This window comes from Lutjanus erythropterus, chromosome 1, assembly GCF_056507025.1.
Source record: "Lutjanus erythropterus isolate fLutEry1 chromosome 1, fLutEry1.hap2, whole genome shotgun sequence".
Classification (NCBI taxonomy): domain Eukaryota; kingdom Metazoa; phylum Chordata; class Actinopteri; order Lutjaniformes; family Lutjanidae; genus Lutjanus; species Lutjanus erythropterus.
Window position 1 is genome coordinate 13,638,060 of NC_139317.1, and position 144,179 is coordinate 13,782,238.

Below are 144,179 nucleotides of genomic sequence, written 5' to 3' on the forward strand. Positions count from 1 at the left end.
ACAACGCACAAATTGGTGCATAAAATGCTCAAAATTCCCTGGTGGAGGACCCCAGAATCCCTGTTTACCACGACGCCCACCTGCACCCAGTGTTGAAATTAACCCTACGCCCTTGTTGATACCTAAAGATAATATTTCAATGGTTTTTTTTAAATATATAATTTCAATCCATGTAGGTTGGGAAAAGACATTTTAATAGAGTGATTGCAGCACAGTTACATATCCATCATAAGCTTACAAATATCGTGTGGATCATGTGAACTTAAAACACTAAAATTAATAGGCATTTTCTAACAGATTTGATCAAGGTTTTAATCAGTTATGACCAAAACGTGTTGGATTCTTCTTTTCAGTGACATAGTTGAGATGTACATGCGTGTAAAGAGGTTACTTCCCCAAACAAAAGACACATGACGCAAGAGAAAATCATGCTTACATGTGTGTTGACTCAGCGGGGTTACCATTAGATGAGAACAGTAGAAGAGAATAAATATTTGAAAGCAATACAGAATGCCTGAGAGCCTTTCCGCATATTCTGTTCAATTTCAGATTATCATCCGGTGCTTGAATTTTGTGTTTTCTTCAACATGAAGACATCTCCACCATACTTTGATGCAAAAATTGCAGAAATTGGTGTGTAAAACTCTCAACATTTCCACAGGATGGACCCCACCTGGTCTTGAAAAGAATCCTAAACTCTTGTTGATAACTAAAGATATTTCAATATATTTCTTTTAACAATTTCAACCCATGTAGGTTGAGAAACAGATTTTAACAGAGTGATTGCAGCACTGTTTCATATCCATCATAAACTTTCAAACATCATGAGTATCGGATTTAAACAGGCAGAAAAGGAGACCACCACCCACCCAAGACAACACAAGAAAACTATAGCTCTAGAAACTACTATAACTCCATAAATTCAGCATGATATATATAAAAAATAATTTGATTTTTTTTCCTCAAAAGGCTCTATAGTTCAACAAATAATATTTCTAAATCTAAAATTGCTCATAGAATCTGATAACTAATGCTGTACACATGGTAAAACCCCCTGAGGCAAATTGTGATTTTGGGCTAATGCCATATAAATAAAACTGACTTTGACTTGATTTGGCTGCCCTCTGCTGCATTATAAGGCTGTTTTATTTCTTCGGTTTTCTCGCATTTGATAAGTTATTTTCAGTCACGGACAAAATTACTACCACATCACTTTCGGTTCCACCTTAGACCCTACATTTATGATGAATGAACTCAAATCATCGACAGAGGGCTGCTGGCTCCACATAGTGGGCCGTGCACATAGAAAAGCAACGCTAGAGCAGCCGTTCACTGTACTGAACGAATCTCAGGCGATCATTAAAATAAGTTTTTAAGTCATTTTAAAGAATAGAAGCGACACTGTACACAGCTGTCTTTTTTATTCGGGAATAAACTCAATGAAGCACTGGGTGGAAGTGAGGAGTTGACACTTCCTGTCTAGACGTCGCAGATCTATGATCATTCAGTCGTGCCTTGACAACGTCGTGAACGCGCATGTCAGGTTCGCTGCAGAGCTCCCGCTGCTGCCTCGCTCTCTCTCACGATTAATCGCAGGGATGGTGTTGACAGCGAGAGGCGACGGGCAGCGGCCACTTTTACATGGTTAAATAGATGACAGGGCCGGGTGAGACTACATTCACGCGGGTCCCACACACAAATTCACCCGTAACCCCCCGCCGTCTGTGGAGGAAGACAACGCTGCCAGGCCGAGGACGACGTTAACCTTACTGATGGAATTCCCAGCCGTTGCTAGATGGAGAAACCGAAAGGGTGGACTCGTTATTAATAATTAAAAAATCCCATCTGCTGCTGAAATATACGGAAAATGCATCTGCACCAGGTGCTGACGGGAGCCGTGAACCCTGGAGACTGCTGCTATTCGGTGGGAAGCGTGAATGACATTCCGTTCACGGTGAGCTTTTATTTTGATATTATGTGCACAAGATGACACCCATTGAAGCTAACGACTTACTAGCTAGCTGGGTAGTTAGCTAGCTAGCATTATGTTGGCTGGAGACGGGGCTGGCTAGCGAGCTAAAGCACTTGCTAGCCGGGTAGTTTGCTAGCCAATCTGCCGCACCGAGGGATTCACAAACAGAGAGTCGAGACTACTCGGGGGGCACCCTGGTATCACAAGCCTCCTCTTTCATTTTCCTTGATTGTCAGCCTATGGTTGACAAGCTAACACACTCAAGTAACGTTAGATGCTCAGCTGTAATGTCTGCATCTATTCCTTAAGGGTAACGTTTTATTATTTATCGGTCCAAGACGCTAGCCACTCAAATGACCTTTAGCTGCATCTCGTTACGTTAGAATTACTGCAAGGGAATCCCTTTGCGCAGCCATAACATTACTGGCAAATATTCGCAACGGGACGCGCTCCCAATGCATTTTGCAGCGCACAGTGCAGGTGACAGCGCACGATGGGGCTTGATAAAATTGCGCACAGCTACAGGATGAGAAAGCTGTGTTTTGTGTGGTTGCAGAACTGGCTAAGCTCGCTACCATTTGGCGTTAAATCCTCCTCACGGATCATTAGCTCGCTGTCATCCCAGCATCAGCTGCGCCAGTCATGACGTAGAGAGCCATATATGGATACATGAGCTAGAGGGCTGAATGACAGTGTGTTGGTGTCCAGAATAACATTTTCAAAAACGTGGTGCCATCTGTCATCACTTTGCGTTTCGTGAAATAGAGCGCGCAGACATTTGCATTACTGATGTCTACTGGCCTGTCATCAGTTGATATGGTGGAGCTTGACATCTGAATTTTTATAAGTCACTGTATTTTATGGAATAACTTTTAATTTTGTTGCACATTACATGTTACTTGGTTTAGCCTACATATAGTGTATTTCTTGGAAGTTATAATTGTCCCTGCTGCTCCCTGAATGATTTTTTGCATACTAATAGTTAGATCTGTTTTTGAACGGTGAAAAACCTGATGTCCACAGTGATAATTTTGTCCTGTAATATGATTGATGATGCTAATTCGAAATGTCTGACAGATTTTAGGTGGAATTGCGTAGATTTTTCATTAGAGATGTTTCAGTGCAGTTTTTCCCTCCTTGATGCCAATTCACTTTGCCTGTCAGCTGGTACCAATTACTAATTTGATATCAGAGCATCACGTCTTTTAAAAGATATATTACTAAACCTGTATGGATGTGATATGATTGCTATCATTGTTGTATGGCCTGGTACAGGCTAACGCCTTTGTACAAGAATAATAAATACATACAGAGAATGAATACCACAGAGCATGACTTTGCCATCCTGGGAAGAAAATGACACACACGAGTGAAGATGATGCTGGGAGTAGCATGGAGCCATCTTGGGGTTAATAAATAAAGTGGTATCGGTTATGGATGCATTTGGTGGTATATCGTAGTATAGTTTGAAGCACAGACAGCAAATGTACATATAAGGGTTTATTAAATTTTCATAAAATTTCAACATAAATGTTTGGTATAGAAACTGAATAGCAGCCGTCACTGTACTCTTAATTGTATTACTGACATATTTTACACAGTATAGAGGTATTTTAAGAATAATTAATGTGTAAAACTATATATGAGGTATCGCCACTCCTTCTACCCACTGTCCTCTGATGTAATTTGTGGATTATTGTTTTCATCTTGTTGTGTCTTTGACATTTTCCTCTGTCATTCAAAGTGAAGGCTCGAGCAATCAGCATGGTACAACATTATAGTAAATTGTGGGTTGTGTTGTTTACCTGCCAACTCTATGTGATTCTCTCTTACGTGAACTCACAGCGATTGATGATTGCATTTACCTTGTTACATAACCTGGCATTCTTATTGTGTGCTAGTGTATATGGTACACACTGATGAAGGTTGGAAAGCCAGAAACATGTTTTGTGACTTTCTGCCAGATATGACCACGTTAAAGTTTGTTGAATGATATATTCCTGAGTGCGATGCTCTCTTCTTTACATGGAGCTTGACATCATTTAGACTTGTATGTATTTGTGCATTAGGCTATACCTTGAACTACTGGTCAACTGATTTGGGTTATTTAGAGAGCAGGGCGATTCTGATATCATACAATTTTGATATAACAAAGACACATTGACAAAACTCACAAGGAGGAGCACTGACATCATTCCGCAGCAGTTACACTGACAAGCACATGTTAGTGTGAGTGGAGGCATCAGATGATGACAATTATCTCAAAATGCCAGATAATCCGTTGGATCAATTGTGATCAATCACTACCTTGAACCATATCCTGCGTCTGTTTATTTATTGACGTCTTTGAGCTATACATAGGGTATTCTTTGTCTGTCTGAGGTCTGGCAACTGCCCAACATTTCTCTTTGTGCCTCAAGTTGACAGGACCGAGAAGCCCAGTCAATATTCAATTTAGTGCAGCCAGACATAGGAAGAACCTATGATATTACAGCCTCTTTTGTGATGGCAAAACAGCAGGGAAAAAGTACACAAAAGTGCACAACCCCAACATATGTTGTGGCTCTTTTCCTTAAAATTGATTGGTTCCAGTTAAAGAAACTGTAGCACCCTGAGTCAGCTCTTGTATTGAGAGCTGAAGATGAATGTTTATGATTTTATTGATAGCTGGATGATCTTCCATTACATCCCATAAGGAAAAACCTTCAAAGGCTATTACTATGTTTTTTTTTTTACTGACTTCTTACTGTAATCCCTTTATGTCAAAAGTATTTTTCATTTTTTTGCAATTTAACATTTACTGAAATGACAGATTCATTCTCATAGTATTTTAACTGAAGCTTAGGGTTTTTTGTCTGCAAGAATTGAAAGATGGGGAAATATGCTGCTACTTTGTCATTACATGCTGAAAATCAGGAGGGCTCATTTAAGATTGTTTCGAGATGGAAACACTTATGTTATTATTGTTGCCTTGTTGATGACTACAGTGGGTGTAGCTGCCACGTCAGTCACCAGAGCCAGATTCATGATGGGTTTTTTTTTCCTTTTTTTCTTTTAACCAAAAGCAACATGATTGCATTTGTTAATTCTGCCATTGCATACTCACAGTAAATTCTTGAGCAGTTATGTGGCACGCCACCATTCCCTCATGCTGAGAACACCGTGAGCCTGTCTAATGGCTGCCAAATCTGGGCTTGGTCTGTTCCTGCTGCCTATTAGTGAGGTGGTGCTTTGTTGTTGTTTTATTTTTATATTTCTTCAGAAACACAGACACCATTTCCTCCCTCCTCTCTGATTCCCCCCATCCTTGACGATGTAGTGCAGTGAATTATTGTCCTGCTTATTTCTGTTAAAACTATAAAAAGGAGTTGTCCCACTTTGCCCCTACACTGACCCCAGATCAAGGATGTTTGAATGTAAACAGGCGGGATTTGTACCTAGGGTCATATCTGCTCAACAACACAGGACAGGGCCGGTCGTGAGGCTAAAGCCTCGCATGTCGCCACAGGGCCCCAGTTTCTATGCCTGGTGTTTTCTTTCTGTGTCTGAGAGGATATTTGAAGAACACTAGACATCATGTCCAATGCAGTTACACTCACGCTGACCCCTAGGGCTCCTGGGCCAGACCCTGACACACATGCACGAAAACACACACACACTTAACCTACATCAGCCACAGCACCAGCTCAAATGAGCAAGCATGAAGCTGGAGCTTCACTCGATATGGAGTCATTTCCTCTCCATGCTTTTTGTTTCTGCGGTCCAGCATTTGTGCTCTGGCATATTAATAGAAACTAGGGCTGCACGATATTGGAAAAAACTGACATTGCGATTTTTTTTAACCTTGCGATATATATTGCAATATGAAAAAATACAGGATTTTTTTTTTTCGGATCGTATCACGGTTTTGTGTCACGGATCGGATCATTTTTCGGATCAGCAAAAAAGAAAAAAGTGGTGGCATTAGGGTTAAATTATTTTAAAAATGTATTTGTCTTTGATCTTTGTCTGTCTGTAATTGTCACTACAGTTATGTGATGAAACAATAATGATAATAGTAATGATGTTGGTAATAATATTAAAAACTTCAAACTTATACATACTATGTATATGCTATACATATATTAGATCATTATACACTGTACAGTATAATGCACAACTATGCTCTGTAGTCTGGCTCAATGTCCCGCCTACAGCACAGCACATCTGATTGGTTAGAAGTCATGATCAATCAGCAGACACACTGTGTCACAGACGGGGCGAGACAGAGCTGCACCGGTGAGCAGAGAGGAGCTGTGTAGAAGTTAAGACAGCTGATATGACCAAAGTTTCAATAAACATCATAGTTTTCTGATCCGTTTCTTTGGTGATAGCATAGTTACATCAGTGAAAAAAGTTATGGTCTGGATTTCACTCAAGGCGATGTGATGTCCTGTCCTGTCTTTTCACTGATGCTCTGCATTGAGATTTCAGGTATTATAACTTATACAAAAGTAACAGTGACAGTAAAACTATGATGCTCACATGTGGTCAGATTCAGATCTGGCTTTGCATTCGTTGTACTGAGCTGTGTGGTGCCAACGTAAATGGTCAAACAAATTAGTTGTATTACCTTTCGTTGTGGCAACAGGTGCAAGGCACTGTCGACACAGAACACGTGTTTGGTCAATATCATCCTTCTTGTAGCCGAAATAATTCCAGATAACTGACGTTACTTTTCTACTTCGTTTTCGGCAATTTTCTCTTGTTCGTTGCTCATTTTTCAATGTTACCAGCGACTCACTCCATATGCAGGGGCGTGGTCCACTTTGGCAAACTGATTAAGAACGATTGTGATTGGTGGGATTGGTGTGTCAGGTACCCTTGAAATTAGATGAGAACATGTTTAGTTCATTTGCCTCTTACATCGCAGGACCTGCAATGTGACTATTCATGTTCAATAGGGGTAAGAGGAAATTTAAAAAACACTTTTCTGGTCCTACCCCCTCTGTTCTTTACAATTTCTTTATCTCTTTTATCCCTTCTTTGTTGGCTGTAATATAGCTAATAAATACTGGTCTCTGAAGAAAGAAGTGTTGTGTTGTGTTTTATAGAGTCAACAGGCAGTGGATTTTAGTTAGAAATAAGTTGTGAGCAAAAATATGCACCACACAGCCAGAAAAAGAACCTCATAGGGAGGGCAAGTGGGAATTTAGATGGGGCAAGTAGATTTGAGAAGTACTTAGGGAAAAAAACCTTAATGTCGGACCCTGAACTGTTTTTATTTTTCAGCTATTTTGTGTCATTTGTGTCTGTAGATTATATTATGAACATGAAACACTGAAAACTAGATGATAATGATCTCTTGACAATTTATAAAAATCGTATTTTGGAAGGATTATTTCCATGTCTCTTTTTTTACCTGTGAATATAAAAGCACAAGCAGCCTAGTGGGTTTGAAATGCAGAGCGGCAGATGTGTGATTCACTAAAAATAGAATACCCGTGCAAACTACAAAGCACAGAAAGAGAAAGAGAGAGAGTACATAACCCACCCACCCACCGCTGCATATTCCTCTAAATTTTGTTATCTTACTAAGAGTATTTATTTTGTATTCTGGTTCTTGATCTACATCAAAAGACAGATATCGTATGATGTATGACAGAGATACTGATTTGCAGAATGCGAATGTGATTTTCAGAGATTACTTCAATCTGGGAATATTGTGCAAGTATGCATTTTGCAACATTTGTTCCTTAATTATGTACCAAAATTGAAAATAACAGTAAATCTGACAGAAATGGGTGTGGCCTGTATCAGTATATGTTTTTATTACTGTTAAAAAATATATAGGGCTGCAACTAGCAATTATTTTCATTGTTGATTTATCTGTCTTATTATCTTGATCAATCAGTTGTGTGGTGTATAAAATGGCAGACAATGTGAAAAATGATGAAATGTTTTCCCAAAGCCGCCCTACATGACATCCTCAAATGTCAAATGATATTCAGTTTACTGTCATAGAGGAATAACGAAACCAGAAAATAATCACATTTAAGGAGCTGGAATCAATCATCATTTGTACTTTTTCCTGCTCTTGATAAAAAATGTTTGTGTCTTACAGTTCAAGAATTACAAGCCTAACATTAACATGCTTTATAAATGACAACACAGTTAAGTTGTTTGCTTTAGATCTGAGCCAAAACCTGTTCCCTAGTCCATGACCCAATTGTCCACAAAACTTCCTAGAAATCTGCTCAGTGTTTTGATACTAAGTATAGAAAGACAAACAAACAGGACATTATTATCATCCTTGTCTGCGTTTTTAGATCCATTAACTTGCTGCATTTGAAGCCAGTCTAGTTGGATACATTGATTAAGTTGGATATGTTATGACCAGCAGATTAAATGGAGAAACTGGACTGAGGGCAGTTTGGCTGTTCTGGCCGCTGCCTCACTGCAGTCATGCTGTAGTGAATAACAAGAATAGCGAGGCCCATATGACATGACAATAGACAGTGGGATCAAAGTACAGGTCTGTGCTGTAGGCTTTGCCAGGGATAATGTCTTAACAGAGAGACCAGGTTAGTACAGTCAAAGGTTGATCAGTTCATGGTTTTCAATATTTGCAGCTGAGGGTTTTGACACTTTGTCAAAGCTGATAAGTTAATTTAAAACTGCTCTGTTTTGGCTCTTTCTGTCTGCAGTCACCATTGTGTGGTTTCACTCAGCCCCCATCAATCCTGACACCAAAATCTTCATTTTTACTGCAGATGTTTATCTGTTCCAAACTGTGATGAAAGTGTTACGGCTTCACGACAAACCATGATAATATTCCAGATCATTAGTATTAACATTTAAAATTTTAATTAACATTAAAACCATGTCTGATTACTATGCTTAAAAAAATAAATACTGTCCAACCGAAGTTGACAACAGATGCAGCAACGTGGGTTTGCTTTGTATCAGTGAAGTTACCATTTCAAATTGTTTAGATGTTTTCTATATAAAACTCAGTGAAATGATTTCAGTGTGTGTATCACTACTTTCTGAACAATTTCAGCACATTTTAATACCATGATAATAATGATAACCGTGATTATTTTGTTCTCTGTAATCATTGTATGCAATTTTCATAGCATTTCATCTCTAGTTCCTCATATCAGTTTCCTGGTCAACGCCTAATTTTGACTACAGCTCAAAGGCAGCTAGCTAGCTCAGACAAGAGGGTACACATGGCAGCAGCTGTGGCTGTGGAACATGCTCGCATGATTGCGTTAAGGTCAGGGAATGAGTGGCATTAGCAGAAATGATCTCTCACTCTCTTCCTCTTATCTACTTCCATTACCACAGCACATGACTGCATTCACTCCTTTCTTTTAAAATACTTTGATCCCAGAAAGCAGCTGAATCCCTGCGTCACTGTGTTTGACGTTATTCAAATAGCTTTTAAGATGCTCTTTATGAACAAGATGTGAATTGATTTCTGTAGCTCCCGTCAGTATAAACATGTTATATGAATCACCATGCTGTCTTTTAATAGACTATAAATTGAGCTTGCTGACGCAGAGGTTTTCTTGAGTTGGGCTAAAGAAGCCAGACTGGTCAGACTGGTGTTCAGTGACAGATGTTTTAGTTTATCATATCCTTGTTCTCACACACTGAATCTTTGTCTCAGTTGAAAATGCAATATTTATATGGGTCCGTAAGAAGTCTTACAAAGTCTAAAATCCAATAATCTGATTTTTTTAAATGCTTGAAAAAATTTTTTTACAGGTCTTAAAAATGTATGAAGTATAACCTAAATGTTACATTTCAGTCTTCAGTCTTTTAAGTGTGTTTTGTTTAAAAATCTGTCTTTTACCACAGTGTAACAACTACAAAGTAAAATCAACACAGACCCAGTAAGAACATTAACTCCTGCAGGTCCTATGTAGTGAAGCTTTATATGAAATAATAGTATGCTCCCAACAAAGTGCAGGTAAAAAAGTAATTCCAGCAAAAGGTCACACATAACTGCACTAGACAGCAGTTGAATAAATACAGGCCTAGTTGATGCTCTACAAAACAATACAATTACATTGCCATTGTTTCTCTGCTCTCCTTAGATGCAGCAGCTTTGTCAGTGTTAATGTGTTACAGAAGTAATATTTGTCCAAAGGCAGCAACATTCTTGATGTAAGCAGCTTTCATGACTGACAGGGAGAAAACGTTGCTGCTCCAGGGTTGCACTCATTAAGTCAGCAGATTTATAAGCTAAAGATACACCAAGTACATTCATAGACAGAATCAGTGGTTTCTTAATGCTGTCTAATGCTGAATCAAATAAATATCTTAAAAGCCAGCTAGACTCTAAATTGATTAGAATGGGTATTAAGTAGACCTTCATGTATTCATTTTATTTGTTTGAAGAGCTGCCTTTGATTGAAATAAATTCTTAGCTGACTAATAGTCACAACATTTCTAATCTTAGTTGAGTTGCTTTAAAAAAAAAATCAGACTGTCTCTTCAGTATTCGTGCCCGTCAGTAGATGAATGCAGTCATGCAGGCAGATCTCTTAAAATCTAGTACTTATTAAAGATTAAAGTGTACCATTTTTGTGAACATTACTGAGATGCCAGAGATGGGAGATGTCATCTTCTAGTAATGACTGTTGAATAGCTCATCCTCTTTTAAAAGACATCAAAAAATCGAATGTAAAACAGTTGATCTATGCATGAGCTGCAACGATTATGAGTCAATTATTAACTTAATTGCCAACTGTGTTGATAACCAATTAATTAGTCTGAGGAATATTATAATATAAATATATATAAAGTAAAAAATTATCTGATTCCAGCTTCGTTAATGGGAATATTTCCTGTTTTCTTTAGGCTACTCCTTTCTGACAGTAAAGTGAAGATCTTTGGGTTTTGAGACTTGGGACTTGAGAAACACTGATTGACATCTTTCACCATTTTTTGACATTTTATGGACCCAACAACTAATTTATTAATCCAGAAAATAAGTGACATTTTAATCGACATCGAAAATAATCTTTAGTTGCAGCCTAAATCTATAAACGGACTCAAATTTTCTTGATATCGATGAAGACACTAACAACATTTTAGTCCTGTTTGCTTATGCTTTTCAGTCTTCTATTAAGTTGTGTCCATGTTTACCATGATGCCATGTATCAGTATTATGCTGCTCCTACTAATGAATCATCCAACTTTGTATAGCCATCCCTCAGCACTTTGTTCTGTGTCTGTGTGCGTGCGCGCATGTGTGGGCCCGTGTGGATTTGCGGATGATGAAAGAAATACAGGACACACACAAGCCCAAAACAAAAGAACAAAGCAGCGATGATGGGTCATCCTGTTAAAGGCAGATACACTCAGCTTACCAGCCTGGCTCAAGGTCCTACTAGGTCCAAATTACCTCGCTGACAAAGAGAGTAAAATACACTCACACATTCTCGTGTGTGTGTGTGTGTGTGTGTGTGTGTGTGTGTGTGTGTGTTTGAAAATGAGGGAGGTGCAGAGCAGTCCTAGACAGTGCGTGACGGTGACCGCTTTTAATTCCAGCTGTAATGTGCAGGAGCAAATGCCGCAGTAGTAAAACACACACTGCACCTTCCTCACTCCTCTTTCTACCTGTCTCTCACGTTATATAAGACAATGTAATGTATAATCTTCTTATTACAATCTTCACTATAACTCCATCCCCATCTGTCACTTTATATTGTCCCTCTGGCTGTAATGTCGTCCTGTTGTGTGACCCAGTGGTTCCCAGCCTCTCCTCCTGTTCTCCTGAATAATGAAAGACACGAGCCGTCATCCTGACTGTACTGGTGCTTCGAGGCCAGCTCGCCTCTTGTCTCGCATGTGCTGCTGCCATTGCTGCCACACATGGTTCCCTACCACCAGCAACTACCATTGTATCAGTTTACCTTGCTGCACGTAATCCAAATATTAACACAAGTCTGCCCATTAGGTGTGGGCATCTAGCATGTGCTGTGTATGTCTACTTATTGCATATGAGTGGGTGTTTTCTTTTCATGCAGTTAATGTGTGAAACGGCATCTTATGTCAGTTATGTTCTGTGGTTTCTCTGCTCGTTTTAGCACAACAACCTGCCAGTGCTATGCTGGCTGTGCTAATCCTGTTGTAACATCTCACCCTGCTAATGCAATATTCATATTAGTGCCACTGAGTGCTATGATGGTCTGCTTTTAGTTATTTATATCACATTATATTGCATGGTTTCCGCCAGCCCAGCAGCCCTCCAGGCCTAAGTTGACTCCCCACCGGGCCTGAGATTCTGGGAATTTTTAGAAAAAAAATATATTTTAAAGATGTTTTTGAAACAAGTGCTGAACTCCTTGAAGGAATGACTCAGTGTGTAGAATGTGTGCATAATGTTAGAAAGAGAGTGTTGTGTGACGTTATAGCTGTGAATGTAGTAGCTGGGGTGTAAGAAAATATTAATACACTTGAATGTTGCAATATTAGGTTACATTTTGTGATACTGTATTGATTGTCAAAAACATTGTCATGCAAAGCTTCGGGGCAGTGGTTCATTACGTGTTGTGTTTAAACCCCTAAACACTTAATATCAGTGTTGTTACTGTTGTGATTGCTTAAAAAGGTCAAATTTTAAACTCAGATTTTATGCATATGGTGTTGTTTAATTTATACTATGATAAATTCCCTAAAATTAGCTTAAAAAAAAACAAACAAATCAATATATCACCTTGCTTATAGTATCTCAATGTATTGCAATGCATGAATCATAACCCCTGTATCATGTTAAGTTTCATATTGTTGACGGTGTACAGCCCTGACTAGTACTGCACTGTGTGAATAGTTTAGGCTGTTTGTTGTTGATTAAATTCTTCATCACTTCCAGACCCAAGCCAAGTTAGCAACAACTTCCGCCATGACTTATTTAAGGTAGACTGATCTTTAAGGTGGATCCGGTGAATGCCAACTATTGTCATTTTATACAAACTGCTTCTCTGAGTTTTGCTCAGCCCACACTATGGAATCCCCATATTGCAAGGTTTGACATTAACCATGGCCACAGAAAGTTATTCTCTGGCCACCAAATATTCCATATAGGAGGTCCCCCAGTTTTATCCCCATGCTGTGAGCCTTCATACACTAACAAACATCCCAATTCATTTGTACCTTTTAGTTAAAAATTCTACAAAAACTGTCAGGTCTACTGAAGTATGGGTTTAATAAGACTACTCTTGGTCCTGGACGGCACGGTGGTGCAGTCAGTGGTTAGCACTGCCGCCTCACAGCAAGAAAGTCCTGAGTTCGATCCCCCAGCTCCCCGGCTGGGTCAGGGCCTTTCTGTGTGGAGATGTTGTGCATGTGTGCATGTTCTCCCCGTGTCTGTGTGGGTTCTCTCTGGGTTCTCCGGCTTCCTCCCACAGTCCAAAGACATGCATGCTAGGTTAATTGGTGACTCTAAATTGCCCGTAGGTGTGAATGTGAGTGTGAGTGGTTGTCTGTCTATGTGTCAGCCCTGCGATGAACTGGCGACTTGTCCAGGGTGTACCCCGCCTCTCGCCCAATGTCAGCTGGGATAGGCTCCAGCAGCCCCGCGACCCTCACGGACTAAGCGGTTACAGAAAATGAATGACTCTTGGTCCTTACAGAAAAAAAAACAGAAACACAAAAGGCAGACTATGATAAAGACGTAACAGAAGCGAAAAAATGTAGTAGTGAATTGGAGTACTGCAGGTTAGTACAGCAGAGAGCTGTAAGTTGTGTTAAATTGCCTTTTCTGTATTGTTTTAACGTAGGTTTACATTCAGGCCACCAAAATGCACTTTAGCCACCAACGTTAGGGGCTTGGTGGCCTGTGGGACCAGTGCTTAAAATATTAGCATCTATCACTGACTGTATTGTATATCCTATTTAAATATAATGATGTGGCAAATGTCCTGTTTCCTGTGCAGCTCTGTGCTTTTGCAGTAGGAAACAGGACAGAGCTGCAAAACAGTACTCTACACAAAATATGATGTTAATAAATGTGTGTTCCAGACATTATATAAAAAATGAACATATTTTACGATTATATTTACCATTTAAAGTTTTAGTGCTTTGGTTTCATTTGTTTAATGTGTCTCAGTCTGATGTGGTTCCTTCTCTTGTGCCTGTTTCTTTTTCCAGGCCTATGGCTCAGGTTGTGATGTAGTGATCTTGGCCAGTGACTTCGACTGCGTGCAGATTATCCCGGGAGCTCAGAATGGAAACATACAGGTGGGCTGTGTGGAGTGTTCCCACCAGCTTGGCAGGGTAAGTGTTGACTGCACACTCAGACACACTCCCACATGCGGTTTTCTTTTTCCCATGTAGCCAGAAGACATTGTCAATTACGCTGAGCATAAAGAAGTCCATTTAGCCCTGCGTTCGCCGCTGCTTTGTGGTGCCCATGCTTTGCTCTCTTTGCCGTCTTGCTCTCCTGCACCCCTCCCCACCTACCCCACTCCTGTGGGGATGGCTGTGCAGAAGCACTGATGGGGTGAGTAATGCTGTGATGATGAACACGGCTCTTTATTTTTAGATCGCTGCATCCTACGGAAACACAGTGTGCATCTTTGAACCTCTTTCTACCAACCCAAACAAACGCCACAAGGTGAGCATGAATGTCAGCATTTCAGACATATACATGTATATATAGTGGTTTAAATCACCATCTGCTGAGTTTAATCCCACTTTTGTGCCAGTAACATTGCATGGTGTGTATTGCTCTTCTGTCACTAACAGCAGCTTAACTATCAGTGGCAAAAGACAGGACAGTTCTTCCTCGATGCCATCACCTACAACCTGGCCTGGGACCCACAAGGTACGCCAGTGCTCTCTGTGTTTTACTGATTCACTGACTAAATTAATCCACACCACGCACAGCACCTATTCTAGCCCCCCGCGGTTTGTCTGGAACAACATGTGCATTATGTAAGAGGCGCAGCGTGCGTGTGGCTCTGTGTACTGTAGTCGTCGACGTGGGACGAGAGGTGTGTAACATAGTGCTTTTACGTCCTCAGGGAACCGTATCCTAGCAGCAACTGAGCGGCTCCAGCTGTGGGCTCCGCCACTGACAGATGCCCTAATAGAGGAGGAGGATGGGCAGATGACCGAGGACAAGCCCCACCCTGTCCTAAATGACTGGAACTGTGTCTGGCAGTGCAAGTACGTTCTTGCTTTTTAGTGCACACTGTAAAAACATCTGACATGATTGACATGGAAAAAAAAACATTGCTGCTTCAAGGTTAAGTACATTAGGTCAGCAGCAGAATCACAAACCAAAGATAATATTATATAGAGTCAAGTACAGCTCTACAGAGAAACAGATGCTTTTAAAGTAAATGGCATCTTAATGTCTGATGGTTTGGAAAATATGTAAATATTCTGATGGCCAGTTAACAAGAATATTGGTTAGTTTGTCAGAGATGTGTCTTCATTTTCTTCATTTCCTCCTCTCTGCTCTTCTTCTGGTGTCTTTTAAGTAAAAGCTTTCTTAAGCCAAGTTTGTCACAGTTAATAGACCTGTTTCATGGCAGCCATTGAAATAAAAAAATAATAGGGTAGTATCTGGTAACATCTCCAGATACTAAAGTTGCATTTCTACTGGATGGTAAAGCTTTACTCGACTCAACTCTACTCACTTTTTTCTTTTTTTTAACTTTCCAATATGGATAATGCCTGATACCTGGTACTTTGCTCATATTTGAAAATATCAAAATTTACTGACAGTTTTGTGATTAAAAATTAAAGTGGATTTATTATTCAGGGCTGTGAATGAACAATGGAATATTACATGTGTGTGTGCACTGTAAAACAGGATCATAAACTTTTTTCTGGGTTTTTTTCTGTCAGCTGATGTATTTAGTGTTCTTTCTTTGTCATGCAGTAAAGGGTTAGTCCCTGCCCCCTGCAGACAAAATATTAACTTTAAATCTTCCTCTTGAAGGTTGTGGAATTACATATTTTTTCCAGTAAAAATCTATAGGTAGTTACTGATTGTCGAAACAACTGCACAGTGCCTTACACAAAAGGTTTGTATGCCCTGTTGTAAGCTGCTCTTTTGAATTTGTGTCCTGTGCTTTTAGCTGTGTAAACAGACCCAGACCTATAATACCACATTAGTAATAATCATATGATGACACATGTGCATAACCAGGAAAGAAACTAGAACAGGGAAGTTCAAGCTCAGAAATTACCAGAAAAAAACACATTGACAGCTGACAGGACAATTGGTGTGTTTTCCGTGTAGAAGTGAATGTAACTGATATTGTTTATGCTTGTGTTTCTCTAAGGACTGCTGCATCTGTTCATGTTGCCAAGTGGTCTCCTGATGGGGAGTACTTTGCAACAGTTGGAAAGGTAGATGATTCATGTAAACACATAGCAAAACAACAAATTGTTGAAAGGTTTTAATGGTTCTTAGGTCTGTGGCGATGTTTATATATAATGTTTGTCCATTTATATGTTTGCACACACAGGATGACTGTTTACTTAAGGTGTGGTACCCCACCACGGGCTGGCGTTCTGCAGTGGTGGTCCAGGACCCCTCTGAGAAAAAGCCTCCTCCTGTTCACTTCTCTTTTGTTTACCTGGCCCATCCTCGCTCGGTCACTGGGATGTCCTGGAGGAAGACGAGCAAGTACATGGCCAAGTAAGAAAACTTACACACAATCATACAATCAGGGTGGTCAGTAACATGTTTATTTTGATACCTTGTATCATGTGTGTCATTGGCTCAAAAATAGATGAATTAAATTAAATTCTGTTTGGAAAGGTGTAGATATTTAGTTATTGAATGCTGTAATGGTGATCTGAAATAGTCTGAAGTTCACCCCAAGTGCAAGAGTTAAATTTGAATGCTTTTGTTATCCTGTTACAGTCGTTTAAATCTTAAATAGTATTAAAAGTATTGCATTTGACTAGCTCATACATGTTGACACCCCGGAATGAATGAAGAGGATTGCTTTTTTTTTATTGTTTCCAATGCTGATATTGACTGTTTAATCCTGTCTGTTTTGATTTCTATGTTTGTTTCTTTCTGTTGTAAAAGCATTTATTTAAGCAAAGTGTAGATTGTGCAGAAATCTGCAGTGCTGTAGCTGACCATCATTACGAGTTGCTATGTGTCCGGCCAGTTTGCACTAGTCACACTTATCTGTGACTGTTCGGCAAATTAAGAATTGAATCAGCGGTGGAAGCAGCCAGTGAGAGGGAATTAATGCATTCTCTCCTTCTACCTCACTTTTGCCTTTCCTTCCTCCTCCAGGCTGAGCAAAGAAAAGGTTACAATTTTTCATCAGATGTATTCTTAATTCATTTACGGAGCATCCAACAAGACCATTAAAACAGTTTTGTTTGTTAATCTGTAGTGTTTTATTGGATCTATGAATAAAAACCACTCTGATTATTTCCTCTCATGCGGTGAGAATCTGGAGAGGAAATTTTATTCCTCCTACATGCACTCCCACTTTATTACAATTTTTCGTTTTACAGTATAATTCATCATGTCCACAGTGAAGCCTGTAAGATGTATTGGGCCTTTCAGAAAATGGTTATATGACTGTGGAGTTGGTGTTGAGTAAATCACACCAGTGTATGCTCATATGCCACATACCACTATCAGTTTTATTGGCCTCTGGACACTGAACTCTGTCTTGGTTGCACAATATATTGTAATCTATTTTGATTTATTTTTGTAGGGTAAAAATATTGGGCAGGTCGATGAAAAATGAAGTAATTTCTGTTTGTATAAGACAGTTGTATCCTCCTGTTGTGTTCTAGGGGTTCTGTGTGCAATGTGCTGCTGACATCCTGCGAGGATGGTGTGTGTAGGTTGTGGTCCGAGACCCTGCTGCCAGAAGACAGCCTGCTCGGAGGACAGATCTCTGAGAACACACACTCCTTCAGCTCCAGCCTGCCAGGCCTGGCAGGCAACAAGGACAAGATCCAGCATGCTTTGGAGGTACACTTACATATTCAGACAGATCTGACCAGAAATAATCCATAAGAGAAAACATCAAATGCATACTACTTCTGATAGTGGCATTTTATAAACCCGTTCTCTGTGTTTTCTTCCTGTGCTTTGCTTGATTAGTCAATCCACCACCTGAAACATCTGCGCCGCGGTCGGCGAAGGTCCTCTGCTCTGGTGGCACACAGTGAGCTGCTGCCGTCTCAGCTCGGCACACAGGATGCACACACTCACCGCCACATCGCTCATCATGCCAATGCCCTGTGTCACTTCCATATCTCAGCTAGTATTAACCCAAACACAGGTAGGGTGTCTTTGTTTTAAGTGCATCAGAAGTGTTTATATTTCCTTTTTTAAGAATTCAAGTTTTTATTTTTCTCATCAGTTTTTCAGTACATGATATAATCATTTATTTAATTCAAGATAAATCACTTTTTTGTTAGTTGCTACATAGCAAGATGAAAGAAAATAAAGTGAAGAAAAAAGGGCCAGAGTAAGAAAACACAGTGGTTAGAAAAAGTTGTCAGTTAAGTGTGATATGTATCCAAAAATGGCCTCAGGGAGGAGCTTTTGGTATATTTCCTCCATTTATCTTATGGGACATGTGCTCATATTAAGCCTTTTTTGTCATTAAATGTGCCCATTCTTTTAAATCTTGGGACTGAGGGGACTGAGGTCCCAGTATTTTAAAGATTGCCCGAGCAGCTGTTGTGGTGCCTCCAGTGACAACAGAAATTTATCATTTGAAATTGGGGGCACTTGTGTTTTGTCACCTAATAGACATAGCTGAGGTGATAATGGTAATGTCATCCCTACCCAGTTATCCAAATATTGTAAGACTTTTATCCACAAAGATTGGACCATTTTGCATTCACAAATTGAATGGCACGGTGGTGCAGTGGTTAGCACTGTTGCCCCTTTCTGTACAGAGTTTGCACGTTCTCCCTTAGTCCGCATGTGTTCTCTCTGGGTACTCCAGCTTCCTTTCATAGTCCAAAGACATGCGGGTTAATTAGATTAATTGGTGACACTGAATTGCCCGTAGGTGTGAATGTGAGTGTGAATGGTTGTCTGTCTCCATGTGTCAGCCCTGTGATTAACTGGCAGCTTGTCCAGGGTGTACCCTGCCTTTTGCCCCAAGCCCAAACCCCTGCAACCCTTCAACAATAATCAGTTACTGATAATGAATGAATGAATGAATGAATGAATGAATGAATGAATGAAGAGGTAATAGAAGTAGTAGAAATGTGCCAGTCTCATTTTGGCATTTCCAGCACAAATTACTATTTGATTATTTACATACCTTAATGATGTCCAGTAGTAGTAGTAGTATCTGTGTAATATCTTATATCATGATCAACTTTAGACAGTCCTTGCTAGAGCATTTGTCAGTTGTCGTGTAGAAAACAGACGCTCAATGTCATTCAGAAGTCTTTTGCATTTGTAATCCAGCAGAAACGGCTCCTGTGACTGGAAATAAATGCACATTTAATGCAGCTGTGAACCTCGTCCAAGCTTGAGTCAGATTTCATTTACTGTTTTTCTCACTTCCTTTGTCCTTACATGTCTTCTTTCGTCTACCACTCTTTTTCTCTGTCAGATATTCCATCAGTGCTGGCTGACTCTGCAGTGTTCAACCCAGACGATGGCAGTGGCGGTGGAGGCTTTGTGGTTCACTGGCTCAACAATAAGGACCTCAGTTTCACTTCCTCCATGGACCTCTTTATGCTGCAGCTGCGTAAGTTCTCTGAACATCAGCTGGAGCAGACCACTGAAGACCCCCTGGACCCTGAAGGATCCCCTATGAAGTTTGACTTTGGTATGACCCACAACCAGACCAACACACTAAAATCAGCGTAAAAGAAATATCATGTTTTAAATGCAGATTGCTTTCTGGCTTTCTAGACCTCGATGAGATGTCTGACAAAGCGTCCTCTGAACATGGTGAAGAGGGGGAGCAGGGGGAGCAGGGAAGCACCAAGGCGTCCTCTCCGGGATCCAGCTCCAGCATGCCGCTGCCCTCCATGCTGCTGGAGAGGAAGATGGAGACTCTGACCACTGAGTGGAACAAGAGCCCAGACATGCTGTTCACCATTCACCCTACTGATGGGTCTTTCCTGGTCTGGCATGTGAAGTATTTGGACGAATTCAACCAGGGCATCTTCAGACAGGTTCAGGTGAGCAGCAACTTTCTCATGTCCTTCTTGTAATCTCCACAACCTACTGAGAGATATTTTTTCGAACTACTTAAAGTTCAGTATTGAATCACTTGCTCACTCACGAACTCACAATCTCATACTCAGACAGTGGCAGCAGTGTAGCCGTAGTTAAACTTCGTCTACAATGTAAGGTGACTCAGCACTCCTCCAGCCTTATGTAAGACTCAGAATATCCCATTTTTTTTCCTCCAGGGGAGACACGCTGCACTCCTCTGTACATGTGGGCTATTAAAACTTTGTCATGTCACGGTTCACATAACTATTTGCCAAAAGTCTTTTTCTGCATAATATTTATTCTATGTGCAAAATAGGGGTGTCATGATTCTTTAAATCCATGTTGCAATTTGACTTTAGATTTTAAAGGAGTAATATGCAGCAGTTGTACATGCAAAAATGAGGACAGCAGTCCAAAGCCAGGTAGCTCGGTTGCTGGAGCATGAGCCCCACGTGCTGAGGCTGTGAGACCACTGCAACGGCCGTGGGTTCGACTCCCGCCTGCAGGCTTTTGGTGCATGTCATCCCCCTGCTCACTCGCCCCTTTTCCTGTCATATCTTCAGCTGTCCTGTTAATAAAGCCAAGAAAAGACCAAAATATATTAAAAAACAAAAACAAATAGTGAGTTGAAGCCATAGACTGTATATTAAATAGAATGAAATTCTATTTAATATATGATCTGTATGATCTATGTGACCCCAGGCTCAGAGAAGCTCATGCAGGCTGCAGGAGCTCAACAGGAGCACAGAATGCATGCAACATTGTAAACTGACTCTGGCAGGCAGTGAGACAGACAGTCACTCAACTGAAAGTCCTGAGTCCATTAACAAATTGCTCAATTTAAATGTTTTAAACGTCTATGTCTTCAACAAGGTGATTTCTTAAGACTCATAAATGGACACTTATTCATTCAGTGAACATTCTGCATTATTTTTTTTTTACTTCTAATTAATTTGAAACAGGCATACAAAAACAGTTATTCCGGCCCAGAATAGAAATTTCAAAGGAGGCCGCAGCTGCAGTGTTGATGTCAGAGAAGTGAATATTTCAACTTCACATGTTTCCTTGATCTCTGATGACATGTCATGGTCATTTTATGACTTATTTCAGGAAAAAAAAAAAGTTACAGATTTCTCCTTCTCATGATTCAATACCATTTTTCGATTTAAAATTTTTTTTGGCACTGAAGGCTATGCCATTGTTAGACATTTGAGTCTTTAATTTCAATGACTGAATTTGGATTTAATGTTGAAATTGTGCCACCCATAGTTTGGAAATGCAATGTGTGCTATTAACATTTAATTTTATGAACCTTCACCCCTTTGAAACTTTTGACATAACGTATGTACAACACTCCAACTCTTGTATACAAATAAGTAGGGATGTCCCAATCAAATTTTTAGGCCCTGATCTGCTACATTAACTTAACCATTTTAAATGATTGATCTGATATAAATGCCAGTTTAAGTGGGAGAATGCAACTCCTGAAACTGACGTGACACGATCAGCTAGAGAGCGTAGAGTTGTTGGACCTACAGAAACACAGAGTCCACTCACAGTTGTAAAGTGGTGCTTGGGTTACAATTGTTGTCTGAGTACATACAATGACTGAAGAGAACACTTCAGCCACACAACAGACACATTTTTTTCTTTCAAATGTAATATTATGCCCATTTTCAAGCTCATACTTTTCTACTGGGTTTTTACTCAGTATAATAAGTTTACATGCTTTCATGTTCAAAAAACACACAGTCACAATCAGTCATACTTGCCATTAACTACAGCTACTACTCCTCTTTAACCTTCGTCTACTTAAGGCTCCAAGACCCATCCCAAATTCTGTCCCAGACTAGCTGCATATACTCAAAATGAGTTACAAGGTGATGTCACCATGCAGCAGAATAAAGGCTGGATTGTAAATGAGGCTTTTCAGGTGGGTCAGGAGAAGTGTTTTCTGTAGAGGTGAAAAACTCCTTTTGGCATGGACTTTGCTTTCTGTGACTTCTTACATGCATAAAAAGCTATAAAACACTAAAGGAAGGAGGAAAACCCAAAGAGCATAATATGGCCACTTTAATTTAATTTTGGCCAGTCATCAAGTTGCTCACAGGAGTGATGTTAATTAGCAACAGATGGTATGATATGCTGCTAGAGTTGTTTGCAATTTTAACTGTAGAAAGTGTCAGTTAGCGCTGGTTAAAATGAGAAACCACTACCTGAATATTCTGTGCATGTTATTCGAGAAGAAGGAGAGATCACAGATTTGTTAACATCTGAGTTTAATGCCCACTGGTGCAAATAATTTTTCACATTAACATGCTCTAATTTTCACTTGTATATGCAGTGAGATGCTTGCACTGTTCAGCCCAGCTGTCCTAAAGGAAAGCGGCGCTGCAACGCAAGCAGACTGAGGAGCACAAAACACAGTAGAGGAAAGAATTTGCTGATTATTTTCACAATGAATCGATTAACCGCTGTTAAAAAATGTCAAAAAATTGTGAAAAATGCTAATTTTGATTTCCCTGAGCCCAGAGTGATGCCTTCAGATTGCTTTTGTTGTTCAACCAACAGTCCAAGACCCAAAGACTCTTTATTTAATATCATAAATGACAAAGAAACGCAGCAAATCCTCACATTTTAGATTCTGAAAGCAGCAAATGTTTGACATTTTTACATGAAAAAATACTTAAACAGTTAATGGATTATCAAATTAGTTGGCAATTTTCTTTTGATTGACTAATTGTTGCAGCTATAGATCAGAATTTGCTTTAATTTAGCTGATATCGATTCTTTAAAATATATCTTAATCAGCCTTTAAGATCAGCTGTGGACATTTTAACAAGTAGGTTCACAAAACATTTCACAAGTCTGTACTTACTGCGATCTCTTTACGTGGACTACAATGATTCAGTACTGTATGAAGACATGTAGGTATAAGTCTTTATCATCAGATCATCATAGGAGAAGACAGATTTTGACATTGTAGATTAAGAGCTTTATAATGTTATGTACACATATGAAGTTCATATATATACTGTAGAAAGTTTGCATATTTATGGTTCAGTTGTGAGAATAAACTAGCAAGTCAAACAGCATATTGTTGATGTTGTTGCTACTGATGAGCTAGAGAGTTGGTGTCAAATCATTATAAGTCCCTTTGAGGTCTCTATAAGGTTGAAATACTGTGGAGAATATTCTGTGTGTGTTTCTAATGGTTCTTATTTCCTTCCAACTCTTCCACCAGGTGTCCTTCTCCTCCCGTATTCCAGTGGCATTTCCTACAGGCGACGCCAACTCGTTGAGTAAAAATATCCTGATGTACGCCTGCACTTTGACTGAGGGCGAGACTGCTGGGACTGGGGATCAGGGCAGGATGGTCCAACGTGTCTCCCACTCTGCTTCAGCCTCGGCTGGCCTGGGTTCTCCAGCCCTGGTCCCCTCTCCCAACCCTCGCCCTGGCATCAGTCCTGCTGTCATGATGGTCTCCAAGCATGTTGATGGATCTCTCAACCAGGTAAAAGAACAAACCTCAGAGCGTGGAATTGGATGTGTGTGTGTTTGTGTGTATTAAGCCTTCCCAGCCCTGGTTTCATCTTTTTGTTTTTTTTTCTGTCTGCAGTGGGCAGTCACATTTGCTGAGCGTTCTGCCTTCTCCAATGTACTGACCGTATCCCACAAGTTCCGGTACTGCGGCCACCGTTTCCATCTGAACGACCAGGCCTGCCACACAGTGCTGCCACTGCTGCTGACCTCCTCTCACCATAACGCTCTGCTCACCCCTCCTTCGGCGCCTGGCAGCCTGGAAGGAGAGCAGCCTCCCACCTTCCCCCTACCAAAAGGACTTCCCAGGTATAGAACAGAGAGAAGGCAGAGAAAGAAAATGCAGTAAACAGAAAGAGCTCATTGTACAAACTGTGACATGCCTTCACAATGATGGTTTTGTTGTACTCTGTCTGAAACGTGACTTCTAACAATGTGTTTGTTTTCCATTAGCAGGAAGCAGCTTCGTAATGCAGCTACAAGGACCTTTCATGACCCCAACGCCATCTACAGTGAGCTGATATTATGGAGGGTGGACCACATCGGACCCCTGTCCTGCACTGGAGGGGTCTCTGAACTGGCCCGTATCAACTCTCTGCACACCTCTGCCTTCAGCAATGTTGCTTGGCTGCCTACACTAGTACCCAGCTCTGTACTCGGTAAACACACATGCATTTTTAACGTGGTGGAAATTTTAACTTCAGTAATGAATGACAGTGCAGAAACGTTGTTGCTATGAGACAATAATTCTGAAGAACATAAATGTAAAAGTGGAAGTTAAATTGTTGCTGACACATCTCAGCTTCTGCTTTTTGTCGTAGAGCATTCAGGTCACTAAAGTGCATACAGTTGTATGCAGTTTTACATGTCAGATTTGCACTAAAAAGTTGTGTATTTTCTTACATGTTTCATTATCTCCAAAGATATAAACATATTTTCATGACTGTGCCTTTGGAAGTAACAATATATAATTAAAATTAAAAACTCAAGCCTGGATGTAGTTTTTCTAGATGAATATTCTTCAACTTAGTTTAAAAACTGCCAAATATAAAAGGGATAGTTGGGATTATTTTTAATGTTGGGTTGTATGAGGTAAGTATCAATAGTCAGTGTGTTACCTACAGTAGTTGCTGCTCAGTACGCCCCAAGTATGGAGAAGCAGAGAGGGCCACCAGCACAGGAGCTAAGTCATGTTCTGCTGTGGACAGAGTCAGCAACAGAAGGTATTTTAGACATTAAGAAAGGTCAACCTAAAAAAAAAAATCTGTCAGTTTAAAGGCACGCTATATTTTGTTTTCTACCTTGCCATCAAGTAGCTTTTTCCAACGGGAAGCCGCTGTTATATAAGCAAAATGCCATGGGTGAAATCAGTAATTTTACCTCATAGAACATGGAAGTTGCTATTCTACTGCTCCCCTGATCTGTTAGTTTGTTTGTGTTATTGTGTGACTGAAGTATCTGAACTATCCCTTTAAAACACCAAAGTCACAAAATAATGCAAACAAACATAGACTTAAGCAGCAGCAGAGCAGCAGCTCTGTTCTGTGAGTAAAAATGACTGATTTTGCCTATGAGCCTAAGGCTGTCTGACAGAAAGGTAAAGCAATAAAAATGTTCTAAGCCTACACTTCTTTTTTGAGATGGACCTTTTTTAAGTAGCTAAAATATGTTTTGTGCTGACCCTGTTCACAGCAGTATATTGCTTAGCTTCTCTGCTGGTGTCCCTCTCTGTTTCTCCAAATTGGGGGCATCTACTGTAGGTAATACACTGACAATTGACAGGTACCTCATACAACTCTGGCACTGCTGGACTTTCTTAGAAACTTTGTGTTGTGTCTCTTAGGAACTTACTGCAACAGTGCCAGCGCCTGCTTTGTGGCATCGGATGGTAAAAACCTGCGTCTCTATCAAGCTGTGGTGGATGCCAGAAAACTGCTGGACGAGCTGTCAGATCCTGAAACATCTGTGAGTGGACTCACACGCTCTGCACTACACAGGGAAAGAAAGATGTTATTACTCACTGGGATGTGGTAATCTCTGTTTAGAGTCTCTGTTCAGTGAATTTTATGTATGTGGGTCTTTTAAATCTTGTCCAGGAATTGAGTCCAAAACAGGCTTGTGAACAGCCCTGTTGGGGGGTGATGAGTGTACGTGAACCATGAAACATCACAGATCTGATATAACCACACTGTTCACAGATATTAAATTCTTGTTATAAACCAGCTTTTCAACATCTGTGAGCTTTTTAATAATTTCCTTTTGATGCTGCCTTTATTTGTAAATGTTACCAAAACACAAAACAACAATATGCTGTATAAATCAGACACACAGATCTATGTCCTCTTGCTGCATAACAACAACTAGTCTACTTTTAATCATAATATTCAGTATTTCTTCATGTGCAGTCCACTGAATGGATAGTTGACCGTTTTTCATGTGTGTCTCTGTTTAGAAACTGGTGGGCGAAGTGTTCAACATCGTCAGCCAGCAGTCCACTGCCAGACCCGGATGTATCATAGAGTTGGACGTCATTACAAACCAGGTGAGCAGCTGCTCCGTGTTTTTCACACCCGCCCTGGGTCAGAGGTGGATGGAAAATCCAACCCTGAAAACCTGAAACCTTTGTTATCAATAGACTTATTAACCTGTTTGATGCTGTTTCCATGTGCATCCAGTGTGGCGCCAACACCCAGCTGCTGCATGTCTTCCAAGAGGACTTCATCCTTGGTTACAAGCCCCATAAAGAACAAGAAGCTTTCACACCGGCCTTTCCATCTGGTGAAGGTACAACACGCTGTTAAATTAAAACTCCAGTCAGGTCTGCTTCCTAATACTTTTCAAACCTGGACTCATTACAGCAAGTTTCCTTTCTGCTTATCCTATCCTAATTTAAGGTTCAAAGAAAAATCCTCTCTTCCTATTAGAGAAGCAATTCCTAAACTCATGGCTGTGTCCTATCACATCTCAGACCTTCTATCTTACCTTAGGAAATCCTAACTGTAACTGTAAACGTGATTCTTCAATCGGCATTCGTTTTGTCATGCCTGTCATCTGTGTTTAGAATATACACGACTCTTCCTGTTTCCTTGACAGTGGCTGTCTCATTTCACTTGTGTCTGGCTTACTTGCCATCTTACTTGCATGTTCTTTTATAATGCTTTTATGATATGGTATGTTGTTAAATTCTTTTTTTTATTCTGCGGTTGCCCTTTGTTACCATGGTTGGAAATGTGCTATAAAAATAACATGTACTATTATTATTATTCCTGTTAGTAGTAGTAGTAGTAGTAGTAGTATTATCATGGACAGGAAAAGACTGGCATTCAATCTTCGCTTTGAGTCAGAGAAGAGGAAAACCCTTTTTTAGGAGGTTTTCTTCCCAATTATTGGCCCAGGATATAAATTTGAACAGACGTAGCTTGTCAATCAAAATGAAAATAAATATTCTTAGCAGTCAGTAGCCATTATTGCTGTTATTATAATGCTATACACATCCATGTTGTTCCCCATCTCCATTATCATTGCCATACAGACCTAACAACAGGCCCTATGTCATCCTAACTTCAGATCTCAGGAAACTCAGGAAATTCTTCTGTTAGTGCGGTTCTTTAGTAACTAAATTCCTACTTAAGATTTTTTTTTCTAAATACAGTTTGCAGATGTGTTTCTGTAATACCAAAAATCCTTAATGTCTTCTGAAACTGAGGTAAATAAGGATTTCAGACAGAGTTTCTGTAATAAGGACCTTGGCCATTAGAGGATGATAATAATGTAATTGTACTCTATCCAGATTACCAACCTGCCCCATTCTCTGAGAAGTTCTTCCTCGTGGTGATAGAAAAGGATCTCAACAGGAACTCTGTCCTGCAGATGTGGCACCTGCACCTCAAGTCTGTGCAGGCCTGCGTTGGTAAGCTGAGCAGTTATTGGCATAATTGAAAAATGAAAGCATGAATTTTAAATATGAAGCCTGCCATCAAACTGCCTCTAAAATATTCCTGTGTCTCTGTGTCCAGATGAGCCGAGCCCAGATTACAGCTTCCAAAGCCAGCTAATGGTTCCCAATCAAGTTGTGAATGCAGACTCATCTCCGGAGACCTCTCCTGTCAGACCCCTGCCGCGCTCAGCCTCCACAGCCAACTTACAATCAGCGAGCAAACTCATCCTCAGCTCCAAGCTGGTGTACAGCAAGCGGCTCGACCTGCCCCACGGGGTGGAGGTTACCAGGGCCACCCCCTCTGCAGGTTGGTATTGTTGTCACACACATGACTCACACCATCTTGTTGTTGCTAAATTAAAAATATTGTGTAAAATTTGTTTTCCCCAACGTTGAGTAGGTGGCATAGTACCAAAAAAGTCTACTTTTGTTATAGTGCACTGACAGTTGGTTAAGAAATGAAATAAGAAATATGATGTGTGCTTCTATTTCTTTAGTTTCCATTTTGAAAGGGACATTTTGAATAGACTATTTGAAGTGGGCTTGTATGAGGAACTTGTCAATAGTCTGTGTATTACCTACAGTAGATGGAAGTTTGCAAAGGTCTACCCAAATAATACATCAATATTAGTTTTAAGTGTTTGCTATATTTACAGTACTTTCACTGCTTTTCTTTGCTGTCAGACAGCCTTTTTCCAACAGGAAACTGGCACTATTAAAGTCAAATAATTCTCTCTCCAGACCAACCAAACTCCTTAGGTGCAATCAGTAATTTTACCTTGCAAAACATGGGAGTTGCTGGTCTACCGCTGCCTCAATCTGATTGTTTTTTTTTGTGTTATTTTCTGATTGTTTGTGTTATTTTGTGAAACACCAAATTAATACAAACAATCTGACAGATTGAGGCAGCAAAATTAATGATCTTATCTATGGAGGTTTGTCTGTTTGGAGAGAGTGATATTTGACTTGCGTAACTGTGGTCTCTTGTCAGAAAAGGCTGTAGGACGCTTAAGTAATGAAAAGATTCTTAATATTGGATACATTTAAACTGATATTAACGTTTTTCAGGTGGACCTTAAAACACTTTTTGTTGCTGACTCTGTCCACAGCAGTACATTGCTTAACTTACCTGCTGGTGCTCCTCTATACTTTTCCAAACTCGGGCTGTGTTGACCACCCTCTGCTGTTGGTATTAAACTGACTATGAATAAGTACCTCATACAACCCCACCTAACATAATCTGAACTATCTCTTTAAGTCAGGACAGGCAGATTCCAGGAAGTACCTGGAACATCTATTTGCTACATGTTGTGTTGAAACCAAGGAACCAAGAAATCAGGTTAACGTAGGAAGTTGCAGAACACATTTATATGCTTTGCAGTTACCTGCTTGAAATGTTCTCATTTTTCATACTGCGTCCTCTACTCTGCTAGGTCATCTCAGTTCTTCCTCTATCTACCCTGTTTGCTTGGCCCCGTACCTGATCGTCACTACCTGCTCTGACTCTCGCGTGCGGTTCTGGCACTGTGCGGTGGAGTGTGATGACGGGTTTAGCGAAGATGACCAGGACAACCGGGTGTACCGCTGGGAGCCCTGGGCCCTGATGAACGAGGAGGAAGACAACAACAGCGCTGTGGCAGTGTCAGGGCGGCCTGTGGCTGTGTCCTGCTCCTACATCGGCAGGCTGGCCGTGGCCTTTAAAAAGCCACGACAAGGACAGGTAGGAAATTGGAATATGGCTTTGTAATGGGGTTTTTAGTGTCTTGTACCAAAAACCTATAGCAGTGTTGGATTTCATCTAACTGCAGTCACCTTGAGGTAGAAACTAGCAATAAAAATGCAAATGCAATGAATAAATATTTGACTGTATACACTCCAAAAACAGATAACAGTTTCATATATCAGCATATGAATACATATTTATGTAAAACAGAGAATAGTGAAGGAGGAACTAGATTAGGTAAACATATATATTATGTACATTATACATTGCTGTGTGTTTAAAATCTGACTGTCTGAGCATCCTGTAGCTGCATTATATTTGAATTATTGGAGCTAAATGTCACTGAGCTGAAACTAAGTGGAATTTAGTTTTTCCCACAGAATGACACCTACAGTGCACACACACTGCCCCGCCCTGCCTCTTTCTGTTCTTCTCCCCTACTCTATGTCTGACCTGTTGACTTTCTTAGTCAGCAGTATCTATTAGAAAGGCGCCTAAAAACACAACTCACATTTGGATTTCTTTTTCACCCGTGATTCTCTTTTCACATCAGCAGGTGAGCAGCATGACTACTGTGCCAGTCTGATAAGTGCAATGACAACTGCGCTGTGCGCTGCTTTGTGCTGGGCAGAAGATAGAGCCCTCTGTGTGGGAAACACTGCAGAGTATTTTTCACAGACAAGTCTGCTCTCAGGTGTTTGTGTGTGTCAGAGAGAGAGCAACTCCAACTCAAAAATATAAAATCAATATGCGTCGGCTGATGTTGATAATGTGGCGGGCTGCCACAAATATATGAATGTATAGGAAACACTCAGGTCTGTGAGCAGCAGTCTCGCTTATGAGTCTGAATTTTCAGTGTACTTCACGATGTGATGCAGCATAGAGCACCACGTCACTTTGCCTCATATGTTCAGTATGCCTGATTGCCACATTGTGCCATCTACTGTATCCACAGATGTGACGTATTCTAAGAGACCAGATATTTTAAGAATGTTCTCCTCCTGTCCTCAGCTGCATCAAGGTTCTGGAGAGGACTTCTCCATGCATGTGTCCATCTATGAGTGTGAGTCCACTGGTGGCTCAGAGTGGGTTCTAGAGCAAACTCTCCATCTGGACGATTTCACCAGACCCACATCAACCCTGGATCCAAGAGTCAGTGTGGACTCCAACCTGTTTGTCTACAGCAGGTCAGGACAGCGCTGCCTGTGTGTTTGTGTCATATTCTGTCAGCCAGCATATCTATACCAGAATGGGTGTCTTATAAGTTTTTCTCCATGTTAGGTCTGATCTGTACATGACCAGGGACCACAGCTCCCCCAACATTAAGCACTATGTCCACCTGGACTGGCTTTCAAAGGAGGACGGATCTCATATCCTCACCGTCGGAGTTGGATCCAACATTCTCATGTACGGCCGTATCTCCGGCATGGTCAATGAGCAGACCAGCAGCAAGGAGGGGGTGGCTGTCATCACCCTTCCTTTAGGGGGCAGTATCAAACAGGGGATCCGCTCCCGCTGGATCCTGCTTCGGTCCGTGGACCTCCTGTCCTCCGTGGACGGCACGCCTTCTCTGCCTGTCTCCTTGTCCTGGGTGAGGGACGGTATTCTGGTGGTGGGCATGGACTGTGAAATGCATGTGTACGCCCAGTGGCATCAGGACAAGAAGCCTGGTGAGGGAGATGAGGGCAATCTATCGTCCGCAGACATCTCCGGAGGTCAAACCGGAGGTCCCTCCTCCATCTTTGAAGGGAGAGCCCGGTCTAAGAGTGTGTTTGAAGGGAGCGCTGCAGTGGACGAGGCCCTTCGTGCCCCGGCAGGTCTTCAGGAAGGAGGACTGTTTGAGGCAGCTCACTCACTGTCCCCAACTCTACCCCAGTACCACCCCACCCAGCTGCTGGAACTCATGGACCTGGGCAAGGTTCGCCGTGCCAAGGTGAGTCTGTCCCTGCCTTATTTAGTGACTCCCAAATATGTACAAATGTTATGTAAAGGGATAGTCCAGATAATTTTGTGGGGTTGTAGGAGTCAATTATCAATATTTTTTCTTTTCAGGTGGGCCTTTTTAAGTAACTAAGAAATACCTTTTGTTTCTGACCCTTTTCACAGCAGTACATTTCTTAGCTATGTGCTCACTTCTCTCTGCTTCTCCAAACTGCAATGTGTCAGCTGCCATGTACTGTAGTTAATACACTGACCATCGATAAGTAGCTCATACAACCCCACTTCAAATAATCTGAACTGTCCCTTTAGAGCCCTTAGTTTTTAGTTAAAAATAATAAATCATTAAAAGCTCTTCTATATTTCAGGCCATCCTCGCTCACCTGGTGAAGTGTATTGCCGGGGAGGTTGCCGTGGTGAGGGACGTGGAAGCAGGTGAAGGCGGAGCCAGGAGACATCTGTCCCGGACCATCAGTGTGACGGGCAGCACAGCAAAAGACACCATTGTGGCTGGCCGCGATGGAGGCAGGGACTACACAGAGATCAACTCCATCCCTCCCCTGCCTCTTTATTCCCTCATGTTGGCTGACCTCGACACCTCGTATAAGGGAGCGGAGGAAGCTGCTAAAGGAGCTAAGGTCACAGATGGCGAGGGAGCCCAGAAGTCCACGGAGGACCAGTATTCTGACCTCTTCCAGGTAAGAGGAGTTAAGAGACTTCTGATTTTGTTTCTGAAGAAAGTGTAGTCCACTGAAATGCTTCTCCTTTCCTCCTGTGTTAACAGGTGCCAACAGTTACCACAGATGACTTTGTGAACTTTGCCACCGACAAACCAGAGAAGAAGTCTCGAGTTATCAACCTCTCTCAGTATGGACCCACCTACTTTGGACCAGAGCATGCTCAGGTATTTTAGGAGATCCTATTTTAAAAACCGTTATCTGCACTGTTAGTTTAGGCTATTTTTGATCAAATCCAAAAATGAATATGAACATTAGAACAATTAATTGAAATTGCGATATGGCCAAGTCCAATGTCCAAATCAGAGCTTTTTTATAAACACCATAAAAATATAATTATAAATGCAGCATTGTAGTGCTGCAGAGATGCTGCGACTTACAAATAAGTTTTACAGATGTAAAGGAACATGTTTGTACAGGCCCACATCATCATTTTTATTTTTTTTCAGTGAAAATGACATTTTAAAATTACCATTTCATTGTGACTCATATTGTAATCACAATATATTAAAAAAAATCAAGGTAAAATGAAGAGGTAATATCTGCAGGTGTAACAATACATTAGTCTTGACTGATATATTGATTCTTTGGAATTTATATAATATTGTATCATGATGAAATGTGATTTACTGCCTAGTAACAGTTTGATAATAACAGGTTAATGATTGTGGTTGTCTTGTGGTTTAATAACTGTAATTGTAGTAATTAGGAGGAGACATGAACATAACAAGATTGTTATCACAGCCTAATCTACATATAATAATCCAGTTATATCATATTAATAATCTCTCAGTGAGGATGTGTTTATTGTTGTGTAATTTTTTGCAATATTTATATCCAGATTAAATTTAATAAAACAAGTCAACGCTCTCATTGTTAATTCCATCAGTGTAACATCATCGTTACGTTCCTTTAAGTTTGTTGTTAAGAGTTTTTCGTTGCTCTCCTTCGTCACTCTCTTCCTCTGTGTGTCCAGGTATTATCCAGTCACCTCATGCACTCCAGCCTGCCGGGACTCACCAGACTGGAGCAGATGTTCCTGGTGGCCTTGGCCGATACTGTTGCAACCACCAGTGCTGAAGTCGCCAGCTCCACTGATCAGCAGTACACAGGTCAGTATATACTGTGTTTATGTGTGTAGGTTACATATTTGTGATACTCACAGTATATTATTTAACATATGGTAAATATAATATATTGCACCGACCACTGGGGTTAGAGACTGTCTTCCTTGAACCTGACTCATCATCACATTAAAATGCCTTAAAATACCTTTTCTCCTTTTCCAAGGGTCTGCATAACTTACTTTTTAAAGCATTTTTTAGCCATACTGCCATTTTTAAGTGTTGTTTTTTATATTCACATACATGTGACAGTCAGCTGCAGCAATCCAAGCTCTTCTGCGTTGAGTTGTTACCTTGATTGAAGTGCTTCTACCTATTGAAGTGTCCTTGAGCGAGAGACTGACCAGGTCCAAGGTCTTAGAAGTACTTTTCCTTTGTGGATGCGTGAAGTGTTGCCTTACTTTATGTTATCTACTTTGTATGCAAGATACATGATGCACACATACCTGCAGAATAGGCTTGTATCGTCTCCCAGTCCATTAACTGTTGGCCTTGGTAGGAGATAATATTCTATTAAAGTTGACCAAAGGTTGTAGACATAAGAGCTAAGCATAATTCTTCTTGATAATGTGTTCTGGGTATAGTTAATCTCCAGCCATCAAATCTTTATGAACATAAACATCAGTGCTTACAGTGTTTCTCTTTCACTGTATGTGAACAGACGCTGCGCTTTTTCCATTATCTGTGTCTTCTTTCTCCAATTTTCCATCCTATTTATTTAGTCTTTTGAGAGGAAGACATTAGCAGGTTGTTCCCTGGTTAAGTAAGCACAGAGAGGGTAAGATGGTTCAGGGACAATAGACAGTCTCTGACAGACAACCAGTGATACTCGAGTTTTAAGGACTTTTCCCCCTGGCTGCCCTTTTAATAGAGTGGTTGTCAGAATAACAGTGATGATGCTGACAGCTCCCTGGTGTTTGTGTTTGTGTAGGTGCTGAGGCTCTTGATGAGTGTGGACTGAGGTACCTGCTGGCCATGCGTCTTCATACCTGCCTCCTCACCTCTCTGCCCCCCCTGTACCGCATGCAGCTGCTCCACCAGGGTAAAACACACTGCTCTTTACACTGTTGTTTTGTATGACAATAAAGCCACTATACTATCATTTAATGGTTATGAAATGTAGATTTCATTTAATCCTGGGAATGAAATTTGGACATCTTGCTTTCGCCCTCCCTCTCTCTCTGTGGCAGGCCTATCAACATGCCACTTCGCATGGGCCTTCCACTCGGAGGCGGAAGAAGAGCTGCTGAACATGATCCCAGCCATGCAGCGAGGCGACCCTCAGTGGTCTGAGCTCAGAGCTGTTGGAGTGGGTTGGTGGATACGTAACATCAACACTCTGAGGAAAATGGTGGAGAAGGTACCACAACAAAGTTAAAGTCTTACAAGATTTTTGTAATTAGCACCTGCTGGTGCAAGTACGAAATAATACCATTTCCTTTACTTTGTTGACTGATGGCAGTTTCCACAATAGAAAAGTTATGTAAAAAGAGAGAATTCACTAGAAAGGAAAGATGGACTCTTCCTCCGGACAACATAGCTAACTAATATTTTAGACCTGTCTCCGCTTGTTCTGCCTTGTTTACTTTTTGTTGTTCTGCTGGATTCCAAAAATATGGACACGTTACAGCAGGTCTGTTCAGTTATTATTTTATAGGGACCAGATTTAAAAAATAAATAAAGTGCCAAGGGGCCAGACATTGATATTACCTTTGTCTGACCTGTAAATTTAGGAAATTAAATATGTAAAACAGTTCACCTTTTTACTTTTTTTCCACTTCTCCACTAGCTTTCATGATAGGACAAGAAACAATATGCAAAAGAACAGAAAAAACCACATTTTTAAATCCTAGATTTTAATAAATACAGTGCTGGATTTAACATCTTGTTCATCTTTAACACAGTTTTTTTTTTAGTTAAAACCTTTTAAAATAATGTGTCTGTAGTTAAGAACAGACATAACCAATGAAAGAGATAATTAGCATCCTACTAAAATTATGATCTTCTAATAAACAATGTTAGAAGATAGCACAGATGTATAACAGATGTTTTTTATCTATGGTTAGCAGATTATTTAAATAAAATCACGATGATATACTATCATATACTTCATATTTATACACGATCAGAGGGATGGATTCAGCCTATGGGCCACTTGTTGGATAGAAAATTGCTGTTAGGTGCCTCCTGTTACCTCCTGTAGTTCAGCCATCAAACTTGACTGCTCTGACTGCAGTGTGACGTTTACTGTATCCAGAAATGTTTGTTCTTCTCTGTACTAAGCAGCTGAAATGAATGTCCTACATTTATAATGATACACAGAGAAGATTATCATAAATATCATTGCAGATCAAAGCAAATAGTTAATGTACAAGAGTCTTTTATGGTAGTTGAATAAGGGGTTATTTGTCCTGGCATGTGTGATGACGGATGTGTTTTGATGGATCCCTGTGTAGTTAAGTAACTGTGCTGTTTGTGTGTGATCAGTTAGGTAAAGCTGCATTTCAGAGGCACAATGACCCTTTAGATGCTGCTCTGTTCTACTTGGCCATGAAGAAGAAAGCTGTCCTGTGGGGGCTCTTCAGGTACGACATTGTTTCTGAACACATTGTTATTTTGAATTGAGTCACTGTCTAATTATAATGTCATAACCTTTATGTGAAACTGAGCTGTGTGCTTTTGTTCTCTCAGGTCTCAGCATGATGAGAAGATGACTCAGTTCTTCAAGAACAACTTCAGTGAAGACCGCTGGCGGAAGGCTGCTCTGAAAAATGCTTTCTCCCTGCTGGGAAAGCAGCGCTTTGAACAATCCGCCGCCTTCTTCCTACTGGCTGGATCACTCAAAGACGCCATAGAGGTGTGAACAACACACACACACACTTTTTCACTCAACAACACACACGATACAAAGACATAGCTTGTAAGTTTCGAGTCTGCTCCATCTCTCCATTTCCCTCACAGTGGAAACTTGGCATATCCTTATTTTATGGGAACAATATAGAGTGAAGATGTGTTTGCATGAGAGTTATGTCAGTACATCACTATTAGTGCAGATATCTGTTGCTGAGGGAGCTGGGTATTGTGCAGCCTTTACATCACACGAGAGAAGTCTAAATTATAGATAAGATGCATAAAAAGCCTGCATAGATTTCCTTGGCCTGGGTTTCATATCACACAGTCAAAATATACAGATAGCACAAAAAAGGAAATAGAAACATGAGCTTCATGTGATTTAGCCGTATTGGTTGCAGGGAAAATGTATACCTCAGAATTCCTCAAATTTCTGTGCTTTAGTGCTACACAAAGGTAGAATATGCAGGATTTTTTTTGTTAACACACCATTCAGAGTTGCCTCCTCCTCCCTGGTGCAATGAAAGACCGAGGTAAAGAGTGAATCAAGTAAGGGACTGACGTTTGTGAAAACAAAGCAGTATTAGGGGAAAAAAAAGTTACTTTCTTTTTCACAAAGTTTATGTTCTAAAGGACAAATACACATGCCCACACCTCTGTACAACACTGGATGTTGTGAGAATACAGCCAAAGCGCACCGTCGTCTTGTCACTGTGTCCTCTCAGTCTGCTCTGTCTGTTTGCAGCTGTAACTGCTGGTCACTGTGTTTTTAGAATCCCAACCTCAAAAACCTGCACACTGCAGTGGCTGGAGGCGACGCACCACTGCCCAAAGGCTGAAGCCCAGAAATATCCCAGACAATAAAATCTGAGAAAATAAGAAAATAGAGGCAGAGAACAGGGTTTCAGTTAGAGACACCAGCACACTCTTCTAGTGGGTCATAAGTGATAACGGAGAAAAATTATTTTTAGTCAGGCCTTTATCATTTTAGGGGCAAAGCCACTTGGCCTTTGGTGTTGTCAGTTTTTTTAGGGTGTGAAGGCCACAATCCCAGGCAGCAAGGCCATCAAACTTAAATGATCTTAAATTGATACTTAACTTATATACTATATATAGTTACACTTAGTTAGATACTAAGGTATACGAAATAGTGGTGTAATTAGTTAGTATCTCAACATAGTAAGTTAGTATCTTAAAATAATGAGAATTTAGTCAAAGAAAACCCTGCATAGTATGCCTTTAATCCAGTCTTGCCTCTCTTCTGCTGTTCTGTGTTTTGTAGGTGTTGATGGAGAAGATGGAGGATCTCCAGCTAGCCATGATAGTAGCGAGGCTGTATGAGGCTGACTTTGAGAATTCATCCACCTGCCAAGGCCTCCTTTATGAGAAGGTCCTGGGCTGTAACAGGGATGGAAGCGGCTACCACTGTTCCAGACTGCACCCTGACCCCTTCCTCCGCAGCATAGCCTACTGGATCATGAAGGATTACACCCGAGCCCTGGACACACTGTTGGAGCGAATCCCCAAAGAGGATGACGAGAACCCTGGTCAGTTGGTTGCAGACATTTCAGTCAGTGTTATAAAGCAAAATCCACTAAAACCTGTTTCCTCTGCTCATTATGTGCATTGTGTGCTGGGTTTAAAGACCTTTTCTGTTTCCTCTCTTCATTCGTCTGTGGTAGATGTGATGGTGAAATCTTGCAACCCGGTGGTGTTTAGTTTCTATAACTACCTGAGGACACACCCCTTGATCATCCGTCGCCACTTTGCAAACCCGGAAGGCACAGCGACAACTGTGGGCCTCACTGCTGAGAAGAGCAGCGCGGATGAGATCAACCTTATAGAGCGCAAACTGTTCTTCACCACTGCCAATGCACACTTCAAGGTCAGCTTGTCACTCCAATCCAAGTCTTCTGATGCATTTGGGATCTTTTGTCTCTCTCTGATTAAATGTTTAAAATTTGTTTTACTTGCAAAGTTTATATAGCGAATCATTTTAATTGTATCTAAATCTTGTGTAGGTGGGCTGCCCAGTTCTGGCTCTGGAAGTGCTCTCCAAGATCCCCAAAGTTACCAAGAAATCCGGCTCCTCGCCTCTCAGCAAAGCATCATCCAAGGCCAACCTGAACTCGAGCCAACCGCTGGAAAACGGCACCCAGGGAGGGTTGGACTGGGGCTCCCCAGCAGCCCCCGCCTGGGGAGGAAATGAGAGCGCAGGTGCGTTGGATTGGAGCCAGCCTTTAGTGAAGGTGGAGGACGAGGGCCTGACGCTGGACTGGGGAGATGATAAGGAAGATGATGAAGATGAGGACGAAGATGGTGGTCTGACCATGAAGAAACCAGAGGCTGAAACCAAAGCAGACGGAGGCTCAGAGAGTGGCGGCGCCAAACTGCAGAGAGAGAACTCACAGGTAGGAATAATATATCTCCAACACATCAGAGCTGTAACAAGTAATGGAATGATTACAAGGTGTCGTGTCACAAACGAGTCTCTGGGAGGAGGAGAGACATGGCAACAGCAAAACAGAACTGGTCCATAGCAGATGCAACTTTTCTGTTAGAAACCTTAAAAGATTTAAAGATGCCAGTACATTTCCCAGGATAGGATGTGGATCCATTTTGAAAACTGAAGAGTGGAAACCTTCTCTTTTGTTTACTGGTGGTTTTCAAACCAACAGTTAAACCTTTATTCTGATTTTTTGCTGTAGTCATGCAAACACATGTTTTTTGGTATGACATTTTGTAGCGTCCATGTAAACATTTTAGTTGGAATTTTTAATCAGAATGATATAAGTCAGACTGATTCACAACCAAAGGTTTTGCATTCAAATGAAACTAATTGGTATTTGTCCTGGGCCAGAAGGGGTTAAAATGTATGAGGGGATAAGCCTCCCTATCATTGCCATAGATACGACCAGTTCTCAGGTCTTGACTCTGTAATCCATCTCAGAGTCTTCCTTTGAAAGGTTCTTAATAGAATTTCAGTCATTTGAGAGATAAAGGTTCACTGTGTTAAAAAAAAAAAAGTGTATATTTAAGTCTGCTCCCAGAACGGACTCTCTGGAAGCCTGCAGAAGGTGTGCTTGAGACCCCTTCAGTGTGGACTTGAATACTCCCCGAAGGTCAGCGAGTTTTTCCTTTAACTCACTCTCATACTCGATATATTTCTTCTATCTTCTTCTGTCTATTTTAGGGTGAGTCGGAGGTGGATGTGATAGCAGAGCAGCTCAAGTTCCGTGCTTGTCTTAAGATCCTAATGACAGAGCTGCGTACGCTGGCCACAGGCTTTGAGGTGGATGGAGGGAAGCTGCGCTTTCAACTCTACAGTTGGCTGGAGAAGGAGATCGCAGCCATGCATAAGATCTGCAACTACAAGGTAGACTTTGTTTTGTTTTGTTTTAGTCTAATATTCTTTCTTTCTGGTGCACCAAGCATATTCACCATATATTCTGTTAACGCAAAGGTGGAGGGGAAAGAGGAGGAGTCAGAGGTGGAGCGTTGGGGAGAGCGTTCATCATCAGTCGACATATCAGACGAGGCCCTGGAGCGTACAGAGGCCGGGGCTTACGAGCGTCTCCAGATGGAGCGCCGCCGTCTTCAGGCCAAGCAGCAGCACTCTGAGAGGCGTAAGGCGTGGCTGAGGAAGAACCAGGCGCTGCTGAGGGTGTTTCTGTCCTACTGCAGCCTTCATGGAGCCAAGGGTGGAGGAGTCACCTCTGTTCGCATGGAGCTCCTCTTCCTACTGCAGGAGAGTCAGCAGGTACACATACACACTCACACACATATGTTCTGTACTTCTGCTGGATTAATCCGAAATGGGAAACAATCTCTCTTAAAATCTTCATCTTCTTGTCTCGCTCTGCAGGAACTCACAGTGAAGCAGCTGCAGTCTCCTCTGCCTCTGCCCACCACGCTGCCTCTGCTCTCTGCCTGCATTGCCCCCACCAAGACGGTCATAGCTAATCCTGTTCTCCACCTCAGCAACCACATTCACGACATCCTCCACACCATCACGCTCATGGAGGCCCCGCCACATCCTGACTTCATGGATGATCGGGTAAGAACTCGAATAAGAATGTAGCTTCATAGAGTATAGAGTCTCGCAGTCACCTGAAGTCGTTCGTATTGATGTTGAAAAGTGAAATGTGTCTCTTTCACCCTCAGGTGAATGCTTTGCACACACTTGCAGCGTCTCTGTCTGCCTGCGTCTATCAAGCACTGTGTGACAGCCACAGCTACAGGTAACCATGCCTCTGCAGTGCAGTGCCACAAGTCAGACAGTCCTATTTTATTTCCTCATAACAAAGATGTCTTCACACCTTAGATGCTTTGTAATTTAAAGTAGTACTTTAACATTTCTGGAAAATCTACTCTTGATGCTAAGGTTATCTAACCACACCTTGACTCTAGCTCAGACGTCATTTTGTTCTAGGAAAGTAAGTTTAGTTTGGTTTGTTAATACCAGTTTTACCAACACAGCTAGCACACTCTAACACAGGAAGAAGAAAAGTCCAGATGTTTATAGTTTCAAAGACAATTTATTTTCATCAAACCATTGCCTAAGTTTTACCATTTAACTTACTGTACCATCTGTAACTGTCTTTAAATCACAACAAAAAATATTTGTATCAGCTGCAAGCAGTGTCGCAATATAAACTAACCCACATTTAAACTTTGTAAATTAAGTTTCATTACCAGCAAACTGCACAAATTGTTGTGTTATTATCTTAACAACTTTTTAACCTCTTATAAAAGACCCCCCTAATTCCACAGGCTTGTAATTTCGACGGTAGCAAACTGTGGTCTATCATGTCAAATGCATTTTTTTTTAAATCGGTAAATACAGCCATCGTATATTGCTTTCTTTCTATGGCTGCTGTGAGGATGTAGATGTATTTGTTCTACATCCATACTGATTATGAATTTATTCTTTCCTATAAAATTATCTAACTTTCGCACAAACCACTTTTCAATCACTTTACAAAATTGAGACAGCAGCGATGCTGGTCTGAAGTAATTGATATTGTGTCTGTCACCATTTCTGAAAGAAACGTATCGTTGAACAAATTGTGGAACATCGTTTTGTGCAGTTGTGACTCACAGTTTCTGTTGTTGGCTTTGCAGCAGCCAGACAGAGGCCAACCAGTTTACAGGGATGGTGTACCAGGGCCTGTTGCTCAGTGAGAGGAAACGACTCCGCACAGAAAGCATCGAAGAGCACATAACTCCCAACTCCGCTCCTGCGCAGTGGCCAGGTAACAAAGTCCCTGCTCTTCTGATCGCTAGCATTTGTGGTGTTAGATTGAGTTAATGACCATCCACACCAAGAATGATAACTATAATTATAAATACATAATTTTTAAATTGTTATAACTCAAGTGTTTGATGGAATTCACACCTAAACTATAATGACAATTGTGGCAAACGTTGGCATCAGTTTGTCAGAGCAATTTGATTAATGATAGGAACACTGACAGCCAATCAAAATCCATCAAATTTACAGGGTAGGGCCTGCAACTTAAAAGTGCTTATATTGCATAATATGGAGCAAATGACACTTAAAAAAAAAATTCTTACCTGAGACATATATGGCTCTTTATTCACATTTATGTTGTTATGCTCTCAAAAACAGTTTTAATTAGATTAATGCTGAGTCTGATCATGATCCAGAAAACTCAGCGAATGCATGGAAAGGGGAAATGACTTATGTGTGAGCATCAAAGACATGATTGAGAGAGAATATGAAAAGCAGAGGGAGAGGCAGAGCAGAGCAGGCAGTCTGTGTTTATGCAGAGAGGCAGATGGTGTCCTATAATAGGAGCTTTGTGGCCTCTGGGAAGGAAACTTAAAGACAGAGACTTATCACGCCATCATACGAATGTTTCATAAACGTGTACTTCTGTGTTGTGCAGAGACAGTGTTTTGTTCTGCTGTTGGAGACCTTTTATGTAAATTACAGTTTAATCTTTTACGTAAATGCCGTGTTGTGTGTATGCGTGTCCTCTCTCTGCAGGTGTGTCGTCCCTGATTTCTCTGTTGGTGTCTGCCAGAGAGGAGGACCAGCCCAAGCTCAACGTGCTGCTGTGTGAAGCAGTCGTGGCTGTTTATCTCTCGCTGCTCATCCATGGCCTGGGCACTCACAGCAGCAATGAACTCTTCCGCCTGGCAGCACATCCCCTCAACAACCGCGTGTGGGCCGCTGTCTTTGGGGGAGGGGCCAAAGTCATTGTTAAGCCAAAGAGGCCCGAGGCCCCACCAGGTACAATTTTCTTTTTCATAGTTAACTGCTAATTTGCGTCCTCATCAGTGTCATTGTTGTCTTTCGTCTTCCTCCCTGGTCTTCATAATCTGTCCCTGATCCAGTACTCCTTTCTTGCCGTTGTCCTCCTCTGCTCCATCTGTTGACTCTCTACATCCTGACTTACCTCTGATCTGAGGCAACGCTTCCATCTCTCAGGCCTTTCTACATAATTACAAAACCCAATTCCCAAAAAGTTGGGCCGCTGTGTAAATTGTAAATAAAAACAGAATGCCGTGATTTCAAATACATTTAGGAGTGTATACAGTACAAAGACAAGATATTTAACATTTAATGTGATAAAGTTCATTGTTTAGAATTTGATGCATGCAACACATTTCAGAAAGGTTGGGACAGGCAACAGAGGACTGGGAAAGTGGCAGAATGCTCAAAAAACACGTGTTTGGAATTGGTAACGGGTGACACGGGTGTCATCAGCTGGGATTAAAGGGGCGTCCTCGAAAGGCTCAGTCATTCGCAAGCAAGGACGGGGTGACGTTCATCACTTTGCTGAAAACTGCGTGGGCAAATTAGTCAAACAGTCAAGTCCACATTTCATATTGTTTTTAGAAAATCAGGGACTTCGTGACCTCCAAGGTTGAGCAACTGTAGTCGTATATCAAGCAAGAACTGCAAAGAACTTTGCTTTCAAAATTTCACCAATTACTGTCCTTGTTCCCAAACGTTTACTGACTGTGTGCTAAAAATAAAGTGTTAAAAGAAAAGGTGATGTATCACGATTGTTAACATCGCCCTGTCCCAAGTCTTTTGGAACGTGTTGCAGGCACCAAATTCAGGATGAGTCTGTATTTATGAAAAACAATCAGTTTGAATATTACATATCTTGTCTTTGTACTCTATTCAGTTGAATATAGGTCTAAAAGTTTTTGCTAATCATTGCATTAAGTTTTTATTCACGTTCTACACAGCATCCCAACTTTTTTGGAACTCTGGGGTGTGTACATAGACGTACACCTAGTCCTGTCCTAAGATGCTGCTGCTGCTGTGTGGTGTCTTGTGTGAGTGTGCCCTCTGCCCTGTGTCTCAGTGCCAGCTGATTTTGAGGCAGCCAGGCCAGACGAGTCTCAGGAGACAGGAAGAACTGAACAGAGCAGCCTCACCCCAAACCCCACTCCCATCCCCACTGAAACCCAGCGCCCCAAACGACCCCCTCCTCCCGTTTCAAGGGGAGAGGGGTTGGGCACTGTGGCACCAGCAACTAAGGCCAGCTGTGAGTAACTGGGCTGGTGGATTGCAGTGCTGGTTTGCAGGATTGCGGTGCATGGTTAACTGCGGATTTGCATTGTTGCAGATGCTTGACTTACACCCCTTCTGTCTCACATGCAGCTACTACTGAATGTCCATTACAAACAGCAAAGCTTACTAGTGCTATGAAGACATAGTCATCTGTGTTCAGTTGATAAGAGAGCAGCTGTGTGTTGGTGTGATTGTGTGTGTCTGTGTGTGTACTGCATCGCATGTACATGTTGTAACATCTTCTGTGCTCATCTCACTGCGTCACTCCTGTTGTGCCACCAAAGCAACAGCTGGGCCCAGCAAGGAGAGTTCAGAGGCCGAGGCTGAGCAGCCCTCTGAGACTAAATCTGAATCTGAGACTAAACCAGGTACACCACAAGAGGTTATTAGACCAATGTAGAGCTGCAGCAGCATGACAAGTTTTGTTTTGTCAAGTTTGGTATATTAAATGATTAAAAAGACTGAATGAACCAGTGCCCTGTTGCATATGCCACCTTAAGTTTCAAACTTCAGATTGTGTCTGAAGCAAAATATTTAGCTAAACTCAGGGGTTCACTTAAGCAAGGAGCCAAGACTTAAGCAAGTCCTTCACACCATTTACTATCATAATACAGTCTTGGATGGTATTAATTTTTTCGTACCTTCATACCATCTTAACAATTTTACTGTTGTATATACAATATTATGACAGTATTTGTGTAAAATAGCGATGCTGTTCTCACAGTTGGGAAACAACACACACTCAGGAGCTCTGCTTTGGTCTTGAGGAGCTGCCGCCCACTTATAAACTCAAACCTTAACTGTACATTTACTGCCGGACAGAAGACTCCACTGCTCCACCTTTTTCTCCATTCAGCGCGTATTCAGCATTAGTTTTTTCCTATGGCATCCTTTAAAATTTAAGTGGTTTTATGCAACCGGGCACAGATTTGTTGTATGTCAGTAGTTTGTCGTAGAGGTAATATCTACATCTTAGACTGATTGTAGCACTTGTGTGATTTGATCCAGCTGTTTGTCAGATGTTTAGAGTAGCTGTGCCCTGTGTGTGTTGACTGAGCTTGACACAGTTCATTCATATTCATCAGGCCAAAGTATTCTGTGCTCACATTGTATTAGTGGAGGGGGGAGATATGGGCTGGCATTTAGACTCTGTATCACTGTGGAGTCTGAGATACCTCTCAGCAGAGCCAAGAGCCTTTTCAAGAGCTGCTTAGGGGGATCTTAAATGCCAGATGTTGATAGGAATCACTTTGCCAAATGTTAATATTCTGCCCTTTTTGAGCGCCGCTGCAAACCTACATGCATGCCACAGAAACACAACCATATGCAAATGTTACACATTGATGCTTCCCTGTCATGTTCTAATTAACACTCATTTTAAAACAAAATAAACATGTTACAATCTCATCATGTTTGCCTCCGTCAACTGCTGTGGATACGAGAAAGTGCTCAGCACATGACTGCTCAACAGATTTGCCATCGTTGTTTGATGTGTTTTCTGTGTGTCTGCGTCAAATGTTGACTGATTCAATTATGTGATGATCTGTGTAGTATCTGTGTGTCTAACTGCACTGTCTACTCTGGTTTGTGTCTTGTCTTGTTTTGTCTGGTGCGATGCCAGAGATAGTCACCCAGGATAATGGTGCAGGTTTGTGCGCAACCTAGTGTGTCTTGCCCTGTGCCTCCACCTTCAACGTTTGTATTTGTGCATTTGTTCCTCTCTTTTCCAAGCGTGTCTTTCATCTGCTGTGGCTTATCAAAGTCACAGGCCTCAAAGTTGTACTGTAGACAGGAACCACATGTTAGACAGGATAAAAGGGACAGTTCAGCCTAAAAACAAAAAATACATGTTTTTATGTATTGCCGGTCAACCATCTAGACCGTTTTTATGTGAGTGGCAGAGTTTTGGACATAGCGACTGTAGAGATGTCTGCCTTTTCTCAAATATACATTTTTTTCCCTAGAGATCATGATCCAGTTACCCAAGATTAGGGCTGGACAGTTAATTGGAATATTATCATGATCGCAGTATGGCTAATATGTAATGTATAATATCCAATTTTCAGAAGCTGCATTTTTTTGATAAAGGAAAAATGTGTGACAAAACAACATTTTAATGAATTACTGTAGTCCTGCAGAGATGCCCTGACCTACAAATCTTGTTCTCCAGATGTAAGAAAACATGTTTGTTCGGTACAGACGTGAAAAAACTTTCTATATACTGAAGTACACTTGCTAATATGCGTCTACTCATGGACAAGAGACTTGTACTCATGACAGCACAGGATGGTAACATTAATGGCATCCTTCTCAGCTGAGCTGTAACATTAGCACCACTGACATATTGTAAGATGGGTGATGCATCTTTACATCCTCCCACTGTACAAAAATAAAGCCAAAATATCTCAGATATGAGCGCTGCCATATTGAGCCAAAGTCTGTGCAGTAGTGACCAGTGTCAGTGCTGCCGTGTCTAATTCCCACTCACACAGCTGGCTGACTCAATCAAATAACTAATTAAAACCAGACTGATCAGAAGAATGAGCACTTGAACGTACATCGGCATGATAAGAACTACCTAAAATGACAGAAGCCATGCTAGAGAAAAATATATATTTGACTTGTATTTGATATTTTGAACTTTGGCCCGTGTCGCACCTGTGAAAATGGAGGGGGTGGGGTTTATGACCTATACCGCAGCCACCCACCAAGGGGGATTGAGGTGTTTTGGCTTCACTTTTGGGGTGCTGTCATGTTGTCCATCCCTATATATATTAATTGTTAGCACCACTGAGCCAGCTAGCGCTATGATACGGGTGGCGGTTGTAGTTCGGTAGAAAGAAAATAGTTCCTACAGGGAACTGCTCACAACAAGATCTGTGGTTTATGTTGAGTTATCAGGCCATGATTTCTGGAGAGAAGGCAGACATCTCTACGGCAGATATCTCCAAAACTCTGCAACTAACACCAAAACAATCTTTATGGATAAATAGTACTACAGGTAAGAGCAAACATTTGGCGGGTGAACTGTCTCTTTAAGCAGTCGTACAAAATGTTTAATTCATCTCTATCATGAATACTCCGCTGCGTGTAGGATGTGGATGCAGTTCACTTCCCCCAGATCTATTTCTTGACCTTCCTTTGGCTTTAAAATGACTCTGAGTCTCAGCTCATCGTCGTCATTTCAACTAAACTGCAGCACACTGCAGTCTGCTGCAAACTGACCTTATCAGAGTTCATTGTGTTTGAAAGATACCATCTCTTTCTCGTTCTTCTCCACCCCTCCCCCCCAGTGGTTCCACCTCAGCCCCCAGCGGAGGATGTGGATCGATACAGACGTAGGTTCAACATGAGGATGCTCGTTCCTGGACGCCCTGTGAAGGAGACGCCGGCCACCCCTCCTCCCGTGCCCACAGAGAGACCCACATACAGGGAGAAGTTCATTCCCCCTGAGCTGAGCATGTGGGACTACTTTGTGGCCAAAGTAAGGCTTGAATTCTACATATGTCGAATCGACTAATGAGATCGGTGATTCATCGCCTCCCTATCTGCCTTTTTCATCTGCTGTTTCTCCTCCATCATTATTTCCTCCCTCTCAGCCCTTCCTGCCGCTATCAGACAGCAACGCTCTGTGTGACTCAGACGAAAGCGGCGCAGAGGATGATGAAGATGATGACGACGCCTTCCTTTCTGACACACAGATCACGGAGCACTCTGACCCCAACTCCTACAGGTACTGCAGGGCTACTGTAGGGCACTTCTTCTGCCAACTAATTTGGAGCATTTGAGGCTGTTCCACATGGTGTTAACATGCATTCTGGGTAATCCAGTGACAGGTGGACAGCTTGACTGTACATGAGTTGACACCAGGCACCATTACAGTGCATCTCGAGTTACCACTTGTGATCTGATCTCACTTCCTTGTTCCATATGCAAATAAACACAAGGGCTATTTTTATCAGTTGAATGTCCATTACTGGCCATTTGACTGTTCAATACATAGATTTAAGCAGTTATTCCTTCGTTTTTTTGTTCAACACCACACTAAACCCCTGTATCAGCCTACATGAGCCTCATGTTTGACCTGTGCAGCAGCCCGGCATGAAAGACTCTAGCCAGGATTTTATATCTGAACTACGATCACAGACGATGGCTTTAATTGATGAGTCAGAGAAGCAAACATGTGCGTCCCTGTGCACCACAGAGCCTCTCTCCTGTCTGCTCTTCACAGCAACATGGTGTTTTTTTTTACAAGGACAGACAAAACTTCAGGTCTTGCATTTGATGCCAAATTTGCAAGAAGGCACAAATGATAAAGAATTTGCAGCAGCTGTTTCACTTCCTGTTGTTGTTGCAACTGTTTCACAGAATTTGCAAGATTGCCTAAACAATTAAGAATTTGTTGTAGACAGCATTTCATAAAGTTTATGAAGTTCGACCTTATTCAACAGCTCTCAAAATTACACATTTTTCAAAGGGATTCTGGGGATATTATGGTTACTAGTGTGCCCACTAACATCCGTTGCTTTTCCAGACAGGTAAGAGCCCAGATATGTAATTATAATTACAGTGATCCAAATGATGTACTTACAGGACATCAGTTGAGTAGGCAGTCCTTCATCGTGGCGCAGGACACATTGTGTACACACTGCTTAAAGAATGGGGTCATGCGATTGGATCTCTGTGTTCCCAATGCATCTTTTGTGCATTCATACCTGTTCAGAGCTGTCTACTTGTGTTCAGATCACTCCTGTTAATACCAGGTGTAAACAGGCTCTATGATTCAGACTTAATCTTCCTGCATTGTCTGTCTGTGTGGTCTGTAGCTGGGCTCTGATCCGCCTGGTTATGGTGAAACTGGCTCATCACAACGTCAAGAACTTCCTCCCTCTCACTGGCCTCGACTTCACAGGTACACACACATCATTGATCCTAAACAGCTCCTTAAATCTAAAATATTTACATATATGAACTGTTAATTGGTGCTGCTGCTGCCTATATACAGTATATATCTATATGTGTTTTTGTTGTAGACTTGCCGGTCACCTCCCCTCTCTGCAACGCTGTGTTGAAGACTTTAGAGACTTGGGAGCAGCTTCTGCTTGAGCGAATGAATAAGTTTGACGGCCCGCCTCCCAACTACATCAACACTTACCCTACTGACCTCAGCGCAGGCGGTGGCCCTGCCATACTCCGACACAAGGCCATGCTGGAGCCGGACAACACACCCTTCAAGTGAGCATTAAATCATACACACTATACAAAGATGGAGACATGCTTTCACAGACTAGGGCTGGGGAGGCAAACGCATTTAAGTAATAATGTTTGCTGTGTTTTAAATTCAGAATAGATTATGCCATTACTAACATTAGCTACTTATTTTAGCAAAGAGTGAATTTAGTTTTTAGATAAAAACACAGTTTGCAGCAACAAATTGAAAGACATAAATCAGACAGGTTACGGCAGACAACAAATGAAAGACATACTCCTACTGCAGAACTAACACAAACACAAATTAAGTCATATACCAAAACAACATAAGTGTAGCTTACGAGCCTGCCTGGATACAATTGATTAGTTTAAAAAAAAAGATTGATCATTGATGATTCAGCCAAGAACATAGAAGATAACATACAAGACAGATGATGCAATACCTCAGAAATTCTGACAGATACATACACAGATCACAAAATACATATAAGTATCAAATCATGAAGGACACTACTTCTTAAAGGACGACTGAATCACTGTTCTTTTCCTGGTTTTTCAAATGGAAACGCCCACTCAGCCATTGCAAAAAGCAGTGACGTAGGTTATAGCGCTGATGATAATTTGACCCAAAAACCTTTGTATGCTGAACAAAATTTGAATGTTCAGCTTTGTATACATGAGGAACTCTATCGGGAAGCTACAAAATTATATAAAAACTTCAAAACAAACCCCACATGAATGTAGTCGCCCTTTAAATATGTCACCTAAGCAACAATTTTACTTTGAGTTTTGAGACAAAGGAGACCTCTCTGCCTTTGTCAGAGGCATCAGTAATAACATAGTAAGTTCATATTAGTTTATGTAATTATAGAATGTATTTTTTGAATACACAGCTGACTTGCACACTCAGAACACTTAATTAAACAATCAGCAGTTCCTGGAGAGACGTGATGTTACTGAAACTTGTTGTATATCTTTCAGGACAAAGAACCACCTGTCCTTTCCAGCCCGGCGTCTCTGGCATTTCCTGGTCAAACAGGAAGTTCTTCAGGAGACTTTGATCCGTTACATCTTTACTAAGAAGAGGAAGCAGAGTGAGGTCAGCAGCACACATGCTCTAAAAAAAGCTGCTTTTTTTTTCCTTCATTTTGACGTTCATTCGCTATGATGATGATTAAACCCACCATTGTTTTATTTAACAAGCCGTGTTAGTTCACTAGAATTTATTTATTTTTTTGTTCACATCCCCTCACACAGGTACTGTATTGGCCCAAATATAAGATAACATTCTATTGGAAAATTACATCAATAAAAGTGGTTTTGTTTCACATTTAACTAATAGAAGTTTAAAAGTTATCTCTAAAACAAAATTATCCTTCTGACCAGCTTCAGTTACCGCCTATCTTGACTGCAAGCGTGTTAGACAGTTTTTACTTGCATGTCAGCAGCAGAAATGCTCTCATTTTATTCTGTGCTCCTGTCTCCACTGGCTAAGTGCAGGATTATGTCTCAGCTCTGCCCCACTGGCAAAACAGTGATCCAAAGTGTTTATTTATGCCTTAAAAGTGTGTTTTTTCAACAATGCACGCATAATTGTAAGGTTGATGTCCAATAAATAGGCACTGAATAAATATCTATATTTGCTGGGCGGGTTTTAATTCCAGACTCTCCCTTCATTTTACCCAGCAGCTTGGAAGCAAATCATAGAACATTTACTACATTTGTACTACAGTACATTTCCTGCCACTAGACAAATTAACTGCTCAACTCTAATCTCTCTGCTCTGATTGACAACATCCATCTGCTCCAAGTGCCAACCACGTGCACTCAATATGTGCACACACACACAGCTGTGCTCATGCCACAATCATATGCATAGTGTCAATGGAAAAGTAGATAAAAAATAGTCACATACATCAAAGGAAAACTGCACAGAAACTTTGGCTGCTCATTTGCTCCTTATGCCTTGACATGCGCAGATAAAACTGGTAGAGACAGACACTTCAGTGTGGCGTGAATGCAGTAGTCACATAAATGTGATGTTTGCAGTCTAGACATAGAGTTACTATCACTTAACTACAGTGCCAGGATTGACAGATGAAGAGACAAAAAAAATGGCTCAAAATTCACCATAATGACCGCATGATGACCATAACAATGTTGATTGATGAGACAAGTAAAAGTCATCAAACATCTGTCATGCAGCCAAGAAATGTAGCATCAGAATGTCATGTTAGAGGACAGCAGAAGCCTAAAAAAGCAGTCAGGGGAAATCTTTTTGCATCCAGGAACAAGTGTAACATAACGTGTAATTAATTACTGAAGCCAAAACTAGACTGTAATTTTATTTTATTTTATTTTAAATGTTTTGTGAAAGACATATTTGGGCCAATTCAGTATGCATTTTAATTTCACCACATTTTTGCATTGCATGTCTGCAGTAGATTATCTATAAGGACAGAAAACAGAATCTATACATTATTCACATCGTGTTTTGCAATGCAAGACACGTTTGAGGTCTTTATCAGAGACCTTTAAACTTTGATCATTTGCTTAAATTAATGACTGTCAGACATTAATTTACATGCCAGACTGTGGGCCAGGCTTTACTCGTCTTTCTGCATCCATGACTTTGTTGTTATACACAGAAAAGTGCTCACTGAGCAGTTATCGCTCTGTTGTTGATATTTTTGTTATTGTCATTATCGTTGCTTTGACTCCTCAGATATCTTAAACCAAAGTACAGAACAGTTCACTGCCTTCTGTGATATCTGGAACTCCTCATTATTATGTAATCACTGTCATGACAGACTGCGACTGTGGCTGCCAGGCCAAAATTAGACAAATGTCCCTTGAATTATGGTCCCAGATGCTTAGTTTTTTGATTATTACATTATTTTCAGTCTTTGCTAACTAGAGTAACCAGATGACTTGATATTAAACTGTAGCAGTCAGATTCATAGTTCATATCTCTATTCATCCTGATACATGACTGTAGCTTCATGCTAATGAGGTGGATTGCATTCAGAGTTATTTACATTTTATCACCAAGTGTACATCAAAGTTCCTTGTCAACCTTTTACATTTTGTTTTCATTCCATGTTTTTATTTTTCTGTGTTTGTGCATGTGTTTGTGTCGTGCCGTGTTGGTGTGTATTGTGTCTATATTGCCTCTGTGTGTGTTGTGTAGTCTGTAGAGAACCATATGGACCGTTTAAGCCCAAACTGCATAGCAGGAGCTAGCAGTCCCTATAAGGTAGTATCATTTACTGTACCAGCCCAGGCCCTGGCTCTGTCTGTCCGTCCGCCTGTCTGTCTGGGAGAGTCACTGCAAAGCCAAGCTTGAAGGAGCAAATGCATTTAATTTCAAAATAATTAATGTGCAACAGTTGCACAGGGTTTAGGTTTTTAGGTCCTGCTTAAAGGGATAGTTATTTGACGTAGGTTTCTATGACATACTGTATTACCTACAGCAGATGTTGGTCAGCACGCCCCCAGTTAGGAGAAGCAGAGAGGGCCACCATCATCAAAGCAAAGCAGTGTACTACTGTGGACAGGGCCAGCAAGAAAATATAATTTAGCCACTTAAAAAAGATCCATCTTAAAAAATCTATATTGTTTAAGGGTATGCTTTATTTAGATTATTTTCATCACTTAACTTGCTGTCAGACAGCCTTTTCTGCTGGGCTGAAGCCAAATATTGTTGTCTCCAAACCCACCAAACTCCACAGGTGAAATCTGTCATTTTACCTTGCAGAACACAGGTGTTGCTGTTCTACTTCTGCCTTGATCTAAAAGTTAGTTTTTGTTATTGTGTTTTTAAGGGTTAGTTCAGATTCAGCACACATATCCCAACAGATTGAACAGATTGAAGCAGAGGTAGACCAGCAACTTGTGTTTTCTGCAATGTAAAATTACTGATTTGATGTATGGAGTTTGGTTAATATGGAGAGGGTAATGTTTGGCTTCTGTAACAGAAGTTTCTCATCAGAAAGGGCTACATTTGGTGCAATTATTGTGTTTTTTAGGTGCGCCTTTGTTAAGTGACTAAAAGACCTCTTGCTGTTGACCCTGTCCACAGCAGTACATTACTTGGCTTCTGAGCTGGTGCTCCTCTCTGCTTCTCCAAACTGGGGTTTGACAACCGTCATCTACTGTAGCTAATAAACTGTGTGTTGATAAGCCTACCCAAAATAACAAACTATCCCTTTAACAGTACCACTAAATTGGGTGAAATGTTCGATGTCTCCGCCCCAGCTTTGCCTGGTAGTGACTGCTCTGGCAATTTTTTTTCTGGCATAAAATCTACTGAAGGCTCTAAAGCTTAGATCTAACGTCTAATCTTTCCCTCTCACTGGGACACCTGTGACATCCACTCACATAACCTCACATCTGATCCCCACCAATAACACGTCTCCCTGTGTTTCTCACTCCTTTCTCCTCTCTAGCTGGACTGATTCTGCTGGAGCCAAAAAGCAAAATAAACCTCCCTTTAAGAGAGTTGGCACATAATAGTAGACCTACTAACATGCATGCTCACTGTCAGGGCTGCGTAAGGCTTGCTAATCGTGCAGGGTGTTGTCACCGGGGAATCCCAAATCAACAGTCAGAATTGTCAGTATTTCATTGTGTGCCGCTACATGTGACATTCTCCTATGATTACTCCTGTCCACCTGTGAATGTGGCTGTACTTTGCGCTACCTTCACATGATATGGGAATATTTGTTGGAGCAGCTTGATGGCCCAAAGCAACGAAATTAACTCAACATAAACATTTTTTTCTGAAAAATAGACAGTAAAAAAAATTCACTCATTGGCCCTGGAGTCCTCTTACTGTAGCTTTAATGTACACTCAACCATGATGTTTTGTGTTTTCTTGGCTTTTTCAGGTGGAGGCAGATCTGGGCTACCCAGGAGGCAAAGCTAAAATCATTCATAAGGAGTCTGACATCATCATGGCATTCGCTATCAATAAGGTAAGCTGTGTGTGTGTATGAGAGAGAGATTCAGTTACTGGGAAGCACTTCACTTTGCAAGTCCATAATTTCATTATCTCCTGGGACGTTTCCTGGAAAGAATTTGGTACTAAGCAAAGGGTAGTTATGTAACCCTTTCCAGGAACCTTTCTCTGAATTTACAAATGCATATCAGTTCCTTTCTAGGAAATTAAAGCAAACTGTTGGTAAGTCCACCTTTGTTGTTGTCTTTTCTTCCCTCTCCTCCCTCCCTCCCTCCCTTTCCAGGCTAATTCCAACGAGATTGTTTTGGCCTCCACTCATGATGTCCAGGAGGTGGACGTGTCCAGTCTGGTGGCTGTCCAGCCCTACACCTGGATAGGGGAGGACTTTGATAAGGAGTCCCGCAGGTGAGATTCAGGGCAGATCATCAGTGGTGTTTCATTCCTCACAGTCAGTTAGTTTTTATTTCTGCGTCATTCCAAACATTTGGTCCAGCCCACATTGGATTACTGTACAATGAGGAAATGTCCCAAGCTTATCAAGGTAGAGACGGGCATATTTCAGTCTATCATTATCGGTAGAAATGAAGCCGATCGAAATCCGATCCTTTATCCACTGTACTCCACCTCAGCCTGCTGGTGTTGCAGCATCGCTCTGCTTATTGACAGCTGGGCTCTACAGTAGACTTTCACTCCATATGAGAATGAAAATGAAAGTGTGAATCTGTAAAATGGTTTGATCGAACCAGCGATTGACCGTTCTGACATCTGGGTTTCTTCAAATACGAGTACACACATTCACTAACAGAGCTGTTATCTCCTCTCTTGTTAGCTAAAAGTAGTGTACAAAACATTTAGCTAACAGCTTCTCAATTTCAGCCATTACAATGGTCATGTTTCTTTCTTTTTTCTTTTTTTTTTAATTTGTACATATTTGATTAATATTAGTATTGGATCAGACTTGTATTGCCAAAACACACTTGGGGGCAACCCTAGTCATTATATACGTATATCCTTTATAAACCTCTACATCGTGAGTTGGACTTGACGCCTGTGAGCCGAATCTGGCACCTTTATGTGGCCCACAAGAACTTCCACATAATATCATTTATGCGATGCAATTATGTCAACGTGTCCCAGAATGCACGCACTGAAGGCGACTAGCCACTAAATATCAGTATACACCAGACAGGGTCTCAGTATCATATATCTGTTTCCCAGCAGTGGGACTCAAGGTGAGTGGTTGTAGCTTATAACATTAATAATAGCAGCCAAGCAAAATGAAAAGAAAAGTTGATGCAGAGGGAAGAAAATTTAATGAGAGATAGAAGCAAATACTTGTTTGTGTTTAATGGAGACACACCGGTTTGTCTTCTTTGTCTTAGACTACTTTGCAGATTTCATGTTTCTAAATAACTTGTATAATAGCTACACTTGAATCTCCATTGCCATTTTTCCTAAATTTTGCTTTCAGAGCTAGTTATTAATTAATTATTAAGTTATTACTATAATTGAGAATAGTTCAATGAAATTAAAACAAGTAGATAGATTATATAGGCTTACATTTATAACCAGCACTTTGAGGGCAACCATAATGTTGATGAAATTAAGTCTGACACCCCTGCTCTACATAATTTCAGGTATTGTATGTTTATGCAAAAGAATTCAAATGAGTTGTGCGCCGAAAATAAAGTTCGTCCTGATAAAGGGCTTGTTTTCCTCGTCCTCCAAGGCTTTGCTGTAGGCAGAGTGCCACAGTACAGGATACGCCTCAGGCATGCTGTAGGCAATAATGTTAGTTATAAAGTGTTTTTGTATCCAATTGCAGGCTGTCAGGACACGTTACACACCTACAAACTAAAAATGAGATTGCCACAGCAGTGCGTTGTGTGCAGGAGGCTGTTCAATCTTTTGTGTTTTTGTTTCAGTCAGCTCCATCAGACATGTCGACCGCTGTCACTGCTGCTGACTACTGGAGCTACAAAGCTCATCATTTAATTATGGATAAGTGTTGATTTGAGCAAAAACTTATATCAAAGTGAATGAATTAATCATTAGTAACTGGTTAATCCATCTATGTGTTTTCTGCTGCCATTGTAGGTCCAGTTCACATTAATTCAACTGATTAAAAATGAATAATGAATTATTGATATATACTGCCGGGAAGTAATGAAAAAAAATGTGATATAATATATAATACAAGGCCCCATCATTCCTACTGGTTTTCCATCACACTGTCAAGATTATCTCCAAAATTAGACAAAAATCTTAGGGACTATTGTACCATATGCTTAGTTTCTTTATTATTACAACAATCCAACTTCAGTCTTTGCAAACTGGAGCATCCAGTCAGATATGTAGTTTATATCTCTGTTTATCCTGCTACAAGACTGTAGCTTCTGGCTTTCCATCATACTTTAATTCCTTGGCTGATATCATCATAATTGTATTAAAATTGTCTTTAAAAAGTCTTAAATTTAACTTTGCGAACCCTGCAGAAACTCTGTCAGCGACTGGCTGACTGTATCTTCTGTGTGTGAATAGCTGACTCAGTCTTTGTGCGTCCTCCATGTGTGAAACGTCTCTACAGAACACTCTGTGACGGGTCGCGGTTGTGTTTTGTTTTGCAGCTCTGACGACATCGACCATCGCTCTTCTCACACCAACATCGCCCAGGCCAGCTCCGTCCCCTTTGCGCCACCACAGATGCCGGTCTCTGCGTCCATGCCGTGGCTCGGCAGCGGGCAGACCAGCATGGGAGCCAGTGTGGTACGAGTCTCTGCACTGTCAACACAGATATACACAAACACAGCCAGACCAGGCAGTGATGGGTATGCAGTTCTCAGTAATGGCCAGCAGGGGGACACTAAGCTCGGTTTTGGAGCCTATAGACAGCAGAGAATAAGTGTTGTCACTCTGCAGTCTTGTTTCATAACAGCCTGTGCTCCACAATAGAGGCTTTAGCCAAGCTAAAAAGAGATTTGACAACTTAGCTTTAATTCTGCGGTCTGTGGGCTGTGCACAGTTTCAGGAGAAGTTTGTATTTGTAATTCTTATCGCTGCCGAGCCAAACTGAGCTGTGCCGACTAAACAACTGCCTGCTGAGTCTATGGAGGCAGATACACAGAGGGGGTGTGTTTGCACGGCAGAGATGGACGCACATAAACACAGATAGCAGCAGCTCTCACAGCCGGCGAGCCAAGGTACAGATTTGCGTCACGCTTAACACTCAGTCAGGGTTCTCCATGTCCCAGCCGTGTTGATAAATGTTGAGTGTGATACACAAAGTGAGACAGGACTGAGGGCGTCATACAGGTTCAGAGGATTACATGAGGGGCTTTTTTAAAAGTCTGCAGTGGGTGTAGTTAGTTAAGATCCAGACATTTAACACCTGGAGCAATGGACAGTAGACCCTTATCTTCTGATGTGCAGCAAAGGCTTAAATTCACCTCCTACATCTTTTTTTTTTTCTTTTTTTCAAAGACATTTTTATTTTTATGTTTTGTCTCTTGAGTCAACAACTTGAAGCGAGGAACTTTGTCCAGCTGTTGCTGTACAGTTAAAGCCTTAACATCATCTGCAACTTTTGAGGACATCAGATATGTTTACAAAAAGTTACTCTGTGGCCACCAAATATTCCATGTAGGTTGCCCCCTGTAGCCACCAAGTTTTAGCCACAAACTGCAAGTCTTCACCAACACAATGTTACACACAACATCCTGATTCCTTTGTGCCTTTTAGTTCAACATTTTATGAAAGCAACAAACATTATTCATTGGTGACCAGCTACCAGTGTTGTTTTTGTTGGGACCAGGGAGCACAGTGATGAAGACAGAACAGAACAGCTTTTTCTTTTATTTTTATTTTTAATTAAAGGGACAGTTCACTCCAAAATCAAACATACATATATTTCCAGCTTGACACATCTATACTGTTTTGCTGTGAGTTGTAGTGTTTTGGAGATTCCAGCTATAAAGATGTCTGCCTTTTCTCCAGTATAATGGAACTGGAAGACATTAGTCGTGTTGAACAAGTATGATTCAGTATTTCATCATTTTATTGATGTTTTTCAGATTATGAAGAGGAATCTAAATAACGTGAAGAGAATGACATCTCATCCCATCTATCAGTATTGTAAGTATCCACACTGAGGCCAGTGTGCATTTAAATTTCCATCATCTTTTGGTGAATTTCTCCTCATTTTCTTTCCCCTGCTATCTATCTATCTCTCTTCTCATCTGTCTGCCACCATCTCCCTCCCTGTCTTTGTCCCTATTTGTCTGTGTGTGTGTGTGTGTGTGTGTGTGTGTGTGTGTGTGTGTGTGTGTGTGTCAGACATGACGGGGGCTCAGGACGGCAGTGTGAGAATGTTTGAATGGAACAGACCTCAGCAGCTCATTTGCTTCAGACAAGCAGGCAACGCCAGAGTCACCCGGCTCTACTTCAACTCCCAGGGCAATAAGGTACACACACACACACACACACACACACACACACACACACACACACACACTGCAGCGCCTGTGTTTTGTCTTCGTGGTGTGATTGTTCTGATTGTGTACTCTTCTTGCAGTGTGGAGTTGCTGATGGAGAGGGCTTCCTCAGTCTCTGGCAGGTCAACCAAACATCCTCCAACCCCAAACCTTACCTGGTGAGATCACCACCACCTTCCTCAACTCCTTCATCACCATCCCTGTACACACACACACACACTGTTTCAGACAAAAAACAAAAATATGTGTCATTTAAATTAACGTGTTTTCCTTGGTCTGTTCCCATGGACAGAGCTGGCAGTGCCACACTAAGACCTGCGGTGATTTTGCCTTTATCACTTCCTCCAGCCTCATCGCCACAGCTGGACAGTCCAATGATAACAGGTCAGCATCTGCACCTGTATTAAACCAACACTAATCTGTCTCTTTATGTATCAGCTGACTGATTTTATCCTTGGTTTACTTTTCTCACAGAAATGTTTGCCTGTGGGATACTCTGATTTCACCTAGCAATACTATGGTCCATGGTAAGAAATGAATAAAACAAACTTATTTTAATGATTTTCCGCTGTATATCAAGATGTTTTCTGATCTGATGCCACATTAAATCCCACCCACCCCCTGCAGCTTTCCCCTGCCATGAGAACGGGGCCACTGTGCTGCAGTATGCTCCTAAACAGCAGCTGCTGATCACTGGAGGCAGAAAGGGCTTTGTGTGCGTGTTTGACATCCGCCAGCGGCAGCTGCTCCACACTTTCCAGGCCCATGACTCAGCCATCAAGGCCCTCGCACTGGATGCCTTTGAGGACTTCTTCGTCACCGGCTCTGCAGAGGGCAACATGAAGGTGACGCATGCTCCGTCACTTACGCACTGACCTGACAAAACACATCAACTTTTACAGTCACGCTTTGAATGTTCACTGACGATTAATGTCTTATTATATGTATTAGATAATAATACATTCATATATATTATAGACCAATCCTGAGTGGGCAGACAAGTCAAATGCTCAGTCCTGATTTATTGCTTATTATGCTATGAGACAAATATTGTAAATACAGTTGTCTGGGGAAAGTTGGACCTCCTGTCTCCTGCATAAGCAGCATAATACTGTATACAGCTGACCCATCTGATGTGTGCAGAGGTAAATGAGGTCATTTTGTAGCAGTCTGGTGTTGCTTGCAGGTGATTTAATTAAAGTAAACCACAGTGGACTGTTGTGTCTAAATCAAAGGCTGCAGAATTATAAACATCTGTCTTGCTGCTTTCAGATGGCTGCAGAGATTTAATGATCTGCAGAAGAAGGTTTTCATATCTGAGTAAAGCAGCTGTGGACTACAGATACTGTCTGAATCACTCATATTAATATATATTAATATTCAGAGAGCAAATTACATCAAATTATCCATACTGTCTTTCTCTTGTCGTTATCTTGCTGGTACGAGCACTGTTAGAGTGTCTAGGAGATGTACGAGGACAGAAACAGTGACACAGACGTGCCGTGCAAATTTAAAATGGTGTCTTAAAGATGATGATAAGGATCAATGTTTTCACTTTCCAATGATGATAATAAATTAGCTTAGTTACATTTTAAACATTTCATTTCTGCACATTTGCTGCAACTCTGTGCAAGTGTTTAATTTGTTCTTGTTCATAAAATCATATTCTGGAACTAATCTCAGCGCAACATCTAAGGCAGTTTTCGCCTCCCTCAGCCTCTGTAGTGCCACATGTGAGTTCTGCTCGTGATCGCCTGCTGGTCCTGGCCATAAATTTGTCAGCTTGATTGTCAGTTGTTATGAATGCTGTTTGATAAAGAACAGAAACAGACTTGTTTTGTACAAAAGAATTTTTACACCACTTTAACAAAGTGTCACAGCGCTCAGATTGAATTCAGTACTTGACAGCCGCAGCAGCACGCTCTGCATAATGAAGAGAATAAAGAACATTTGGCTTTGGTGAGAAAGAAAGAAAAGAAACTAAACGCCGGCTCCATCCCCTCTCCCTCTGCTCTCTCTGCTTCCAGGTGTGGAAGTTAGCCGGCCACGGCCTCATGCACTCTTTCAGCACCGAGCACGCCAAGCAGTCCATCTTCCGCAACATTGGCGCCGGCGTCATGCAGGTGGAGACGCGGCCCGGTAACCGCATCTTCACCTGCGGAGCCGACGGCACTCTGAAGATGAGGGTCCTCCCCGACCGCTACAACATCCCCAGCAGCTTGGTCGACGTCCTGTAACGCCTACTTCCACTTCTGAGGGTCCAAAGAGGAACGAGACGGAAAGAAAAAAAACACACAAAAAGCTTATGTAACACTCGCTAGGCATTTATAGTGTAACAGATGGGAAAGAGTTGGTCAGAAGATCATCGAGCTTTTGGCCTCTTTCAGAGTGTGCAGTGTTCACGGGTTTACACTCCATGTAAATCATATCCAGAATGAGAAAACGGAGCTGCAAATATTTTTTTTTCCCAAAGGCTGAAAGCAAAGTTACAAAGCAAAAGGTATCATACTTGATTTTAAAGCTAGATTTATTGTAATTTTATTGAAGAATCTCTACTCTTAGAGTGTGTCCATAGGGAAGCTATGCATGTCCTGTTCTCGTTACGCGGTGCAATCACAGGTCTATTGATAGTGCTCTGTAAAAGTGCTCAAGCAAAAATTTTAAAAGTGTGTAACTGTCGTCATTTTGTGCCCACAGCTGAAATCTCTTAGCATCTACTGTAACCAGCACTGTGGTTTGTTATTAAGTCAGTGGTTTCCAGTGTGAATCGAGTTGTTGGAATCTGCATTTTGTTTCAATGGTTTTTGCCCCTCCCCCTCTCCTTCTGCCTTTTTGCCCGGCTTTTCTCAGCCCTTATGGAAGAGTTGATGGTGCATTGCTCCTATAGTGACAACCCCCCCCCCCCCCCCCCCCCTACCCTTCATTTCACTGGCTGCCCGTGACTCACTCCGGCTACTCCTGGTCTGGGCTCGACCCGGCCCGGTTTCGGTCCTCGAGTGCGTGTCCACTCTGCTGTGTCTGCCATCCGTGCGCCTGCCCGCCCTCCTGCCCTCAAATGCCTGTTTGTGTGGCAGACTCACTGCTAGAACATTCCTGTTTGGAAGATGATGTGTTTTATTCCTGTGACTGTGATTTCAATGTTTCCATCTGTCTGGTCCAAAACCTGAACGCCCACTTCACCCACCCACCCAGAGCAGAAACACAAAGGTTCACTTCTGGTTTTGCACAAAATATTCTTTTTTTTTTTTTTTTTTTTTAATTTTATTATTTAATTTATTTATATGTTTGTGTTTGTTTGGTTGACCATTCCTTTGTAAAACTATTTAACTTATTGCCTTTTATTTTAGGAATGTAAGGGGTTTTACTTTATCTGACTGGGAGATGTGCAACACAGTCTACTGTATGTAAGTGTGTGTTACCTCGCTAGTTGTTTTTACTGTTTCATCCATAAGGAATAGATATTTGCACTCAAATTCTGGAGACACTAAAAGTTTATTTCAAATAAATAGGTTATTGAAGAAGAAACTGTTATATACAAATGAATGTCTGGCTTTATTTGGCCTAGTAGTAAAACATTTGAAATAGTTTTAATATATAAATTATATAAATATATATATATATATGAAATACCACAACAGCTTGTACAAACATGAAAGCATTTCTTTATTTTTTGGTTTGTATCATACCAGCTGGATTAGTTGTAACTTTTGTTAAGTGTATGTATGGTATTTATTAAAGAGATTTGTGTTTCTCTCCCTCTCTCTGCCCACTATGTGTACTGTATGTATCTTAAGTGTTTTACCGATGGTCCTACTGGTGTCTGGTGTGTATGTGCGTGTGCATGTAATAATGCAAAAAGAAGCCAATATCATGGGTAGACGCTTACTAGGGCACTTGAGCCTGGAGGAGTGTGAGAGAACAGGTCATGGTCAGAGTTTTACCTTTGTAAAGTGAATAAATTCTTTTTATTTCATCAGGGTGATTTGGCGCCGTTTGTTCTTTTCTGTCAAGAGGAATGAAGCGAGCGGGGACCGCGCTGCTTCATTACAGACGCAGGTGGAGTGTTTATATGTACACAATATCAGGGGAAGATCTATATAAAAATACATAAAAGATCACTGTCATGCAAATACGCTAAATAATGTAACAATTTACAACACAAACGATCAGAAAAAGTTATAAGTTAAATTTGTGTAAACTGTTTGATACAAAATGCTAAGTTTTCACACCATTAGTAACTCCAAAGTCTCACATGTACATATTGCAAATAGGACATAAATAGAGTGATAATTTTTGACAATATCACAGTAATTATTGACAAAAAAATGACTTGTGAAACAGATTTTTAACAACCTTCGTCTGACAGGACTGTTCTACAGGATGATAAAGTTGAGAGTGCGACATATTTCTCTCTTGAAAACCTAAATATGACCAAATGACAATGGCTAAGTCAGCCACTTTTTGCTTTGTGCTCCAGTAACAATAACATCAGAGGAAGCTTGTTGCCGGGTGGAACATTAATCAATTTCTCCTTTCCTGTTTCCTGTGTGTGACTTTTTTTCCCCCAGGATGGCAAAGTTATGACCCACTCTACTCTGTCTGCGATTGGCGTACCCTGATATTCTTACCTTAACCCAGTGGTTCCCAAAATGAGGCATAGAGCCACTGCAGGGACGGGGCGTGTGGATGACTGGGGAGAAATATAGAGTGAAACAAAGTCAAATGAAAATGATTTATGTAGGGAAAAAAACAAGAGTTTGCTGGTGCCATCATGTTATCCTTTATTTCACTAAAATTCAACTTGAATCATTTTAATTTAGTTTCTTCCCCAGTTATTGCTAATGATTGATAATAATTGTAGCATGGGGTGCATGGACTTTTTTCAGCTTCTGAAGAAGGGCATGCCCATAAACTACCCATAACCCACCTACCCCCACCCATAACCCTGCTTTTAACGGTCCTCCAGGAACATCTTTGAACCATCTTCAAAATTTTGTTTTTAACATAGATGAGTGTAGCACACAGCGTATCCAAGTACAGGACACAGGAAAAGAAAGGAGAGGAGTTCCCTCAGGTACCAGGCTTGCTCAACTGTTATTGGTGTAGAGAGCAAAAAGGGGCGTGGCTTAGGAGCCATGACCAAATGGAGTGAACAGGTGGTAATCAGCAGGCAGTTTTCTCACTATGCAACAGTCATGCCTGTCACTTTAAGACAGCGTGCGTCTCAGTCGTCTGAGATGAAGTGGACGACGTAGAGCTTGACGTAGCCGTTGTCCCACACGTACAGGTGTCTGTCCTTCGGGCTGTAGGAGAGCATTGCCAGGACTCCACCCGGAGGCCTCAGGTCAAAGGTCACATTGACCGGCTTTTTCTTCAGCAGGTCAAAAGCGAAGGTGACTCTGGCGTCTTTGGCGTCGGTGACGTACAGGACGCCGCAGGCGATGAAAGCGTTGCCCGCCTTGGTGCGGGGGTAGGTGGTGTTGATGTAGGACGTGACAGAGAAGGTCTTCTCGTCCAGCTGGGCCACAGTGATGCTGTCATCCATGCTGGAGGCGAAGATCAGCCACAAGCTGTTCTCGTCTGCGGCCAGTTTGAAGTAGGTCTTGGAGTTGTGGAGCAGGTAGGCGAGGCTGTGGTGCAGAGCGTTCTCTATGGTCAGAGTGCGAAGCTTCTTGGTTTGAAAGTCAAATCTGTGAACACACAAGCAGAAAAATGTTAACCAGAGGCGGCAAAAGTACACATTCTTTACTCAAGAAGTACAGTACAGAAATGTACATAAAGTATAAAAGTAAAAAGTCGCCCTCTGAAGGACGTTTCTGACAGCTGAGCCCCAAATTTTCTCTATTGAGACTCCTGTCTGTTTTGTCCTGTTGTTTTTCGTCTCGTTATGTCTTTTACGCCATTTTTGTCTTGTTACGTCTTTTATGTGGTTTTTGCCTTCCTTGTCATGTCATTTATGTGTTTTCATCTTGTTTCATCTTTCATGTGGTTTTGATCTTGTTAAAACTTTTACCTTGTTTTTCTATAGTTACATCTGTTATGTACGTTTCATCTTGTTACATTTTATTATGTCATTTTCATCTTGTTACGTCTTTCATGTGGTTTTGGTCTTGTTAGGTCTTTTATGTTGTTTTTTCCTTTTTACATCTATTAAGTCATTTTCATCTTGTTATATATTTTATGTCATTATATATTTTATGCTGTTTTTATGTTGTTTTTTTCTGTCAGCTTACCTGCCAATGCTGGAGGTACCAGCGATGTGATAATAGAAGGAACCGTTGTGAACAGTGTGGCCACAGCCTTGGTAGAACTTTCTAAGTTGCACAACGTCACCGCTTTTGTTCTGGAAGGAGGCGATGCTGTTATACTCCCTCACCTCGCGACCTGTGGGAAAACGGGCAAAATGATCACTGCTGACTCACAAACATCTCAACATGTTTTCTAGCAGCGTCCGTCCTGAAGGTCGTCTGTAACCAGCCTACCAGAGAAGTGTTCTGCCACCCATATTCGCTCGTCGTTCAGCCGAGCGGTGTCTTTCATCCACGTGCCAAACGTGTTGTCCATCTTTGTCACGTTCCTCGGGTTGATCAGAGATTTTATCAGGCACTCTGAGGGGAAATGAAATAAAAAGTTCAGACGCTTACGTCTCTATCACACAGCTCATACTGCACATGTACACACACTGTACACACACGCAAACTCACCGCTCTTCTTCACAGGCTTCTCATGTAGTTTCACAGCCTCCTTTATGTATGAGATTTCATCATTTGGAACTGCATGTATCAGCCCTGTCAGAAACAATTGTGTGTACTTAACAAAACAATCTCACTGCAAGATCCATGTAGTAGCTGCTCTGGAGCTTTTGATCATATCACATCATCTTCCTCAGCAGATAGAGCTGCACATTTTTCACGAAATTGTATGTAGATGTTCAAATTAGATTTTTTTTTTTTTTTTTTCTGAACACTTTGAGGACTTCAGTGATAAGTGCTTGCAGCATTAACAAATAGGCCTACCTCTGCAACAACTTTTAAACTTTTCTTTTCAAAATAGATGAGTCTAGCACACTGCGTATCTAAGTATGAGAAACAGGAAAGGAGAAGGCTGACTGAGGTACCAAAAGGAGCAGGACTCAAATCCATGAGGGTTCAGACTCCTAGAATGGGAACCAGACGAACCTGCTGAGCTCATGTTTTCATTTGCTCAGGCTGATAATTCACAGCTGCAGTTAGTCGGGCAGTGCCAGGCTAGGGAACTCTGCTGAGGAAGATCATGTGATATGATCAAAAGCTCCAGAACAGTGACTACATGGACGTTGTGGTTGACATCGTTTCGGCAGCTGCTGTTAAAGAGGTCAAAAATGAATTTTTCATCTCGGCTGCAGACCATATGTATGATATCGGTGAACACAGGCCTCTTACCGAGCGTCTGAGCAGCCTGCAGGTTGGCTCTGTGGTGCCTTGTTCTGGGAGGACCTTCAGGTCCAGGAGGGCCCATGGGCCCAGGAGGTCCTGGAGGACCAGGAGGACCTGTACAAAGAAAAGAGGACAACATATAAATCCTCTGGTTGTATAAAAAAAAGTTTTTTGAAACAATTTGAAAGAAAAGATTGCAACAGACATTTTTCAAAGCGGCTTTTTTTTTACATGAAATGGAGGAAACTCAAGTGTTGCCACTGATGCTACTTTCGCTTTTATTTTGGTTCCAGTCAAACAGAGTCAGGTTTCTGTTTTGTGCATGTTGGCTCACTGGAGAGGCTCTGCTACACTAAGCCTGGGTTTTACTAGCAAAGGTTAATTTAGTTTTAATAAGAGTTTAGCAAAACTAGACTTAAAATGAGTAAATCCAGATCTTACTAAATTTAAAAAAATAAAATTAAATATTGTTTATGCATTATGCTTATCCAAATAAAAATAAATAAGAATAAATTTGAGTGCTCTCGGGACATAGTAAGAATTAAAGTGAGGCTGTTTTGTCTTCCTTTACAAAAAGTTATATTGTTTGCTAGCTAGCTAAGAATAAAAAAGTTATATTGTTTGCCAGCTAGCTAAAAGGTTTTAAAAAGTTATATTGTTTGGTAGATAGCTAAAAGGTAAAAAAGAAAAAGTTATATTGTTTGGTAGATAGCTAAAAGGTAAAAAAGAAAAAGTTATATTGTTTGCTAGCTGGCTAAAAAGTTAGTTAGCCTACTTAGCCTACTCATGATGATAAGTTTAAGGTTTAGAGTAAATACTAAACTGAGGTTTAATCTTTCTTAATTGTAAACCAGTTTAAAAGTTTGGTGAAATATAACTTAATGTTATACCATGACTTAATCAGTTAGGCTAAGCTAAATGGAACAAGACCCTCCTATCATTGGTAACTGCTGTGTTTACCCTTCTATTATATATGTGTCAACATGGCTGCCATGAAAACAGTCCACACTTTTCATTCAGCATCATTTTAATGTAAAGTTAAGAGCGTAAAGCTACTCGCCCTCAATAATGATGTCATTGGATGGTTGTCCCTTCTCTCCAGGTGGACCGGCCTCTCCTCGCTCTCCTCTTTCACCAGGATCTCCTTTCTCACCTGGCGGCCCTGTGGAGGATCATTATGTCAAAGATTGCATTCATAAACTCAATTCACTTTGCCCCTATTGTTAAAAAAAAACATGAATTATTCCATTGACTCGCTCGGGTGAATCACGCCGTCCGCTGTGGAGGAGAACAGAGTGAAGTGGGAGAATATTTCCGGATCATTTAGCTGAAGCCCAAAACCGCAGAGATGAATAATATTATCTGAGAATGTGAGAGGAAGGCAGCTGTTTCAGCCTCTTCAGTCATTTATGAATTACAAGAAGAATGAATAAAACATGACGTCATTATGATACATGGATGGATCAGGACACTGAAGTGGCTAAAGTACACACATTATTTACTCGAGTAGAAGAACTGATACTGAAAAAAAAAGAAGACTGTCAAACATAGAATTACTGATTCAACATCATTCAAGTAAAAGTTAAAAAGTACACTGAAAAGAGTAAAAGTGAAAAGTCGCCTGGCTGTTTCTGTGCAGAACATCGCCGTTTCTCTGCAGTCGAGTCTGCCTCGCTTTCTGTTTTGTCTTGTTACTATTTTATCAGTTTAGTCTTGTTACTTCTTTTACTGAATTTTTTCTTGCTATATTGTTTTTGCCTTGATAGATTTTAGATTCTTTTACATCGTTTTCATTTTATTACATCTTTTAGGTCATTTTCATCTTGTTACATGTTTTACGTAGTTTTGTCTCGTTACGTTGTTTTTGTCTTGTTATATCTCGTTATATCTTGTTACTTATTTTACATTATTTTTGTCTTGTTACATCTTTTACTTCATTTTCGTCTTGTTATCTTTTACGTTTTTGTCTCGTTACATCTTTTACTTCATTTTTCAACTTATGTCTTTTATTTAGTTTTGTCTTGCTACATCTTTTATGCTGTTTTTTTCTTGTTACTTATTTCATGTAATTTTTGTCTTGTTACATATTTTACGTTGTTTTCATTTTGTTACATCTTCTAGATCATTTTTGTCCTGTTAGTCTTTCACATCATTTTGGTCTTCTTGTCCATCTGTTACATAGTTTTCATTTTTACATCTTTCACCTTGTTTTTTTTGGTTTGTTCTGTCTTTACAGCATTTTGAAATTTTCATTTTCATCTTTTTGCGTCTTGTTTTCATGTTACATTTATCATGCACGGTGTGCACTGATGAATACACCCAGGAATCGTCTTTTTTTATTATTTACTGTCTCATCAATTTAGGTCAAAATCAGTTTTGATGTTGGGGACGTGTCATATGATGATGAGTACGGCCCCTGTTTTGAGAATGTACAGATGTTTGAGTAAAAGTAAAAAGTTGTCAGAAAAATAAATACTCAAGTTAAATACAGATACCTGAAAAAAGTACAGTAACTAAGTATTTGTACTGCTGAGTGTGATGGCATGTTAGAGTGTTTTTAATGTGTGTGCGTGTATGATTTTAAGTGACTGTGTGTGTCTCTTGGTATTTCTGACCCCAGGTTACACTCAACCCTTTGACTGTTACATTGTTCCAGCAGTTCTTCACTAAAATGGCCAGCACTGCCCCGGGGCATTAATAAAAATGGATGGTGAGTAAAACCAGAATTAGAGCATTTCCTATTTCCTTACCTTTTTTTCCTCTTTTCCCATCAGCCCCGGGCGGTCCATTCAGTCCTGGGAGGCCATCAGTCCCATTGTGGCCAGGAATACCGTCCGCACCGGGCAAACCTACAGTAACACACACACAAAAAAAAATCTTCACCACGGGCTGAATGAAAGGATGTGGGTCACTAAATCTCAAAGGAGACGTACAGTACAGCTAGATTTTAAATTTAGATCCAGGATCAAGGATTCACTCACCAGGCGGTCCTGGAGGTCCTGCAACAGAAGGGTTGAGGATGTTAGAGAACAGGAAGTGATATTTTGGACATGAGTAGTTTAAAGTAGTTTAAAGTAGTTTAAAGTAGTTTAAAGTAGCTTAAAGTAGTTTAAAGTAGCTTAAAGTATACCAAAAGACATACCGGCTATGCAGACTCCCTTGGTGCTGTTGCAAATGTCGATCAACAGTTTAATCTGAAGAGGAAAAGAAAACATCAACATATAATTAAAATAATGTGATATGTTCAGTTTTAGCAACAGATTAAAAAAAACAAACTGTGGGTTCCCATTAACCCCCAGTTTCACCAGTGGAGAAGAAATCAGATCCCTTATTCCAGTACAATCCAAGAAATCAGACAGAAATTTAGTGGAATCAACAAATATTTTCTCTTTAAGTTAACATGAATATAAAAGTTTTATTAATTCAAGTTTATTGAACCTAAAAAACAAGTCTTTTTATTTGAATGATGAGTTTAATGAATGCACTGTTCAGTTCAGTGAATTAAGTTTGTCATCAACATATTAACAGACGTCCCAGCATGCATTGTTTGAGTGTCAAAACTCTCCTGAGACCCTTATGATGGATGTCTCTAAGTTCAGTCAGGGTTCATAATAATGAAAACACTGTGAACCACGATGAAAGTTAGTATTGAATTAGTTAACTAAAAGTAATAAAAGTTAAATGTTATAAATGTTTGTCAGTTTGACTCAAGAGTTGTTTGTTTATTTCTTCTCTGTGTGGGTGGGCCTTAATATTTATGTGTTTTCCCATCATCTACTTATCATTGGGTAAAGACGGCTAATCATCAGGCTTTTAAATGCTGCGTGGTACGTAGCACTTAATTGAATAAGACACTTACTTCATGGTGACACGTTTTTGATGTCATTTACCAAATAAATAACATTACAGTAACTCAAAATAAGTTTAACATGTATACGCATATACTTTATTGATTTAAATTAGGATTAATGATTTGATGTTAGAAAATTTAGAAAGTGTGCCTGCAGGGGAATTCTGGGTTATTCTGCAGAACCACCACAAGAGAAGAGACGCAGAAAAGTTAGCTAGCAAAGTGTCAAGATAACATGTAGCTTAGTGGAGTAAAAACTTTTTTCTTTTGTTTTTCGTTTTTCTGAACGGTTCAGAAAGACAAAACAGCGAACATGAGTTGTTCCTATGGATGAGTGCACCTGTGATGTAAGTACAACTTGATTTATTTGACTAATAATCAACCTACGCACTTGTGTTTTTTGTTTTTTTGTTATAAGCCAGCGCCTGTGTGCAGACATGAAAAATGTCATTAGTGTGAAGGAGCGCTGTCGCCTTCATTTAATTGGACGCTCCAACACCAGATTTTGTGAAGGAGACTAACCTGTGGGAGGGTCTAAATGTTGTAGCTGGTTATGGCGAAGCTAATTTTCTTGTGTTAGCAAACGTCACAGCTGTCAAATACAAACAACAGACCTTTTTCACAGCAGCCATTATGACATGAATGAGTAAACACAGGTGTTACTAATGACACTAATCAGTTACATTCAGGTCAAACAGTCAAAGTGCTGCTACTGTGCATGTTGGTTCACTGGAAAGGCTCTGCTACACTAAATGGAATGGAACCTTAAATATTATCATGGTAACACCTGTGTTTACTCTTTCTTTCAGTTTGTTTTGTGTGAGTTGTGCATTCAGCATTATCAAACAAATTTGTAACTGATCAAATTCGAAAGTGCTGGTGCACGTGACTGAAAACAGCTGGTGATTAAACATTAGACGGCAATGACAAAATAACTGAAGATACTTTAGGCTGTGACCAGTGCAATGAATTTATAAATCTTTCTGCCTGCACTCCCTCACTCCTCCTCTCTCATATATCATCCTCCAAAATAAATAATTAAAAAATGAATTTTAAAAAGGGACAATAAAATATATAGAACAATTAATTGGTTAATTGATTATTAATCAGATATTAAATTAATCGCCAAATATTTTCAGCTTCTCAAATGTGAATATTTTCTGGTTTCTTCAGTCCTCTTGTAAACTGAATATCCTAGAGTTGACATTTGAGGAAAAAGTTTATAGACCAACCAACTTGTTGATTAATTGAGGAAAACAATCAACAGATTAATCAATAAGAGAATAACTGTTAGTTGCAACCCTAAAAATATGCAGTCCTCTGTCTGATCTCACCGGCACCATGGAGTAAGTCATCATCATCATCATGTCGTCCTGCACGTGCATCTTGTGGTAACTGTGGCCGTGTCGCTGCTTGTGCTTCAGCTCGTGCTTCATCTTCTTCTCCGTCTCCTCTCCCACCTCCTGGCTGACCTCCTGCTCCTGCACGTCCAGCTGACGGACCTCCTGTTCCTCGCTGTGCGCCTCCTGCTGCAGCTCCTTCTCCAGCTCCTCACTCCTCTTGTTCCTGGAGGACTGGTACTGGTACTGGTACTGGTACTGGTATTGAGGACGTTCTGCTTGAAGCCCCGCCGCTCCTCTGGGCACCTCCTGGAGGAACTCCACCACCGAGCTCTGCTCCACCTCCGTCACCCTCGCCTCCGTCTGCTCCAGCCAGGCGCGCTGCTGATTCTGCTGGACCAGGAGCACCAGCAGGCCCACAGAGTTCATCAGCGCCACCGCGCACGTCCCGTACAGCACCATCCGCTGAGGGAGGGTCATGCTGGGGGTCGGGATCCACATGGTCACCACTTCGCCTCCTCGTTTCTGAGGGTCGCCCGCCAGCCTCAGCATCCACAGAGCAGGACGAGACCAGTTCAGCAGGGAATATAAAAGGACAAAGGTTGGAAAAACAGAGAAAGTTCAAGTTGTATGACCTTGTAGGCCAAGATGCTGCCACCAAAAATCAAATCAGACCAACTGACGGCAAAATAATCCAACCGGAAGGAAGAAATTCAAGGTCCAGTTTACATTAAAGCTCCAAACAGAGTCCAGTCAGCTTCCAGTGCTCCACCCGGGTGGTCGATCTGAAGGCAGACTGGTAAATACACTGCTTATTGTGTGGTGAAGGGGCTGTGTTTATGTGCGTGTGTGTGTGTGTGTGTGTGTGTGCACATGCAAACCAGTAATGTAGGAGTGGGCATTACACAATCTTCTGGGCTTGTCTGGGAAGAAACCCCCGCCTGTTCAGTCACCTGATTTATATTCAGCACAGCCCATTCTACTGCACCGCCGTGGGCAGACTGACATCACACACACACACACACACACACACACACACACACACACAGGGACATGCACATATGTATGATGCACGCACAAAAGCATTCATAACAAATGAAATCATGCATTACACTCATGTTTACATACTTTATTACAACAGAAATAATCTTGAACTGAAAAGAAAATACATGACATCAAACTGCGTTAACATCAGTACAGTTTCCTCTGGTTCATGGCCTCTCTTACCCAACTCCTGTGTCCTCCCTTCATGTCCCCCCCCCCCCCCTCGGCGCTGCTCCTTGTCACATCCTCACAGCCTCCGTCCACCAACTGCGACCATGACCCATTTCCATTGCTTTGATTTGGGCCAGAAAAGTGACATTTTGCAGGGAAAATGACAGTTCAGCTGAAAACATATCAGCTCCAGGCATTAGAAGCATTCATCACACAGGAAGTTAGTTGTTTCTGTCTCTTCTGGCTGATGTGAAGGTGTCAGTGGCCCATTTTCTGTAATTAGTCCAGTAATTAGTTCAACAACAGTTCAGTGTGTTTCAATCAGTCAGTTAATTGGCCCCTCTGATGATGATGTAGCTGACCTACTGTACATGATCTTACAGCCATGTTACGCCCCATATAACACACACACACACACACACACACACACACAGACTTATGTTACTGTATTGATATGTCATTGACATAATACATTTAGCTCCTTATCATAACCCTGCCCTAAACTCACGGGTGAAAATAATGAATTGATAATGAAGCAACTAACGATTGTTTTCATAGTCGATTAGTGGCTCGATTATTTTCTCAATTAATTAATTAAAAGTTGTTTATCTTAAAATGTCAGAAAATGCTATAAAGAAAAAAAAAAGATGACATCCTCAAATTTCTTGTTTTGTCCACAACCCAAAGATATTCAGTTTACTGACATAACGGAGTAAAGAAACCAGAAAATATTCACATTTAAGAAGCTGAAATGTGAGAAATTAGACTTTTGTTCTGAAAACTTTTTCTAAAACAGTAATCGGTTATCAAAATAGTTGGCAATTAAATTAATACTTGGTTTACAAGTGTTGCAGCTCTAATTGTAATTAATTAATTGTTTTTGGGGTACTTGTACTTTTATGAGTGTTTTTACAAGTCTGTAATTTACAGTCAGTATGCATTACACTATGTACTTTAAACTTTACTTTATTGTTTACTTTTAATTGCGTAATCGAAATCAAATCACAACACAAATTTTTAATTTATATTCAAAACTTTCATCAGCATTTTTGTAGTCAACTACTTTTTAAAATACATTTGTAATCCTAGATTACAAGTAGCTTGTTTTAATAAATACGATGTTACATTTTATGATTTTTTATTTGTTTTTATTTTATGCCTTTAATCAACAGGACAGCTGACGATAGGACAGAGAAGGGGGAGAGAGAGAGAGAGAGAGAGAGAGAGAGAGAGAGAGAGAGAGAGAGAGAGAGAGACCAAGAGAGAGAGAATGACATGCAGCAAAGAGCGGGAGTCAAACCCACGGCTGCTGCAGACGACTCACAGCCTCATGTTGGAAACATGATCCAACAACTGAGACACTCAGGTGTTTTACATCTTTTTTTCATTTAGTTTGATTTTACTAAATTCTCTCCTCTTAAACAGGCTGAGTTTATACTTTTTTTAAAAAAAATAGAGATGTCTGAACAAGACATAACAAACAAATGTGCTCGACCAATGAAATGATGATCTTCTAATGAACCATGTTAATGAACAATCATAGATACAGAACACTTGTTTTATAGTTAGCAGATTATTTCCATAAAATCACGATGATATACTTTTTTGAATATTCACACATGATCAAAGGGCCGTCAGTTAAACAGACCTGCAATAAGAAAATCTGAAAGCCGATGAAAACCACGATATTCAGCAGAAATAAAACCAGAAACGCTGCAGCAGGAACAGGTTTGGAGAGGTGACAGTGACCTCTGACCAGGAGAAATTTAGACTGACGTTTTGCACTAACAGAAATATCTTTTAATTAAAAGCCTGCAACTGATAATCCATTAAACATCAACAGTTAAAAGAAGTTAAAAGAATAAAAGAATATTGATTCTGTGCTTGAGTATCACAATATTATGTTTTGTCATACTGTATAGATTCTTAAAACTCTGTATCCTGATACATGTGAAGATTCATAGCACTGGTTCATGTTGTGTTGTGTTTAAACTGCACACTGCTAGATAGCGGTGTTGTTTTACTGTTCTGATAAAAAAAACTTTTTGAGCTCACATTTTATGCATACACTAGTGTGTTCTTTATACCGTGACACTTTTCCTAATATTGCATGGAAAAAAACACCCCTCTGACAGTATCATATATATATCATACTGACTTGTAATCCCTGTATCATGATGCATGTTGCATTGTCAGATTCTTCACAGTGTACATCTCTGCCAACTCACACACTCATAACTCACAACACACACAGGAAGAAAGTGGCCATGCAACATTGCCGTTATATTCAGGCCCTGAACTCTCTGTTGTTGTGTTGGCTGCTGCCTGAGGCTGTAGGTCACTGACAGACAGATGTTGGACAGCTTGAATCGCTCCGGCAGATGTCTTCATATGTGTGTGTACGTGCAGTCTGAAGAGCACCGAGGTCGTCTCTTTGTTGTCTCTCATTCACTGAGCTCTGGATCCATTAACATGAACCTTGTGTGTGTGTGTGTGTGTGTGTGTAAATATGTCGACATGCTTCCACAAAATCTGCTGCACCTCTGCTCTCTGACTGAACTCCTCTGGGTCTGGTTCCTCCTTCCTGAGGTGCAGCTGCTGGGAGAGCAGAGCCTTATCTGTCTTATTACCACCTGGGCTGAGAGGTCCATGTCCGTCCAACTGCTGCAGGCCAAGGACGCACAGATGACCTGACGTGTCTCACTACAAAACTTAATCCTCCCACCCGCCCCTTCTCAGACCTTTTCTCCCTTTTATGCTGTTATCTAAACTTTCACAAGTTTAAAAGACATTATTATTTGAATACCATAATTCCACAAAGTCATAGAGAATACAAATATGACATATTTTAGTCTATATTAAGTAAATAAAAAATAAATGAACAAACAAACAAATATGGCTATAAAAATGATCCTGAGATGAATAATGAGGCAATAAATGTGAATATAAATATATAAAAGAGTTGCTATAGTTGTTTAGAGGCCTATGTTTATTTCGGGGGACTTTTATTTCATGATTACACATTTATTTATTTCAGGGATTTGTGGCATTATGAAATAAATCCCCTAGCATAAATAAAAGTAGTCTTTGAAAAGCAGAATTTTTAAAGGATTTTTTTTTTTTTTATTGAATTATATTGGCTCATTTACATATTTATTGCCTCATTTATTTATTTCACAGGGAAGTTGATTTATTTATGCATTTATTTATTTAATATTGACTAAAATTGCTTCAGTAGTATTAGCAAAATGGCACGCTCAAAAAATTCCAAGCCAAAAAATGAAATACTTATTGAACATCTAAAAACAGCCTGAATTTAAATCAAAATCCAGTGAGAACTACAATATTAAAGGAGGTCTGAAGTACAGTATATTATGTAACTGTTCCATCACTACACTTACATAATAAACTTCAAACTGTAAAGCTTCGCTCTCTGTGACACGTAACTCCCAGTGTCTTGTGAGGGAGGTGGCTGGGGAGTTCATCTTCTAGCCAAGGGCGTAAGTTTCATTTCAACAACACCTAATTTCTGCATTCTGCTGTTTATTTTGCACCAATTTGTTCCTTTATTTAAGTAAAAGAAAACACAAAACTCATGCACCAAGTGACAATTCAAAATGAAATGGAATAGTATGCAGTAAGGCTGCTGTACCTACAGTAGGTTCACTGTTTTTGTACTTTTTACGGATGGCCAAAATGACAAATATACAGATCATGCACAATTTTGGCACTGAATCTTATGTTACAGAAAACTTAAAGAGAGTCTTTTGTTGCACAGCTGAGAACAAGAATCTTTCCTCTGGACCTTTGAAGATTTAAAAACATCCAGGAGGAAAACAGGTGAAGATGAGAATGAATCAAATCTACTTCTATATCATCCTTATGATGACATACAAATACTTTAATTTTTAAACTAATTTAATGTTTATTAGTTGGCTACCTTTGTTTCTAAAGCTTGGAATAAACATCAGGATGGTTTTTTGTTTAGTAATACTTGTAATTTATATTGCTGCTCTGGTTTCTGGTCTGTTTTTCTAAATAATGGCATCTTGTAAGCTTGTTTGGTCTGGACACATCATTTGTGCATGATGTAATAATAAAATCACATGAATAATAATAATAAAAAAAAGCTTTAACAACACACATATACTCAAAGGAAAAATTTATTTTTCCCATAACTGTCAGAATAAATGTGGAACAATCCCCTCCTCTATAGGCAGGGTCATGATGCAAAGGGAAAGAGGGAGAAGACGAGTTAATAAGTTCTGTTCTGACATTTAACTTCTTCTCCTCGGCTTATAATCAATCTTGTTTGTTCAGTTCTGAACAACTCCCTACACATGTGCTGGACACAAAGATGTGGTTGACCACAACAGCAGAGCCCAGAGACAAGGTTACATTAACGTCTGATTTCGGGAGGGTGGAGGAGGAGGAGGAGGAGGAGGAGGAGGAGGAGGGTCTCAGTTTAATCATGCAGAACAATCTAGATCTGAGGCATCGTACAGGGCATCGTTATCAAGGCCGGGCCTCAGCACACAGTCGGCCAATTGAACAATTCACATTCTTGGACTCGGCTGTGGGCGGTGAGTGAATTCACAGGGTCCTTTATACAGCGAGAGCAAATGGAACGACGGCAGAGATAAAACCAAACAGCACTGGCTTTGTCACAAACAGAAGAATGAAATAAAATAAAATAAAACACAATGAATTCAAATAAAATAAAATAAAACACAATAAATTCAAATAAATTCAAATAAAATAAATCCACCCTCACTGAAAATTAAGCAGAAGTAGAAGGAACAGAGTTCACAGAGTTCATAGAAAAAACAGGCAAGAAAGGCTTTGAAATAATGCAAATATCTTTCCTTTTTATATACACCTCAGGATCTAGTTTGGATTAAAATATTAAAATGTTAGGACATGTTGTGCTGACAAATTACACAGATGTCACAAACAAGTTAGACAGATACAGTTTGTTGAGAAAGACACAGCAGATGAGTTTGCACCAAATAATCTGTCTGATAAAACCAAAAATAACCAAAACAAATATGTACAGTAGGAGTTTAAAATACTTAAGATCCAAAAAGAGATGCATAATGTAAGAAATAAATAAATAAATAAGAAAAACATCTATATTTCAGTCAACAGCATCACTACATTATGGACCAAAAGCTGTTTTCTAAAAACTTCCTCCACAAGAATTTTGTTGCATTAGTTTACAAATTGAGCTATCAGAAGCTAATACTTTCTGAACATTTTTACAGGCAGCAAAGCCTCTTTCAGTGCTCCAAAATCCTCCCAAATGTCCAACTTTGGGTTTCAAAAACGTATCGTGCACAGTTTGGTGTCCTCCACTTTCTATTTTTATTTTTAGCTGTCAGCTAACCTTCATCGCTGTCAGGTCAAACTGTGACGCGTCACTGTTTGGCAGGATGTGGGGTCAAAGGTTGTGTTGCACACAATAAAATCCTGCTGGCTGATTAGGCTTCGTGTTACTGCATTAGCAGATATAAGTGTTAAAAATATTGCATCATTTTCAGTTCTGTTTTTTCCAGGAAAAAAAAACATATTATTGTACTGCATGTGTTCCATTATTGTTCTCACTGCCCGTCCGCCTGTGAATATATTTTTTATTATTTTTTACCTGATCCAGTACAAGACTCTACTTCATGGATTCAACAGCAGCTGTAGCTCTGAATGAACGAGCTGCTACAGAATTTATGTTCTAATCATCTCATAACAGTCAGCATCTATGATTTAAGTTCATCATGTTACAGTAAATCTAAAGACCATCTTTAATACTTTAAATTCTAAATAATCCCTTCAAATAATCCTCCAAAAGCAGAGTAAACTCTTTTTGGGGAGATTTTTAATGATGATGAACATTTAATTTGATTTTCCTTGAAATAAATTTGCAGTATGGATGTTTCCTGAAAAAGCAGAGAATTTAATTTAGCCAGACAGAAAAGCAGGAATAATAATAATAATAATAATAATGACGCAGATTCTCACGGGCTGAAACCTCTTTTGGAGGATTTCCAATCGGATTCTTTTTTGACGTTCAAAGGAGGAGCGAACATTGCTTCTCATCCTCAAAATGTCAAATATGACCCGTGATTGAAACTCCACAACATGTACCCACTGAAACAGGTCCTGTACGCTCAAGGCCACAGGCACAAATCCAACCCGTCAAGGTTGCAAGTGTATTGTTTACCATTTTCCTCCTCTGTTGTGGCTTTTGCTTCACCCTGACCTGGCTGCTAACCAGCTCAGACCACATATAAAGAGAAAAACCGGGCTCGTTGAAGCAGCTTTCATCGGTCGGTTTGAGCAGTCGGGTGCAGGTTGTGTTAAAAATCCGCCTTCTTATGGATCTGATCTCTGAGTGTGAACGGGCCGTGATGACTCCTGTAGGTTTGGACGACATAGTGGCAGACCTGGTCTCCATGTCCCCGAACGCCACTGCGGTGGGATCACCGGGCATCACCGTGGCAACCAGAACCCTCATACTGATCGTCTGTCTGCTGCTGGTGGCCTGGAGCCACACAGATAAGAAAACTGTACCAGGTAGGTTTGACACTTTGCACTTTATTACTTTCCTGTTGCTTTAACTCAATTTCAGTTCTGCAGAAAAACACATTTATTGTCCTTCACCGCCGCAGGCCCTTCTTTCTGTCTGGGTCTGGGGCCACTTCTGTCCTATCTGAGATTCCTGTGGACTGGCATCGGCACAGCCAGCAATTACTACAACAACAAGTATGGAGACATCGTCAGAGTCTGGATCAATGGAGAGGAAACACTCATACTCAGCAGGTTGGTTTTCTTTGTTAATGCTGATGAATAAACAGGGCTGCCGCACCTTTTCCAAAGTCAAATTCAAGAAGTTTAAAGGTGCATTTTCAAGCTTTTCCAGCACCTCACAACTGTGGTAAATTACATGTTTATATACACACACGCAAACTGATTATTTCACTTCTTCATCACATTAAATCAGATGTTATTTTGCTATAAGGAGACACAGTTATGGTGTCACTTATCTGAGCAGACTTGACATCCAATACGAAAATGCCTGAGTGAACATCTGCTTTTCAGATAAAGACGTAAATTTTATTAGAGAAGTAATGTTTCAGTTTCACGCACTTCTCAAATTTTGAAAACAGAATTCAAATTCAAGTGTTGTCAAGGATTTCAAGCACCTGTATGAACCCTGATAAAGTTACAGTCAATTCAAGCATGCAAGTGTAAATTGATCTTTTTTTTTCTGTTTTTGTTGTTTTTTACCATAAGGGCCTCGGCGGTGCACCATGTACTGAAAAATGGACATTATACTTCGCGTTTTGGGAGCAAGCCGGGCCTCAGCTGCATCGGCATGAATGAGAGAGGCATCATATTTAACAACAATGTGACTCTGTGGAAAAAAATACGCGCCTATTTCACCAAAGGTAACATTTTCACCTTTACTCAGCCTGATTGATCCACTTATTCAGTGGTTTCAGACACTGAATGTCCTGTTTTCAGCCCTGACAGGTCCAGGCCTGCAGCAGACGATGGAGGTCTGCGTCTCCTCCACACAGACTCACCTGGACGACCTGGACAGTTTGCATCACGTGGACGTCCTCAGTTTGCTGCGCTGCACCGTGGTCGACATCTCCAACAGACTCTTCCTGGGTGTGGCTGTGAATGGTGAGTAGGAGCGAATAAATCTCTTAAAGGGACAGTTCACCACATTTCTGCTTTCTCTCCAATATAATCAAAGGAGATGGCAAATGAATATTCAATAGTAAATACAGTATTGACCCACTTCTGGTCTTCTGTCTGAATACAGACACAGAGACGGATAGTTTGTTTGATTGCACAGATACAGATACAGATATCGGCGTCACAAAATCGTGCAAAACTCAACAGTAATGCCTCTTTCTAAAAATCATGCCCTGGGCACTGTTGTGAGCTGTTTCATGTAGGAACTATTTTCTTTCTAAAGGAAAATTTGGGCTTAAATTGTTCCTTTACGCAGTGAATTTATCTTCCTAACTCTCCATCCAGAGAAAGAGCTGCTGCTGAAGATTCAGAAGTACTTCGACACGTGGCAGACGGTGCTGATCAAACCAGACATTTACTTCAAGTTCAGCTGGATTCACCAGAGACACAAGACAGCAGCGTTAGTCACTCTGTCATTTTGTCATTCATGTTATCAGGATTATTCATACATAAGCCCACCTTTAAGTTTTTTTTTTAAATCAATATACATATTATATGCTATAATAGTCCATGCAGTATCATAAGTGATCATTGTATATGTTAAAAACACAGTGATGTTCCATTACTAAAGCACAGCAAAACATATTTTACTTGTAATTGTCTACATTTGGGTGTAATAATTATTTGATAATGACAGCATATATTCTTTTAAATGCATGGAGATGCAGTACACTTTACTGACAACAGCATTATTTTAGATGCAATAATATGTACTTGACTTTACTTAAAACTACTGAATTACTGAATTGACTATTATAGAATATTATGAGTCCTTACTACAGTTGATTGTTTAGGTGAGTTCGTGTTGTCATACTGAATTATAAGCCCCACCAGTGAGCGTCTTGTTAATGTCAAGAGCATCCAAAGACACTTAAGCTTCTATAATAATATTAATATGTAGTAATACATAGCGCATCAGAAAGCATTATGTGTGTGTTGTCAAAAAGCATTATGAATGCATTATAATTCACTATCAATATCCCCATAACACACTATATCTGTTATCTCACAGCCAGGAGCTGCAGGACGCCATAGAGAGTCTTGTAGAGCAGAAGAGGAGAGAAGTGGAGCAGGCGGATAAACTGGACAACATCAACTTCACTGCAGAGCTCATATTCGCTCAGGTGAGTCTGAGAATTCAGTCGCTGCTGTTTGTTTGTGCAGATACTCAAAATTTCAGCTGAAAGTCTTTTGTCCTTTTTATAATTTTTCAATCCCTTTCAGCACTTCGTCAAACCCCAAACCCAATCCTGTAACGATGAAATACAATATTTTTTCTGCCAGTCATTTTATTCATATTTCTCTGTGTGTGCGTGTGTTTTCAGAACCACAGCGAGCTGTCTGCAGAGAACGTGAGGCAGTGTGTGTTGGAGATGGTGATCGCAGCACCGGACACTCTGTCCATCAGCCTCTTCTTCATGCTGCTGCTCCTCAAACAAAATCCAGATGTGGAGCTGCAGCTGCTGCAGGAGATAGACACCGTTGTAGGCAAGTATCTACAAGACTTAAGAAGATAGTTCAGATTTATGAGTTAGTTTTCCATTGTCGGTGTAATACCTACAGTAGATGATGATCGACCCAGTTTGGAGAAGCAGACAGGTAGGAGGCTGAGCAATGAACTGCTGTTGCAGGGACATATTTTAATCATCATCAGTTTAAGTGTACGCTTTATTTAGAATATTTTCATCACTTTACTTTGCTGTCAGACAGACTTCTCTGACAGGAAACTGCAGTATTAGCCAAATAGGAACTAAATATCGCTAGTTATCATTAGTTTATTTGTGTTATTGTGTGACTTTGGTGTTTTAAAGGCTAGTTCGGATTTTCACACACTAAGACAAACAAACCAACCGGTCAAGACAGTGGTAGACCAACAGCTCCATGTTTTGCAAAGTAAAATTAGTGTGTTTGCCAGTGGAGTCTGGAGGCTTTGGAAAGAGCAATATTTGGCTCATATAACAGTGGTTTCCAGTCTGAAAAGGCTGTCTGACAGCAAAGTCAAGTGGAGAAAATTTACTAAATATAACATACACCTAAACTGACACAGATTTTTTTTAGGTTGGCTTTTTTTTAGGAGGCTAAATTATGTTTTGCTGCTGATCCTGTCCACAGCAGCTCATTGGTTAGATGCTGCCACTTCTGCAAACTGGGAGCATACCAACATTCATCTTCTGTAGGTAATACACTGACTATGGATAAGTAGCTCATACAGCCCCGCTTGAAAAATCTGGATTATCCCTTTAAAGACACTGTCAATGATAAAATGTAGTAGAGATTAAGGGCTCTACTTGTGCACTCAGTTCCCAGTTTATTAGGTACAGAACACCTTGCTAAAACTAATACAGTCTGATACAAGAGTCCCTCCTAAATCATATTATAAAGTTCAGGTTTTGTCATTGCTTTAGAGAATACAGTTCAACACGAGTGATGTCTCATTGTCACTGTCTTTCTTTAGGCGAGAGACAGCTTCAGAACGGGGATCTTCCAAAGCTGCAGCTGCTGGAGAGCTTCGTCAACGAATGCTTGCGGTTCCACCCTGTGGTGGACTTCACAATGCGCCGGGCCCTCTCTGATGACATCATAGACGGCTACAGGGTGCCGAAGGGGACAAACATCATTCTGAACACCGGCCACATGCACCGGACAGAGTTCTTCCTCAGACCAAATGAATTTAGTCTGGAAAACTTTGAAAAAAATGTAAGTAGATGATTATTTTTTGGCCAGGTTGAGGTTTTGTTTGCAACTGTGGGACTCTAAAGTATCAGATAAAATAACATAAAGAGAATAAACATTTTTTTACACTCATCCTCTTACTAGGGGCAATGGGAGCCTCCAAAAACAAACAATTTTCTGCCAAAGTTAGAACAATGTATGACATTTAACATGAGAGATTTCTGCATTACTATTTACTTTCTTGCTTGTCTTACTGGTTTAAAGTGGGCGGGGCTTGGCTGAAAAAAGTGATGTCACAAATGTCTGTGCATGGGATTTAGCGACATTTGAATGAGAATCAAACTACACCAGCACAGCCTCTATAAGCTGAGCTCTGAGTGTCAAACTTTTCTTTCTTTAAGTCATGAATATTTACGTTATAGATAAATGTTTTTCAGGAGATTTAACAGCCTCTCTCCTCTGTCCTCCCTCAGGCTCCTCGCCGTTACTTCCAGCCGTTCGGTTCAGGCCCTCGCGCCTGCGTTGGTAAGCACGTCGCCATGGTGATGATGAAAGCCATCCTGGTAACGCTGCTCTCTCAGTACTCGGTCTGCCCCCACGAGGGCCTGACCCTGGACCGCCTCCCCCAGACCAACAACCTCTCCCAGCAGCCTGTCGAGCACCAGCAGGAAGCCGAACATCTCAGCATGACATTCTTACCCAGACAGAGAGGCAACTGGAAAACACTCTGAGACTCTCACCTTTACTGTTTCCTCCTTTTGTACTTATACATTTATACATAATATATACACTCAACAAAATATAAACGCAGCAATTTAATTTTTGCTCCCATATTTCACGTGTTGAAGACTTTCTGTGCACACTAAAGGTTTATTTCTCTCAAATTTTGTTCACAGATTTGAGCACTTCGTCTTTGACAAGATAATCCATTCACCTGACAGGTGTGGCATAGAAATGCTGATTTAACAGGAGGATTATTGCAGACGTGTGTCTTGGACTGGTCACAATAAAATGTGCAGTTTGATCAGAGACATTTATTAAGCACTGAGCAATGATTATTTCACATAAGGCTAAAAAATACCCAATTTTTTTCCCAGAAGGGCAAAGTCATTTCCTGCACTACTTTTCCTCTGATTGAAATAATCCTGTTGATTAATCAGCATCTCTATATGTCAGACCTGACAGGATGGATTACCTTGTCAAAGGAGAAGTTCTCACTAGAACAGATTTTAACGAATTTGTGAACAAAATGTGAGAGAAATAAACCTTTTGTGTGCACAGACTTTAACTCAAGAAAAATGGAAACAGAAACAAAAGGGCTGCATTTCGTTGCGTTTACAATATTATTTCTATTATTTCATATTAACTGTACAAACCTCATTTTTATATTATGTATGTGTTAAAATTGTATTTCTACTTAAACTATTGCGCATTATGTATGTATGTATTATGCTAATACTGAAGTAAATGTAAGTTATTGTGCAAATGTCGAGTGTCTTGGTTTTCTTTTTGAACATTTTCTCATTTTTCCCCACATATATTTAGACTAGAAAATATTTGCAGCACGCATCAAGTCAGAAACTGACCGTTGGTGTTTAAATTCTTAATTTCATCCTTAATGAAACATAAGCATCCAGCTGCTTGGCATTTTACTTTAGGCCTGGTGTCCATTAACAGTAAAATCACCAGTAATAGTAGATGGATATTAGTAAGAGTGAAAAAATAGATCCTCACCTTTTCTTCTTGTGTTGTAGTTGGTTATATTGTCCAACAGAGGGCGCTGCAGCACAGAACACAGTGATGTGACCTTCAGAGCAGCCAAATATAGCAACCAATCTGTTCATTATGTTCAATTGCTCTGCCTCTGGGCAAACGTGGCAATACATTTCACACACAGATGTTTCAATTTGTGTTCCCTCCACTGTCTAAACAGCGGCGCCGCTCAAAAGGATCATGCTGAGAGACCACGGGAGCACTTCTTACAAACATGTTTGTTTGACAGCAAACAGTGACGGAGGTATCGAGGAAGAAACTGAGAGAAAATAGACATGCAGATCAGCCTTTTTTTTTTTCTTTTTTTTTTCAGCTGCGATGTGCAGTTCCTCCAGACATGTCAGCTATTTGTCAGTGATGCAACAGAGGGAAACTTCTAAAATAAGAGTCTCAATCTCAATTTCACTGACGCACGGCCACCTGGGAGCTGCTTGTGCTGATTACAGTGATGATGAGGAGAGTCTGTCAGGGAGAAAACACTCACACACACACACACACACACACACACACACACACACACACACACACACACACACACACACACAAGTGCTGGGTCGACTAATCAATATCTGCAACAGAACATCTCACCACCTCAGCAACAAGTTCACCTCCTGTATGTGTGAACTGTAAGTGTGTGCGCACCAGAGTCAGTATTGATGTATTTCTTCTCTATAAAATGTTCTCGCATGTAATAGCATTGTGTGTGTGTGTGTGTGTGTGTGTGTGTGTGTGTGTGTGTGTGTGTGTGTGTGTGTGTGTGTGTGTACCACAGGCTGTTCCTTGCAGGTGTCGCGGGATATGGCGAATGAATCACTATATTCTCATTAACCTCAGTCTCTCATCCCTGTCCTCCATCAGAATGGAAATCATCTCGCGCACGCTGCAGCAGCTCCGACTGCACTTTGTCAGACAGACCGAGTAAATTTACCAAGAAAACAATCATCTTCACGATAATCTCCATCTTCTCTGTGAAGCTTCCAGCCACTACTGAGAGTTCAGAGAGAATTGAGTCATTAAAAGTGGATGCAAATAGAAGAATACTGATAATATCAAGCTGAATAAATGGATGAATCTCCTTGTTACTCCTCTAACAATTTGTTTCCCAAAACTCAGAAATATTTAATAATCACTTCTCTGTAAAGGGTGACTTGGCCAGCGATGAGGCCAAGCAGGGATCAACAGATTTAAGTTTTAGATTAACAGAACAAACATGTATTATCTGTGTCAGCTCAAGTTTAAAGGTGCCACTTCTAACATCATCTGTCAGATTTGTTAGCACTTATTTCAGTGTGCAGCAGCTTCAGGGTGAGAAGATGCTTTAATTATCACTTCCAGACATAAGAGCCTAAAACTGTCATTATCAATCACCATCAGTATCTATCCTTCTGTCTGTCTGTCCAGAGGTGGAAAGAGTGCTGGAATATTTTACTTAAAGGGTAAATATGATCGTGTTGGGTGGGTACATGATCGTATGGGGGGGTCACTGGAGGATTTTAGAGTGCTCTGAAATAAGAAGCTGGGACCCTCATTTTGCCTCAGCATACTTTATTTGAGTGTATACGAGTGTGAGAATGAGGGTGTGTAAATGTTCTGTCCTCACACATGTTGCATGTAGATTGTTCACTTTTTATTGTTCGTGTCAAAGAGACGTTTTCATAAATAAAGAACATTAAAATGGTAGAACGACTCATGGTGTTGTCTAATAACCTCTCCCACCTCTAGGCTGTCTGTGCCGCACCGACAGACGCTTGTTCAGAAAAATGTTGGGCTGTAATCGGGCTCGGCTTCAGGTGCGCTTATCGAAACTTATTTTTATTTTTGTTTTTCAAATTGATCGATTTAAATTTGCATGACCCTCCCCAGGGCTTAAATTAAAAACAGTGTACCCTCCCTCGGATTAAAATTAAAAAAGCATGACCCTCCCCTGTTTTACTCCAGTGACACCATCCCATAAATTTTGAAAGGTCTCTTAGAACTATTAAATCAAAGAACATCTTTAGGCTACAAAATAAAGAGCATCATCATGTCACCGGAAGTGTTTAGCCATTGTTAGAAATACCTGTGGATAACTATTTTACATTTTGCATTTTGCACATACCAACACTGTTGCAACATGTCCACAGATGCAACTTGATTTAATGAGACAGAAATAAATGCAGAGGAGCTAATAAACAGTATTTACAACAGCTTTCCCTTTCTGATGATACAGCAGTGATGGGGCAGCCATCTTGTATTTTGAGGTGGGGGTCGGTGAAGTTCATTTGTGAGAGGCGTAGCAGATGAAATTTCCTTTTTTCTTTTATTGTGCAATACAGTGTGAGCAAAACAAGGGGAGACGACTACAGAGAGACACATTAACAACCAAAAGATCTTATGCAAGTAAGACAAAGGCAAACAACAAAAATAAATGAGAAAAGAGAAAAAAAGAACAGAAACAAACAGTACGAAACTGTGGATAAAAGATGTATCCAGTCTTGGTATGTGTGGTAGGTGTGTGTGTGTGTGTGTGTGTGTGTGTGTGTGTGTGTGTGTGTGTGTGTGTGTGTGTGTATTTGCATGTCTAGTGTTACACTGGAGCGATGAATAATGTTTGGTGGTCAGAATCTGTACATGAAGACACATACTGTAGATATTGAATGCACATATACTCTTTCCTCCTCCTGTTTCACTAAAGGAGTCACTGAAGGAAAGAGAAGAGGGGGGAGAAAGAGAAAAAAAAAAAAGGTTGAAAGGTGAAATTTCCGCCCTGGAACTCGGAAATTCCAACTTCCCAGTATAAATGGAACAAACCAAGAGTTATAACCACCACTGAGTGTTGTTGAAGTCATGTGTCTGAATGTCACTGGGAGTTTTGTGCAAGCTGTTGAGAAAAGTTAGCTTTCAAAGCTTTCTGCCAGAAAGCCCTCTTAGGTTAGGTTGGGGGGGGAATTGTTGTGGATAAAAATAGCAAGATTAACTTGTCTCATGTGCCGTGTACACCACAAAAAACCCTGAGTCTGCTTTGGGTTCAACTTCTCTGCAAGTTCATTCTCATTACATAATAGAATCAGTCCACTCAGCCTGTCTTTTTCCACTGTGTTCCTACGTTTTTTAAAAACTTTTAAGCTGAATGAGCGCTCTGCACAACTATTATACAGCTTTGTTAAATATTTGATTCTGACTGGTCAATTACAGCTTTCTAAGGTCCGTTATTTCTGTATAACAGACCGTCGTTATAAGAACAGACCGTTGCTATGGAGACAGTTCTGATCATTGGCATTGGTTTTGCATCAGTGTCCTGTATTGTCCTGTTGGGATTTATTTCACAATAATGACCTGTTCACTGTACATTATCCCTTACCTGTTACATGCAGTGTCTGAAACAACATAAAAGTCATACACACCTCACCGAAGGCTGAAGTTTTAAATATAGACGTCACTGCTGGAGGACCATAAGCAGATCATTAGACCATTAGTTAGAGCCAGCATGCATCTGTTGATCACACAACACGGTGGGTGTGTTTGATTTGGGTCATTTAACAAGCTTGCTGGGCAGTGCATCAATCAATCATTATGGTAGATGCAAACTTTTTTTGTTTGTTGGTTTGTTTTACTTAATCTTTACCATAACATCATCCTTAATTTTATTGCATTGCTGTGCATTTTTCATACTGTACTGTTCACAGACTGCTAGGCCTGACCTATTTGTGACTGCCCTCACCCCCTGACACTTCTGTGAGCCTTTATATTTAGATTACATGTAGCCTATGTTATCCAGAGTGTCAGCTGAGAGCAGAGTGTCACCTCTCTGGAGCTCTGCTCTCCTGCGGCCGCAGACGCACCAGTGGTTTCTTCTCTGCTTCAGCTGCTGATCTCTTCTGTTCCATTTACACACACTTCAGGACTTTTTCATTTGACCTTTGTTGTTAGTCTGTGCTCTGGGGCCACTTGAAATGTTGCCCTAGTGAAGTACAATACTTCAGTTAATAGATACAGCAACGAGAGCTGATGTAATTTAAGCTATCTATCTACTTTTACATTCATTCTACCACTTAACATTTTAGCTACAGGCATGCTATCAGCTGTTTGAGGCTATACTCAGACATAGCATTGCTTTGACAACATGCTCAAAACAAGCCCCCCAGGGAGAGCATCAGGCTTGAAGCCAATACGACATAAGGGCTTTTCACACTGCATTTAGCCCCAGGCTAAGGGAGCAGTTAGCCTAGGCTAAAAGAGATTTCATGCTGGCCTAATCCTGGAAAGTTCCAAAGTGTTCTAACCCTGACTTTAGCTGAGAGCTAGCCGGCCCTGCTCCGGAGCAGGGTTAGCCCAGAGTTTGCCGGGGCTACCTGCCGAAAATCAACTAAACTTGGGGCTAAAAGCTGCCAATGTGAAACGGAGCTAAAAGATTAGAAGCCACCAGGTTAGTGCAAAACACCAGTGTGAGTGTACAGAGGCTTTATCCCACAGCTAGAAGAAGGGAAGTATGATATCTTATAGCCCTGGTCTTAGATTAACCCTGTTTTAACAATGTGTGTGTGATAAGGGGCTAAGTTATCCCAGGGTTAACTCTTAGCCCAGGGCTAAGGATATGCAGTGTGAAAAGCCCTCTAGTGGTCATACTGGGCAATCACAACATTACGTGATGTACTGTGGTCCAAAAAGACTTTTCCTCCATAGACTTTCATTGTGAAAGAAGCAGCTGCAAAACAGTGGATACATTTTTTTTAGCATCACAACATCCACGAAATGACTCATTTCAGAATTCTGTCCATCTGGTCAAATTACATTTGGAAACCGTGTGAGTAAATCCATCAAGTTTGCAGAGACTGAACTGGAAGTTAGTCACTCAGCCAAAAAAAAGTCTCTGACATGGGAATTGGCTGGAATGAACGGAGCCCCACTTCCAATACTGTATCCAGCCCTTCTTCATGCATCCACAGCTCGAACTGACAATGCTGATATTTAGCAGGTATAATGGTTAAGAATAGTATGTCTGCATGCTTATATTTGATAATTAGCACCAAGTTTAGGCTGATAAGAATGTCATTAGGTTTGAAGATTTAAGGCTTTTTCACACCAAACCCAATGCTAACATCTGCATGCCACAGGAAACTAAATCTACACACTGTCACCAACACACAATCATGGACTCTTCCAGCAGCAGCAGCAGCGACTAGGAGTTTCTTTTCTTATCTTTAGAGTTGTAAAAAAAAAAGAAAACATTGGGTATTCCCACTGTGAAAGGAGACAAAGCAGAGTTTCACCAGCTGGTAGAGCTGAAGATGTACCACAGGTACTTTAGATGCTACTTCAGGATGTTTGCAGGTTTGTAGTCGTTAAAAACACTGGACAAAATAAAAATAAAAATCCCACAAATGTCATTACAATTCATCAATATCTGTAGCAAATCACACGGTATTCTTTCCAATAGTTGGAGAAATTTTGAGATATTTCAAAGTCATGGACCAAACAACTGCAAGACCGACATCCCAAGAGTGATGTCATTATTATGATTTTTATTATTTTGCCTTTATTTAACCAGGATGTCCCACTGAGATTCAAAATCTCTTTTAAAAAAGAGACATGACCAAGGTAGCAGCCAATCACAGCATATTAAAATGCAAGAAAAAAACAAAAACAAAACAGGCACATTTCCATTACCACATTCTTTATGATGCCCTTAAGTGTATCCAACTTTTGTAGATTGCGCCATGCTCATGGTGCATAGTAGAAAAATGCAGTTTTCCCTTGTTCAGTTAAAACCTGTGGTTCATTAAAAAACAACCACTTGGAGGAGCGTAGCTGGTAACTATCAGAGCAGCCACAGAGGAGGGTGGAGAGGCAGGCTGGAAGTTTGTCCAATATTGCTTTATAGATAAAACTAAACAAGTGCTGTTGTCTGCAAGTGATCATTGACATCCAACCAGTGTTGGGACTAACGCGTTACAAAGTAACCCGTTACTGTAACGCCGTTATTTTTTGCAGTGTCTTTTTCCTTAGCCTGGAGTTGGCATATCTGTAGCCTAAGGTCTCTGATTAACTGATCTGATTCTGTTTGTAAGGTCTGAGTGGCTTTTTCCTTATCCTTAAACTGGCATAACTCTTGCTTCAAGTCTTGAATCAGCTGGTCCGATTCTTTGCGGAAGGTCTGATTGTCTTCTTCCCTAGCCTGGAGTTGGCATAACTAGTTACTTTTATAGTGAAGTAACTCAGTTACTAACTCAGTTACTTTTTGGGAGAAGTAACTAGTAACTATAACTAATTACTTTTTCAAAGTAACGTGCCCAACACTGCATCCAACCCACTAAATCATAAAGACTGCAGTGGTGAGTGAGGGACTTTGCATTTGTAATGAAACGTAAAGATGCATCGTACACTGAATCAAGGCACTAAGTATAGCCAATAATTGATACAAACTTACTTAAGAGTATCCTGTTTGTCTTTACAATGGAATAAATCTTTTGCCTGTCAGAATTCAGGTAGTTTCAGTGGTGTGGAGTAGAAACTGTGGAGAGTTCCAGTATAAAGAGAGAACACACTGAGCTAATGTGACTCCTCAGGCTCCAAACTGTGGGATATCAGGCATCTGCTAAATAGATCTGTGGTAACTTTCACTTCAAGTCTACTACTGGGGACTGCTGTGTGTGTGTGTGTGTGTGTGTGTGTGTGTGTGTGTGTGTGTGTGTGTGTGTGTGTGTGTGTCACTTTAGGATTTTTTTAAAGGGGAAATGAATAATACTTGTGGTTTTAAACTGTGTCAGCTTTGCCTGCTTTTGGCAGAAAGGTCGCCCGTGTGTCTGTCACAGTTGGTGCAGTTTTTTTATGCCAGTATCTTCTAAAGGAGTTTTTTTTAAAAACTATTTTCAGGTCAGGCATCTCTAATAAAATATTCTTATTGCAAATCTACAACACAGAAAGTTATTTGGAGCCAAACGGAGCATTACTGGAAGGGTTTAAGGTATTAGAACAGCTTGCCTTGCAGAATCTGCAGCGCTTCTCTGAAATATTCAGTCTGGTCTTCCTCTTAAGGAAGTCCATGCTTCTTCATTTGTGGTTTTTGTTGGTCACATGATGTATATTTTTCCGTCTCGTCCCATTTATTCCTATTGCTGCATGACAGATTTATAGAGGCAGGATGCCAGACGGCTTTTAAAATAACTCAGACGTAAGAGCCTCGCAGCGAAAAGTTGAGACTGTCCTGCCCAGTGCTCTGATTGACAATCTGATTGATTACATGCTGTTTACCGCCCACAAACACACACGTACACACACTACGCTGAGCTAAAATTCTCAAATGCCAGTGGCCATATTGTCTCTCTGTTTCTGTCCCCTGCTGGATTACTGCTTCATTAAAAAAGAGCCTTGGTTGCCATGGAAACATCTACCATGAAAGGGTCAACTGGTAATATACTCATCTCTCTACATTGTTGGTACATTGTCAATGTGAAGTGCACCTCCTACAGTTGGCAGTGACGCTGTTTTCCGTGATGATGCGAGACATTTTGCTTGTTTGCTCATAGGAGCTGCGTATTTCAGAGCTTACGAGAACAACCAGTAAAAGAAAAAAAAAAAAAAAAAAGCATCCCGACTCCTCTTGAAGCAGGAGTGAATCTCTTTCATCAGGCCCAGTCTGTCTGAAGAGGCCCAGACTGGAAGGCTCTCTGCCAGTAAAGGCACTGGATCACAGGGAAAGTCTCACTTCATGGCCTTTTCATGTGGCCCGCTTTGCAAAGTCAGCTCATTTGTTTCTCATTGAACATCAGAGGAGGGTGGTGGCGCTCGTCATTACAGGACGCTCCTCTGCTTCTTCTTCTTCTTCTTCTTCTTTGCTCCTCCTTTTCTACTTTTCAGTCTGGAGGTTTTAGTTTGAGGCTCTGAAGTTTGGTACAGCAGATGAGTTGATGCTGCTGTTTCTTTTCTGTTCATGCCCGTCCACTGGGCTTGACTGGGCTTGGAGAGTTATGGAAGTTAAAACATTTTCAGAACTTCCAGTACAAATGCATTCACCCACTAAACATGGCTCATTAAGTACATTTACTCGAGTACTGTACTTAAATGCACAATAAGTCTGCTACCAGGGGTCTGTCTCACATTAAAAGACGTAGTTGTGAAGTAGCTTGGAAGTCATTGCTTTCATTGTTAAACAACAAACATTATCAAGGACAATCTATTTGATGTGACTCTGGCAGAAATCATGTTCAGAGATGAGACCATGTTTTAAAGCTTTTTCACATCACCTTTATTCACTCCTCACTCTGACATATCATGCGTTTTCCTGGAAGTTATAACAGCTAGCAGCTAATAGGAAATGCACCGTTACTTTGAATAAAACTACGGATTTGAGAAATATTTGCCATAAAAGAACATAATTTCTTATAGTATTACATTACAAACAAAAAACTTGTCGCTTTTCACAGTGTCAACAAATAAAATCTGCTATGAAAAAGTTTCACTTCCTACAACAGTGCAGCCATAGCCTACTTGTTACTTTATACTTCTTTACACTTCCATCCACATCCACACCACTACATTTCAGAGGTAAATATTATACTTTTACTACACTGCATCTATTTAATAATTATACTTGCTAGAAATGGAGAGTAAATATTTTAAAGTCAAAATATGTGATCAGTTTCTTAAATGTGTTATAGATTAAACTATAACTGAGACTCTTTCCTCCCACCAGTGGTGGAGGAATTATTCAAGTCTTATAAAAGTAGTAATACTACAGAGTAAACAACTACAAATTCACAATAGCTGCAACAATGTACACACATTCATCCACACATTCATGCATTCTCACACACACAACCTCAAAACACTTGAATTTCAGACTCATATATAGAAAGTTGCAGTTGTGTGCATGTGCATGTCTGTCAATCCTTCTCTATGCACGTCTTTCAATAAAGTGTGTTGTGTAAATCCATTTAGAAGTTATACGTCTTTATGTTATAGGCCACTCCTGCTGTCACACATGCTTCAGTCAATGAACATAAACACACGCCTTCACACACACATGCACACACCGAGGGCAAAAACTCTGGCTGCCAAAGATTGGGACAAACAGCTAAAAATGCAAATTACAGAGCATTTAAAATCTTATGCAAGTAAAAGTACAAAAGTATTAGCATCAAATTATATTTAAAGTGTCAAAAGTCACAGTACCCATTATGCAGAATGGCCCATTTCAGAGTAATGGATGTAACATGATTGGATTATAATTAGTGATGCATTAATCTGTACATCACTTTAGTGATGCAGCTGGTAGGTAGGTTAACCTATAATAATATACTATGATTTATTTATTGGTTTATATCTTGTATTAATCTAAATCTGTAAAGTAACTAGTAACTAAAGGTTTTGAATAAATGTAATGCAGTAAAAAATACAATATTTTTCCTCAAACTGTAGTGGCATAGAGATCTAAAGAAGTAAAAAATGGAACAAAACTGAGTACAATACTTGTACTTAACTTGTGGTTACTGTCCACCACAGCCTCTCTCCATCCAAAGACTGGCTGGTTAGTAAATTGGTGCCTCTATAGGCTCCACCTACCCATGTGACCCTGCAGAGGATACATAATGAATTTTATTTTATTCAATAATTTAACAGGGATATAGAACATAAATGAAGACCAGTGTGTAATACATGATATAAATATGGCAGAGTTGGCAAAAATGCTAATGTACATTTACTGTAATCCCTCAGCGGGTTACAGAACGAACAAAAGAAAAAACAAATGAACATCATGTGAAAAAAAAAATCACATAACATGTGGACATCAAACGTAACAGACATGCCACAGGATCTACAATGTAAAAATAGTTCGTACACATAAATGTGCATGTGTATGGACACCAGATGTGTTGACCCGTCCCTCCAAGACACTGGACATTCATGCAACACAACAAGCTGCTGGATGGACGGATGGGTTCAACTAACCAAAAGTAATTAAAATTTCCTTCATCTCAACCAGCTACCAGCTAAAATGCTGCCCACAAATTACTCAGTGATAATGATAAAGAAATCATATAAATTATAAAATAAATCATAACATCTTCACATAAATATAGATAATAAATAATAACAACCTGCATACGACCACTTCTACTTTTTATAGACTGAAGTAGTTTGCTGATAATACTTATGTTCCTATTTACTTTGCATGCAGGAAGTTGACTTGTAGTGGAGTATGTTGACATTGTGGTACTGGACATGAGTTCCTGTTTCCCCAGTGGTCATTATCTCATATTAGTGCACTGTGGTCGGTTTGTCCTCTCACGCAGAGACACGGTAGATTTGACAGTAGCTTGTACTTACACAAGCAAAAGAACTTACAAACTAAATGGCCCCACAGGACTGAGGCCACATTTACTGTATGGAGATGATGATGATGGTGATTATGTCAAAAACTGAATTACTGAGGCTGAGCCAAAAACTCACGAGCTCTTACGCAAAGGCCAGAGGGACTGAGCCGTGTTCAAAAATACTGTTGTGTTTCAGTTTCTTATTTGTGCGCTCGTAACTTGTGATTAAAATGAAAAGTCAAAGTACAGTAACACTTCATTTAGAGTGGCGTGCATATGACTGCCATTACAATGTCATAACAATGTCATGACACTGGCCATGATCATGAAGGACTCTTTATGAATGTTTATGACTGTTCAGTCAGTCAATTTTGTCACTTTTAATGCAAAGTTGACATTGTTTGAGACAGTTTGATGACAGAGTACAGTACCAAAATGATTTAGCTTACAAAGGTACCTGGTGGACCTTTAGCTAGTTTACTTGTTGCTAAATCAGCTAACCACTGCCTCCTGTCATCTGTACCTAGCATTAGCTAGTTAGCTTGGTTAGCCTTTTTCTGGAGTTGATGATGAAGTAGATAAGGAGTGACACATCAATGATCTTGCTTCCCTCTCATCTCTGTTGAGAAATGCACAGACCGATGGTAGCCCGTTGGACGACAGAGAATACAGTACTGAGGTGGGTTTCTTGCTAGGTTTGGGTTTGTTGGGCTAATTAGGTGGCTAGCTCCATGGCTAACCATGCTAACTAGCTAACAGGTGACAATAGATAGCTGTTGGCCTACTTAAGTGATAAGTAAACAAGCTTGCTGCTGTCTGTTCATCAGCTAATTCTGTAAGCTAACTGACCTTGACACCTACCTATGTGACCCTGCAGAGGATACATAATGAATTTTATTTAATTTAATAATTTAACAGGGATATAGAACATAAATGAAGACCAGTGTGTAATACATGATATAAATATGGCAGAGTTGGCAAAAATGCTAATGTACATTTACTGTAATCCCTCAGCACAGAGTGAACAAAAGAAAAAAACAAAACAAATGAACATCATACATACATACATACATACATATAGATAATAAATTATAACACTCTGCATACAACCACTTCTACTTTTTATAGACTGAAGTAGTTTGCTGATAATACTTATGTTCCTATTTACTTTGCATGCAGGAAGTTGACTTGACTGTACTCTGTCATCAAACTGACCTTATAACATTTAATGACATCTTTATGAGAAGTCCAAATGGTATCTCTTTCCTTGAAGTCCAAGAAATTTTTCATGACACCATTACAAAAGCAATGACAGTGTAATTAAACTTCATGACATCTTTATGACAAGTCCAAAATGTACCAACTTGAGGTGAAGGTCAACATTCATGACACACTTATAATGGTCTTATGACAGGCAGTGTCAAAACCAACCACATAAGACAGTAAAATATAAAGTTATAACATAAGGCTGAACAGCTTCTTTAAGTCAAGTTAATGTCAAGCTGTCACAGCAAAGACATTTTTGTCTAGGTTAATGTCATGTTGTCATAACAAAGACACCTCAAACAATGTCAACTTTGGTACTAAAAATGACAATATTGACCGAATTAAACTATCATAAGGACTCTATAATGTTTGTTACAGGTGACATTACATGGTTATGACAGTGTTCTGACAGTCTTGTGCACACCCCTTCAAAATTTACCACTTAACTTGAGGTTTAACACATATGACACATATGACAACAAAACATAAAGCTAAACAGTTTATTTAACTATGAGTAATGTCAAGTGTTATAACAAAGACATCTCAATTTCCACTTTGCATTAAAAATGACAAAATCGTCTGGATGATACTTAACGACAACAGTCATAAACATTTGTAAAGACTCCTTCATGTTCATGACAGGTATCATGACAGTGTAATGACAGTCTAATGCATGCTTTATGAAACAGGGTGTTACCCTAAGTATACTCCTTAAAACAAACCAAGATATAGACTCATTTTAATGCTTCTCTGTCTCACTGTGTGTTTGTATTCATGCTCATACAGCCTACACTCACGCATCAGGTTAAAGCAACACACCGATTTATTGCTCACATCCAAGCGCCTCAGTTTGTTGTGATCACTGGCATATATTTTTTGTCACCACAATATTGCATAAGACAGCACACACGCACACACATGCAAATGCACACACAGTGTCGAGGATAAGTCAGCCTTGGGCAGTGGGCAGGCTAATGCCATCTGGTACCCAGTGTTCACGCTGAGCAACAGTCAGCTCCACACCTGGGAGATGGTATCGCCTGCAACTGTTGTCGGACCACCAACTGCACGCCCACCTGCCCTCAGAATCTGAGCAAAGACTGCGGACAAAGCGTAACTCAAGCTGATTAAAGGAGAAACCCACCCTACACATCTTTATACGTCACTGACCTGTCATGTTCAGTGTCTCGGAGCTATGTTGTGATGAAGTGTTATTCATATGGCGACTGCCAGTGTTTCCCAGAATGCCCCTGTTTGTTTCAGCTGTGGGAGAGAGAAAGAGAGAGATTTCTTTGTAGCGAGAGTTTCAGTTCCTGAAAGTCACAACCTTTTCTGAAAACGCACCATCTTGCTGCTTTAAGTGGGTGGAGAAACTGTTATATCTTTTTCTCCAGTAAACTTCTCCCTGCACGATTGTTGAATGTGTAAAATGGTGAGTCAACAAAGAATCTGTTGTTGTCTCATTCTGAAGCCAAAACCTGACACTGATTGCTAAAAATCTAATGCAGCTGTGCTAGAGGCCGCACTCTGCCAGGTATCCATGGGAGCAATTTAACCCAATAGACCTTTTTCATGGCAGCCATGTTGATATGAAATAATAGGGTAAACACAGGTGTTACCAGCGATAATAATTAACGTCCTGTTCCATTCCTGTGTTTACCCTACCTTCATGTCAAAACAGCTACTGTGGAAAAGGTCTTTTTTTAACACTTTTTAAACTCTATTCAAAGATGATTTGAGGTGTATTCTTTTCTGTAACTAACAACTAAAACTCTTCTCTAGCTGGTTGTTTTTGTTTTGTTAGTTTTTCTTAATCTGAAGTTGTGTTTCTACCCACCTGATGAATTTAAATCCAATACTCACACTCATTTTATTTCTGTTTTGGTCTCAAGGGAAATATCTGCCTCTTTGGCTGCTAATTGCCCCACAATGTTCACCAGCTAGTCGTTAACTTTGCCTGTGTAGCGTTTGAGGCGTGCAGTTAACACACACTGGCTTTATTGGTGCTTTTTCTTTTGAAAAACAGCTGCCTGCTGCTGGAAATCATGTAAATGAGAGCAATGAGAGTGAACAAAAGCAGTTACAGGCTGTAAAACCAAAACAATCAGCTGAAAGATGCTGAAACGCTCTGAAGAGCTTTGTGGGGAACTGCTGAGTTCTCTGTCGGTAGAATACACCAGTTTTCTATGTTTACTGTGTTTACAATGGAAAGAGGAAATGTGAAGTTTGTATTATTGTCAGCTATAAGGTACTTTCCTACGTTCTCCAAAGTCCCCGACCTTTCAGAGACTTGTTGCGCTATAGTCTCATATAATCCAAGTTACATATTTTTTGAATAGTAATCCATTTAAAGCAGAATGTTTTGACACTGAAGGACACACTGAGATTCTGAATTTCAACTGAACAGAAAATCAAACTGAAGTCAAGTATAGACACTGAAAAGAATTCTGTAAACGTCATAATTTTTCACCTTGAAAAATCTTCTGTTTGTCAAGCAGCTAAGAAATACTGCATGCTGGGGCATCTCTGCAGTAAATGGAGACAAATACACTACTGTGAGAAAGAATCTAGCCTATAGGCTGTTGTATGCATTGGATTTAAGTGACCAGTGAAGGAAAGCACAGAAGAACCGCACAACATGTCATGTGAGTTTGGTGGATATTTTTTCTAAATGTGAATCATCGTTTAATACAGCTCAAAAACAACCAGATTTATGGACCTCAGTCGGACTAGAGTCAAAACTTTGATGACTACAGACTCAACTTAATCAATAAAGACTTGCAGCTCAACTTGCATTTTAACACCAATGACTCATGACTTCACTTGGACCAGAGATTTAAAGTATGTTGCCAGTGTGCCATGAATCAATTCATTTCCTTTCATTTCCAGATCAGCTAACATTAACACTAGTCATTCTTAGGCACAATATGTAAGTTCTGACACTGGAGGTCTCTCTCACATTAAAACAATAACAAAAACCAATAAGAAAAGACATAGTTTGATGACGTTGTGTGGAATCATGGGAGCTGTTATCCTCACTTTTAAATGACCAACATAACTGATGAAAATCAGTTACTGATGTTACTCAGGCAGATAACATATTCATAGACGAGGTAATATTAAAGTTTTGTTCACATTGGTTTACTCACTCTCTAACCTATCCGACATATCCCGTATTTTCCCAGAAGTTATAGCAACTAGCAACAAGCTAGCAGTGACTAGTGGGAAATGCCTTGTTATCTTGAATACATTTTCTCAGAGTTTGAACATTGTTGGAAACATTTAGGATAATGTAAGTAGAAAACAAAATAAAATATATGACATAGTGTGGCAAGCATTTTTTTTTTTTTAACTTTTTGATACAGAAATGTTACATATTATATCTCAAATTTCCTAGATCTGCTTTGTTTGAACCAGTCTGACTGCATCAAAATCAAGTTGCAGGACAAATCCATGAAGAACTGACATCATGTTACTAAGCCCCAGCTGGAAAAGATTGTTTGCATACACAAATGTGGTGGTTCATAAAAAAACAAACTGCAGTATGCAAAACATTCAGGTTTGACTTTATTCAATAGGCGATTGACTATTTTCCCTCTGCTAGCAGACCTGTTTGCCTTTCTGTTTTTCTCTGATGTGTCCTGGAAAGCTGAGACTCAGCTCATGTGTGCAGGAGAGCAGAGAGAAAAGTGTTTTTAAAAGTCTCTTTATGTCTGGCTCTCAGTGATTTTGTAGCTTCTAATTGAATCTCTATGGTTTAAAGTTTAGTATCTCGCCTGCGTCGCTGTTTGTACTCTCAGGTATCTGCTTCATTTTACTGTTTCATGTCCACTCTCAGCTGGGTAGGAGTCGTGTTAACTTACTGCTGAAAACCCAACATTTCCTGAATTTGGTACTTAATAATAAAAGGGACTTTTATTGGAAATAAAATTTCCAATAAGAATTTATAGGAAATAAAATGTTATACACTGTACAAATGCTTGACTAAAGACAAGTGGTCATCAGTTAATTACACACCTTAAGAGGGTGCAAACTCTGTTCTGCTGTGCTGATGCAACAAGTCAAACCAAGTCACACCAAGCAGCGCACATGAATGAAAAAGGGGCAAAAGAGGTAATGAGCCCTCATTGCTTTCATTAAAAATAGGCGAAAATAGCATGTCCATCTGGGTGTCATGTTTACATCACAGCTGATCAGAGCTAGAGACAATAAATACTTGAGACAACTGCAGAGTCATCTGACCTGGGAGGGACCAGATGAGAAATTTGGGACAGGGAGTTGGGGGCAGGCGTGTCATGTCAGATGGATTAAAATAGAATAATACAGAGTAACATGATTTCTTATTAATATTATGAAGATTAGGTGCAGATCCTGAGGATGATACTATATGAAGCACAGTGTCCTGGTACAGATGACAGCTATGTTATAGACATTTTACACAAATTTTCAGAAGCTATGTTTGAGATTAAGATGAATTGTTTGGTGTCCTTTTCAACCATCGGTGACTGTCTTATTGTACCATGGAGTGAGGTAGGGTGTGTTGGGATGTCTGAAGGGCCAAACATTCTTAAGTATTTTATTGGGAACATATTTTTATCATAGAGATGTAGCAGAAATCCATAACAAGTTATTAAAATAGTAGTAGTTTTCAGAATTTTAGGTGGTTCACTTGGCAGACTACCAAAAAGTGTCCCAAAATACATGACGTAACTCCATTTATGATGATTTTCAGGACAACAGGGACAGGATTCAGGACAACTGGAACCACCTGAATTTTTCATGGTATTTGGTCAAGACAAAAGCCAGATGTTAGAGATTTTTTTTTTTTTGCCCTGTGTAAAAGTTGCTTCAGTCAGGACTTAAAATTCAAAGTTTAGGACTTGTGATTTGACTCGGGACTTGCCTGTTTAGACTTGGGACTTGAGTGCAAAGACTTGAGACTTGCAAAACAATGACTTGCTCCCTCTTCTGTCAAAAACTACTTTCCTGTCACAGTTAAATGACCCAAAGCACTTCATATCCATTCAGTGCCTACTGCAGATGGTAAAACAGTAACCTGGCCTGACTTCATGAGACCACTGAAGATAGTAAGTGACTGATTTTATAACAGCCAGTAACAAGGGGTCATGGGATTTTTACTGCTGGAGATGAATTTCAAGTTGCCATGAATGAGTCTGTGCTGAAACACAGGCAGCACTCTTACCCAGAGACAGCGAGAGGGAGGGAGAGAGGAAGAGACGGCACTTACAGCATACAGAAAGAGGTAGAGAAAGAGTTTGAGTGGAGAGAGCGTGAAGAGGCTGAGTGTGACAGCAGCGCCGAATGAGAAGAGGAGGAGGAGGAGGAGGAGGAGGAGGAGGAGGAGGAGGAGGAGGAGGGACCGAGCGGCAGGGACAAGGAGGGAGGGGAGAAACCGAGAGAGGGACGGACTGTTAGTGAGCGAGGGGAGGGAGCATCAGGAACAGGGGAAAGTAGATGAGAGAGGGAAGGAAAGAGGGAAACTGAGGGAGTCAGGAGAAGAGGAAAGGAGGACAGCTCAGCAACTCAGCTCTGGTAACATTCCTCTCACAGCTGCAGTGATCCAGGCTGGGAGGGGAAGTTTAGCAGACAAAAAAAAAAAATATATATATACAAGAAAACTGCATTTTTTATTTTTCTCTCTGGGGGAAGAAATCAGAAGACTCCCTGGAGAGGAAAGAGGGAACAAGAAGAAAGAGGAATCAGAGAGCTTCTGCAGCCTCCGAGTGTCCTGCAGGGGAAGATGGATTCAGACTCAGGAGAGCAGAGTGACGGAGACCTCTCTCCAGGTAAGAAACCTTAAAACTGCAAGTCCAACATCAGCTTCTGACACTAAACTTCAAGCAAATAGATTCTGGATTTTACTGTATGAGTGTTTCCAGAGGGTCAGTGAGTCATTGCTGTCTGCTTACTTGCATATTTTCACAATTTCCCAGCATCTGATCAGGTACAATCCCCTCAAAACAGATACATTTTGTCACACTTTCCCTTAAAATGCAGATCAATTTCACTGATCAGCAGTTTTCTTAAGCATAATGCTTCTTCAATTTCCCTCAAAATAAAAACAATCACATGATTTTCAACTTTAAACTCTAACTTTATCCAGTATCTGTAGCTCATTCATGACAAATGTGTTGCACACTGTGATGCTGGTGACTGGCAGCGAGTGTGCGGAGATGAAAGCCGGCTCAGTCGCCACCAGGAACAGGCAAGCTCCGACACGTGCAGCCAGTTTGTTCATCAACACATCCAGAAACAGAGAGACGGCACAGCCTCCCCGAACACTCAAGTCTTCTTCTCACACTCAGGCAACAAGAAAATGTTCAGATTCTGGAAGTTTACTTGAAGTTGTACATGTGTGGTTGCTTCATACATAAAGTGCAGGTTTGCCAGGATGTACTGCAGTGATGAAAGTTAACAGTTGGACTCAAATATTAAACATGGACAAACAGTCCTTAAAGTTTAGTGCCTCTTACTGGATGTTTTTCAGCATTCTGTGCATGTGGGCGATTTACTGAACTGTGCTCTTGTGGAAAATTGAAGCCAGGAGATGAAACAGCCTTCTGGAGATAAGTTTGAGTCCAAAGATCATGAATCAATTGAGTCTCCAGGAGGTTTTTATAACAGAGCTCATCCAGCATACTGGCACAGTCACATACCTGCACGATATGTCATCTAGAACTGAAACTGATTCAGATTGATGCTTTAAAGCTACAGTTGGTTCTCTCTTACGTGCTGAAGCTGTCACTGTATCCTGACAGCGGTGCATGAGGTAGATAATATGTGAAAAAAAAAACAGGTACATCTAGTTCCTCCTCTGCCTTCCGTCTGAACGAAAAACAACCAATCAGAGCCAGCTTTCAACCCAAAATGACAATATCTGATGACCTAGGACTCAGTCCAAGATCATCAAATATCAGTCTTTTGGACTGGATTGATTGTTTCATCTCTTGGCGGATTAGGAGGAACATGATTTTTTCACATATTATCTGTCTCACGTACTGCTGTCAAGATATATCGACAGTTTCAGCAAATATAACAAAAAGGTATTTTTATAGAAGTTAGCACTGGCTTTTAATGACTTTATCCTCTATTAGAGAACTAAAAATACTATAATTATGGACTTTGCCTGGGTACTATCCACTGCTTTAGGTGTCAAATGATTCCCTTATAATTTATGTTGTTGCCCCAGTTAGTGACGGTGTAATAATGCTGATGATGGTGTGGCTGTTTGCCTGTTTTATTTTTGACGGCATAGAGCTTTGTATGTTAATAATGCTTTGCCGAACTCTTACCATCTGTCTGTCCATCTGGCCCATTGTCTGTCTGCCTTTTTGGTCCATTTGCAAAAGGAGACAAACTTTAAAGGAATAATTTGTATTTTTTGAGATGGAGGTGTATGAGTACTTATCAATAGTCAGTGCATTACCTACAGTAGATGGCGCTCTGTATACGCCCCCAGTTTACAGAAACAGCAGGAGGGCTGGTCTAGGAAGCTATGCAATGTGCTGCTGTGAACAGGGTGGGCTGCAAAATATATTTTTTTTAAAAATGTGTATAAGTGTACACTATATTTAGAATATTTTCACTGCTTTACCTTGATGCTAGAGAGCCTTTTTCAATGTGAAGCCGCTGTTTTGTAAGAACAATATCGCTTTCTTCAAACCAACCAAACTCCATAGGCAAAATCAGTCATTTTATCTCACAGAACACAGGAGTTGCTCATCTTCCGCTGCCTCGATTGGTTCATTTGTTTGAGTTATTGTGCGTCTTCTGTGAATCCAAACCTTTGAAACACTGAAGTCACACAGTAACATAAAACAAACTAACAGATCTAGGCAAATGTAGATCAGCAACTCCTGTGTTCTCTGAGTTAAAATGACTGATTTTGCCTGTGGAGTTTGGTTGGTTTGGGGAACAATATTTGGCATATATAATGACGCTTTCCCGTCAGAAAAGGCTGTATGACAGCAAAGTGAAGTGACAAAAAATATTCTAAATATAGAGTACTGAGAGTGAACTGAGAGTGATTTATTAAGTAGGCCTTTTTTTTTACTTTGCTGAGATATGTTATGATGCTGACCCTGTTCACAGCAGTACATCGCTTAGCTTCCTGCTCTGGTGCTCCTGCTGCTTCTCCAAACTGGAGGAAAGTCAAATGCCATCTATAGATATTTACCTCATACAACCCCACTTCAAATAACGAACTTTCCCTTTAATATGAAAAATATGCAACGTTTTCCAGGTGGTGACATCTGTGTATCATCTGCTGATTTGAGGCCTAAAGTTCAAGGTTAAAACTCTCAATCTGAGGACAGACAGAAGCTTTATCCCTTTCACTGTCATGTGAAGTGATCTATACATCTGGAAAACAGTGTAGACACTGTTTTCCAGGGACTGAGCCAGAGGTGAATCGCGGAGCCATTTTTCATTTTTTTCAACAGATGCTTTGATCTGCTGAAGCTTCCAGTGATGTACAGTAATGTAAGAGGAATGAACTCTCGTAGGCTTGTCTGTTTTGGACCAAAAACAGTGTCACACATGATGAAAAGGAAGGGTGATGCGAAAGCAAAAGGAGAATGATATTTTTTGAGAGCGAGTAAGAGCCTGAGTCATAGTCAAAATGCATTGTGCTTTTTGTGGCTGTGGCGCTCTTTGGTTTAATGTCAGTTAAAAGAAAAAAAACTGGTATGGCTCATTTTATAAGGTCAACTGTCCCAATGAAACCTGAGGAAAAAGTGCAGGCGTATTTTGAAAGCGTTGCTGTACACAAACATGACCCTTATTGCGTGAATAAGTGGATGAGGGATAAGTGATTGATCTATCCTTTTAATACGTACTCTCGCACAAAACGTCAGCAGTGTAAATATTGAGGTATTTTGTTTCAGGTGACCCTGCAGCCCTCTCCTTTGCCCTTGAGCTGTTACTGGTTGTTGTTAAAGAGTGAGACTGACATTTTAGAGTCCTTAAATTTGCCTTCAGATACTGTTTTTATTGGCAAATAATGATGTGTGGTGCGTTCTTGGATATCACGGTTGCACCAACTTGCCCTCAATTGATCTTGGAGTTTTCTTCAGTTCAGCATTTCCCACAATGCCCTCTGAAACCCCCCCAGAGAACATGCTTGACCTTGGTCCATTTAGCCGCAGGGTATGTTGCCCTTAAGTCAAACTCATGAGGTTGTGTTTTAAAAGTGGAAAGTCAAGAAAACACACTATGGTTGGCGTTCAAGTGGTTGAAGTCATGAGAACATTGTTGCTAGGTGACTGACTATAGATAGATTGAATATAAAACTTTGTTAATACTCCTCAGGGACACTGCTTTTGGTTCATTTTGCATGTTGTTTTCATGCCAGTAACAAGACAACCTTTTTTAAAGGTGCAATAAACAACATTGAGCCTCACAAGATGTCAGCAAAAAACTATTTTCTATGTAAAGATATGGTGAAGTAATGACATCGTGTGTGTTGTAATTCTCTCTTTATGTATGTATTTCTCTTATTACAGCTAAACGGTGCACTAAAATGTGTTTGTGAAAACATGTTAGGCCAAAACAGGCAATGTAGTAATACAATACTGATCTAATTTTGATTAGTAATGCCTATTTGACAGTTTGATCTGAGTTTTATGAGTCTCTGTTGGAAACTTTATGTTTCCGAAACTTTATTAAATAACAAAACATATATTTGTTTTGGTCTGAGATACTGGTGATCTACTTGCGCTTCTAGTAGCAGGGTTTCCCAAACTTTTTCATGCCACAGACCCCTACAGTTAGACCACACGCCCCCAATTTGAAAGGATTTTGTCTTAAGGAATCCTCTCTGAATAGGTTTTATTTTTGGTTTGAAAAAAAAAAAAGTCTTCATAGTTAATCAATGATCAAACTACAGTCACTATCAATTAGAATCAATCAAAATACTCTTTTCCTCCCTTTGCTGGGGACCCCCTAAAACTCAGTCAAGGACCTGCATTTGTCCTTGGACCCCAGTTTGAAAACCACTGGCTAACAGCACCTTTATTAGTCGCCTCAATGGACTCCAATCAAATCTCATCAGATCTCTTTCATCAAACCTCACTTGAATGGAGTCAGATAAAGCAATAACAGCAAGTGTGTCCACAAAACGTGCAGCATGTTAATATTCTTCCTCTTCCTGATGTATTTCTCTCAGGCAAATGTTTGCTGTGCGAAATTAGCATTTCACAGAAAAGGTCTTGCACTTGGATTATGCAGGGCTCGCTGCTGATGTGTCTGAGGTGAGAGCTTTTCGACTGTGAGCTTTTTAGCTGCAGTGGAAATTATTCAGCGTGGCATCATGTAACCTGTGTTTGTTTGTTTTTCAACCTCCAGAAATGATGAAAATTCACAAAAAAGATTCTCAGCGATCCAGGTCACGGTACCTCTAGGAGATATATGAAGACATCCTCAGCCACCTCAGGCAAATAATGTGGCCTTCATACAGCTCAGAGTACAGATGCACAGAGACGTCATTATCTGTATCTGTATCTTTGTCTGTTCAAACAGTAAAATGATCTGTATCTGATATTCAGACGTGGGTGTGGTTTATGCCATAAATTCTGTTAAATGGGGTAAATGTACTTTCTAACCTAATATTCACTGGCAATGCAGTTCTGTTTCGCATTGGTAACAGGACCTCTTTACAGTAAAGATTAATATCTATCAGTTGAGGGCAATTATCCTAAACAGCAATGATGCTGCATTCATGTGTCTTGATGTGTTAATCTTACTGCTCTGCAAAAACGAAAACACTCACAGGTTTTAAAAAAGTTTTAACAACTAATAACGTTCTGTTGGGACAGGCTAATTTGCTTTTTATTCTTTACATTAACTTGAATCTTTGAGGGTTTTTTTTAAAAACACAAAATTTGTTTTTCAAAAATTGAGTAAACTCATTAAAAGAACAGTGAATGATGGTTAATAAATTCAATATTTTCAATTGCAACCATTTAATTTTTAGTAACCTAAATAATGACAAATAATGAAAAGAACAAATTGTGAAACAAAATAATTTGACTTTCTAAAACTCAAAGATTTAAGTTTATCTAAAGAAGGAAAATAAATAAATAAAATTGGAAACTTGTGTGGTTTATTTCAAAACTTAAGAGTCTGAGTTTGAATCAAAACTAAAAAAAATGAATGCAGTTGACTTGAGTAGTTCACAGTATATTATACATATATATTACTATTATATTATTAAGAATAAGTAAATGTACTTTGATAAAGGTTAAAAGTAGTACTCTTAATTTTACTGGGTAATATTTTGGATTTTTGTCCCACAAATAATGACAAGCAATGCTGGATAAAAGAAATATCTGTTTCCGCAGCATTATTTGTGCTTTCCTGAATAACATATTTGGATCTGAGTGCATCCCCTGTGTTCTAGAAACACAAAAGAACTGCTTCAGGGGAGACTTGTGAATTATAATTAACTTTATTTTATGGCAGGTTATCATGTGACAGTCAGGATTTGGACTATGGAGTGAGACAGAGAATAACAATAGAGCAATAATGTTTTTCTATCTTTGCTCCTCTGTCCTCTGTACCTTTTGTTGTGTTAAAGACCAGCCTCAATACACAGCAGAGCTCAGCTGTACCGACTCTGAAAGGAATACCCTTTAGACCTTACACACAAAACACACACACACACACACACACACACACACACACACACACACACACACACACACAAAGGCTCATATTTTTCCCCATAATCATCCAGTCATGCAATGAGCATGCCACTGACCACCAAGACCCACGAAGTGATTCATCCAGCAGTCCTGTCCTCCCTTTCCTGTGGTGGAGTTAAGATGACCACACCTAATTTATGAGTCAAAGCGAGGCTGGCTGTCAATACACCTGCTCTGCTGAATAATTCACCATATTCACACAGCGGCCATTTTCCTCTGACATACATCTGTACTGCTGTGTTCCAAGATCCAAGTCGCAGAAACATATTCTGCCAAACTGTTATCATTTCACTGCTTCCTGATTGATCAGTGACTGAAAATACTATCAGTTGTGAAAATACAGAGTAACATTGGACCACATTTCAAGCTTAACAACACAGCGTATTTTATACCCTCTACGCTAATGTTAGACAACAGCTAATGTTAGCATTCAGTTACTTTCTAGCTAACATTATTGTTTGAAAGTCTTACATGATATAATAGAAAAGGTGCAAATTAATTCTAAAATATCAACACACATCTTAGACACAAAGTTAAAACATGCTGGATGTAGTCAAGCTGGCCGTGTAACTGTCTCTTGTCCAAATTTAGTAAGTAAGCTAAGCAGCTAAAACGGGGTTATTGGTATGTTAGCTTACAGCAAAATAACTGATCTTACGTTTTTACTTATAATACTCATAACACTTTTGTGTTGGCTGTCATCTGTATGAACATAACACAGAAATAAGTGTCCAGCCAACATATAATGTCACACGAGGTTACTGACCTCACCAGAATATCTGTGAGGTCAGTAAGACAGTTAATGTTAATGTTAGCCTTCAACGCAACCAGTGTGTTTTTCAGTCTAAAATAAAGATGTCCAAGGTGTGTTGATATTTTAGAATGAATTTACACCTTTCCTATCATATGATGTAACACTATCAAACAGTAACGTTAGCTAGGAAGTGGTTCAATGCTAACATTAGCTGTTGTCACATAGTGGCTAATAAGTTATCAAATATGTTGTTTTAGCTTGAAATATGGCCTGATGTCCCTCCGTATTTTCACTATCCCTTGTCTTTACAGTTACTGATCAATCTGGAAGTGGTGAAATGATATCAGTTTGTCAGATTCTCTACGTTTATACATCTTGCAACCTGAAACACAGCAGTGTGACATTAGTATGAAATTGCAGGAAAATGGCCGCCATGTGAATATGGTCAATTTCTGGGTAGTGTCCGTACAGATTACGTCTAACACAAAAGTTACAAACACTTTACCAGTGTGTGTTTTGTGTGGCAGTAATGACGTTGGTAAAGTTAGCTAGGAGGTGGCTGAATGTTAACGGTAACAGTTGTCTCATGGTAGCTAAGGGGTTATCAAATATGTTGTTTTAGCTTGAAATATGGCCCGAAGTCCCTCCATATTTTGGTTGCTGATCAATCATGAAATGGTGAAATGATAACATCAGATTTCCTATGTTTATAGGACTTGTAACCTGACACACAGCAATATGACGACCGGTGCTTCCCACTCTGAGTGTGACGTCAGAGGAAAATGGCTGAGACCGAGTTACTTCAGGATGCTTTCTGATTTAAAGTGTGTTTTTAGTTGTTATATTAGTCTGACCTTATGTTGGATAATCAGCCCACGGTCGGTCTACTTTGGCCTGATTCATCACGATGATGACTATAGCACCATAACCCAATCTGCCATCTGCATTGCTATTTCCAGCCGTTTGTGTTTACTTCAGATTTTCTATGGGGAGCAGACTTGTTGGGAAGTGAAGCTGTTTGGCTGTTGTAATGACAGCTGTGAGATTCATGAGGGCATGAGGGCTGTGGCTGTGGTTCTATTATAAACAAAAAAAAAAAAACTGCAGATGTTGTTTGATGACACAACTGAAATTTTAATCTCCAGCCAGGTGATCTTTACTAACAAACCCTTCAGCTCTATTGCCGCGGCTAATTGCCACTAATCCACACTTCCACAAACACTTGAAAGACCTTAGAAAATAAATCGCCGCTGCATTAGAAGCGAGCCAGGAGCGCCCAGCAAATCAGAGGAGAGCTTCTGCCTCATGATTGCCATGTTGGCAGACTGGCCACATGCTTTACACATGAGAGGCAGGCAGAGTGGGCCAGCCCTGCGTACACTGCAACACTCCCATCCACGGACGCATACAGAAAAAATGCTCTCCCAGCACATGCATCCCTGATTTTTTTTCCCCCTCGTTCTTCCTTTAATCTGGCCCACAGATGGAGAGTACTCACTGCACCCCAGCCCTCCACACACACACACACGCTCACACACTCATACGCTCGAGACACCAGGAGCTGGTTCTGGAAAATTGTAACATGAACTGAGAAAAAAAAAAAAAAAAAAAGAAAGAAAGAAAACAGGAGTGAGGCTGTAAGTGGAAAAGACGACTCAGGAGAAAGTGTTTTTTCCTCTAGCTGCAGCGAAAGACAAATCCTAAAACTCTCAGGTCCCCGACCGTCCAGTTCGCGTTTCTGTGTGAGCGCAGTTTCGCTCGCGGGCACATCATGCATGCGCTGACACAATAATACTGTGGCATTTCATAGTGTTTGTGGGACATTTGGAGGGAGAATTGTTTCCCCACGGCTGAGCCATTACTGAAACATGGAATTAGACCACAGAGGCATTTTGACAAGGCCTCATAGACACACACTCAGGAGGAGGAGAGGGCTGTGGTTTCGCTGGAGGGCCAGTCGAGGCAAAGCAAACAGTCACTAGTGGCGCCTGGTGTGAGAGAGAGAGCTGTTTGAGGGGGAGCAGTGTGTATCAAAAGACCAGTGTGCAAGATTTACAAGGATCCATCTGCAGAACATGTCAGACATGGAACGTGATATTCATAAGTATGTTTTCATTAGTGTTTAACCACCTGAAAATAAGAATAGTTGTGTTTTTGTTACCTTAGAACAATGAGCTATTTATATCTAAAGAGGGCGAAGGTCGCCTTACATGAAGGCCACCATGTTGCACCGCCATATTTCTACAGCAGCCCAGAATGGACAAACCAAACACTGGTTCAAGAAACACCTTTTGTGTTTTGCGCGAATTTCATGGCCACCACAGGTTCCAACTCGCTTGGAGAGACGAGATGTTTGCACTTTCCCAGTTAACTGCTAGGCGCAGAAAAATCCTACACATTGGTCATTTAAGGTAGCGGTTCTCAAAGTGGGACTCAGCGGCCCCCAGGGGTCCTCAAGCGGGTTATAAGCAGTCCCCAGCAAAAAGGGGAAGCTGAGAACAGCCTTACTTGCAATTCTCGAGATCATGAGTTAATTATTTCATTATCATGAGATAACAAAGCTTGTTTTATCAAGATAACAAATTAATTTACCCATCATCACAAGAAAAAGATCTGTTATCACAAGAAAAATAAGTACTTTAAGATGTTATCCCAAGAAAAAGAAATTTGTAATCTTGAAATAACAAAATAATTAACCTGTTATCATGAGAAAACAGGATTTGTTACCTTGAGGTAAGGAGAGGTAAAGGAGATGTGTTATCTTGAGAAAATACTGACCCGTTATCACAAGAAAACAAGACTTTTCATTTTGAGATAACAAGGTAATTGACTTATTATTTCAAGAAAACAAGCTTTTTTTAAATCTTGAGATAACAAAATTATTAACCCATTATCAGGAAAAAACAAGATCTGTTATCTTGAAATAACACCATAATTAACCAGTTATTGTGAGAAAACAAAAATTATCTTAAGATAAAAAAACAATCAGCATGTAATCATGTGTAAATGAGATTTGTTATTTGGAGATAACAAAATATTTAACTTGTTATTATGAGAAAACCAGCTTTGTTACCTCGAGATAATGAAGTAATTAACCCGTTATTATAGGAAAACAAGCTCTGTTATTCTGAGATAAGAAAATAATTAACTGATTATAACAAGATAACAAGATTTATTATCTTGAGGTGATGAGGGGTTTCATGCACTTTCTTTGATAAAACATCTAAAAGCAAAAATCTTATCAGATGGGAGACCCTGGGACAAAATATTGACGAGGGTCTGTGGTCTGATTTGTGTCAGTTTACCTCTTTGACATGAAAAAGTTTGAGACCCGCTGTTTTAAGGGAAGGCTGTGCAATTAACTAGATCCGTGAATCCTGCACAGAGGAGCTGTTATCCAGACATTTTTATGTGTGTTGTTTTATTTCTTCACTTGTGGTCGACTTAAATTCACAATCGTTTATAGAAAATATTTGAGCAAAGTCGATTACTGTTTTTTTGGTCTGGATTCTGGTTTCCACTTTACGGTTCACGAGTGTTTTCACCATTAGTGCCAATGAAAAGTCTGATGTGCAGTCTGGCTTTGTCTTGCCCACTTTCTCCTATTATAACTTCACCCTGCAGATTATATCAACTTAAATGGAGGCTTTTCCTCTCCCACTTGCCTATTATGGTAGCAAAAAAAAAAAAAGCAATAGAAAACCAGGTTGAGTGGGAGGAAGGCACACACAAAGCTTTTCACACTTAACTCTGGCTCCTCTAAACTAACTGTGCTGATTATAGTATTATCAGTCTATGGTAGGAAAACGTAGAATACATAGAATAAACTGTATGTTCAGCATAATACATCACAACAGTTAGCAGTATGTTACAGTAAGCTGCTTTTGGTGCACATTTAAAACTAGTTGCCTCTGGGCTGCAGAAGGCAGCAGAACAGACAGAAATAGCAAATGTGGCAATTACGTTTGTGGGTTTAGACATTTCATGGGCAATAATGGCAAAAGAGGGAAACTAAACTTCTGTTTTTCTTAAAGGCTCAGATTTGAATTAAGTCATAGATGGGATTAGGTTTGGGCTGGTAGAGGAGAGGGTTAAGCTGAAAGAAGGAATGTAGTCAGAAACAAATCTATAAGTGTGTGTGTGTGTGTGTGTGTGTGTGTGTGTGTGTGAACCACAGTTATTTCCTGGTCATTAGTTAGCGGTGGGTTGGCAGCCAAGAGAGCAGCAGCACTTTGGCTTTACACTAAAGCGTGTCATGCATAGTGAGGCCCTTCAAGGCCAAAGCTCAAAGTCGATCCAATTTTATCACTCCAATCAAAGCGAGCGCAACCTTTTAATTGAGGCGGCACAAGACGGCTGAAGCCCCGCCCCCTCCCCGTCCCGGCTAACCTTTGCTCCCCCCGCCATTTATAAACCCCATGTCATTTTCTCATTGAGGGTTTGAAAAGATGTTACATCAACTACTGTGCTGGCTAGCAGAATTCAAACACTCGTCATTTGGAAATAAATCATATGACACAAGTTTTGCCATTGGGACGCTGTGTTGGCCTCACCCATGGCAGCTGTAGTTGATGAATGCTAAATGCTACATGTCGTGTGGCCAAAGTCCTGAAGTCACATCCAGGGTAGCTGCATCTCCACCAGCTTCTGTAATCTTCCGTTTGTTAATAAAGTTGACATAAGTTAATTGCAATGCAGAAATGTGACTCGCCCATTGACACTGATTATGTTGAGCGGATGATGTTTGTTAAATGTGGATTGGGAGTCCAGAAAAATCTATGGCGCTCTCATCGTGAGTCTAAAAATCATTTATTAGCTCATTGATTGATGTGTTTTGACTCACAGAATCCTCAGAGTTTAAGGTGCAGTGAGAACAGGTGTACAGTTTAAGTGGTCAAGTCGCACGCCATATTAATTCTGCCTCTTGGAGAGACGGTGTGCACACAAAACTTTACTCCAAAAGCAAGTGTTAACATTCTGCTGCAACTACACACACATACCGACATGAGGAAAAGATAGAAATGAAAATAAATATTCAATCACAAAACATTAGGATATAAGGGACAAATTAGCAATACGATTCAGTACACTAGTCAAAGTACACAGTGCTATGAATAAAAGTACATGAGATAGTCATCCTCAATAAGACTGTGCCTAATTCATGATAAAATGAGATTACAAATAAAGTGATTGAACTGCATGGAATACTAAAATAAGTGTATTTACTCAGTTACAGTACTTACTTTACTTGAGTGTTTCCATGTCATACTTCAATTCTACTTTATTTCACAGTGAAATATTGTACTTTTTACGTCACTACATTTGTCTGACAGTTTTAGGCAGTTTAGTTTTCAAAAGTTTCAAAAATGAAACATTGTTAAGGGTTGAACTAATTAAATCCACCTTAACCAGCAACAACAGCAGTGGTAGTAATGCTATAGCAATAATTATAGGATAATATAGTGTATCATATGCTAATATTACAAAGGCAGAGGCCATCTGCTGCAATTTTATACTACTATATGAAATGTTGAATGCAGGACTTTAATCTTCATTAAACAAAACTTAAAAAGTATTTTTACTGTGTGATATTTCTATTTTACTTGAAGTGGAAACAGACAACTTTTCAGATCCCTTGCATTTCCAAGTGGTGTTATTGAGGGGGGTGAGGAAAGAGGCAGGGACACTGAAATTATCACAAATCATATTGAATTTGGAAACATGCATATGTTATTGTAATGATGTGTAATGCATAGTAATGACCCAGTGTGAGAAACGTTATTGCTCCGCACCATCCGGAGTTGACAGGGGAGTAAAATTAGAAGAAAACATTAGGTGAAAAAGCATGCATTTGTTCATTAATGTGGTCTGTAATGGAGACAACATTTTCGTGCCCGGTGGCAGAAAGATTTGCATAGTAAACAGCGAGTCTTATAGGGAGCCAATCTAAACGCAGATGGTGTCATTATTCTATAGCCATTACACGGTGCAATCATCATTTACTTGATAAGTTAAAGCAAAAGTGGCCTCTCTCTACTTTAAGTAAAAGATATAAATACTTTTTCCAGCACTGGTTATTACAAGTATCACTGTGATCCTCTCAGCATCCCAAAACCAGACGTGGTGAAGCTTCTTTTAGTTTTTATGCCGCTCATATGTGGAACAAACTGCCAAAGACCTCAACCAAAGCTGACTAGTTTCAAATCTAGCCTAAAATCCATTGCTTTTAATGATTTTTTCCTTTAAATCAAACTTGTCTTAGCTGATTTTATTGCTTTTATCCAGTGTACTTGTGATTGTTTATTAACTGTTTTGTTTTATGTTTTTATTCTGTGTGCCTTTTCCTCTGGTTTTATTTATTTTTATCCTTTTTTTGGGTTCATGCCTGTGTACTCTGTAAAGCACTTTGGGTTGATTTTGTGTATGAAATGTGCAATATAAATAAATCGGCACTGCCTTGCCATTAGCCATTTGCATGCTGCTAAAGCCTCATGGGAACTGTAGTTGTGTACTGCTAAGAAAATCATTATTTTATCTTTGTTAAAGCAACAGAGTCTTCAAATTCCTCCGTCCAGCGCAGTAACACAGATTATAGTCAGAGAATGTGTTTGAGTTTTTCTCGACAGCAGCTCTCTATGAGAAAACCCGCTGTGTTCTGGATGCCTGTGTTAGGAGAGAGGGTAGCTGGGGCAGGGGGCGGGGCTTCAGCTCTATATAAGGGCAATGACAGACTAAAGCTTAGAGTGATTTGAAGCTTCTCAATGCCTCATGCACTTTTACGTAAACTCAGTTAGAGTGGGTGAACTAGTAAACAAACCAGGAGGCCAAAGTTATGGGGAAAGCTGGCAGGGCCTGCGTGATTGTGCCTGCGAGTGTGTGTGTGTGTGTCTTTTTGCGTGCACGTGTGCGTGTCCCTTTTTTGTAAACGATGCCACGGCATGCTGAGACTTGGCCGAGGTCTATGAGAGGAGCGACTCACCCCGGGGCCGGAAAACACTTACTTCCTTGCCACTCACGCTCGGCTCAGTGTTGTCGATTTGGTGAGAAATGGACAGAGAGGAAGAGATAAGACAAAAAGAGACGAGAGCCTCGTGAATGTGAGACAAACAGAGGTGGCAAAAGTACAAACGTTCTTTACTCAAGAAATAGAGATACATGTGTAAAAACAGACTAAAAGTAGATGCACTGATTCAACTTCTTTACTCAAGTAAAAGTGAAAAAGTACAAGCTCTGTAATGTACTCAAAGTGTAAAAGTAAAAAAGAATCCCTCTGAAGGACGTCTACCTGCTGTTATGTTGTTTTTTTATCTTGTTACACCTTCATCTTTTTATGTCTTTTACGTCGTTTTCTTTTTGATACGTCTTTTATGTCATTTTCATCTTGTTTTATTTTGTTTTTTTTTTGTTACGTCATTTATGTTGTTTTCATCTTGACACATCATTTTTGTCTTCTTGTCTTTTTCTTCTTTTTATGTCTTTTATATTGTTTTTTTCTTGGTCTGTCTTTTACACTTTTCTCATCTTGTTATGTCTTGTTACATTGTTTACATCATGTCTTGATGTGGCTCTTTTCTCTTTTTTATCAACAGTTTCATCTTGTTACATCTTTTACGTTGTTTTTGTCTTTTTACGCCTTGTTATGCCAATTTTGTCTTTTTAGTATTTTGTCATTGTTTTTGTCCTGCTAGCTCTTGTTTTGTCATTTTCATCTTGGTATGTCTTTTACAACGTTTTTGTCTTTTTCACCTTTTTCATCTTGTTAGGTCTTATCCTGTTTTTTTAATGTCATTTTCATCTTTTTATGTCTTTTTCGTCGTTTTCTGTCTTATATGAAATTTTGTCTTGCACCATCTCTTTTGTCTCATTATGTCTTTCTTTCTTGTTACATCTTTTACATTATTTTCAGTGCCTTCATTTTGTTATGTCTTATTTTTGTCCTTTTTCACCTTGTTATGTCGTGTTATGTTGTGTACGTGGTTTTCATCTTGATAAGTCATTTGTTTGCTCTGTTGTGTGATACGCACCGATGGGATTATCTTAAATCAGAGTACAGATATTTGTGTTAAAATTTAGGGAGTGACAGTAAAAAGTTGATAGAAAAATAAATACGCAAGTACAGATACCTGAAAAGTAAGTACAGTAAAGAAGTATTTGTTTTTAGTTAGTTTCCACCTCTGAAGACAAAGACGCGCTACGACCAGTTCTTAACACAGCTGCAGATGATGTAAAAGGGAACGAGGGCGAGAGGATGTTCTTCATGTTGTGTGGGTCTGTGTGTGTCTGATGCAAAGGGACTTTGACAGCAGCCAAACAATCACAATATGGACATATGATTTCACCTCTCTTTCTTTAACACCAGCACCACCTCCTCCATCCCTCTCTCCATCACTCCTCCACACTCCTTTTAAACAAAGTGACACATCTGCAAACATTCATAAAGGCTGTGATTGTATATTTGTTCTTCATCTATGCTAATTCAGAGCATTTTTCAAGCACACATTATTATCTTTCGTCTCATTTTCTTCCTACTTTCTGTGGCTCACTTTTATTCTAATCTTGACTGAATGGTGTGAAATGAAAATGTACATATTGCCAGCTCTGCCCACCAGCTCGCCTTCTTTCCTGCTCAGTTTTTTTCTGCTTAGTTTTTCTATATTTCAGATGGAAAAAGTTAAACTTTCGCTGTCTGGGTTCCAGGCCAGATAAAGTAAGGAAAGCCCCAATATTTTACCCTCCTCTGTTTTTTATTAGGCCTCAGTCACACAGTCTATCATTATCGTCCAAACGCACACCCACACATTTGTACCCAGCTTCCTATAAATAGAGGACCAGTGTTTTATGAGTTGAATAATATTTTAAGGTGGTTATTGAAAGGATTTTATGGTTAGCTGCATTTTGATCACATCAATCAAACAGCATTTCTTTGCCTTTTTGGTGAGTGAAGTTTGACTGTAGTTGGAGTCTCGTCTTTATTTGTCCAGTGACGGTGGATATCAGCCCAGTTTCTCCTCAGTGTATTCTAAACAAGCCATTGTAGTTCACACCTAAAGGTCAAGTTCCTGAATCGAACCAATGCCAGGACGATACATGGTCATGTGGTGGAAACGTAGTTTGATTATTGGTCATAGGGTTGACGGACGGTTTTTGTTTGTAGCTTTGTTTTCTTACTGCCCCTCCACAGGGAAAGTTTGTCAACAAGTGACAAGAGACAACAGATTTATATAGTTAGGAGTGATGTTCCTGTTCTGATGAGGGTGGGCCTACTTGTTGCTACACCAGTACATTCCCTAAAATCACTAATATGTTGCTTTACCTGGCTTGTTATCAGGGTTAATGCAAATAAGCAGTTCTTTTCACTAATCTTGCTCACTCTATGTGGACATTTACAACCAAATAGCATGTTACAAATAAGCCTTCAAGCAAACAACCAAGCAAAAAACATGATATGCAATACTTCAGTTGATATCAACCAGACATTTACTTTCATCCTTTGCGTGTATGACGTCTACAGGCAGCAACTGAGCAAGTGGTGTATATTATTGGAGACTTTCTGAGTTGTTGTTCTGACTTGAGGGGACAGTTATGTGAATTTTTCCAGCGGCAAAGTCATTTTTCTGATTACTCTGACACCACGTGAATGCAGTATAAGAACAGATAAAAGTTTCCCAGCCATCTCAGTAAGTGTTGCATTGCAGCATTTACACACCACTGTGTGGACAGTGTTTTGCAGATGAACTCTTTGAGGTTCAGATAGCCAAATTTTATTACAAATTTGTGCTGACGTCTCCCTCCAGACGACCGGAGCTTCTTGTTTCCCGCATTCACTTTCTTTGAGTGGGGGTAAAGGAGGGCGGGGAGGGGTGACAGCTGGTAACACCAACAATCACGGTAATGATGTTGACAAATAAATCAGACAATGCACAGTCCTCTCTGTCTGAGACTGAGATAAGAAAGAAAAAGTTCAAAATAAGAGCTCGCCTTTGTCTACCCTGTGTCTCCTATGAGCTCAAATTAGGACAAGTATGAGACTTTGACCATTTTCTCTTACTTCTTAAATTCGGCACCTGAGAAATAACCTTTGTTTCGTCTCGGCCTGAGACTAATTTGAGCCCAATTGATGATCTTAAAATGGTCTTTTTTTATGTCTCGCTGCACTGATATTAAATTTGTCTTAAATAATCAGCTCTTGAGATAAGAGTTGGATCTAAAAAGAACACTCAGTTGTCTTTAATGAGATCTTAAATTTGTCTCAGTGGTCAAATTAAAGTCTTGTTGCTCTATATGTTCATCGAGCAGAAACTTCTGAGACTCCTATGAGCTCAGCAAAAAAAAAAAAAATCCTGTTTTTCTCTTGTTTTGGTCCTTTTGAGGCAGGATTTAGGAGAAACAGATGAGACTTCAGTGAGCTCAAAATGAGAATCTCATTTATTTCTCAGACAGAAAAAACGATGGTGAGAGACAAAATTTTCCTCTGGGCAAGGCTGCTTTTGAACGCTACAACACTACAGTTCACAGCTATGAATGCAAAACTGGTTGTAGTCTGAATCATGATTGCATTGTAATTATCAGTGGAAAGTAAAAAAAAAAAAAAAATCCACCATTTATTCTTGCAGAAGAGTTAAGTATTTTTTCCCTCAACCAACGCCCACCTGACAGGCTTTGTCAGCGGACGATCGTGGCAGAGTAGTTTTCCAGAGAAGCTCCCAGAGGAGGGAAGCAGAGAGGGGAGACAGCCTGCAGCCAGTTCCCATGCCCGCTTTAACCAGCTAGCTGTGGCCTGGCTCTTTACTAGCTAAACAATGGCAGACGTCAGCGAACCACAGCTGGTGAAGACATTAGGTTTACAGCAGAGGAGAGGTCAAAGGGCGGGGATCTCACAGGACCCTGCAGTCCTAACAGGATGTCCTGGATACCACTTCTCGTCCTCTGCGGACCGGCCGCTCCTCTGGTCCTCATGACGATGATGAAAGACAAGGGCAGAGAGAAAGGTGGAGGTCAAGTCGCTGATATTCCCTCCCCTTCTTTTCCCGCCTCCCGTTCCCTGTGACAGTCGATCAAGCCGGCGGGCGCATTAATCAATCAGACATCTCCTGCCACTGCCTCATTTCGCCTCATCTCTCTGGTGCAGCTCTACAGGGACGAGGCCATTAAAACTAAGAGACAGGGAGAGACAAAGGCAGAGATGAGAGATGGAGCATTAAATAAGGCTGCGCGGCAGCGGCCAGAAGCAATCTGTTCGAGTGTCCCTCCTGACTCAGAGAGGCTCCTAAGTGCTTTTCCCTGGACTGTTAGTCACAGACAGTAGAGACACTTTGACCAGGCAGAGGATAAACACACTTGTAGTTTCAAACACTGGCTCGTACTATATATCAGACCTCTTCATTACACTCGCATTAACATACATCACTGGGCTGTTATTGGGAAACGCTCCTGACAGGTCTGTTTGTGTGATCCATCATGCATTTGCCAAGTAATGCTGAGTCAAACCTTGTTTTGCTTTCCATTGCAAAGAATTCTGACCAATATATGGTGGCCTCCATCTTCATTTAGACCGCTTGTTATGCCTTAGTTTGGACAGTTCCATTCAATTTAAATCCATCTCTCTGTTGATTTAATCCAATGTACTTTCAAGTCCACCAGGAAGGAAAATGTTAGAGGCTTTCTTTGAGGTTTTCTAGAAAAGGACCGGTTACATCTTATCCAGACCAAAGTTATCCAGATCAGTCAATGACAGACTTGATTTTTAAATTCTTTTGTACTCCATCGAATTCTTTGTTAACGTTCAAACCTAAAGTTTCAGTTTGCTCAAAGTGCAAGATGTCCTACCACACCTGAAGTGTTAAATCTGTTCAAAATAGTCAAAAACAGGCTTGTAAAAATATATTGAATATTGCAGGTGAAAAAATCTGAATATCATGCTGGACTGTGACAATACTGTGATATTATATAGTTAATTGTTACATTGTTTTTCTTTTATGTCCCACAACGTACTGCATAATTACTCCAAAGTTACATTTTATTTCTTTAAATAATACTGTAGCAGCACAATACCTACCCATATATATATGTAGATAGACAGTAACAAGATGTAATACAGGGGTAACAATTCAGGATTTTACAAAGAAGTTATGCTGTTGTTATTTTTTTAATTACAGGGTACCTGTTCTATTATTGCAGGGTAAGTATGATTTACTGAGTAGTTATCTGAATGTTTGTGAAAATAACTACAGGACACGCGGGCTGTAATCTAAAGTGTTAAACTCATACTGTTCATACTTACCCTGTAATAATAGAATAGGTACCCATTAGTTTAAAAAATAATTACAAAAATAATTAATGGATAAATTGTCTCAAAATTAATTGCAAAAATCCAGGTAATTGCTCAGTAGCTCATACTCACCCTGCAATAATAGAACAGGTACCCAGTGGTTAAAAATAACTGCAGTATAATGTCATCGTAAAATGCTGAATTGTTAACTCCTTATTCCATCTTGTAATGCAGTATCTGCATATATGTATTGATAGTTTCTGTCCTGGCACAGGGTTATTACAATATAATTACTATGGAGTCATCGCGTAGTGTGTTGCAGTCTGTAATCTAAAGCATTGCCATTTCATTTTATTATTTTTATATTATTTTATAGAATAACAGACATTCCCAGTTTTTTGCTTTGGTAATGGCAGTCTTATTTTATTTAATTTCATTAAAGAGCAGAAGCACTCTGAGTTAAAAGGTGAAAAAAAACTTTTTAACACAGATTTAAAAAAAATGCTGTACACATCAGATTTATTGTTCAGATTTATTTATTGACTTTCAAGTCATTATTTTTCTTCGTTTTTTAATATCACAATTAATATTGTATCGTGCACTTTTTATCACATTATTATAGTATTGAGTGTCAGGTTTTTGGTATCATTACATCCCCCGTCAGCCTGCTGTCACAGAGAGATGTGAGACGTAATTTAAATATGGAGATAGCAGCACACGTTTTTTGACAGTCTTTCCTCCACTGTTCCTGAGAATTTGACAGACGTAGTTGTGTGATTTAAAATAAAGAGAAAGAGAAGTTCAAATTCTGCTTTAACAACTCCACACGCCTCACCGGTGGCTGCATGAAGTGGGGTTGAATGTCAGACTGTCTGTTTCGGAAATTGTCACGCAGCAGCCTCCCCCATGTCTGATGTTGGAGAGGTGTTTCAGAGGCTGTTCAACCGTCCAACAAGCACTTTGTTTGATTTAAGTTAGTCCCTCTACAGATTCACACATGCACTTATCAGTTGACTATTATGAATGTTTATACCAAGGTCTGAGTTAATACCAGAATCTGATTGGCTGTAGGGTGTCCATTAATTTCTGTTATTACGCTTTGTTACAAACTGGATTCTGATTGGTCAGTTACTGCATTCTAAGGTCTGTTATTTATGAATGTCAGACCGTTGCTATGACGAACAGCCTGTTGCTAAGCAGGATAATGTACAGTGAGTGGGTCATTGTAGCAATAAATGCATTAAAGGTGATTCAAGACCCCTACAAGTCTGTTCTGTCTAAGGTCTCTTCTGTATAGCAGATCGTTGCTATGTATAACAGGCCGTTGCTATGAAGAACAGACCGTTGCTATGCAGTATGCTGTTCTGAACACAGACTCAGGAGCAATAAAATCATTTTTCAATCAACATCATCGATTTTCGCATCGGGGTCCTACACCCTGTTGGTATTTATTTCACAATAATGAGCTGCTCACTGTACACTATCCTTTACTTAATGCGTTAGAATGGGTAACCATAGCAACAGGGATGCAGTCGAAGCCTTAACCTAACTACAGTTTATTGCAACACGTTAAAAAGCGTCTAACAACAAACAAACATCTAATTACAGCAATGACTGACTTCTACATTTCTTTTAGCCTGTTTGGAGGTTATGTAAGGGATAATGGCAAACAAGATGTCCATTATGAGGAATTAATGGATGACGTGCATGTCACCTCAATATAGTATGATGCACCTGACCTCAATATAAGGAACATTACAGGATTCTTCTTTTAGCACACAAGGAAAGTATAATAATATTACTTTTCACTAATAGTCCACTTATCAAATAATGCGCGCAGCTATTGTATCATGTTATGTAATATCATCAGAACATAGACGTGTATAAATAGCTCTTGTGACTAGTGACTTAATGGATTATTAGGGCCATACTGATGGCGATATGTGAGAGCTTTAAAAAGCTGTGATAATGATGCATTGCCCAGTATTTACTTTGTAACATAATGCTTAACATAAACAGTTCTGATAAGAATTCAATAATTCTGTTTTTAAAATAATTGTCACCAACTCATGTGCAGGGTTTCTTCAGGTTTCAGCAAGATAAATTTAAGACCTTTATGACCATAAACAGTAGAAAGGATATATCCAGATGTTAGGGTTAGTTTAAGGAGTTAATATCGTAGACCTGTACTGGGGACAGACGATGGTGATACAGGATTCAGAATAATATTGAGTGATGGCAGGCGTCTGCTGGTGGCTTTTTAAGCGACTTTATAGTTGTCTGACTTCCCAGTTTAAATCCCTGTATACACAAAGTTTCAGATTTGAAAATTCATTTTCGTTATTTTCAACAGGCTTCAACCAAGTACGCCATGTAAGCCCACTCACCACATCATGACACACAAGCTGGGTGTGTGGCAATAAATTCTAACCACTCTGCACAGTTTGCATTAGTGGTTACTGTCTCCATTTTGGTCTCATTTTGTAGGGGTTTTTTTTTGTATACCGTGTCTGTTCTGTATTATGGCTGTTTTGTGTTTTTCCTTAAGCGTTCCTCATGTGTGCAGAGGCAGTGAAGACCAATTTCCTCTATCAACAGACAATAAACTATCTATCTATCTATCTATCTATCTATCTATCTATCTATCTATCTATCTATCTATCTATCTATCTATCTATCACAATTAAAAAGCACTACTTAACAAACAAGACTTAAGTTACCTTTGTAATCCACTCTCTTTAAGGATCCACAGAAACCCTGTACTGATTGCCATGTTTGACAGATTATCAGTGCTCATATAGGATGAAGTATGTAAAGGCAGCGCTGCTACTTCAAACCTTTGCCCAAAATACACACTGATACCAATATATCTGCAATGAGGTAGGTCTTATATTTGACAGATTTATCTGTATAAAATAAGCATCAAGTATAAAGCTGTTGAATTGCTGTGCCTGTTGGCGAGGATTTCAAGAGAAACGGCTGCAGCTGTTTGCTATTCATCATCCTCTTATCAGCATAAAATTCATAGTCTTCCAACAAAAACATCATAGAAAACTGACTCATTGGATCAGGCTTTAATCTGACCATTTATTAACATTTTCAACATTACAATCTGACTAACATCCATTTATTTTCTGTCGCAGTTGTTTTTGCACTTTGATGTTCTGTGATGTATTCATCTTTATATTTATATATATCTTTATCTCCGTGTTTTTTGTGAGGATGCAGTTTCACGAGTGCCTCCACATTTGGTAGACAGATAAAAAAAACAAAAAACAGGTTAAAGCCAGATAACACCTGCACAAACCACTACCAGAACAAAAAAATCATAACATCCATTTGTCTTGTCCGCAGAGTTTACACAGCAGTGTGCCTTTTACAATGGGGATCTGTGACGCAGATAAATCTGTATTTCCTGCCATTTCACTTTCTTCCAGTAAAGCATGAGTTAGCTGTAACCTGCACATTCCAGCTCCAGCCAGAGACACGAAATGATCCACATCTACGGAAGGGAATGAACTTTAAACTCTCTGACCCCATTTCACACAAATGAGAGTCATTAAGGTATTAAAAGGGAGTTATTTATTAACCTTAAAGCTCTGAATGCCGCTCTACATCCTGAGCAGCTGTTAATGGCACAGAGAATAACCAGAGTGCCCTTTTTGAAACTGGCTCAGAGTCAGAAGTCATGAATAATGCACATTAATGCACTGCACTGTACTGTGTCTCACTATCTATCTCACTCTCAGTAGAAACCATATCTTTCTGAATCTTTATCGTGCTCGCTTACTTTCATCTAGATATAAACACGCACATGCATGACAACAGACAGAGAGTGAGCAGGGGCGGTGTGTTTGAGTCATCTTCTGATTAGAGCTGTGGGAGTCAAAAATATGCCAGTACGGAGCCTTTGCAGGTCCAGAATGAGACATGAAATGACAAAAAAGCCTCATTTTATTCCACCGCCTGGATTCTTCTGCAGCTCTTTGCTCGTGTATGGAGGCTTGCATCATGATGTATGTTTACACACTATCTGCTATGACCGTGTGCATGTTGCAGCAGTGAATGGTCGAACTCAGCACCAGGGCCATGCTACGGAAACTTTCTCTCTGAAGTCTTTGGTAAGATAGGCAGTCTAAGATATTTCTTATTTATTTATTTATTTATTGGTAACACAAGAGAAAACCCTAACTTACTTTAGGAATCCTATCATATCTTACTTCAGGTTAGGAAATCCTAAACACACAATCCAACATCGCTTATCAGCTTGTCTGTTACCTAGCAACTGATGCTACTTTTCTCCCTTCGACAAGCTAAACAGCTTTGTAACTTCTGTTTTTCTCATTTAAACATACTGAAACATACATAAAAATGGAGCAAAAACAATTTTGGCCTCAAGACAGATGAGATAGAATAACATCTGTAAAGAAATTCAAATGTGTTCTTTTTGGAAAATTTACAACAATGCTAACTCAAAAGAAAGAGGCTATTCTTTCACCACATGCAGGATGTCTAATGCAGCACATCATGCTGCAAGTCAATTTGACCAAGTGTACAGTTATGTTCATATTCAACCAGTACTTCCATAAAATAACACAGGAGAGGTACATATTCTTAAATAAAATTCCCTAACTTTAGGATAACTCTTAAGCTATTCTAATGTTCACTTTTTCACCTGTAGTGGTAGCTAATGTACTAACTAAACAGTAGCTAATAGTAGTGTTTGCTAACACATTAGCTCACGGTAATGTTTGATAACAGCAGCTAAGAGCAGTGCTTGATAACAGCAGCTATCGTAGTGTTTGATAACAGTAGCTAATAGTAGTGTTCAATAACATTAGTTAATGGTTTGATAACAATAGCTCACGGCAGTGTTAATACAGTAGCTAAGGGTAGTGTTAGCTATCAAAGTTAAGGGTAGTGTTCGCTAAGTGTAGCTAATAGTAGTGTTAGCTTACAGTAGCAGGTAGCATAGCAGTAGATATTACATTAATTAACTTGTTTAATCCGTATGACTGGTCTTTTCTTACTTTTACACAACGGATGCCAGATAAGGCAGAGACTGTGTCTGCTATCTTAGCCTCCCCCATCTTTGGAGATGTCTACAGCTGTTAGCAACGCTGTTCATTGTTGTTTTTGCTCCATTTCTTTGTATGTTCTAATGTGTCTTTCAATGAGAAAAAACAGAAGCTTATAAAGTTGTTTAGTTCTTTGAAATGAGAAAAGCAGTGTCAGCTGCTAGGTAACAGGCATACATGTTGATAAACGTTTCAATTGTGATAAATCCTGTCTTAGACTCTTTCTGTCTTAAGATAGGGTCTGTTAGGAAGTTAGGAAGAATATGGCCCCCGTAGAGTGACCCTGGAAAGTAAATACGACTCTCCTCCAGCTCCACTATAGCCGAGCTCTGGTACCAGCTGGCACACAACACAGCATCCTCTGCTCCCCACTCCAGTCCACTGGCCTCTCATGCTTGCTTAACACTAACCCTGCAGGCTATTAAAAACCCCTTTACTGTTGCTGAATGACCCGCTCCATTGTTTTCCTCGAGCCTTGTGAAAGCGGCCAGTGAGAGTCTGCTTATTGGAAACCAAAAGCGGATGAAAAGGCCAAGGCAAAAGAAGTGGAAGTCAAGCTGTCACCCCTGTTTACTCCTCCTGCGCAAAAGAGCATTTTCCCCTGACATTTTCTCAGTATTGATACACTGTTAACTCTGTATTTGTACTCTGAAATGGCAGTGCCGATGAGTGACAAACTTTACCACTGCGGGCTCCTCCTTGACTTTATGAGCACACGTGGTGCCAGACTTTAAAACTAAGGTTTATTGAAGTGGGGTTGTGTGAGTTATCAATAGTATACATCCATGCAATACATATGTTACTGTAAGCCATCCACCATATTCACACCGTAGCCATTTTCCTCTGATGTCACACTCAGGGTGGGAAGCTCAAATGTTGTTATCACAAGAATAATGTTGTAAAGACATATTTGATAACCTATTAGCTACTATTACACAACAGCTAACGTTAGCCTTCAGCCACTTCCTAGCTAACGTTACAGTGTGATACATGATATGATAGGAAAGGTGCTAATTAATTTTGAAATGTCAGCAGAAAAATTAGCTTATACCTTTTCTACTGTATTGTGTAACACTTTCATGTGGTAACATTAGCTGGGAAGTGTGAAAATGCTATCAATAGCTGTTGGTAGCTAATGTGTTATCAAATATGTTGTTTTAGCTTAAAATATTCCTCAAGATTTTCATTATCCATTGTTTTTACAGTTCCTGATCAATTTGGAAAAAGTGAAATGATAATTATTTGTCAGATTTTGTGTGTTTTTATGACTTACAATCTGGAACTCAGAGGAAAATGGCTGCCATGCAAATATGGTGAATGAACTGCTGTGGACAGGGTCAACAGCAAAAAGTGTTTTAGCCACTTAAAAAAGGCCTAGTTAAAACAGATCAATATCAGTCTCAGTGTCTGCTATATTTAGAGTATTTTCACCACTTTACTTTGCTGTCAGACAGTCTTTTCTGATGAAAAACTGTGGTTATATAGGCTAAATATCTCATAGTCCAAACCAACCCTGCCAACTCCCTTGGAATTTTACGTGAGAGAACAGGGGAGTTTCTCATCTACTGCTGCCTCGATCTGATAGTTTGATTATGTTATTGTGTGACTTCATTATTTTAAAAGGTTAGTTCAAATTCACTAAAGTCACACAATGATACAAACAAACAATAAACATAAACTGACTGATTTTGCCAATGGAGTTTGGTTGAGTGACAGAGAGCAATATTTGGCTTATATAATGGCATTTTCCTATTGGAAAAGACAATCTGACAAAAACTTAAGAAAAGGTAAAGTGGAAAAAAAATATTCTAAATATCTAAATATAGCGTACACTTAAAGTACACTGAAAGTTAAAATTTTTTAAGTAGGGCTTTTTTAAAAGTGGCTAAAATGTTTTATTGCTGACCCTGTCCACAGCAGGACATGGCTTAGTTTCCCAAACCTCCTAAACTCCTGTTGCTTCCCCAACCAACAGACTACATTCATACCACAACTCCACTTTAAATAATCGGAACTATCCCTTTAAAGCATGCCTCTTCTATGTGAAATACCAATGTATGCAACTACTGCAGAAGTCCACCTTTACAGCACACACGAGGCAAAAGGAGATTAGCGCTGTGCTGCTGTTCCCCTTATAAAAGCAAATATCTGAAAAGGAAAATGTCTGGAAAATTGTTGCTGTTTTAGCATTTACAGGGTGCAAAGAATGGCCTGGCAGCAACTCGTTTCAGAAAGGCACGTATTGGCTATTCACTTATAAAACACATTACTGCCATTAAACTGTGAATGGAAAATAGGTTGCACATGGAAAGTAAATGTACACTGGGGAATTCTGGTGATGGCTACAACTGGGCCACAAGGAAGCTTTGCAGAGTTCAATAGACTTTTTGTTTGTCACTGAACACAAACAGTCCTAACCTGTCCTGCCTTTCTGCATCTCTGAGCAAGGATGAGTGTCAGCAGGCTTCACTGTTTGGCTGTTTAAACTAATAATGTTTAGAAGAAGGCGTGACAGGTGCTGAGCAGATTGATGTAAATAGATTAGATTGTTTTTCTTGTTTTCTTTCTTCTTCTTGTCGCCTTTCATTCTGCGCAGCCCTCATGAAATGATTTGTATTAGCATACACATGTGTGGTGAACATGTGTATCCAGGCTTAAAATTTAAAAAAACAAACATCCAATGCACCTGTGCAGAGAGTGTGACCTGGTTTTGTCCAATAATAAACACGAATATGTTGACATTAGCAACCCCAAACAGGGAAGCACTAATCAAGCATTGTGTTTCCTCTGTGTGTGTGTGTGTGTGTGTGTGTGTGTGTGTGTGTGTGTGTGTGTGTGTGTGTGTGTGTGTGTGTGTGATTCAGATACCTGATCCACTCAGGATTTTGAGCCCTGCAGAAGCTGAATGGTTCATAGCAAAAACATCACGAAATTAGAGGCTGCAGAAGTCAGTGACTCACAGCTCTCCAGGCAAAAGAAAAGAAAAAGAAAAAGAAAAAACTCAGAAAAGAAAGTGATTTAGAAAGATTATAAGAAAAGAAGAAAAGTTCTGCAGGGTTATTTTATATTTCAGGATTTTTGTAGTTTTGTATTTTCATTGCTTTTTATTTTTTTTGATACATTACTTCCCTATTCTTTGTACAATGTAATAATACACAAATCTGTGTGAATAATCCTGCACCTCTTAAACAGCATGTTCTTTAATCATTTACAGTTCTGGTTATAACCTCTCTCTCCACCTCCCTTCAGTTGTATTTTTAGTTTAATTAATTTCCTACACAATAAGTAAGGATAAAGCGGAAGGGTTTATTTCAAAATAACGACCTGCTCGCTGCACATTAACCGGCTTATTACATGGTCGCCTACCAAAATAAATCAATAAATTGACACAAACTATTTTTGAAAGGATTTTGTTGATTTAAAAATGTTCCTCCAGAGTCTATGATCAGGACTGTGTCCATAGCAACGGCTTGTTCCTCATAGCAACGTTCTGTTATACATAGCAATGGTCTGCTATAAAGAAATAACAGAACTTGACTGACCAATCAGAATCGAGTATTTCACAAAACCATGTAATAAACTAAGCTGATGAAAGATAAATTTGACTGATAGGGTGTCAAATTCTTTTTTGCTAGTGAAAATCTGATGGTTAAGCTTCTGCAGATCTGGTACATCTCAAATGTATAACATGCAGGTTTTGGTACCATTAAACTGTCCATCATTTTTGATGGAAATGCTCAGAACAGTTCAGGTTCTTGAACTGGAATGGGGTTGGTTCCATGTTGGTGGAAAAGGCCTATAATAGAGGATAGATGGAAGTGCTGCTTCTCTTAGACCCTAGTGTTGGTATACAACTACTAAAACACCAAACTACTGAACAGCAAGGGTTTAAAATATGAGGATAAAAACAAAAAGTACTGAAAAGGTGCTAAGAATTTAAATATTTACAAGTTAAGCTGGGTGGGATTAGTGGGGAGGTAATAACAAGGCACAGATTTAAAAAAGGATCAACTGAATTAAAGATCGACTGTGTTCTATTAATCCTGGAGTTTCTGCTGTCGAGACATGAAGCCCAACGGCCAGTGGACACACACACACACACACACACACACACACACACACACACACACACACACACACACACACACACACACCCATGGTTTCACTCACACTCACACAGTTGCCTCAGTCAGACGTGTGTGTTCTGCAGCGTTCCGGCTGATAAGCCCACAAGTGCCTCCAGCGTTGACTCAGTAAAGGCCAGTCGGCCCTCGTCAGTGTTAGCTGCTGGTCCTGCTAATGGCTCATCAGCGTCTCACAGCCAAGCTGCCCGGCTCGCTGCAGAAAATGTCCAGTTTAGCAAGTTGTTTCACCTAGTGTTGAGTTTTATCCCTTTACATAAATAACAAGTCTGCTAAGGTGTCAGGGTCAGCTCATTTTACCTCCAAAGACGGACTATTTATATTCTCGGATTACTATTTTAGATGATGCTGCCTGAGCAGTGATTAGGAAATGTGAAAACAGAAAGTTTATTTACATGTGAACAGTAGTGTATTTAATACTCTGCTGTGTACACATGCACACTGCACTGTACTGCCTTTTTAATACGTGGGTATTTAGATGTTGCCTTTATACACATTGCTGCTGACTGGGTGATACCTTTGACAAATGCGAGCGAAAATATACTTCAAAGCTTCTTTCACTCTGTTTCACACCATTTACTTGCAAAACTATGGACACTGTTTTAAGATCAAACATGCTGCATCTGAGCAGATGGATGTGGGAGTCAGGTGAGCAGGATTGGTAGGAAAGTCCGAGGGAATCTGGTGGACGGGTGGAGATTTGCACGTCTGGATACACGAGTCTGCGGGGAGTGAGAAGTGGCTGGAGGCAGGGACAGAGGGACAAACTGAACAAAATAACAAAAACTGAAGCAGCCTCCATTATAATATGTTAATTACAGAGCTTAAGAGATGCTGGAAGGCAGGAGTTTTAGCTTCAGACAGAGCTAGGCTACTTTTTACCCCAGGTTTCAGTCTTTATGCTATTCTAGTGGTTCCCAAACCTTTTCTGGCGTGCCCCCTTTCAGGAGAAAAGTTTATGCTCCGCCCAGTTATTAACAAGCATTAACAGTAACAGGGAAAGCCACTGATTTAAGTTAAATTTTAGTGAAATAAAGGTTAGATGCATCGAAGAAAACTCTTGCTTATTTATTTGCAAACATAAATCATATTCACAAAACTTTATTTCATCCTATATTTCTCTCCTGGTCATATATGCCTCCCTTGCAGTGGCTCTATACCCCCCAGTTTGGAAACTGGGTCGTGATGGTTCATCATTTTTAAAAAGTGGGACACCAAATAAAAGATTTGGGAGCCAGTGCTCTGGTGGATGGTTTGCTTAACATCAATGCCAACGTAAATGAGGCATGGAAGTATGTGGGCAGTGATGGTTACATTGTCTGAAACTGACATTTTTTTTTGATGAGCGTTGAGTGAAATGAGCGTTTAAGGTATATTCACACTGCAGTTACATTAAAACATTGGGGTCTGTGCAGCTCAGGTTAAATTTTCAGGGTGCACCCCCGTTTCCACTGCAGCTATCCATGCAGAGCTGCTGCAACACACAACATGCACAATAACGCAGAGGTGCATGCAAAAGCTGTTTTCCCATGATAATTTGAATGAGTCCAACTCTCTGCCAGAAAGCAAGTAAGCATATTTATCAAAATGCATTAGTTTTCTAGCAGAATTCTTGTTGTTGCTCACATTTTTTTGATAGCTGTGCTGCACAACCATATGCTATAAATGGCCCCCTCTTTACTATAAGTGTCTGTGACTGAAAATGAAAATAAATCAGCCCAGATGGACATTTTTTGCAGAGCACCACCTTTAGCGGGGCAGGTTTGGCTGTTCTCCATGTTCCGCACTGGATGTATGTTCTGATGCAGCGCAGCAGAAACTGTTGACTCAGCGCTCTAAAAACATCAGGCGGAACAAAGCGGGACTGTCTAGTCAACAGCCGCGGCCAGAGAGCAGCAAGCACCTTACTAATCCTGATGTTAAAAGTAAACTCCACCAACTCCCAAAACACGCTTATGTAACCACTTTGATGGGCCGATGGCTCGTACGACCGGTGGAGAACTCTGTCCCCGGGTTTGTTTTTAGTATTCCGACGTGCTGTGCAAAATAGCCGCTTTATTTTGTGAAAACTTAACACTTGGGGACAAGTGATGCAGAGAAAATAATGAGCAGGCAGGGAAGTGTGAAGACGGGAGAGAGATAAGTAACAGGATCGACAGTTTTCTCTCCCCTGACAGCACGGACTCTTCTGTAACTCGTCCTGACACTCCGGCTCATGCATGTCACTCATCTGAGCCTCTGGGTGACAGGCTGTATGTGAGTGAGTGTGTGCGAGAGAAAGAGAGAGCTCAGACTTGTCAGAGTCTCCATGTGCACCCTTATAATCATCTACCCTCACTTACTGTATGTGCTAAAATCTCCAGCCAGACTCTGAATCACCCACCTCCTTCCCCAACACTCTGACTCACACCTCAGGCAGCCTCGTGTCCATTCTTCACAGTATTTTTTTTCCCCCCACACGCTCCTTCATTTTTGCTTACATTCTTCGCCACTCTGGGATGTGCAAACAGACTTGAGACAGGGGTCAGAGTGAGTGAGTCGATAGCCACCTGCTGGTCCTCAGAAACAGGCTGCAGGCTGTGTGTTGGGGGGTGGTGGAAGAATAATTAGTCTACTTTTAGCTCTGCGCTAAAGACAGAAAAGATCATATCAGTTCCTTTCAACCATGCAGAACGTTATACGTTATATAATTATACGTCCAAAAATGAGTACAGCAGTCCAGACAGTGAGATGGAGCCATAGACTGTATATTAAATAGGTAAGTCCCTACACTCTTAGAAATAAAGGTGCTAACTGGAACCATAAAGGGTTCTTCAGCTCGCCCACATACTGTAGCATAACCCTTTATGGGCACTTGGAGACCTTTCAGAGCATTCTACCTAGAACCCAACATAAAGGGTTATACCTAGAACCATTAAAACCATCTGTGAGAGGTTTCACTAAGAACCTTCTATGGTGTATTGACTCCAGCCAGGACCCCCTCTGGGAGTTTGATCCAGAATCTTTCCACCTTCTAAGGGTGCTAACAGGAAACCGCTTGGGGTGGTTCTACCAAGAACCCTTTTATATTTCAATGGTGTCATCTAGAACCCACCCAGGGAGTTCTCCTGAGAACCTTTTTTTTTTAAATTCCAATTGTTTCATCTGGAACCCAGTGAGGCAAGACTGTCAAGAACCCTTTTACATTCCAAGGGTTTTATGTGGAACTTACCAGGTGGCTCTACCAAGGGTGCTTTTACATTCCGATTGTTTCATCTGGAACCCACGCAGGGGGTTCTACTGAGAATGCATTTCACATTCCAAGGTTTGGTCTAGAACTCACTCAGTGTTCTACCGGGAACCCTTTTGCATTCCAAGAGTTTTATCTAGAACCCACCATAGGGATTCTACTGAGAATAATTTAAAGAACTTTAAGGAAATTTAAACGGACTTGACTTTAGCGTAGTGAGTCTTTCATCTTAACATGTTTCCTTAATCTCATATCATGGTCATTTTATGATAAATTACAGTAAATATATTACAGATTTCTCCTTTTAACTTTGCAGTAATTATCACAAATTGCAAAGAAGAGAAATTCGTTTAGAAAGCCAGTGGTCACAGATACTGGTCGTATCCAAATCCAAATAGGCTGGCCGACCATTGGTCTGACAAGGCCGGCTTTATGGAGCAAGCTGTCACCTTTATCAGTGTGCCAGGGTTTCAGAAATCTATCCAGTTGGGTTTCTGAATATCAGAGGCTCACTGGAACAAAGAGCTGCTTCAGAGAAACAGGAAATAACAGTGACAAAGAGAGCCTGTTGATGAGAGGCACAGATCTGCCTAATGAAAACCACAGTTATACGTCCTGGTGTTGCTATTCAAATATCATGGAAACTACCGTATTGCTCCCATGAAGCTTACGTGCATGTTATCGATTCATCACCTCAGGCCACATAGTTTACATGTGGTTTGTTCAGGAGAAGTCTCTAAATAGCAGCTTGTACAGAGTCAAGGATTTGTATAGACTCATTAAAGGTTACTGTTAGCACTGTATGATGGTTGTGTTCACAATAAACATATTACAGGTGAGGATAGATTTGTTCTTTGAACATTATTCATGAATGCAAAATGCATCCTTTCACACAATGGAGTACATAATAGTATTCCATCCACTATTGTACTTGCTTTTTAATTAAATATGTACTTACTACTTTCTTAGATTAGAAATACCAATTCTGCTGAACTGATCTATATTTTTTTATCACCAGTGGACCAAATGACTAGTGAATGTAATCTGAAAAGAGTTGTTCATAGTGACAAACACACTTTGCAAATCCCCTTAGCTCTATGGAGAGCTTACTGTTTTGGTTTTGGCACGCAACTTAGGGGCCTTTTAAAGCTCCAGGACCGGAGTTTTGGACTAAAATTACAGGTGTGAAACCTCCCCCCGAACCTTGCTCCGGCTGAAAGAGGCGGTCTTAGTCCAGAGCGAATTGAATCATGTTTCGGTTTGTTGCAAGTGTGAAAACATTTTGGGGGGGATGATTTGGACTTTGACGCCAGAGGAAGCTCTGGCAGGGTATCGTTAGAGCTGAAAAAGGAAAGACAATGCAACGGTAGCACATGAGGAGAGGAGGAGGAGGAGACTAAATGTTTAACTGACATTTGGCTTTCGACTTTATAAAGAATTAGAAAAAACTTCTGACACACCGCACGCCCGCCTATGAAACAATCAACGTCAAGAATGAGGAGTTGCATCTCGTGATGACGACAGGACGTAGGTATATCATGCATAGTTCTGTAATGGGCCTGAATAGCATTGTGAAACCACAACTAACCTGATGAAAATTGTTGGGGCGTTAAGGTGTGAAGAAGTCCTTAAACATTTTGATTCAGTCTCACAACTTTCATCAACCTTTTTCCATGTTTTCAGTGAAAGAGCTCTGACAAAACCACTGTTCACTTCCTGCCAAAACACAGACGGACACACTTAGCAACTAGCTGATGAAGAAAGTAAAACATTTAGCAGCTACAGAGCCAGATATTTCCCTCTGGAGCTGGCACCAAACTGAGCTAGAAAAAGAGTGAATATTGGATTTACATTTGCCAGATCATAGAACAATGACTCCAAATGTATAGCAATATTGCTCTGTGCCTGCTGAGTGTGAATTGGCAAGTGATAGCTCACATGTTGGCCAATTTTATAAGTGTGAATATGACAGCGTCATGTTTCCAGCTTGTTCTGCCATCCAAAAATCTATTCTTGCTGCTTTAAGAGCATCTCTGATGAAGTATCGCACTCAAATACAATCTGGAAAAGCAGAAATTAAGCCACAATCAACTTGTTTTTCTCATAACAATCATACTGATTAAACTTTCTCTTAAAAAAAAAAAAAAATATGCAAATTACTTTAGAGAGCACATTTGGATTGGAAAGGAATCGTTTGGTGGGTGTATTTTCCAGGCAGGAGGATGCCGCCCTGGAACTGTCGCTCAGATTTTTCGATCAAGCTACTTCTGCACATTTCGTGGCACATTTCCTCATTCATTCTCTTCTGTGTTTATCCAGTGGGCGTTCACTGAACTCATATGAACACTGGAAATGTAGATTTGAACACTTACAGAGTTCCAAAAATACTTGACATCGTCATACCACTACACTTTTCACCCACTCCGCTTTTGTCTAACGCACAATAGGCCTCACCCCCACTCTCATGATGAAGCTGCACAGAGGAGGAGCTCTACAGGAGATCCAATCTTGTGTGTTGGGGAATGATTGTAGACAGAGACATTTGCCTTATTAGTTGTAAATGTCATAGTGGGCTAATTATATGTACACGAAATGTCATTTAGCTTCAGACCAACACATGAAATGTCACCTCTGCACATTCACATGAAATGCCACAGAGAGGATTTCTCCCAATTGTTGTGCAGCGTTCAACTTCTTGTGTGTTTAAATAACACACACATACTGTAAATGTATACAAGTTCTTCCTGAAGGGCTGAGGTTCTACCCTGAACCATTTGCTTCTGAAGACCCTTTTTCTTTTTTAAAGAAGGGTCTGATGAGGGCTCTTCCATTAAGTTCCATTAAGAACCTGTTCATCCAAAGAACCCTTTTCGGAAGAAAGAGTTAATAATTGTTGCAGTCATTGAAGCAATCCTTTCTCAGGGGATATTTGTACCATAAAATAAAAGAGTTCTCAGTAGAACCCCCTTGATTTCTAAATAAAACCCCTGGCATATACATGGGTTTGCAGCAGAACCCCCTGGGCGGGTTCTAGATAAAAACCTTAAAATATGGGTTAGTTCTACAAAAAGCCCTTTGAATATAAAAGGGTTTGTGGTAGAACTGCCTGAGTGGGTTTTAGTTAAAACCCTTGAAATATAAAAGGGTTCTTCGTAGAACCCCCTGCGAGGGTTCTAGATAAAACCCTTAAAATATGGAGTTGTTCTAGATTAAGCCCTTTGAATATAAAAGGGTTTGGTGGATTGTTGTTACTACCCTTGGAAGGTGGAAAGATTCTGAATAGAACCCCCAGAGAGGGTTTTGGGTGGAACAATTGTACCATAGAAGAGTTCACCTTTAGAACCTCTCAAAAGGGATTCTGGGTGAAACTTATGTTTACGATACGATACGATATACTTTATTGTCCCCGAGGAAAATTTGTTTTGGACTCAAATGGTGCACACATGATACGGCGTGATGATGTCACATCCAAGATGGCGGCGCACAGCGGTGCAGCGGCTTCTCGAGCTCCCGGGACCAAGCCTTACTTTAAAAACCTCTGAGGCCGTCTTTGGCACTAGTTTAGTGCAAAACTCGCAGGTGAAGTACAGCACAACCGAACTGTTAGCCATCAGAGGAAGTTCGGCGATCACAATCTCACCAAAGCTGAAATCCGTACTCGGAAGGCACCGGCTCCTGAGGTCAACGGTGTGGCGCAGCAGAGTACGTGGAGACGCGGGCAAAAGGAGACGATGTGCCCGTAAACAAAAGAGAGGAAAGCGGGCAGGCATGCTAGCCCGGCTAAAGGCTAACAGACCGCCGATTCCAACTCTCTTTCTGGCCAACGTCCGTTCTCTGGACAACAAGGTGGACCTGTTACGTCTGAGGCTGAGTGCTTTTACGGAGATGAGGAACTGTGCTGTTCTTTGCCTCACGGAAACCTGGCTTAACAACAACATGCCGGACTCAGCCTACCAGATCGATGGACTACAGCTCTTCCGAACGGACCGCGACTACCGTTCGGGCAAAACACGGGGAGGAGGACTCTGTATCTACGTGAACGAGCGCTGGAGCACGAACTGCGGACTGGTAAAAAGCCACTGCTCCGAGGCGATTGAACTGATGACTGTAAGATGTCGGCCGTACTATCTGCCACGGGAGTTTACCGCGGTGTTCGTCACCATTGTTTACATCCCGCCGGGTGCTAATGCTAATGCTAACGAAGCACTACAGGAGCTACACGACACCATTAGCTCGCTGCAGACGAGGCACCCGGAGGCGTTTTACGTGATTGCAGGGGACTTCAATCACGTGAAACTGACGGACACTCTGCCCAGTTTCTACCAGCACGTCACCATCCCCACACGTGGAAACAACACTCTGGACTGCGTGTACAGTAACATCCGCGGTGCATACAGAGCCCTTCCTCGCCCCCACCTTGGCCTCTCCGACCACATCTCCATCCTGCTGGCGCCAGCATACCGCCCCCTGTTGAGACGGTCCAGGCCAACCAAGAAGACAGTCACTGTGTGGCCAAGGGACTCAGCCTCTGTGCTCCAGGACTGTTTTCAGTGCACAGACTGGCAGATCTTCAGGGACGCAGCCACGTGTGAGGGAGAGCTGGACCTGGAGGAATACACCTCCTCCATCCTCGGATTCATCTCTAAGTGCACTGATGATGTCACCACCACCAAGACACTAACCTGCTACCCGAACCAGAAACCCTGGCTGAATGCTGAGGTCAGAGCTCTGCTGAAAGCCAGGGACGCTGCGTTCAGGGCAGGTGAGGCACCAGCGCTCAGAGAGGCGAGGAAAGAACTGACTGCAGGCATTGCAAGGGCCAAAGCCACATACGCAAAGAAAATCCAGGGTCACTTCACCACAAACGACCCCCGGCGCATGTGGCAGGGCATCAAGTGCATCACGGATTACAACACCAAGGACGCACAGTGCCCCAAGGACCCCTCCTTGCCAGACGCACTCAACAGGTTCTACGCCCGCTTTGAGGACCCTGACACCCCCCCCAGCACCAGACTTATACCACCACCCGGTGACACACCCCTCAGTGTGACCACTGCAGACGTGAGGAAGACCCTTCAGGGAATCAATCCCCGCAAAGCTGCAGGCCCCGACAACATCTCAGGGCGGGTACTGAGAGACTGTGCACACCAGCTGTCCGAGGTGTTGGCGGACATCTTCAACACCTCACTGTCACTGGCATCCGTCCCCACCTGCCTAAAAACTGCCACAATTGTCCCTGTCCCCAAGTGCCCCACAGTGACAGGCCTAAACGACTACCGACCCATAGCTCTCACCCCGGTCGTCATGAAGTGCTTCGAGAGGCTGGTCATGCCCCACATCAAGAACGCCATCGACGTCACTGTGGACCCCCATCAGTACGCATACCGGAAAAACCGCTCCACTGACGATGCCATCTCATCGGTGGTCCACACAGCCCTAACCCATCTGGAGAGCAAGAACTCCTACGCCCGCCTGCTCTTCTTGGACTTCTCCTCAGCATTCAACACCATCATCCCACAAACCCTGGTGCAGAAGCTCACCTCTCTGGGATTGAGTCCCACACTGGGGAACTGGGTCCTGGACTTCCTGACTGACAGACCCCAGACTGTCAGGATCCACAACACCGTCTCCTCCTCCATCACCCTCAGCACTGGCTCGCCCCAGGGCTGTGTGCTGAGCCCCCTCCTGTTCACTCTGCTGACGTATGACTGCTCGGCGAGACACCCCAGCTGTCATATAGTGAAGTTCGCGGACGACACAGCAGTGGTGGGACGCATCACGAACAACGATGAGTCCAAATACAGAGAGGAGGTGGAACACCTGGTGCAGTGGTGCAGAGAAAACAACCTCTGCATCAACGTCAAGAAGACCAAGGAGATGGTGGTGGACTTCAGGAAGGACAAGCACCCCCCCGCTCCCCTGTACATCGGAGGAGCAGCTGTGGAGGTGGTCTCCAGCTTCAGGTACCTGGGTGTGCATATATCTAACGACCTCACCTGGAGAACCAATACCTCCTGTCTGGTCAGGAAGGCCCACCAGCGTCTCTACTTCCTCAGGAAGCTGCGGAGAGCTGGACTTGGTAACTCAGTCCTGAGGAGCTTCTACCACTGTGCGGTGGAGAGCGTCCTCTGCACCTGCATCACTGTGTGGCATGGCAGCTGCACCGCTGCCGAGAGGAAGAACCTGCAGAGGGTGGTGAAGGCAGCACAGAGGACAGTGGGGAGCAGCCTTCCTACCACCCTGGACCTCTATACATCACGATGCAGGGGGAGGGCCCTTCGCATCATGAAGGACCCCACCCACCCCGCCCACCAACTGTTCCAGCCCCTCCCCTCAGGCAGGCGGCTGAGGAGCATCCAGAGCAGAACCACCAGGCTCAGGAACAGCTTCTTTCCCGAAGCTGTCAGACTGCTGAACTCGAGCCATGCTCTATAGACCCCACCCCCCCCAACTCTCTCCATCCCTCCCCACCACATACCTGCACCACACACACTTTACCGCACTAACTCACTTTACTAAACATGTGCTCTTAAAATACTTGCTCATGCGTGTTTCTCTTAGACCTAGCATTAGCAGTGCTGATCTCAGCCTCTTTATCCTTGTATCTATTAGTCTTACTTGTATATTTGCCTTACCGTATATTGTCTTGTGTATATTCTTCTCTTGCCTTATTTGCGCTCTTTAAATACTTTGTTTTTAATTATTTATGGCTCAATCCTGGACCCGAGTACCAATTTCGTACCATAAACTGTAAAGGTGAGCTGGTATGACAATAAAGTACCTTGAATCCTTGAATCCTTGAATCCAATATGCCTCCACAGTGTGGTTCTAGGCAGCACTCTGTGAACAGGTTTCTAAGTGGATCCTTTATAAAAGGTTCTATCAGGAACCAAAAAGGGTTCTCCTGTAGGGACAAGCTGAAGAACCCTGTCTTTAAGCGTGTACAGCCACACACACGGGGATGATGGTGTGAATTCTACATGGTCACATAGCTGTCTGTTTTAATAAAATTAAAATGACAACAAAGCAGGTGTTCCTCTTTGAATTTGGACTCATTCTGCTGTTCTGCGCTGAGCTCGCTGGGCACCGACGCCCCCGTCCACACTGTCTCCGTCTCTCTGGACGTACATGTGGAGGAGGAAGAGGCTGACAATGTGCCCAGGCTACAGGAGGAAAAAGTGAGGCGTCTTTCCTGAGCTTTAATCATAATTGGAGTTATCTGGTGTGTAATTTGTAGCTGGGTGGCACCTAAATAAAACCCCCTTCCGTCCTCCCACTCCTCACATTCACACAGACACATGTTAAGCTGCTGGCATCGCTGTATGAGGACACACGCAGCCTTTGATGTTCTCCTCTAGGATAGAATTGCGACTGCAGTGGGACACGACGTATAAACTGCGATCAATCTGGACTTGGTAGAGAGAGACGGCGTGCAGAGAGGCTCTTATCGGTGTACAGCTGTTTGATGTTATCCACAGCAACAGATAGTCGTTCCTCCCATAACCACCACACCACTGGCAGCTCCAGGAAGGACGCCGCCCTGATTTGAAAGTGGCTGCACCGCATTTCATCTACTCCTCAGCTTTTACATGCTCAGACTGTGATCTGTGTTGAGTTTTGTAACTTTTTAAAACTCTGTAATCATCCCATCGAAAGACAATATTGTTTTTTTCTTTTTGTCAAACAAACTTTTAGTCAGCAACAGTCCTGTTTATCCAAGTTTGGACTAGATTAGATTTGTTCATGCCAAATAAAAGTGAGTCATCCAAAAGTAGTTTGCATCAGTGCTGTGCCTTCATACTTACTGAGATCACATTAAAGGCTGCTACCAGTTGTCTTGTTATACAACAGAAAGTTGTGTAACAAACGGAAAAAAAGTCATTGTCTTCTTCTTAACAGTTAAGAAAATTATAGCTAAGATAAAACAAATTCCTAGTACACAGAGTTCTTTATGCAGAAACAGTGTCAGTGAAAACTGGAGAAAGGAAGAACCCATAATTGTATTAGTTGCATAAGCCTGTTTATCCAGATGAAAGACAGCTGTTACATGTAAACATACTGCAATGGAATTTAAGGGCGGTGGTTTAAGACCATAATAATGATATTAATAACATACAGAGATTTACTGTGAAAGTGCATAATTTTAACGAATATTAGACAAAACCAGACTAAAATGGAGCTGAATGGAGAATGAATATTGAACTCACATTCATCAGATTTACACAAAAGCTATTGTTTCATGTCTTACTTATGTAAATAAGTAACTGTCTGCTAAAACGTTTGCCATATCAACTTTATAGTGTTAATATGTCACTGTTGTATTTCCAGATTGTTCTCTTGCCTCATGAGTGACCAAAACAATTTATTAAAGTAAAAAAAAAACATGAAAAATGCCTTTTAAACACTTTTTGATCACATCCCCTGTCAGAATCTGCCACCAGAGGTTTCCAATTGATTATGAATCTGTCTCAATATAAAAAGTGCTGCCTCTGACATAAGCACACGAGACCATTTGCAAGAAGACTGGCTTACTGCCTGTGACCAGGTAACATTCTCCTCAGATCAGATGGAAAGAGGCAAAAGTCACAGTGAGTAGTAAGTTTGCCAGCAGGAGGAGATTTTTGCTCAGATAAATTTATTTTGGAAGGGGAAACAGGGGAAATTCTGCATTCCACTGCGTTTGTCCACAGGGGCCTCCAAAATAAACAAAATAGAAAATTTCCTTGTATTGGCTTTAACAATATATGCCAAATTTAAAAAAAAAAAAAAAAAAAAAAATCAATTTCCCTGTATTTTTATATCAAAGTCTAATCATGCTTTCTTCCAGTAAAACAAAATATGATGCATGCTTACTGTCTCTAAGCTAGAACCAAACAATTTATGACCAATAGCAGCATGACACCACCACCCACCATCAGTCAAAAGAAACCCTAACCTTTAGCGGCGCAGAGCTAAGAAAGCTAAAATTCATTAGTTAGCCAGCTAGCAACAGTGTGTCTGTTTGTCTTAGAGTTTTTGCCACCTCAAACCCTGTTCTGTTTCACAAAAATCCTGTGGTTACAAACCTGCTGGTTAGAATTTATTCACTCTGGGGAAAGTGGAATCTGTCCAGCTGTTTCAGCAGCCAGCTAACGTTAGCTACACAGAGCATATGATGGGTTGGGGCCCAGGCCTCACTGATTAATGCAATGAACAAAAGCACAACTTTATAACTTGTGCAAAATGCAACTTAATGACCCCTAAGAACATACATATTTTGTTTTTAAAGGATCGCTCTACTACTGTAGTGTCTCTTGAAAAAAACGTAATGTTAGAGTGAAGATTTCTGACCTTTAGCACCAACCCTAAACCACTTGTCTTTCTCTTTTCTCTCTCCTCAGGGCAGGAGAGCTTCAACTCGCGCTCCCTGGCCCTGCAGGCCCAGAAGAAGATCCTGAGCAAGATGGCGACCATGGTGGTGGCCAACATGCTGACGGACGACACCAGCAGCGAGATCTTGGACGAGCTCTACAAGACGAGCCGGGAGTTCACCAAGAGCAAGAAGGAGGCCCACAAGATCATCAAGGATGTCATCAAGATCGCCCTGAAGATTGGCATCCTGTACCGCAACCACCAGTTCAGCCCCGACGAGCTGGACACGGTGGAGCGCTTCAAGAAGAAGATGAACCAGGCGGCCATGACGGCGGTGTCGTTCTACGAGGTGGAGTACACCTTCGACAGGAATATTCTGTCAGAGCTCCTGCTGGAGTGCAGGGACCTGCTTCACACCCTGGTCGAGCAGCACCTGACCGCGCGCTCACATGCTCGCATCGATCACGTTTTCAACCATTTTGCCCACGGGGAGTTCCTGGCCGAGCTGTACGGGGACGGAGAGGAGTACAGACTCTCGCTGAGGAAGATCTGCAACGGCATCAACAAACTGCTGGACGAAGGAACGCTTTAACCTCTCACTCATGACCTCTTTCACCTCTAGCTCTTTCTCCTCCTCTCGCTGCCTCCTTCTATTTCCTTTTCACCGCTCACCCCTGACCGCTACCTTCTTTTCGCTCTCGTCTTCCTCTTTCTTCTTCATCCATTTCCACGAAGCTAGTTGTAACATCCTGCTGCTGCTGTGGTTCAGTGAGGGAATCTTTTAGACTGTCTTTCCACTCAGTGGATCATCGCTGCACGCCGGGACAGCCTCTATCATGTCGTATGCATTATAAGCATTCCAAGTCATCCCCTTCGTGTGCAAACGTGTACTGTACCAATGGCCAAAAAAAACATACATTAGTTATATTTGGATATGGAAGATAATCAGTGGTAGTAACAGTCTCTCTTTGTGTGTGTGTGCGTGTGTGTGCACATGTGTTTGTATGGGATTCGCTTGAATAATGTGTTTGTATATAAGACCAACTATGACATGGTGTGTGTATAATGTATCTGTGTCAATCTTCTCTACAAGGGTGTAACACTTGTCTTTTATTAAAGATTTCTTGTAAACATGATTTTGCAGTTCTTCTGACGACGACACCTCCGTGTAAGCCTGGAAAAGGAGGGATTGTTCTTTTTTTGGCAGTCATAGTGATAATTTCCTCTCATGACTCATTTCTTAGACAACATGTGAAGGAAAACAATGATTTGCATGCCTGGTAACCAGTTACTCTCACATTAAAGGGATAGTTTGGATTATTTGAAGCTGAGCTGTATGAGGTGCTTATGATAGTCAGTTTATTGCCTATAGATGCCGGTCGATATGCCCCCAGTAAGGAGAAGCAGAGAGGAGTACCAGCGCTGAAGCTAAGCCATTTGCTGCTGTGGACAGAGTCAGCATAAAAAGGTTCACCGAAAAAAATCAATATCAGAATTTTTTCAGCACTTAACTTATCCACCAGACAGTCTTTTGGGATGGAAGCCGTCAGACAATCTCTCTCCAAACCAACTAAACTCCACAGACAAAATCAATATTTTTACCTTGCAGAACATGAGAGCTGCTGATCTACCACTGCCTCAGTCTTTTAGTTTGTGTTACTGTGGGACTTCAGTGGTTTAAAAGGATACCTCAGATTCACCAAACTCTCACAATATGCAAGCAGTAGACCAGTAACTCCTGTGTGCTGCAAGATAAAATTACTGATTTTGTCTGTGGAATTTGGTTGGTTTGAAGAAAGCAATATCTGGCTTATATAATGGCGGATTC

The 144,179-nt window shown here is 40.6% G+C and overlaps 4 protein-coding genes across 5 annotated transcripts; 3 read left to right on the forward strand and 1 right to left on the reverse strand.

Annotated features, from left to right (window-relative positions):
* The first annotated feature begins 1,556 nt into the window (after positions 1-1,556).
* dmxl2 (Dmx-like 2) lies at positions 1,557-62,197 on the forward strand. Of its 2 annotated transcripts, XM_084711279.1 has the most exons (56): positions 1,557-1,954; positions 14,120-14,245; positions 14,514-14,585; positions 14,717-14,795; positions 14,995-15,139; positions 16,267-16,333; positions 16,453-16,625; positions 17,756-17,936; positions 18,069-18,249; positions 19,546-19,764; positions 19,851-20,122; positions 23,404-23,673; positions 23,779-24,008; positions 24,153-24,358; positions 25,543-25,664; positions 26,152-26,241; positions 26,375-26,483; positions 27,490-27,609; positions 27,716-27,943; positions 29,070-29,356; positions 30,371-30,546; positions 30,641-31,292; positions 31,666-31,995; positions 32,082-32,201; positions 33,011-33,146; positions 34,090-34,200; positions 34,349-34,518; positions 35,646-35,743; positions 35,850-36,015; positions 37,291-37,555; positions 37,691-37,893; positions 38,030-38,419; positions 39,202-39,384; positions 39,472-39,768; positions 39,874-40,065; positions 40,173-40,249; positions 41,133-41,263; positions 42,022-42,267; positions 43,355-43,537; positions 43,848-43,931; positions 46,857-47,047; positions 47,163-47,296; positions 48,390-48,475; positions 48,597-48,798; positions 49,756-49,873; positions 51,965-52,030; positions 53,664-53,750; positions 54,018-54,139; positions 56,362-56,500; positions 57,805-57,865; positions 58,067-58,194; positions 58,305-58,382; positions 58,517-58,608; positions 58,699-58,751; positions 58,852-59,069; positions 60,252-62,197. In XM_084711279.1, the coding sequence occupies exons 1-56, from the start codon at positions 1,868-1,870 to the stop codon at positions 60,459-60,461; spliced, it is 9,459 nt and encodes a 3,152-aa protein (XP_084567405.1). In that variant the 5' UTR covers positions 1,557-1,867; the 3' UTR covers positions 60,462-62,197. The 2 variants fall into 2 exon arrangements, with proteins under 2 accessions (XP_084567405.1, XP_084567482.1); XM_084711356.1 differs by lacking the exons at positions 43,355-43,537; positions 43,848-43,931.
* A 793-nt stretch (positions 62,198-62,990) lies between these two features.
* gldn (gliomedin) lies at positions 62,991-71,707 on the reverse strand. The gene is made up of 10 exons (XM_084723815.1): positions 70,824-71,707; positions 68,782-68,833; positions 68,621-68,638; positions 68,390-68,488; positions 66,700-66,801; positions 65,646-65,753; positions 64,929-65,012; positions 64,707-64,832; positions 64,458-64,608; positions 62,991-63,914 (listed from the first exon to the last, which is right to left on the reverse strand). The coding sequence occupies exons 1-10, from the start codon at positions 71,379-71,381 to the stop codon at positions 63,449-63,451; spliced, it is 1,764 nt and encodes a 587-aa protein (XP_084579941.1). The 5' UTR covers positions 71,382-71,707; the 3' UTR covers positions 62,991-63,448.
* A 6,676-nt stretch (positions 71,708-78,383) lies between these two features.
* cyp19a1a (cytochrome P450, family 19, subfamily A, polypeptide 1a) lies at positions 78,384-82,511 on the forward strand. The gene is made up of 8 exons (XM_084711482.1): positions 78,384-78,611; positions 78,707-78,857; positions 79,332-79,486; positions 79,563-79,727; positions 80,088-80,202; positions 80,815-80,926; positions 81,128-81,290; positions 82,258-82,511. The coding sequence occupies exons 1-8, from the start codon at positions 78,413-78,415 to the stop codon at positions 82,509-82,511; spliced, it is 1,314 nt and encodes a 437-aa protein (XP_084567608.1). The 5' UTR covers positions 78,384-78,412.
* Positions 82,512-101,271: 18,760 nt separating this feature from the next.
* tnfaip8l3 (tumor necrosis factor, alpha-induced protein 8-like 3) lies at positions 101,272-143,487 on the forward strand. Its single transcript, XM_084711531.1, has 2 exons — positions 101,272-101,613; positions 142,381-143,487. Exons 1-2 carry the CDS (start codon positions 101,568-101,570, stop codon positions 142,941-142,943), a joined length of 609 nt encoding a protein of 202 aa, XP_084567657.1. The 5' UTR covers positions 101,272-101,567; the 3' UTR covers positions 142,944-143,487.
* The last annotated feature ends 692 nt before the right edge of the window (positions 143,488-144,179 follow it).

Bases quoted from the DNA above. Each gene is read 5' to 3' on its own strand.
- dmxl2 (XM_084711279.1), top strand. From the start codon at position 1,868: ATGCATCTGCACCAGGTGCTGACGGGAGCCGTGAACCCTGGAGACTGC. The intron at 26,484-27,489 runs GTACAACACGCT...TACTCTATCCAG, and splicing joins GGCCTTTCCATCTGGTGAAG to ATTACCAACCTGCCCCATTC. The intron at 37,894-38,029 runs GTCAGCTTGTCA...AATCTTGTGTAG, and splicing joins CTGCCAATGCACACTTCAAG to GTGGGCTGCCCAGTTCTGGC.
- gldn (XM_084723815.1), bottom strand. From the start codon at position 71,381: ATGCTGAGGCTGGCGGGCGACCCTCAGAAACGAGGAGGCGAAGTGGTG. The intron at 66,802-68,389 runs GTAAGGAAATAG...GATCCTCCACAG, and splicing joins TGGGAAAAGAGGAAAAAAAG to GGCCGCCAGGTGAGAAAGGA. The intron at 63,915-64,457 runs GTAAGCTGACAG...GTGTGTTCACAG, and splicing joins GGTACCTCCAGCATTGGCAG to ATTTGACTTTCAAACCAAGA.
- cyp19a1a (XM_084711482.1), top strand. From the start codon at position 78,413: ATGGATCTGATCTCTGAGTGTGAACGGGCCGTGATGACTCCTGTAGGT. The intron at 78,612-78,706 runs GTAGGTTTGACA...TCACCGCCGCAG, and splicing joins AGATAAGAAAACTGTACCAG to GCCCTTCTTTCTGTCTGGGT. The intron at 79,487-79,562 runs GTAACATTTTCA...TCCTGTTTTCAG, and splicing joins ACGCGCCTATTTCACCAAAG to CCCTGACAGGTCCAGGCCTG.
- tnfaip8l3 (XM_084711531.1), top strand. From the start codon at position 101,568: ATGGATTCAGACTCAGGAGAGCAGAGTGACGGAGACCTCTCTCCAG. The intron at 101,614-142,380 runs GTAAGAAACCTT...CTCTCTCCTCAG, and splicing joins TGACGGAGACCTCTCTCCAG to GGCAGGAGAGCTTCAACTCG.